The following is a 118,112-nucleotide window of genomic DNA, read 5'->3' on the forward strand; positions in this document are numbered from 1 at the left end:
AGGAAGCCAATCAATTGCTGTAGCTAGTAACTGGCTAGCAACACTAATAGTTTTTATGTTTATTGTGCTTTACAATTTCAAGGCATTTATAAATATATTGTATTACTTTAGAGTTTATTATAAACGTATATGCTTCTAAAATTTTTAATGAGTTGTTAAATTTGTTGAAAGCTTGAAATGTATTTGTGATGGAAATTAAATAAAATAATAGGTATTAAAAGGAAAAAAAGCTAGTTCAACCTCAATGAGCCAGAAAACTTTGATATTTAGTTACTATTCAGCTTTGCTCAAAACCTTTCCTAATAAGCAATTTTCATTGTGCACAAATACAGATACAAAAGCTTAAGATAATTTGCAAACTGCTTATATCAGCTTATTTTGTGGTCTCGTAGTCTGTCTCCTGAAATTATCATGTTGCCAACTTTCCAGTTAATGGAATATTCTGATTAGTTGAGGTTCTCCTAAAACTTCATTTTAATGACCATTAATAAAAATGGTTACTGTTTCCTTCTCTCCTTCCTTCCTTCCTTCCTTCCTTCCTTCCTTCCTTTTTTTGTTATCAGTTTGTTATGAATATGTTGCTCTCTAAGTTACTTGACTGGGAGGTGCAAGACAAATGTTTGACACTTAAAATCCTGGTATTGAATGCCTCAAGTAGCTGGGAGAAAGTGAAGCATCATCTAAAGGAAGTAGTTTTGGCAGTTCCAACAGTGAAGAAGATCCGTTGATATTTCTTCCTGAATCATTGCAATTCTCAACAAAGTCTTAGGAGAAAGAAGATAATGTTTGCAAATACCCTACTTCTATCAAAGCAGAAATCATAGACTGCTCCACAGTAATAAAGGGCTGCAACAACTAGGATTTTCCTTAGGAGGCATATCTGTCCCAACTTTGGTATTAATCTGAGGGCATATAATTATCACTTCTTCTTTTTCCCTCTTTTCCCCTCCCAATTCACTCACTTTTCTCTGTCCACTTCCCCACCAGCCAGTCCATAGGGTCTTGAGAGTTCATAACACACATACTCGTAGTTACATTTTGAGTTCAGTTCAGAGTTATTAAGTCTTATTCTGAACTGAGGACTTTCTGGTTTAACTTCTCAGGCTTCCTCATGAGGTACTATTTCAGATCATGAAAAACTTCAACATTGCCTGTGATGGGCCATCATGGATGTAACTTCCAGGCCCGTTGTACCTGGTTGTGTGATTTGGCACTTCTCCATACTTCAGTTTCCTCATTCGTTAAACAAGGATAGTAATAACTCCCACAGGTGGCTTTTGGGATAATTACATAATAAAATTTAGTCAAAGGGTAAGTGGCTAGCAAAATGGAGGTACAGACACTGTTTTGTTTCTCTTTTTCTAAAAAGTCTCAAAATACAATAAAATAGTAATTTATCTTCTAAATTATTGATATGAAATGTTATGGCTTGAAATGGATAAAGTCTCAAATTCTTCAACCAACAGCTTTATTTACTCTTATTCTTTCAGTGGATGGAGTCCAGGAGAATGTTATTTGTGTTACAATAAGGAACACTTTGTTTGTAAACAAAAGCCTTAGAAAGGGACTCCCCACCTCCCCCCACCACTTTGTTCAGGAATATTTGCAGTTTTATTGAAAAAGAGCTAGTCAATTCTTCTGTGATTAAAATGGAATTTTCACCCATGGAAGAGATGAAATGTCTTTATTTATGCCCATTATTTTGTATACTTTAAAGAAAAGATAATTTCTTAATTTTAGGAGGATTCAAGTCAAAACTGGTACTTATTAACTACTTACTTTCTGTAGTTACTATTTACTTCATTTCTGTGATTTTCACATACATACTTATTCACATGTGCATTTACATGGCTATTATCACATATCATTAATCAAGAAATAAAACTTACTTATGTGTGTGGTTATGGAATTAGTCTCTACTTTTTAATTATATTTATTTATATATAGAATGGTTATTATTATATTGAGTGCAGAATCTTTTAATTCTCATAGCAACCTCACAAGATAGATATTGCCACTTCCATTTTCCAGATGAGTAGTGGAGACTAAGAGACTGCACAACTTGACCAAGGTCACACAAATTACAGCTAGTCAGTTGCAGAACCAGAATGTTAATCAGAGTTAGCCATCTAACTCTAGCTGTGGTGCACTTCCCACTATCTTTTGCTGTCTACCGATGTGAGAATCAGCCTCTATTCTAGGCATTAGCCATATTTTTATATATATTTTTCTCTCATTCTTACTCATTTCAATGTTTTAATAACCACTAATGTGAACAGCTCTTAATTCAATGAACTCTGGGCTGCATAAATTCAATCTGCATCCTCTGAGAGTCTACATTTTCACTTTGTGAAAAGCATGCTTGGTAAGTCCAAAGGGCATGGTCATTAATGAGGACTCTAGATGCATCACCCTGAAGATGCAGAAGTGTCAAATCTTCCCCTGCCTGTGACTACAGAGACCACCTCCAGTCCCAGCTCTTTCAGGTTGCACATGAGAAATGGGGATGCAGAGCCTTAAAGCGCTTTCCAATGGTTACACACCTGGGATTAGAACCCAACTCTTCTGACTCGTAGAGCTGGGGCCTGTCTGCCAAATCAAACTGCCTCTCCTGGGTCAGAAGGCAGAATCTGGAGACCAGGGCAGGGTCACGGCTCATATGCAGGCAGATATATGTTGCTTCAGTCTCTCAGTTCTGTCTTCATGTTAACCTTTACCTGCCATCTCTTCTCATCAACTTTTTACCAGATCTTAGAAACAGAATCAGAGCAGGAAGTTAATGTCTTCTGTGACTTCTGTAGGCACTTTACCAGAATTTGCTCAAGAGTCTTTGCTCAAGGTTGAGAAGGCAGCTAGTTTGAAGTTTGGAAGGATTACATGTGCCTAAGGACCTATTACAGGTGGATTGAGAGTTGCCCATAAAATCAATATTGCCCTTGTCTTCATTTATCTTTCACCCAATGAATGAAGATGAATGTGAGTTTGCATTTCTTTTCCCTCTGTAACAACTCTACTTTTATTTAAGTGCTGCATCAAGGATTTGGATGCCTGCCATTGCCTGGATCACCACAGGGTGAAAGCCTTGTGTCAAAATACAAGGGAAGTCATGATAGGTGTTTGCCACAATTATTCTCTCCTGGTTTATTTAACCCTTTTTCTGTCATTGCACATGCAGGCAGAGGGCAAACACAGATCTTCCCAGTAAGTGCTCATAGAAGGAATAAGAACAATGACAAACATAGACACATAAGTAAAAATAATTTGAGTACTTGTGCTTGGTTAGATAGTACTGAGGACAAGGATGGTATTTGAAACCATCCCAAAATACTAAAACTTGGGAATATTCTTTCATCTAATATAATGCTGTAAGAAAAGATTTGTTTCTCCTTTGCAACATTTAGTTGAAGGTAGAATTATTTCATACATTAGGAAGGGATCTAGTTATTTGAAACACTTCTCTCATGTGGACAAGGAAAGAAACACCAGAGTTAGAAACAGGAATATGTCATTTAAAAAGTTTATATATTGGAAAGGAAAAGAGAAACGGAAAACTGGTGAAGCCCAGAAGTCCACATGAGCAGAGCAATTGGTGGGAAAGGGTGCCCAGAAATAGCCAGAATCCAGATTCATTGCAAATTCTTCAGAAAGCAGTGACCTAGAAGGGGTTGGGGAGAGTGGTGGACAAGAGCCATGCCTCCTTCCGTGACAGCAGGCAGGTAAGGGCGGGCCATCAGATTCTGCAGTGTCTCTCAGAGACGCCTCCTCGGGAGTGCGCTGCCTGTGTCCTCTGTGAAACACTGCTGGAGCCTTCAGCCAGGCTGACTTCAATCCCCAAAAGAGATCCATAGACTGAGAAAATATGGAGGAGAAAAGGCCAACAGTCGGAGCCACAGGAGGAACTGACAGTCAAGAAAATGTGCTCATTTCTAAGCAATGAAGGGAGCACAGTGAGATTATTTAGGGTATAACTAGAATTCCATTGAAGAAATTAAGAAATAAGCTGACTAAATAGCTCCCAATACCCTATAAGCAAATCTCCATCAACTCAGCTAACGGTGGATTCAAAAAGTAAAAAACGGAGACATGTAGCATGTTTTGAATTACACAGGACACAGCTTCTCTGATTTGGCAGAATTCTCTGAGAGTAAGAATAACAATTTTCCAATAAAACAAAGCGAATGGAACATTAAAAACTATCAACAAATATATTTATTGTGGTGGCTTTCCCCCCTACAGATACACCTTGCTTGAAAGTTGTATCCCTTTCAGTTCCAGGTGGATCATCAAGCAGGTAACAAAATGGTTTTTTCTCTCATCTAGAGAGAAAGAAAACTTACATGACTTTGCAAACATGTTATACTCTCCTTGCTCTACTTTTTGTTTTCTATGAAATCAGGATTTTCTTCTAATAAGTATGCTTTTGTTTTTGGAAGTAAGTTATAGGTACATGTTTACAGACTTACAGAAGCCAAGGAGTAGCAAGGCTGAACCACATAGTGCTGACATAGACTGGAGTCCTGTCCCAGGTAATCGCAGCCCTTCCCAGTTTAGGAAAGCACAAAAATAATCTCCTACTCTATGCTTTCTTCCACATTTTGCCTTTCTCCAATCCCATATGGTTTATTTAACTCTGGTATGCACGCTCATGTTTCTTGCAGAAGTACATACAGGATGAGGGCAATAGAACCCATCTTAAAACAGTTTTTTCTGTGATGATAAATCCTATGATTCCAAATGCCATGCCCTAAATTCTGAGCACTCTCTGGATCTTCTGGACAAAACAACACCGTCCTTTGAAAAACATTTCTCTCCCCTGATCTCCTATTTGTTTGGAAGGGATATCGCTTCTTTGCTTTGTAGGACTCTCTTTTGCTTCTTAAAACAACACTAGCTTGAAAAATACTTCTATAGGGAGAAGATGTTGCTTCTCCAGATGTCATCATAGGTTGTTACATCTTATAACCTATTGCTAATTATGTACAAAATTTCTTAAGTTGTCTTCTAAAACTTTACCAAAGCATAAAAAATAACCACTCAAAAGTATCCCTTCTTTGAACTTTTGGCTCTTTGTTGTTAACTATGCTTGTATGAAGAATGTAGCAACTACTTGGAATGTTGTTTAGACTGAGCAGTGATGGCGTTGTCCATCTGTGGTCCTAACAGCTAGGGCACCTGTCCTGGGCATCCGGTAGGAGATAGCAGCATCGTGAGTCTACAATAATCTCGGGGGACCCTCTAGTGCACAGTGCTGACTGAAACCGATTTCTGTTGTTTATCTGGGACTTTTCGCTTCTTCTGCTGCTGGTTGTCTTTGTTTTCTCGTTGTTCTGTGGCTTCACTGCTGGGCTCCAGACCTTTGTTGTCGGGTATTGCTTCCTTGCTTTCTTCTTTATTAACTTTTTTTCTTTTCCTCTCCCTTCCTTTTTTTCCTGAAATGAAAGAATACTCCTTTAAGAAATGCATTCAATCATGCTCTATTTGATTACTCTAAGTTTTAAAAATTGAGTTATGCTTCTCTTAGGTTGTATACCAACCCCATAGGCAGCAAATATATGCTATTCGAATCATTCATTCAACTACTCCTTATAAGTATGTGCTATATCCCAAGCAATATGAACATGAGACACATAAAAAAATATAATGGAACAGTTGATAAATGATAGCCCTGAATGCTAGAGAGTTCTATTCTTAAAAGTTTTACATGCTACTTATTTAGTTGAGTGTGTGTGTGTGTGTGTGTGTGTGTGTGTGTGTGTGTGTGAGTGTGTGTGTAGAAATGAATTTACATTGTTGAAATTCATCTGTATCCAGGAGTGGTGGTAACTATAACTTACTGATAACCTTAAAGTTTAAGCTTTGAGGGCAGAGACTTTGTGTCTGTATCAGTGAAAAGAACAGATCTTTACTAAATGTTTACTGGATTTCATGGAGACCCCTGACCTTGAACTGGGTTTAATTAAAGCCTAGATTTAATTCAGACTCACACTCTGAGGCATCTTTAAGAATTAAAGCAACACGACTTAAGATTGAGGGTGGGAAGCGTATTGCAAGATAGACTGGCCCAGGGTGATGAACTGAATTTCATTCTGTTGGCAGTGGAGGACCACTCAGAGTTTTAAAGGAAGAGAATAATTTGATCCAAGTGCATGTGTCTGGCACCAAATTGGATGGATTGTTTTATTTCTAAATAGTAAGTTAAGTAGATGTACTATTATGCTGTAAACATTTTACATATACAATCTACAGTGATGAATAATTTCTGAAGGTATGGTTTTAATAGCATCCATTAACATATATCTCCCTATGCTAAATTACTGAATTAGATCAGTATCCCAGTAAATTAAAATTATTCCTTGATATGGGGCAACTATTTCTTGATATGGGGCAAATTCTGATAATGTATATCCCCATCTACTGAGCCATATGGAATCTGAAATTAGTTTCTGTCTACACTAAAGTCACTTTGGACAAAGGTATTTAGGAAAAATTATTTCCATGGGAGAACCAAAATATTTTAATGTCCTGAAACAGACTGCAAGTATTGAATTCAGTGGTTTGGCATTCCTTTTCTTGAGCTCCGGTTGTGGAATCCTAGGGAGTGGAATTATGAATATTGCATTCATATACTAAGCCAATTCAGTCTGCTTGGGTTAATGATTTTATGCCACAACTAGCTTTGTCATGAGACTATACTTAGAAAATCTTCCAGTGACTTTATAACTACTTGCCTTGTTGGGCTCAATATGACATACCTCCAAGTTCTGAGCTCAAGAAAGACAATTAATAAAAATGGGAATCTAGACCAGGGTGGGGCAAATATCAGTCAAATTATTTTGGACATGCAGAGATATACAAAACAATATTAAGTTTACAATTATGCCTAAGGCTGAACTACTTGCACAGGGATTTGCCAAATCCATTATTCTCTTCATTTCAAAAAATATTGCTGAGTTGAGACAGACTTCTACAGAAGGTATCCAGAGCCCTTTTTCATCCTGGCTTTTATGACTACATTTGAAGTGATGATTTGAACTTTGTAACATTTTTAAACAGAGAAAAATAAAGAGTAAATTTTCCTTCCTGAATATGTAGCATACTTTTTATTTTATAAAGCTGCATACAGTGAAAAAGAGAAAGGCTAGTTTCCACAGTATGTGCTTAATTTTCTGAAGGTGATGGCTGTCAAGTTTGGCTTACATAATAGTTCCATTTTGAGGAAGATTTTGGAGGTGTTTGAGTTCAGCTCTAAAAAGTTGTCAGTGAAAATCATTCCAAAGTTCCATAAAAACTACTGACCCCAAACAAAATGTTATTTTTATGGAAATCATCCAGAAGTTTAGTGTTTGACATTGTTCTCTTGATGATGGTCCAACATCTTACAGCTGTGATCTCAACCATAACGCTTTGGACACATGAGAAATATATTGTTTCTTCCTTGGTCACAGATTGATTTATATGCTTTTTAGTGACTTTTGTGACAACATACTCAACTTGCAATGAATTTCTGCTTATTAGCAAACTGATATGATTATTTTTTAAGACAGGCAGAAACATTTTTGGAAGTAGCTTGAAACTTGGTATTATAGCTTTATTATCCAAGGGCGGTGAGTGAAAGAAGCTCTGCTAAAATAACAGGAAACTAGCATGTTGTACATGATTGCTGCCCAACAGAGGGTTATTGCACAATCAAAAAATGGGATTATTATTTTTTATGGGCCATGTGTTAGTGGTTGGAAACACTAAATACCCTTTTGCATAAATAATATATTTTCCTCTTGTCCAAGAAATAAAATAGAAATGCAGAAGAGTTGCTGCAGTCCATTAAAAATCACGTGTAATTTGGAGAATTTTGTAAGGTTTTCATTAAAGGGATTCCTTTTCTATTCTGGTGACTCTTCATTGATGTGGTCAAAAAAATTTTTTTTTTTGGTGACAATTTTCCAAGCTAAGCATCCAAGTTATCAAAATCTTCCGTATGTGTTTGTATTTTGTCATTCAGCCATTCACGTCTATACATGTGCCAAAACTGGATAGTGGAGTGTTCCATTGATTAAAAGAATGTTCATCTTCCCTCGATGTCCCAACTATGATGGTGGGGTTTGGCTAGAAACCATCAAAGAGAAATTGATATTAGCAGTCAAGTGCCATCTGAGCCTTTGCAGGGAAGCATTATGGTGTCATGTTTAGGAATGCTGTCTTTAGAGTCACAAAAACACCATGTTCAACTTCTGGGTCTGCCACCAATTAGTGTGTGACTATGACAAATTGTTGATATTTCTCAGGCCTAATTGTATGATATGCAAAATACATATAATAATTACTACTTGCTAAGCTTTGTGAGAATTAAACAAGATGCTTGTAGAACTCTTAGCACAGTGCCAGGCACAAGTTAAGCATGGGATGTAGTAAAGCTAAATTATTAATTCATTATAAAATGTGAATTAAGACTCCATTCCATGTCAAAAAGTATGCGGAAACCTGGGGATGCAAGTGAGATTTGGAGAATGACAAAATAAGTATTGTCACACACTAATGCTAAAATAGAGGTGTGCACAAGAAATTACTGGGAGCACAGTGGGGAATGGAAATGGAAAAGGGATCCCCAGAGTGAGGGATATCTGAAGCTGAGCTAGACTGATGAGGGAAGAAGGGCAGGAATGACAGTGAACATTATGTCAACGGCATGCAGGCAGGCAAGGACAGGGAAAATCTGTGGAACTGTAAGTAGACTTCCTTTGTCATATCAGAGTCTATATTTAGGATATTGCCTAGGGAAGCTGGAAAGACAAACAGGATTCTATTGCCATGTTGGGAGTTTATCCTGATTACCACTGGCACTGAAAACTGAAGGGCAAGTATCAGAATCTTAGAACAGTTTGGATGTTTCTGTGACTAGTTTACAAAAGACCAATAAGATATTCTGATATGTGACCTTATTTCCTGTTTCAGAAGCACTGCAAGTAATAGTATCCATGAGGGAGTGTAGTCAATGGCTGCTGTTTAGTTTTGAGCTTTAACTTTTAAAGGAGTAGCTAAAATTTCTATACAGATCATGTTGCCACACATTATTTAAGATTTTGTTGCAAGCTGGTAGGGCATAATTGAATAGGTAATTGACATTTTCAAGATTATGAAATTATTTCTTATTATAAACATATAAAGTCCTTTATATGAGCACCTTCTAGAGCCTTCTGAAGATCAAGTTCCCCAACACAGATGACTTTAAAAATACAGATCCCTCGGTCCCACCCCTGGAGATTATGATTAGATAGGTTTTATGAGGGGCTCAGGAATCTGCAGCTATACCAAATACACTTCAGGTTATTCTGTGTGGCCACATTTAAAAGCCATTGCTATAGATCAAGAGAAGACCCAATTTCCTTAAATATATTGCCTCAAAAATTACTTACCTCACATGATTACACACTTAATTTATTTTTCTCAATGAATATTAAATATGTTTTTGACTTACTGTAACTAATTTTTAAGGCATGTTTTCTGATTAGGTTAGTGTGGTATGGACACCCAGATGTGGAATGAAAATTAGTTGCAGACTGTATTTTGAAAATAATAAACATATAAAAGGAAGAAACAGGTAGAAAAGAAAATGATCATGAATTATTTTTCCTAAGTGATAAGACTAAATTCCAAGTGAAAAGAGAAACTATGAGCATGTTCAATTAACCTTTTAAATGTAATGGGGTTATAAAAGGGCTGTTCTCTTTGAACACAATATCATTCAGTAATTGAGAATTGCTCAAATAAGGATATCAGTTCACAGTTTTCTTGATGTTTAGGAGTATTTGTTCCTGTCTTTTAAAAGCTGCTTCTTTGTGAATTTCTTGCAAAGTACCTCTAAGGGGAGCCCTTGAGCTTTAAATAGCTCCACTTCCTAAAACAAACAGAAAAGTAGATTATGCTTTTCTCCCCAAAGCTAAAAATGTATCCAATACACTAGACCAAAGACTAAGTATCACTGAATCTGTGACTCAAACCTATTAAATAAATATTCCATTAAAAAGACAAAATTTATTGCTAGGTCTTTTCTCTTTATTGGGTGCAGAGTGAAATTCAGTTGGAAGTGTATACCTTCAAATAAGCACAGATGGTATGGAGACGGTTAATTTGACAATTCTTGACTCTAGAGTTTGACCTGGTTTTTATGTATAGAGGATGAAAATTCTAACTTTTGTTCTTTTTAATTAAGATATCACTGGGGAAAATTTGCAAAGGAAAATGGCTCTAGTGTAACTTCTTTACCAATTATGATCAATTGTGTAGATGCATATTTAAAGGCCTTTGAACTATGGGCTAAAAAAACACAGGACAACTTGACCCAGTGGTTAAGCACACAGCTGAAAGTTAGCAAATCCAGATTTCCTCCTCAGCCATATTATTATCAAGCAGAACTGACTTGAGAAAAGTATCCAAATCCTTTGCCTTTCTTTGTTTTAATGAAATTGGAATACTTATTCCCCCTTGCTATTTTAATTAACCGAGAAATTTATAACAAATACAATGAAAATTCAGAAGAATGGAAAGGTTTTTTTCTTTGTAAATGGGCAGACAACTTCTCCAGATTGAAATTTCAAGCTACCTGGATTATGAAGGCTGTATTTATATACACAAATGAATTCTATGACTTTTCTATTCAACTCCAAGATGCTTCTGATCAATTATTTCAGAAAAATAATTTGACTCATCATTACATACTCTACTAAATGCTGTTAATTTGTGGTATCACCTTGAACTCACAATGTTTATTGATTCTGTCCATTTGATACATATATCTCGAATGCAGTCTCTAGTATTTCTTGCTCTGACTCAGTCTTAGAGTTTAATTCTCTGCCCACATCACCCCTTCTGGGAAACCTGCCTGACTCTTCTACTGTTCTTTCTAGGCTAGGCTATTGTGTTTCACCTCTTGGTGCCTCTTCACTCCCAGATAGAAACTGTTGCAATAATCAAGACAGAGGTGACTTGGGCCGCCCGTTTTAAGAATAGTGAGAGAAACGATAATGAAAATTTATTGAGCACTCCGTGATGGGCATCGTGCCTATAAGCCCTACCATAACCCCCGTTTTATAGATGAGGAAAACGAGGGCTCTTCATCACTGAACTCTTTTGCTTTCTCTATATTTCTCAACAGAGAAAAATGAGGCGTAATATCCTTGTTTTATTTCACACTTAAGCTACCGAGTAGAAAATCAAGGCAATGAGAGTGTCCAAGTACAGACAAAGTTTTTCAAAGAGAGGAGTTATATAAAAATCAAGGTTTGAAATGTACTTAACCTCTGGAAATTTGAATTTTCTGGACAGCAATTTGCTAATCTGAAACTCGCAAACCTAAAAGCGTTTCGGAATAGATGTTTTTTGCCAGCACTATTCAATTAGCTTATTTTCTACTCTCTTCTTTTTCATTGCTATAATTCTATTTATTTTTTAGTATTTTTACTCCCTCCTCAGCATACAGGGGTAGGATATATTATATACATAATTTAGAAATTATGTGTATTATATAATTTATATATAAATTAGAAGTTTCCTTTTAACATGAAACTAGTCCCACTACATTTTTCAAAACAGTAATAAAATGATCAGAGATTTTGGTATCTTTTTATATTTAATATCAAAAAGGATAAGAAATGCACAGTGAATTTAAATTTTTAAAATTTCACTGATACTTGAAGTCAGTTCTATTATGCATATTTCATTTTATAACAAATATGATAAACATTAATAACTCAAATCTTTAGTATTTTTATTTGCATACTCTGATTTAAATATAATGCACTTTCTTTTTCCAAAGCAAATACTTTTCTTATGAACTGACTATTGTCAATAGGCTTAAGAGATTTTTTCCCTCTGTTTCTAAATAATTTCATTTTCCACTGGAAGGTCAGTATTTGAAATTGTGAATTTTGTTTAATGTCCTCTCAGAGTTTACATGGTCTTTTCACTGAAGGTTTCTCCGTTCTGCCTCATCCCTTCTGCTGCTCTGAACTCCAGCTTTGATTCCTTGCATTTAAAAGGGAAATTAGCAGAAGGACAAAAGAAACCATTAAAGATATTAGATACTGGATATTGGATACTGAGAATATCTTCTTGTTATAAATCACCAGAATCAAAAGAACAGCTAAAAGTGTAAAAGGGAGAAAGTACTAAAAGATTTTTAACTATTTGAGATATTTGCAGTTTATTCATAATACAGTAAAGGGCATCTTGTATTTTATTGTATAACATTTTAAAAACATAGCAGGGCATTAAAATCTATATCAGATAAATATTTTAAATTTATTATTCTTTTATGTGGGCTTGTTTCCCATGAATCAACTGCCTTTTGATTAAAAGTTCATTTGAAATGGCCAATTTCAATGTTTCTTTTTTAAGTGCAAAAGTTCTTAACTTGATTTTGAAATCCTACCCACTGTATTAGGTTAGATCAAGAAACTCTTGGAAATGAAATCAGGCACATTAATTCACGTGTTGAAAATTTCTTGATCTAATCATACTTGCATAATGCGTTTTGAACTAACGCTTTTTTTTTTTTCCCAGCATTAGACATGAGTTTAATAGGACTTATAGGAGATTGTAAGAGGTGAAACTTATAGGAGGTTGTTCCATGGCAGCTGCTGGCTGGGAAAGATGGAAGTTAGCACTCTGCAAAAACAGGGGGTGCCAGGGGTGGCTTATAAGGGTTAGGACAAGGAGGGTGTGAGAACAGAGTTTCTACACAAGGGTGTGGAGATTTGTTATCAACAGTAATCAGAGGAGGAGAGTTTCAAAGCTCTGTTAACAATACATTTTTCTCCCCTGGGGAGGTCTGATGACTTTTAACTTCTGCCCTGGTCAAGTAGGCGCCTGCATGAAATCACTACACAGGGGAGAGGCCCAGGCCCTGGCTCACCACAACACTTAACACTTACTATATTTAAATAACACACCAGTTAATAACTAGACTGAACACACCAACTAACAATCAAACAGGCATTAAACCCTTAACACACTGATTAACAATTAAACACTTACTATACCTAGGTAATAACATACCATCTAACTGTTAAACAGGCCTACTTAATTTCATTGAACACAAATTAATTGTTGGGTTATTTATTTTCCAGGAGTATACTCAACAGACAGTTCAGGTCAGGGTCTTAAACCCCATACAGAATGGTACCCAGAAATGTGTAGGGGGCAAAGTAAGGGGGATCATTCTGGAAGTGGGACCAGGCCTCAAAGCCAGGTCCAGGGGTACTTGAACTGCCCTGTTAACTCCAGATCCACCTTTATCCTGATGACTCACTCACCCAATCAGGTGTCCAGACTTGAAACTGGAAACGGGTTCTTTCTTTGAAGATTTTTAAGGTACCAAAAGGTCTGGAGTTCTGGCAGGACAGAGAAAAACCCAATTGCCAAGGCTCTAGACTGAATACAGTCCAGTGGCGGCAAAAGGCTGGGTTTCCGCACTTACCTGTCCTACCAGGGCTCCAGAGCCTTAGGCATCACCCCATCTGGAGGTCACCAAATTGTTACCGGGCCAAGGTGGTGGGTTCTTTGCCTGATGCACTCAAATGACCAATTCTTGAGACACGGAGGTTTCAAAGAGAAAAAGAGTTTTATTGTTAGGCATGAAGCAGGAGAGCAGATAGCCTCTCGGCCCAAAATCTGTCTCCTGGAACTAACTCTTGAGTCTGAAAAAATTATATTTATTGGATAAGCATATAAAATCATTTGATGCCAAACAGGGTATGTTGATAAATCTCATCTATTAAATTCACTTCATTACTTGTGCCATGAAATTACTGACTAGCTGTGAAATGAATATTATTGCTCCCTTAAGAAAAAAAACGACTCTGTGTACGATATTTTGATTGTTTTACGTACTGTTTATGAACTTATAATGTGGGACTTGTATATTGCTTATCTTCAGATATTTAGACAGTGATATGGGTGACCTCTAATATTTCAAAAATCATTAAAGCCAAATGTTGTTCCTTAAAGTTTCAATTTGAACCCAGTCTTCTCAAAGTGTTAATGACTATCTCAAAAATGAATCAATGTGTTCATCTTTCTTTGTCATACTCATACTCTATACCCCTCATCCCTCCCCTCTACCCCACCCTCTGGCTGCTGCTTTACCATCATCTTGTATCTCAAGCTAGAGAAAATGCATGAAACTATTTAATGTTTATATCAAATATTTCTTTCACATCACCCTTTAAAAAATCTATCTCAGAAATTTAAATATAAAAACAGAGAAACATCCTCTTTGAAAATTCTTGTCATACCCATAACGCCAGACTTAAAGTACATATGTAAGTTCTCCTACACAATTATTTTAAAACAATACAAATTATCACTCAGAACAGTCCATGAAGTAATTCCTTTAAGAAGACTGTAACATTTATTTCTTTAGCACTTGATTACAATTAATTTCTTTGTTAAATGTTTCACATTCTTTGTAATAAATTAGTCTGCCTAATTTAGTGTCAACATAAATTTTAAATGTAGCAACTTTATTTAATATATTGCTAATAAACAATTAAGTTGAAAGCAATGTCTAGAGTATAGATTGCTTTGAAAATCAGTATGAGAAGGATTTTTCCTTATGACTTTTTTCTCTTGCTCTAATTCTTTCTGAGTTGACGATCATGCTTCCTTTACTACAATAACTCATATTCAAGTAACACAAAAAAGAATGCTTAAATTCCTTGACTTATATAATTCATTTACCTTAGAAAACCAGAAATCTCACCGCATCAGTATTTGATTCTAAAAGCCAACAATTATTTTAAAATTTTTTCTATCCTTAAACGTTCCTCTCCATGAAGGAACAAAGTGATAGGGATCTTTTTTGTAGAGTTTAGAATAAAACTGGGATTGGCATTTCCCCCATTTTTCTTTAGTTAGGTATGTAGACTCACAGTCAGTCTTTGATGCTTGAAATGCATGGTCTGAAAATCTGTTTATGGTAAATATGCACCAAATGCCTTTTTTTTTTTAAAGAGAGAATCACTAAGCCAAGAGCACTGTCTTCATCTTTGATGAAATATAGCTTGCCAATTAACAGGAAAATCCTTCATTTCAAAAGGCTGAACAGAATGCTACTTGAAAATTCATTCCAGCTGGTTAAGTTGAAGAATTGAAAGAATTCCAAAGAAAGAATATTCTCTGGGCATTTATCATTTGGATAAATTTCCATTTGCTCCAAAAACTTGTCACACGATTTTCTTCTTCTGAGAGAGAAAAAGAAGTGTTGATAGACATGTTTGTGCTATTCTTCCTGCTTCACCCAAATTGTCTACGCAGTTATATTGACAGAAAGGGATGGCCTTGTGCTTGCTGACATGTTTGCAGTGATTGATTATAAAAGAAATGTTGATATTGTTCTACTTTCTCTCATTATTTTATGCACTAGTTGATTCTGCTGTCTAATTCTCATTCTATCAGAGCCCACTCTTCCTTTTCTTTGGGGAAAAGTGTAACTTTATTCTGGAATTACATCACAGGGTGGGGGTAAAAGAAGTCAACTACCAAGTCTCTTCTTTAGTGTGATCTCCTCCATGGTATTTTAGCTAGATATCAACCAGAATTTAATAATGTTTCCAGCTCTCTATTGTGTTTGTAAAGTTAATTTTTTCTTTATGCACCATCCACTAGCATTCTCAAATGTTTTCACATTGCTTCAGTGTTTTTTTTCTTTGCTGCAGACCCTGTTTCAAGCTAGTTTGGAATACATAGAAAACCTTATTTAGCCTCTACCATATTGGAATTTGTAATAAATCACTTTATTCCTAATGTAAATAAGATCATAAGGGGTATATTTCACCTATGGAGGAAAATGCAAACTGTTTTAAGTTCTTTTTCTCCTACTCTATTTGTTGGTGCAAATCACTGTTATTAATTACAAATACTTTCCTCACGTATTTCTACAACTAGCAAGATAGCACCTTGTAATTACTTCATCGTTAGTAATTATATATACTTGAGTGGAATACAACTGATTTCATTTCTTTAAAATTTTGGGGGAGTTGAGTATCACTAATCTAGAACTATCCACACTACTTAAGCAATACTGGTAAATTTTATACTTTTTCACTTTACGTCTTTTCACTGTGTTCCCTTTATCACTGTATTGAAGGATGTTTGGGCAGGAAGAGAGAATTGCGAGAGTAGACACATGTACAACAAATGTGTGTATGTGTGTATATATAAATATATATGCACATATTTATTTATAGATCCCTCCCCACCACAGATGGAAAAGTCCTATTTTTTTCTGGTGGATTTAAAAATATCAATTCAAAGACTGAGAGCCTGAAAGGAGATTTATCTTCTTAAAAAAGTTCTTCAGAAACTTGAAATTTTAATATAAGGGACTTCTTCAGGTTATATGACTTTCAACTTTTGTCTTATAAAACGTATTTTCTATACGTTGACTTATCATGTGCATCCTCTCTACTTATTTCTTTCACAACCTTTCAAAATGTTGTGGGGAAAACAGAATATGGTCCTTTAATGAGCAACTGATAAATGCAGAAGGCAGTAAAGAATTATTTTCATTCTTTAGATGTACATCCTTCTACATCCTAACATTCCCTCCCACACTCCATATTACCTTTAGTAGACCAATTTCCCTCATCTTTCTTTGCTTCTAACTAGTTCTTTTCCTTCTATTGTTTTGTTTGGGCCACTAAGTGCATCACGAATAAATTATCTACTGAATATTGATGTATATTTCTATGCTCTTTTATAATTTGCTGTGATTTTGAACTGTGCTCTTATTTTTCAGAATATTAAGAAGAATGATCAACTAAGTAACAACTAAATATTATGAATGCACTGTTTATAAAAACTCAACCTTCATTTTTATTCTCCTATAAAAATACTGAAAAAGGAAGAACAAGTCACAGGACAAGGATTTTTGGAGTGTGGCAGGGTAGGTGGGATTAGGTGGCTTCTAGCAATGGGCTCAGGATCTGTTTGCATAATTTTATACACAAGGAAGACCTCAGAGATATCGAGGTATCGATGTACATATCCAGAACATTGGTAAGCATTACTACCACTGCTCTAGAGAACATTAGAGCTATGTCTTCTAGGTGAAGAGCTTGCACACAGTAACTCTTCAATAAATATCTGTTGAATAAATTAAACAAAAAAGGTGAATAATGCTCACTTTTCTTAATTTCATCACTCAATTTGAGAGAGAGTTTGTGGAAGGACAGGCATAGAGGGAGATGTTTTGGTGTTACTCTCACACATGCAAGCAGTGTGATTGCCCAGTATTTCAAACAACTTGCCCTAATGAGCCCCATATATTATGATCCAGTACTCAGCCTGTTAGTTCTGTCCCAATTTTGGCTTCAAGTGGCAAGAGCCTACTCCAGGGAGCTACGTCATAGTCTCAGGGAAATTGTTTTGCTTTTCCTCAAGCACATCATCTTTGGGGCCAAGCCAATGATGAATAACTAGAGTATGCCTAAAGTTGTTTCAAAGAGACCTCAGAAATTCCAGGTTGCAACAGAGAAGTATAGAGGCTATCACTCTCTTTTCGTATTTTGAGAGGGAATTTAAGTTCTAGAGCAGTTTTAGGGATTTGAAAGCTCTAAAGTTTCCCTGAGATTGGGGGTGTGAGCCAGGGCCCATCTCCCAGACCAAAGCTGGCTTAACAAAATGTTTCTGAGACTGGAGGATAAAAAATGGTCAGGGAGAGGGACAGAAAGAAGAAATAGAGGAGAAGAAGAGGGGCATTTAGATGATTGTGAAAAGTCAGAAGATGCACCAACAACCTGTTTTCCTTAAATTATCTTCAGACCTGCATGAATGCTTTATTTGATGGAGTAGTGAATGTAACCTTCTTATAGAATCATAAAATACGACCCTAGCCCATCTTGCCCCAATCTTGGGACTCTTCTGTGCTGTTTTGAAGTGGTAACACGTGGTCTCAGAAGTCTGACTTCCCCTTGAGTTTTAAATGACTGTGGTTTTTGTTGTAATCCTTTGAATTTTGCTTTTAGCTGAATATCACCAAAATGAAGGACCACTGAGTAGTATGATGAAACTTTCAATTTAAGAGGGTGTAGCAAGGACTGCAGATGGCATGTGTAATGCAATTAATAGGGAGAGAAAGTCCTAGGAAAGACTTAAGCAAATGAGCTGAAAATTAAAGAAAATTTGACAATTCCTAAAAGAATGGGCTCTGTCTTACAAATACTCCAGGCAAGTGAGTATTTGTTTAATTGAAATATTTAAGAATCAAATAAAATGACTTTGGAAATAAGAAGGCCAACAGAATAGATAGAAAACAAAAGTTTTAAAGGGATAAATAGCTTTGTTAACCTTCATTTTTCATTTATATTTTCTGAGCAAAGTGAACAATCATCCGATGTACCTGAAGACCTTATTAAGGTAGAGAGGGGAACGTGGCCAATGATAATACATAAACACCTCTTTTACCTCCAGGAAATTTTTAGGAAACAGTAAAGTGGTCGAGAGGTCATTTAAAATATTGGGAAATAAAAATATTTAAGGAAGGCAGAACAGACTAGTGTAATAATTGTAAAATTTGTTCCTCTACTCTTCTGCGGGTTGGGGGAAAGGGAAGGTGTGGTAGGTTGAATTATGCACCCCAACAAATACATGTCCTTAATCTTAATTTGTATCCATGTGGGTGTGAAACCATTGTCATAGGAACTTTTTAAGACGTTATTTTTATTTAAGGTGTGGTCATCTGAATCGGGGTAGGTCTTAATCCATATTACTGGAGGCCTCATAAAGAGAGCCCAGAAGTCACAGAAGCAAGAAAGTAGAGGACATCACCATGGGACAGGAGGCAGAGATGCAAGCCAAGGAACCCCAAGGATTCCAGAATGTCACATCCCCCTGATAAGAGCAAGCCTTGTTGATATCTTGATGTTGGACTTCTAGCTCCCAAACCGTGAGCCAATAAGTTCCTGTTGTTTAAGCCAATGCTTTATGTGACATTAATGATTGAGATTCTGACAAACTAAGAGAGAAGGGGAATCCTTTCTCCTCTATTACTCCTCAGCTGTCCTAAATCAAATACATTTTTTGGGTCCTGCAATTCTGTTGGAACTTTTCAAACTGCTGAGGCTTTGAGGAAACCAGACAAAGTGTCTCCTGGGCAGCTTTCTCCAGGTGTGAACAGTCTAGAGGTGGGTGTGTGCATCTGCCCCAGCCAACAGAAAACATACCAGTGATTTGTAAAAATCAGCAAATATTTCAGAAATCAATAGAATGATCTAACAGACAATTTGAACTACTGTTTACAACACTTGGTAAGCAGTTGTGTACCTTACCTATGTATGTTAATATATTTAGCATTTTTTATTTATATATTAACACATTTAACTAGTTAAATATTTTGAAAATCACCCCTTGGCTACATACCTCCTTCAGGGTACATATCAAAGGTTACTTTCCTCATGAAGTCTTGACTAATCTCAAGCAAGTGAAGAGGGAGGCAGTAAAATATGGTCAACTGATCATGGATTTTGAAGTCAGAAAGGTCTGGACCTGATTCTCTACCAAACCATTTAGTCACTCTCTATCCTGAGGGATGTTACTTAAACTTGCAAGACCTCATTAAAAACTATTTGTGGCATTAAATTAAATTTTAGGAATTTGAAATGAGTACCAGAAGATGCACATTTTAGATGTGTCTATATTACTTATTAGCAATGTGACCTTAAGTGACGCACTTTCTATGCTTCAGTTGCCTCATTTATAATGTGGGGCCAGTGATTCTGTCATTCTTGTTATTTGGCGTAGGTGTAAGGAACAAATGATATGTAAGTACCCAGAAAATGGAAAGAATTATATAACTCTGATCCCTAAAATAATAATGACAGCAAAAATAATGATGATGATGATAAAATGATGTCTCTACAAAAGTATAGAACAGCTGAATGAATCAAGTCACCTTTGAAAATAGAACAGCTCTATTTTAGTTAGGGTTAAAGTCTCAAGGACATTTGATTCCTTTAAGACTTGGTGAAAGCCCTTAACCCATTGAAGTCCATCTGCCTTAGTAAAATTATGAAATCTTTTACCTCCATTTAGTTTAGAACTCCGTCATCTCTAGCTTTTATATTTTCAAAAGCCAGGCCTTTGCTTTTTTGCTTCCAGATATTTTCTACTTGCTGTCAAGTTAACTTCCTTCCAGAAGGCTGCTCTCTTGTCCCTGTCAGTCTCTTGTTTTAAAATATACCCATTGCCTGTACTCCCAAAGTTCTTAGCATGGCTTAGAAGACTCTGCAGAATTTGACTCCAACCTATTTTATAGAGCATTATCTCTTGCCCTAATTTGCCTTTTCTCAACCACACTGCATGTCCTACTATTATTTGATCACATCAGGCTTTTCCTTGCTTTTGTGCCTTTGTTGATGCTTCTTCTCTATGGAAAGCTCCTCCACACTTCTTTAGCTGGAAAACTTCTACTTGGTCTTTAAGAACCAATGACATTTTCCTTTGCTTCCAGAGCACCACACACATTCATCTATCAGGCCATTATTTGTTTACAACTAACTCTTCCATGAAATTTTGAACACCTAAATGAATCCCCTATGTATTTGAATATTTTCCTTGTTATTTTCACATCTGGCATCTATCATGCTTCCTGGCACGTAGTAGCTACTCAGGACACAAAAGTTGAATGAAAGGATAAACAGATCAGAACTGTGCAAGGCAAGCTGAGTGGCAAGATCAGAGTGCTTATACAACAAAGCAGCTTAATGACAATTCTGTTTTTAAAAACAAATATTCTAGTAATAAGTAAAATCATTTTATTTGGCTTATTTTACCTTTGTCACGAATATATATCTTTGTTAGTTTCTTTTTTGCTGTTCTCAGTAAAGGAATCTTTGCTTTTGGTGATGATGTGATGCAGCAAATAAAATTGTTCTATGTGAAGCATTACATCACCCTGCTGGGAGCAGTAAGGATGCAAGGCTTACTCATGGTAAATCACATTCAACTTCCAATTTCTAGGCTTTGGTTTGTCTTCCAATTAATATGCACAACACAAACATGCCTGACTGAGGGGTGATAGATTCAGTCACATTTTTCTACAGTATGTTCATTAGAAGAATTGACTTTCCTTTTTAAATCAGTGGAAAATAGTTAGAAAGGAAGAACAGAGAGAGTAATGAAAGAATTGAGCAGACTTAATCTGAATCTGTCAACAATTTCTCATGTGGAAATCATCGCCATATGAGGGTCCACGTCACAAAAATGAGCAACAGCAGTTAACGTTTTTCCTTGACTTGGTGACCATTCATCTAGAACCCATTAAGAAAGTATTATGTAATTTGGGGCACTTCAAATTTCCGAGAAGCATGACCCATTTTTCTGGAACAGCCCTGTGATAGAATAACAGCCCCTTCAAAGAAGTTAAAGTCCTAATCCTCAGAATCACTGTATCTGTTACTTTACAGAGCAAAAGGGAATTAAGGTTGCAGATGGAATTAAGGTTTTTAATCAGTTGACTTTCAAATAGGGAGATTATCTGAGACTATCTGAGTGGACCCAATCTAAATACACAAGTCCTTAACAGTGAAAGGTTAAAGGTTAAAGGAAGAGTCAGAGAGATGTTATGTGAAAAAGACTCAACCTGCCATTCCTGGCTTTAAAGATGGAGGAAGGATCCTTTAGCCAAGGAAAGTGGGCAGCTCCAGAAGCTGAAAAAAGAAAAGGAAATGGATTTTCCCTTAGAGGATCTAGAGGGGATTTTAGCCTGGTGAGACTTGTGTCAGGCTCTAACCTACAGGGTTCTAAGATAATATGTGTTTATTTACTAGGTTTTTGATAATTTGTTATGGCTGCAATAGAAAACTAATACAAGCCTAAAGTTTGTAATGGTTTTCTCATATTTCAGTTCCCAAACATATGCCAAAGACCATATCTCACCATCCAAATACTCTCAGGTAATCTGAATGAGACCATCTTGGGTATAAATAGCACCTAACCTGTCTATGCAGCAAATTAGAATTTAAGCTCCTTATCTACCTTTCTGGAAACTTTGTTACAGGAAATTTGGAGAACTTGGATTCATTGATGATCAGATGCAAAATGATAAATCAAGGACAGCAGAGTATCAGAAAGAAAACAAATCCTAATTTTTTGATAAAGTCCATGCCGCTACCAACAAACCAATTCCTATGAGAAACACAACAAAACAAAACAAAACAAAAGTGTTTTCTAAAAATGACCTGATTATTAACCTGATCGTGATAGAAGGTATTGTAGAATGCTTGGGTCCTCCCCATCTTATTTTTACAGATATGGTAGGTGCATTTTCAGTGTCAATTTGTGAACTAGATTTCCTATTAAGCAGAAATTCATCTGGACTGTATTATCTGCAAGATCAGCTTTAAGACAAGCAAAAGAATGTGAAAACAGGGAGATTCTTTAAGGATGAAATTATGCCTTCCTCCATGCACCCACACCAATGGAATTACAAAACTTTGGGGGAATTTATTCCAATATTTTCTCTGCTCTTGGAGTTCATTGTTTCATTTCCACCTATCAGAACCACCTGAGGTCAGAAAGTTTTGCCCTTTTTCAGAGACTTTGTTCAGCTGGCAAAGGCTTCTGAGCTAACCAGGAGTCAAAATGGGATGCTGCATTATGTCAGAACTGCATGTTTAGTCTGCCTTCTTAGAAATAATCAAGAAAAGTTGTATGTGAAAAGACACAGATGCTCCTTTCTCAGTGATATTTTCATACCCTTAAAGAGCAATATGAAATACTCTAGTTGAAATCTGGAATGACATGAATTTCATGTACCCTTGCATTTTAGTAATTTCATTTATAAAACCTCACAAAATATAAAGGTTCTTTGGAAAATGCATAAGATGTGTGTGTGTGTGTGCGCGCGCGCGCACGTGTGTGTGTGTGTGTATTACCATTTAATATAAGGCAATGAAGGTTATATCAGGTCAAAACTTCAGTGTAGCCCAGCATGTTTTTGTTTGAAAATTCACAGAACATTGATACTTTCTCTCTTTCTAACATATACCTGAGAATATTTATGGCATGGATAGTATTTTTATTAATCATATTCCCAGCCATTTAAAAAAAATCTTTGAAAGGTACATAAAACTAAGCTGTCCCAAATTTTACCTTTTTACTTATCTTTCATTTTTATAATTACATATCATTTTATAGGGCTCAGGTTAAAGCTGTTTTAAGACATACATTCTTATGAGTTTAGTAATGAAGAAACTTGTCAGAGACTTAGAGAATCACAAGGAGGCTTTTGTGATGTGATTAGTTGTTTTCTGACCAAAATTATGCAAAATGTTTCCCTTTGTCAATTATAGTATATAATCTACTCTTTAAAAATCTTTTGATTGTTGACAGTGAAACATAATCAGTTAATATCTCAATATTTGGATTCAAGATTATAAATTGCAAAGAATCTCTCAGGATACACAACCCCAGAAGAGCAGTTAAATCAGTACTTATTAATATTCAGCAAATACCAGGTTCATTTCACACTTCACTTTCATCTCAGAAATGTGTCAAAGAAGGACTGTGTCCTACAGATTATGAGACTAAGAGTAGGGTGAAAATAGTTCTCTCATCACTCTATTTTTGAAACAGCAGCAACAACAACAAAACAACAAAAACAAAGCTGTAAGAGCACTATTTGGCTCCCTCTGATCTCCTTTCCAGGACAACATTTACACTTGACTTTTGAGGAAAAAGAAACACATTTGAAAAAAAGTTTGGCTTCTTGTGAGTCCATTCCTCTTTGTCTTTCATCTCTTTAACTTGAGGTAAAAAAGAGAAAAGGTAGACACACGTCTTTTCAATTTACTTTTTTGTAAAACTTCTCTTCAGTTGTTTTATCCTTTCAGTTTATCACTCTGCTCTTATGATCCATTCCTGTAGTTTGTGACATACGATGCTCACATCTTATCACTAATTCTAATAGAATATGGAATTAGGTTCTTGCAGCCAGCACTTATTACTGGCAGGGAACATTGGATGCCAACTTTGAATCGATTCCAGATTACATTTGCATCTCTGTCCTCTCCCTGATCAGGCACTACCCCCTGCTGTCTCGGGGGCAAACAGGCAACCCCTTTCTGCTGCATAATCAGCTGGGTTCAAGAAGGAGGTCAAACCTCATAGCTGACAGCTGACCAGCTGAATGTGCCTTTTCTGTAGAGCTGAGATATGGATTTGGGATTGGTGAGCAATTATTACGATTTGATAGCTTGCAAGGCTGAAATCTCACATTTGTGATGTTTAAGCAGATTTTTTTAGTCTCATTGGCTTATTCTCAAGAATTGGGTAACATATTATAGTTTTTAATGATTTATTGGTTATTTGTTATTCTTTTAAATTCCCAAGGAATTAGCAAAGTATCCATGGGAACATTCATGTGAACAAAAGACTTAGCAATCACTTTTGGGGCTATCAGCCATGGACATCACATTAAATACCCCAAAAGCAGGCCAAAATTCTCCCTGTTAGACGAGGGCCTGGCCATTAAGAAAGAATGAAGTTCAAAGGCATTCTTGCTTTAATGTAAGGTGTGAGAATCTCAATTTGGAAAGGGCAGAAAAGGTAGTGTTCATGGGACATAGAAATTTGCTGCCATGGGTAATCATAGAATTATCAAAAGTATAATAATTCAGCTACAAGGAATGGTGGCCAAATGTTTCCTTTCATATTTTGCAACAAGGTGTCACCTGAACTAAATGTAGATGAGAAGTTCACTTGTATTTGAAAGTAAATAAATATATAAACTCTGGAGTAGAATATTTCTTCTTTAAAGTGTGCCTGGAGCTTTTTCATTATCTAAAGCTTGGATTATCACAAATTCATCCTAAATTACTTTCTGGTGACTCCTAAGATGAAGCACCTTTTTTTTCTTCCTCGACATGAAAACACACTGTGTTCTTTTAAAAGCCTATCCTTTACATCTGTTTGACCATATCAATGATAGTTGTGAAAAAAATAGCGGACCCAAACAAGTGGGATTTTAAGGGCCCAAAGTAGCTGACAATAAGAAGTGAGTATTTTAGGTCTATTCACAAAAAAGGGAAATCACAAGCTCTCTGATACTGGAACTCAACTCCTTTTGTTGCAAGCTTGTACTTCAGCTTCCCTTTTCTGCTTAGTCATTGCTTTAACTCCCACTCTGAGATTAATTGCATGTCCCTTGGAAACGAATGATCTTCCACTTAATCTTAGCCAATGCAATCTGGACAACCTCAGGTTTGGTAAGGTTCCTCTTGGGTGGTTTTCATTTGTTTTAAGAACATTAAAGTATCTCATAAATCTATATTTATTATATTGGTGAGTAATCTACTATAATTAAATATGAAATGCTGAAGACAATGTTAAGGTAACATTGGGGTCACAAACCTCTTTTTATGGTGGTTTCATGGCTACAAAAATACTCTGGAATTTGCTTTTGTCTTTATTTATGTCTGGATCTGTTTAACATTATAGAGCATCAGCAGCATATCACTTTCAGATGGGCATTTCATAAGTATTTTAAAATAATGGTGATGACTTTTGATGATAAATACATAATGCTTATAAGAAAACAATATCAGATGAATCTTAGAGACAACATGGCTAACAATATCCTCATTCAATACAATGCACCCTCCCTCATCAGTATTAGAAAATTTGGTGATCTGGTCTTAAGAATACAGTCTTTAAAACCATCCAGGTTTGGTACTGGATCTATTCTCACTGGTTTTCACACTGGCACCAATCTGGAGATGCAGAAATCAGGCTGGGCAATAAAAAAAAAATCTTAAGTCCATGAATTTGGAATTTATGATTTGAAAGGGACTGTGATAAATGTGCTAAAATAGACCTTTGCAATTTTGTCAGGGAGTAAAAAGATTTGTTATACAAATTAATATTGAGACAATCCAAATGTTTTCAGATATTTGTCAATTATCAAAAAATATAAAGTTTTCTGGCACTTTATACTCATTTACAAAAAAAATCAATGTTATCAGGTAGTATTATTTGGTAACTGAAGCAGTCACCTAACCAATTTTCCATTGGCAGCAATATATTAACATATGACATTAAAGAAGGTAACACAATTGCATGTCTTTCAAACATATTCTGATATTTAAAATTTTTGCCTGAAAAAGAGCAAAACTCTTACTTCTTTGGATTTTCTGGGTTTCCAGTATTCAGCAAGGTGCATGACTCCCTTCCCACCCAACCCCCCAACAAAACAAAAACTGAAAATGTGCTTTGATACTATCTTCAGCTGAGGACCTCTACTTTCTAAGTTTAACAAAAAAACAAAACAAAAACAAATGGGCATAACTGAAGATAAAAAGGCAGACAAAGAGGCAAATATTGGGGAAAAAAAACCAAATCAACAAATAACTCTTATTCTTGGAAAATGTGTATGTTGGGGTACAAATGAATTACAGAATGTAAAGACGGAGAGGTGATCCTTGGATGCTGGGTAAATTCATGGATCAGCTGGGAAAACCACTTCTCATTTAAATGCCTATAAAGTCTATTACTAAGAAGCTATGCATAAAGTTAAGGGAATAAATGGAAGAAGTCTAAGATCTCCTCACTCATTGATTCCATGGCCAGTTTGGAGATTTAAAATAAAGCTGCTAAGAGTAGAAATCTTCTCCATTAACCTAAACAGTATTTCTACCAGATATTCCTGAAAACTGGCCTGGGAAAATTTTGCAGTGTGCCTCAAATGGCAATTGGCTGTATGGCTGAGAATAAATATAGATACACCATAAAATAGACTTTGTAAAACAAAAAACATGCTGGTTACCATGTTTCCATTTTTCTGACTCTATACCTGTTATAAAATTACAAAGTAGCACAACCAAACTTAAGCTTCGAAGAAAATGGAGTAAGATTAGGACAACTGTAAGGGCTCAGGAGACTATGGTGACAGTGAAGTCAACCTGAAAATCACAGCCCTCATCTGCCCATAGGACAGTAACAAAATGAATCTCAGGATACAAGCAGTTTTGTAATGTTATCTGCCTATTACCCTGACTTATTAGTATTCCAAGTTTCTTTTCTCTCTTCCCATCTTTTGGCCTTCTGCTATTGGCAGCCCAGCCATTATTTCAACCCTATATACTAAACGAAGTGTTTGCTAAAATGATAAATGCTAAAATGGCAACCACAAATTTGTTCTTATTTCCATTAGGCCATCCTTGAATTTGCAAATGTCTCGTTATGTTTCAAGTACTTTAGAAGCCTTAGTAGACCATGAGTAGGTTTTACCACATCTTAATTCTGAAAATCTGTATATAATTTAAAGGAAACATATCCATGTGTTTCTGACTAACTTGCCATTAAGCTTATTTTGTAAGCTCAATTTCATGTCTAAAAAAGTACTTAAAAGCCTCTTTAAATTTTTAAGCCTTTGCCAAGAGCAAGGTATCACAAACACACACACGCCATTAGAAATGGACTGGAATTTGGCAGCCCAGATTAAAGCTGTGAGTAGACATCAAATACTACTACTAGAGAACATAAACGCAGCCATCTTTGCAAACAAGTGGCTTAATGCACTCTGCCTACACGGATGAGCATGCTGCACAATTATAACGTCAGAATGAAACGCTTGTTCTGTTAACGGCCATGCCCCCTTGTTCCCTAAGTTAAGCTTCACTATTCTAGGAGAAACTCGGCACCCTTGCCCTAGCCTCAGTCTCATGTGCCTTCAGCAGATGTCTACAGCAATTGAGAGCAGCATGTGATTTTTCCATATAGTTGTGCATTCACAAAGAACAAACCATAAGTCATGCTGCATCTGCTTTATTCACACATGCACATCATGTTCTCTCTTGGAACTCGACCCACTTACAGCTTGCTTCAGGCTTGGAAGCCTCCTGGGGTGGGAACTTTGCTCTACGGCTGGCATGTCCGCTGATTCACACAACACTGTAAACTGAGCTGAAAATCTGAACCTTTGCAATACATTTCTTAGGAAATTTTATTTTAAGCTCTCAATGTTATTTTATAGTAGCTGGATGGGGTATTCGCTTTCATAACCTTTAAAAAAGCCAAATGAGGATCTTTATTAGACTTTGTATTTAAACATAGCCCTGTGAAAATTGCACAAAGCACTTATAGCTCGAAGGTCACCGGCTGTATTGACTGACATTGTGTCTTTGTTTAGACAGTGTGATACCGCGAAGCATAACCGTTTACTGCATTGGAATATGATGCTGGCAATTTGTGAAAAACATTTGGCTTTAACTGATCAGTGTGATGTGAGGCAAAACGGGAGGTGCTGACCAATTTGTTTATTAAGTTCAAGTTTGTGCTTTGAACGACAGAAGGGTTGTAAAACAGAAAGAACAACTTAACAGATTTGCTGATAGAAAGTTCTCAATCTGACCAGCACCAACAACGACAGTAATAATACAGAAATAATGGCTAATGCCAACCCACTTATGTGGTGGGCATGGTTAGAAAAGGGAGACAAACAGAAATAAACTGTTATCTTGAAGACGTGAGAAAGTGTTGCAACAGACAGCCTGGGAAGAACATTGTATTAACAGTAAAATATCCGGATTCTAGGCCTGACTTGCTTACCTTCTAGCTAACACACTTGAGGTAGTTACATACTTCCTCTCAGCTTCAGTTACTTTAAACTGCACTGGACTTGGAGTCACATCTGGGTTTGAGCCCTGCATCTGCCATTTACTATGTGTGATTTAAAGCAGCCCATTCACATCCAAAGCCTCCATTTCCTCCTCTTTAAAACAGGGTTGATAAGAATAATACATTGGTGACAGGACTATTTAAAGGGCTAAATGAGATAATCATGTACAACTGCAAAGATGTAAACCAATAATGTTATTAAATCACACCCCCATTGGAAATAATTGAGGTCAATGGATATGTCTGTTGCATTTGAATAAGAAAATACAGCCAAAGCAAATTATTTTCCTGTCTTTTGGTTATTTGTAAGATGATTTTTGAGTCCATGTCTAATGCCTTTGGAAAAAAAACCTTTTTTACTTCCTCTGCGATAGTGGATGCCTCATCTCTATTTTAATCATCTTACCAGGTTCCCTGAATAATATAGCCAGGTAATTGATCTACTGTATCCTAACTCCTTGGTGTCCAGAGGTTAATAAATCACTGCCAGTGTTATATTATTCATCGGGGCTCCATGGAACTACAGGATTTTAAAACAGCAATATTTGGATGTTATTTTTTAAAATTTCTGAACACAATAGCAGTACATGATAAACAATTTGGTCTTAGCCCATGAGATAAAAAATCATATACACAAATGATTCATCAGCCTCTTTTACAGAAAAATGTAGGCTTGTAAAACAGACATTTCAGTTTAAAGGAATATAGTTTTATGGCAATCCAGTTTTTAATATGATGAATTAAAAATACTTCTGTTTATTATGGAACTTTGGGAGCTTGCAGTTGGAGGATTCCAGATCACATGTTGGTAGTTTTATTATTTTTATTATTCCAATACATATATGCAAGTCCTTTGGGTCTTAAATTAACTTTTTGAAAAAATTTAACACTGGGTATGCATTTTTAGTTTAGCAATAAACATCTGTCATCTGTCATTTATTAATATTGATTATAAATGGTCAGTGGCTTATAGGATCCAAGTCAAGCAGCTGAGATTTTTCTAAATTTGACCTTCCTAGAGTTTATATAAAAAGTGTTCAGAGTAGCTCTTGGAGCTGCTAGCCAATTTAAGGCCAGTTTGCAACCTAATGTTTTAGATTATGCATTTAGCAATTAAAAAGAGAGAAATAGGTGGCAGAAATCCTGGAAGGAAAAACAAAAAACAAAACAAAAACAACAACAACCTACATGTCAACAGGAAGAGGTGGTGTTCAGAATTGTATGGTGCCATTAGTTAAACATTACTACAAATTCAAGGTTATGCATACAGCATATGCATCAGGGATATTACAAAATTTCACCTGTTTTCCTGCTTCAGATGACAAGTGTGGAAGGCACATTTTTGTAAATGAGTTTAAGTAAATACAAACCAGAAAAAAAACAAGAAACAAGCAAAGGCAAAGCCCAGCGTGGTAGTATATCCTGAGAGAGCTACTGTTCACAGGTACTTATTTCTCGCCACCCTACAAGATGCTACAGCAATAACATACTGTGTATACTAGGACATCTGACGTAGCCTCTGCACAATGCCCTGAAGGGCACACTGACATAATTTTCCCTTCTGCGGCGCATGCAACTTTCCTAGGAAAAAATACTGTGCTTTTCTGCAGCAAAGGGCTCATAGCAATATAAAGTTCAGATTTTACCAGAATATATCTGGAAACCATCAAAGAGCCCTTGAAAACTGTCTTGTTCAATGGTTTTCATATCCAGCATTCCACTACAGGGCTATTGGCTGGTTAGCCCCTCAAAACAAGAATTTCTATTTTTATTTATTTTATAGACTGGGCTCTACATAAGATTTTAATTTGGCATAGGGTTCTGTTACTAAAACCAGTTTTAAAACCACTTTTCTAATCCAATCTTCTCATTTTATAAGTATCAGCAGATAACTAAAGCAATCTTTTGCCAGGAGCAAAGGAAGTTTCAGTAAAATGCCCATTGAAAGGCTGCCCCACCTTCGCCCCCCTGCCCCCCCCCCCCCCCCATAAAATAGCTCCTGCCTATTTATTCGTTACTTGGTGCTTTTTTGGTGTAACCTTTCCAGGGAGAACTCTCTTAGCTTAATTCTCAAATCTGCTTTCCAGAATACCTGCCCCAAGCCACCCCAGGCAATGAGAACAAAGGGCTAGAAGCCCCATGAATTGAATGGAGTCTGTCTGCTTTCCATTGTAGCAGCTGTGAGTAGTTCAAGTAGGTAAGTTAGTACAGTGATACATTAGTAAATATCCATACAGCTCCATAAACTGGATTAATAACATCAACACAGTTTTTAATGGAAAACAACAAAACAGTATTACAGAAAACATTGTGTTTGGCAAGCAGCATCATAGTGGAAACAGCAATGCACTAGGATTCTCATTACTCTTCTGTCATTAATCAGCCTTGTGATAACATCACTTGAGCAAAGTCACTTCATCCCTTTGGTCTTGATGCTATTTATTGAATAAAAAAAAAAAAAGACTGATGAACTATGCATTGCTAAGGTCCCTTTGGACCCTCTCATTCTGATGTTTCATCGGTTACCATTACTATACAAGAGGAGGAAACCTTTTGGAATAAGAGTTCCAGACACACATGTCCTTTTAACACATCAGCAGAAGCAGAAGTAAGTTTATGAGAGACATAGGACAAGATAGCTTCTATGGGTGGATCATCACTTGCACACAAAAACACATTCACACAAGCATTCCTAGCACTATGGCTAACACATAGTTGCCACTGGAATGTTAAATGAACACCCCATACAAAAAGATTACAGTATCTAAGTGTTTTTTTAAATCAGCAACCAGAAGGAAATGTTTTTGATTGCTTAGAAGATAGAGAAAATCCACTATAAACATAGTCAGATTACTAAATAAAGTGAGAAAAATATTCACTACACACATGAAAAAGGTTATTATCTTTATTATGCAAAGAACTTCTATAAATGACTCAGAGAAGAAATGAAATATTACTCAATAGAAAAATGGGCAAAAAAGTATAAATAGGAATCTTATGGAAACCCCGACAGCCAATAAACATGTGATCAGCCTTATTAATAGTCAGGAAGTGTCAATAATAAAATAATAGGATACTGTTTCTTAACCCATCAGACTGGTAAAATTTTAAAAGACTGATAACATCTATTGCTGGCAAGGATATAAGGGAACAGGCATTTCTGATATACTACAAGTGTGAACTGTAAAACTGTTTTAGAAAGTAATTTGGCAGAACACATTAGTATTTAAAATGTGCATGTCTTTTGATTTATCCATCCAACATTTGGGGCTCCTTATATATTAGATCTCACAATTACTGAGTGCTTATTATATGCCAGGCACAAATCTGAGAGCTTTATACATTCTACTAGACTCCTTACTACAACTCCAAGAGGTAGCTCCTGTTTATTATCCCCATTTTACAGATGAAGAAACTGTGGTATACAAAAGCTACATAATTCACTTACATCCTAGAGCTTGCAAAAAGCACAACTGAGATTTGAAAGCAGGGAATGTGGTTCCAGAGCCTATGTTCTCAATTCTAAGATGAATTACCACTTTTAGCTCTGATGGAAAGAGAGTGCATCAGTTCATGAATATTAAAAAAAATTTTAGTGTAATAGTGGGAGCAAAAAATGGGAAACAATTTTATTGTCCATCAATAATGAAATGGGAAAATAAAATTATGTTATATTCATAGAATGTAACATCTTATCTCCATTAAAAAGAAAAGACTTGGAAAGATGTCCATGATGCTTAAGCTAAAAAATGGCACACATATTTTTGGGTCACCAAGATGAACAATTCTCTCTGTCTTTCTCTATTGACAGAGAAAGAATGAATCAAATACTTTTTAAAAAGAAAATACAATGCTCATTCTATATGAGAATATAGGTTTGCGTATATGTATATTTTAACATGGCTTTTCTGAGGGCATAGGACTGAACTGAGGTAGAGTGAGATTATTATTTTTTTCTTTATATTTTGTCTATGTTTTTGAGTTTTTATAGGAGCATGCATGCTATTATTGCTATTAAAAAAGAAGGCTTCTGGGAAAACTAACAAAACAAATAAACCCCTAGTTGAATCAAGATGGTTCTGGTTTTCAAACTAACTTTTTAGTTTAGTAGGTAGACATTGGAAATGTTAAACGTTATATTTTGAAGATTTTGAACATTGAACAGGAAAGGTGATTTTATGAACAGATAATTCTTTCAAAATTGAGGAAACTTGAAGGAATGGGAAGGAAGAATGATAAGGCAGGATATGAAGCTGGAGGAAGGACAAAGAGGATATAGGATGTTCAGAAGCCAAAGGGCTGAGGGAGAGAAATTAAAAATAAAAACTCCCTTCTCCTACACATTTCAAAACAAAACTTGACAAACTGGACAAATGAGAATGCACTGCAATTTTGCCCATGAAATACATTAAAGTACTTTTTATCATGGCTATAGAAACAGACCAATTTTGAAGTAAAATAAAATCTCTTTGTGGTTTTACTATTGGTAGGAGGACTAGATACAGCATATCAGATGGTCACAATATTCATTTATTATTCTGAGTGAAATTTCATTAATCATATATCCATATTAAAAAATAATTTTGGAACATATAATAACATGGATGAACCTTGAGGACATTATGTTGAGTGAAGTTAGCCAGAAACAAAAGGACAAATACTGTATAGTCTCACTAATATGAACTAACATTAATGAGAAAACTTGGAGAGTTAAAAGTTGATAACACAGGCTACCAGGAGATAGAAAGAGGGTAGAGATTGGGCATTTGATGCTGAAGGACTGCAGAATGTTCAGCAGGCTTGATTGTATAGACCCAGAAATAGATAGCATAATACTGTGTGATGGTAACACAATATTGTAACTACACTGAACAAAGATGTCCACGAGTAAAGCGGAAAGAGGTGAGCTAGAAGCATACACGACACCTGAAGTAAAGCTAGACGATGAAGACTGGGACTGTTTAATTTAGCAAAAACTGGAGTGGTCAATGATTGTGACTAAATGTACAAACATAAAACTGTTCTTGCATGTGGGAGAACAAATGAATGTCAATCATGCAGAGTGTTGGAAAGGGGATGGTAGTGGGGAAAAAACACAATCAAAGCAAACTGGAGCCTATAGTAACAGTAACATTGTAATATGCTTCCATTAAATGTAACAAAGGCAATATACCAAAGCTAAATGAGTATGAGAGGGGGATATAAGGGAGGAACATGGGATTCTTGGTAGTGGCATTGTTGTCTGACCCTACTATTATTGTATTGTATGATATTTTATTTTTCTTTTTATTACCTTTTTTATTATACATTAAAAAAACAAAAAAAAATTTTTTTTTCTGTAGTAATCAATATGTTCAAGTGCTGATTGTGGTGATAAATGCACAACTGTATGATGATACCATGAATAACTGAATGTATACTGTGGATGATTATATGGTTTGTGAATATAGCTCTATAAAATTGTATGGAAAAATATAAACAGGGATAAAAGTGCCAGAGAAAACATGGAGAGAGGGATGTACCTACTTACTGTTGGTTAGGAGGCAGAATGGTATATAGCCTTTCTGATGGACAGTGGGGTGGTTCCACACGAAACTAAGTAAGTGGGTGCCATAAGGGTCTTCAACCTCATTAAGGGGGCATTTACTTGGAGGATCTGAGAGCAGGGACATGAATGGACATTTGCAAACTGATGTTTATGGAGAGAGTATGCATGATTTGCAATGGATGGAGGTGGCCTAAGGGTACATTGACTGAGGAACAGAATGGTGAACTGCTGTGTGTGCATACAAGGAAATATTGAGCTACTGTAAGAAGGAGTGAAGCTGTGAGACATGTAATGAGGTGGATGGAACCTGTAGACAGCATTTTGAGTGAACTACACCAGAAACAAAGGCAAACACTATAATTCCTCACCAATCTGGACTAACTACAATGTGTAAACTCAGAACTGAACCTTAGAACACAGCTTATCAGAGGAACGCTTATTATAACGGTCCCCAGATTGTAAGCTCTTACAGCAGTCACATCTATTCCTGAATTGTAATGGCTATCTCCAAACTCAGATGTTGATACCTTAGTGTATAACCTGATCGATCCCTGGAACTTTGGGTATCTGCGTGACACCTGAAAATCAGAGCTAGGACTTGGCAGATATGAATGTCAGTATTAGCACATATAGCAACTGTTAAAAAAGCTGAAAAAGAATCCAGACTTCAACTAAAGACATGAATGAAGCAGATGTGGTTAGGACTAGGGCAAACTGGGCCAAAGGGTAAAGGACAATACTGACTGTGTTTTACACTTGATCTTAGCCAAAAGGCCGAGAAGCAATACTGTGTTTTAAAACTTCAAATTCCATGTGAGACCAAGGGAAGAGATGTTTAGTTGGTGCAAAATCTATATTTCCTAAACAATTTAACTTTGTACAGTTCATTCAAATACCATAATTGCATGCAACTTTTAACAGGAAGTGAGACCTGGTAGGTTTGCATAGGTTAATGCGAAATAGCAACACATCCCAAAGTAATTTGGTCAGAGAATAAAAATATATATGCAGGGCCTCCCTGAGGAGCTGGAGGATTCCTCACCTGGATTGTTGCTGAAGTTCTCACAAACATTGAGGACTGGTGGTTTGATGTGCCAAGCCCTTTATCACAGGACTTGCCCTTATTAAGCTCATTACTGCAAAGGAAAGGCTAAACCTGCTTATAATTGTGCCTAAGAGTCTCCCCCTGAGTACCTCTTTGTTGCTCAGATGTGGCCCCCCCCCCTCCCTCTAGCAAAGCTAACTAGGTATGTGAACTCACTACCCTCTCCTCTACGTGAGATCTGACACCCAGGGGTGTAAATCTCCCTGGCAATGCAGGATATGACTCCCAGGGATGAATCTGGACCCGACATTGTGGGATTGAGAATATCTTCTTGACTGAAAGGAGGATGTGAAATGAAACAAAATAAAGCTTCAATGGCTGAGAGATTCCAAATGGAGTCGAGAGGTCACTCTGGTGGGCATACTCATGCACTATGTAGATAACCCTTTTTAGGTTTTAATACACTGGAATTGCTGGAAGTAAATACCTGAAACTATCAAACTGCAACCCAGTAGCCTTGATTCTTGAAGACGATTGTATAGCAATGTAGCTTACAAGAGGTGACAGTGTGATTGTGGAAGCTTTATGGATCACACTCCCTTTATCCAGTGTATGGATGGATGAGTAGAAAAATGGGAACAAAAAACTAAATGAAAAGTAAGGTGGGGGGTGTTTTGGGTGTTCTTCTTTACTTTTATTTTTTATTCTTATTTTTACTTTTTCTGGCACAAGGAAAACATTCAAAAAATAGACTGGGGTGATGAATACACAACTGTATGATGGTACTGTGAACAACTGATTGTACACTTTGGATGACTGTATGGTATGTGAATATACCTCAATAAAATTGAATAAAACAAAACAAACCAAAACAAAAAAAATAATTAGCTATCTAATTAGCATCTACTATTTACATTAAGGAAATCTAGGCTCTTATTTCTGTAAGTTAGGACAATCATTTTTGTTCACAGGTTACAATTACTTAGATATTAACTGACGATCCTAACTCCATGTCTGTTTTATATTTGGAATTAGCAATTATTCATATTTCCCAAGTGTGAGTTTAGCATGTTGTTTTTTCCTTGCCTAAAATGTAATACTATTCAAAACGACATCAATGAAAGCTAAATAGCCTTATACTTTCAGGTACTAGAGTTCATGTAATGTGAAAGTGAAAAGAATATCTCATTTAAAAATGTACATATTTCGTAATAAGATATAAATTGTAAATGAAGAGTTCAGAAATGCTTCCCTAAATCTGATCTTTGCAAAAATAGGGAAAGCAGGCTCTTCAAGCAGAAACAACAAATAAACAAAACAACCCTTTACGAGGCAGATTTCTCAATTACAGCAGCCTGGGCTCACAGAGGCTGGAGTTATGACCCAGTAGTGTATACAAGGATAAACACAAGGTTCAGTAATTAGGTTTGAGTTAATTTTGAAGTTTCAGTGGCCTGGTACATAATCAAGTGAAAGGTCAGTAACCACTCTGGTGCATTTCACACAGAACACTCTGCAGCTAGAAATGGACATGGACATGTCTTTACTTAAGCCTGCACAAATCAATCCCAGAAATCATTCATGTGAGTAGTGGTTCCTTTTTATATTCATTTTGAAGCCAGCTTACTCATACAAAAATGTTTCTAGCCAATCCAGAGAAAGCAGAAAAAAGTTAGTTAAATTAAAATATTATTAGCATTATTCTGGACATGCTTGTCCAGTCTAAACTAGATGGAGAAAACTTTGGTTGCTCATTCACTTAATTATTTTTTCACAGATAATATTAGAGAGAGATTATCTTGTATAAGAGCATATGCTTTCAGATTTGGCAAATTTTGAACTTCCTGTTTTTTTTTTGGGGGGGGGTTCATTTATATCTGTTACTTTTGTTAGTCTAACACCCTTATTTCTAACTTCCACTCAAAATTGCTTTAGCTTCAAGAGTGGTCATGTGACTCAGGCAGACCAATCACAGTACCGCAATTCCTCTGCAATGGTGATTGGTTCAAGGGGAAGACATGTGACCCAAGCATGGCCAGTTTGAAACCTTTCATGAGATTGAGTGATTGGACACTGAAAGAGAGACACCCTATCCTTTAGGATTGGGAGCACTTGATGATGTAGACTTGGGACTATCCAGAGCCATCTCTCCTGTGTGCGAGAGAGACTTTCTATAGCAGGGATAAACAAAGCCAGGCAATCAAAAGAAGGGGTGTTATGTTGAGTTGAAATGGAGAGAAACAGAAAGGAGAGAAGGAGAAGGACTCCATGGTATTGTCTGAGCTCTTGGAGAAAGTTGTGCCAATAGTATTCTTTTGCTTAAGGTAATTTGAGTTCTGTCATTTTCAACTAAAAATGTCATGATGGATACAGCGAGGGTTAACAGTGAGCTTGGTGAAAAGGGATTATCAAGAGGAGATAAATACTAATATATTGTTTTTCTATTAAAGAAGTAATTATAGAAAAGCCCTTCCAATTTAGGGTATGAGAAATGGGGTGTAAGGTAAAAGGGAACAATTTGAAAATTAAATGGAAAGAGAAGTACATATCAAAGAGAGCAGGAACACAGTGGATTAAGAAGCTGTGACGAATCCCCATTTACATCCATTTCGTACATGTTAATAATAATAGCCTACTGGTCCCAGACACTTGTCCTAGAAACTTTATGATTGGATTTGTTTATGCATATGAAACATACCTCATTCTATTTGGGATCTGGTTTGCAAGCAATAGGTAAGGATTACGCCATTTTAGTGGTACACATTCATGATGTCCAAAATGATATGGTTTAATGTAAACAAGCTTTAGAGCATTTCTGTTTCACTGATGTCACAGAACTTAATTGTATCCTGATTGTCTTTGACTTGGGCACATCTCTTGGGAGGCCTAAGGGACAAGGTACCTAGTCCTGTCAGACTACAACAATCTACAAAGTTAGTCTGTAACACTTCTGTGAAGAAGTTGCTGGAGAAGATAAAAAGACAACAAGATAATAATCTATGGAAAGAATAATCTTTTTGTGCATTCAAATGTGGGAAGTCTCCTGTGCCAAAGAGTGTTCAGCAACACCAGCAGTCTCAAGGAGGGCCTGTATTAGGGAGGTAGGAAGGAGGACAGGAGCATGAAAGGAGGAAGTGTCTTTCTGCTGGAGAAACGTTTACTTCATAATTAGCCAAGGACAAGGAGGCCCTTTTGGAAGCTATATTTGAGGGTCCAGAATTTAAATTTATGCTGATGTGCTCAGAGTTTCTCTCTAGGGAACCCTCTTAATTGGCAGGGATCTTAGTTGGCTAGAATAGGCTGCACATGAAGCCAATGTCATGGGGTCATTTCTCCAAAGGGCCTGTTAACTCAGCTCTGTTCCACAGCCACAAGCTGTACCTTTAACCCTACTTAGCCATCTTACAAACACAGATTTGCACATCAAAATGGTGGGCAAAGAAAAAATACCTGTATTTATCAGCCTGGCACCAACAAAAAGTAGGCAGAGATATTTTATTTTTGTTGGTGTAAATGACATAAATAACTACCTTTTGTAAATGTGTGATCAGACTCTAATGAAGACTGCAGTTAATGATGGAGCAAATCACAAAGGTGAAAACTATCGACACAGGTGTAAGTGGGCTGAACATTGCTGGTCAATTACTGTGCCGGTTTGAAGGTGTTATGTCCCCCAGAAAAAGCCATGTACTTTGATGTAATCTTGTGGAGCAGACATTTTAGTGCTGATTAGATTGAAATCCTTTGAGTATTTCCATGGAGATGTGACCCACCCAACTATAGGTATAACTCTGATGAGATAATTTCCATGGAGGCGTGGCCCCACCCATTCAGGGTGGGTCTTGATTACTGGAGCAGTATATAAGCTCAGACAGAAGGAGCAAGCTTGATACAGCCAAGAGGGACACTTTGAAGAAAGCACAGGAGCTGCAGTTGAGAGACATTTTGAAGATGGCCGTTGAAAGCAGACTCTTGCTCCAGAGAAGCTGAGAGAGGACAAATATCCCAAGTGCAACTAAGAGTGACATTTTTGAGGAACTGCATCCTAGAGAGGAACGTCCTGGGAGAAAGCCATTTTGAAACCAGAACTCCGGAGCAGACGCCAGCCACGTGCCTTCCCAGCTAACAGAGGTTTTCCGGACACCATTGGCTATCCTCTAGTGAAGGTACCCGATTGCTGATGTGTTACCTTGGACACTTTATGGCCTTAAGACTGTAACTGTGTAACCAAATAAACCCCCTTTTATAAAAGCCAATCCATCTCTGGTGTTTTGCATTCTGGCAGCATTAGCAAACTAGAACAATCACCTTGTAGACCCACAAACCATGATGCCAACTTCTAGAATATATGATCCATGGTGGCAGGGCCTTTTGATTCTTGTCCACTGCTGTATCTCCAGCACCTGAGAGTACCTAGCACATAATGAGTGCTTAATAAATATTTGTTGAGTGTATGAATGTATCTTGGCCTGGCTTTTATTTAGTCTTCCTATACTGTCTTTGACACATTAGAAAGTACAATAGAAATACTCTCCTACACAGTGTCTCCTATATTAACCTAATGATTTTCACAAAGGTAGAGACAGCATCTTAGACAGTATGAGAATGTTGAATGAATGAGCAATCACACTCTTCTAACAACAAACAAGAGAAAGACCTCTGTGATTGGTTACAAAAATGGTTATAATTTTCCACTCCTTCCAGTATGTGCATGCTCTCTTGCAAAGTGACTTTATGGCTTCTCCCACCAAGAGGTGAAATCTGTTTCTGCAATTCCTGAGTCAGGGCTGGGCTTGTGACTTGCATGGGCTAACAATGTAATGAAAGTGAAATCATTGCAGTTCTGAGCCTAGCCTTAAAAAGGTACTGCTCCTCCTCTCCTTCTTGGAGCCCTGTAGAACCCCTTGCTACCTTTATAATGATAGAAACCTGACACAGTGTCTTCAGTCCTCAGCCTGCCAACAATATGAGGGATCCCAGCCAAGATCACAGTTGTCCAGGGGATCTCAGTCCTCATTGCCCACTCAGAGACTGTTAAAATCAATGGTTGTTGTTTTAAACCTCTGTGATTTGGGTTATTTGTCATGCAGCAAAAGCTAACTGAAACACCTTCACTCTCATGCGTAGGATCTGAACAATGCAAGATCATTGTTTGCTTGTGGGCTGAAGAAATTTTGCATAATACAGCTATCAATCTATTCAATAATCTGACCACCATGTATTAGGTTACATACATATAGATAAAAAAGCATTAAGTATTGTGCTGGTTTTGCTCTGTTATATACCCATAAAAGGCCCTGTTCTTTAATCCAGTATTGTGGGGGCAGACTTATGGTGGGTGGGACCTTTTGATTAGATTGTTTCCAAGGAGATGTGACCCTGCCTATTCAAGGGGGTCCTAATCATCTTTACTGGCATCCCCTATGAGAGGATAAAAGGCAGAGACATTCTGAAGAGAGCTTAGAGAGAAAACAACTAGAGACATTTTGGAGGCAGCCATTAAAGCCAGAACCAGGAGAGAAGCTAAGAGATGAAATCTAGAGTTTGCCCCAGAGAAGCTAAGAAAGGACCCCCAGATGCTTATAGAGAAACACCCTGGGAGAAACAAGCAAGGATGCACAGGTCTAAGAGAGTGAAGCCAGACAGAAGCCCAGAGACATTTTGGAGAAAGCCACGGGAATGAGAGGCTAACCTTGGGAGAGGACCAGCAGACTCCGGCCATGTGCCTTCCATGTGACAGCAGAACCCCAGATGCTATTGGCTTTTCTTCAGAGAAGGTATTGTCCTATTGATGCCTTAATTGGGACACTTTCATGGCCTTAAAACTGTAAATTTGTGAACTAATAAACCCCTATTGTAAAAGCCAATCCATTTCTGGTATTGCATTCAGCAGCTTTAGCAAACTGGAAAAAGTATTGATAAACACAGAAAAGAAATCTCAGAAAATATAGGCATCAGCAAGGATCATTTATTATAAAGGTTGCTTTAGAATAGGAACACTGAGGTATACCCTAACAGCAGAAGAGCCTTTTCTTCTATCATAGAAAGGATGAGAATACACAGATAATAGTAACACTTAAGTATTTCCTTTAGTATTCCTTTACCCATAATGAATGATGTCCAGAGGATCTTGGGAACCTTCAAGAATGGAATGATAAGAATTTGGTCTTAATTTTAAAGAGAGAAACACTGTTGGTTGTGTTATAAAAAATCATACAGTATCCATGATTGCAGGCATGAAAGAAAAGGACTTCTTGTTTTCTATAGAGCTTTTTCTTTAACTTTGAGAAGTTTAAGAATATACAATAGTCTCTAGTGCATGTACAGTATGTTAGAGGCAAGAAAATTAATAGCTGCCATTTCATTTTTCTCTTCATCAATCCAGGTGCTGACTGTGGCTTTTCTGCCTTGTCATTACGTAAGGGAGTCAACCATACACACTAAGGAAATTGGTGTGGTCTTTAATCCACAAATCTGGGCAACAGAGACTCCTTGGAAAGACCATGCCATTTTAATGTCAATCATCAGAGGAAACAATAAGAGGTTGGGGCCTGTCTTAGGGGCTGTAACATTTCTTATTTGTATGGATAATAAATTCTGACACATGCTCATAGAGTTTGCAAGCTGATTTGATGCTACAAGAATTAAATTGGAGTTGGTGGAAAAGAAACAAATGGAGTTAAGAGTTGAGTAATACAGCTAAGGAGAAAAAACACAATCAAATAAAAGACGGAATAGGCCATGAGTGACCATGACTGGAAAGGATCTGAAGATGTACTATGTTTTTATGTGGTCTTTTGAGATTAGTGACCATATCCTTTAAAGTCATCCTTTTAATAACAATTGTACTGTTATTAAAAGCCTAATACTTAAAATAGTTCATGGCACATACAACCCATAGTCTTCAATCAGTAACAACCATACTCTTGATCTGTTCTAATATTTACAAGCTTAGAGAGATGAAATTTTGCAGTATATGAAATAAACGAAACTGCAAATATTTGACCATTTATGACCTACAAAAGTGGCTGTTTGATATAGCTCAACCTAATAGATAATTAGGAGATTATTATAAAAAGCAAGATATGGCTATAGCCATATCTCTTGGTGAAGAGAAAGCTAAATAATGATTGAACAGCTATGAGCTCTCTCCATTGAGGACATTAAATGAAAACTTCAGATTTAGCCTTTAAGAGAAAGTACATCAATTATGGTAAGGGATATCTCTGACTGAGAGAGAGAGAGAATAGAGTATGATTTACTGCAGTGAGCTACCTTTCTTGGAGGTTTTAAAATAAGGGAAGTTTTTTTTTTTTATGAAAGTGGAATATTTTAAATTAAAACAATATTATTTTTTAGTAAAATTAATTGTTACCTTTATGTTGGGGAGCAACATTTCCAGCTCTTTTGTACTTTTTATCAAGGCTTCCTACCACATCCAGGTTTTCATTGGTGGTAACTGAGCCTCCCAGAATCTTAACATGCCTTCCATTTGGATAGGGTCTGACTGGGTTCCAAGAAGGAATAACCATGAGAGATTATTGAGTTTATGCCAAGGTTTCTGGTTCTCGGCATTATTAACAGATTGTTTTTGCTGTGTGGGGCTGTCCTGTGCATTGTAGGATATTTAGAGCATCCTTGCCCCTACCCACAAGATGCTAGTACCACCCCCTTCCTCCAAGTTGTAAGGATAAAAAATTCCCCTTCAAGGCAAAATCACCCCAGGTTGAGAGCCTCAGTCTCTAGTGCCATTATGGTCTCAGCTCTGTATACTGAGTTTTCTCTGACCTGTGGCCAAGGGTTAATCCACTGGTCAGATGGGGAAAGAGCAGAAAGCTCCCCACTCTCTAGTGCTTACACAGGAAGAGAATCTGTGGGCCAGCTGGTCTTCCTCCATGAGCTGAAGGTGGGGAGAGGACATAAAGTAAAACTTCTAAGCCAGTTGGCATCCTACAATTTTGAGCTAATAAATTCATCTATTTGGATTTAGATGAGCTGTAATGGGAATCTTGGCTAAGTGCCTCATTCTGAAATTGAATGAATATTTAATATAAATCTTTCCTGTAAAAAACTCAACTATCCAGTGCTGGAGTGGTTGTTATAAGGATTTTAAGAAGTAAACTAAAGGAAAGAGGAGCAAAGCAGACTCATTGCCATTTTTTATTTGTTTGCTTTTTAAAAACTGATCTTACCGTAATATTAAATATGTTACTTATGATAAACATAATATATATTTATATTACTGGTATTTGAGGGCATGATTGATTTTCCTTTATGTAAAACCTAGTAGATTTTTACTGTATTTTAGTATGGGAAGCACTAAGTTTCAATAATGCAATAATTCCCACACTTTTTTCTCTGGAAATGTCCCTGGGCATTTTATCTATTTCTATTTTAATAGATTTCTTTTCTTTTTCTCTGCTAAAATGGATGCTAGTTTTTCTTTATGCCAAGAAATTAGACCCCCCACCCCTCAATTTCTTCCATGATTCTGCTGTTCTCCCTCTTTTCTATCCCAAGACCATGCCCTACCTGTAATTCAGATCTTCTTCATGCAATTAGCTGAAAAATGAAATTTCCTTCCTTATTTGTAAATTGCATCAAAACCCAACATCTCTAGGAATTCTCTTCCGTTAATTAGAAGAATTAACAAATGAATGAAAAACCTGTTTGCTGACTCTCCTTCCCCACAAACAAAATATTCTTTTGCACCAAATACAGGTGCGTGTATATGTCCCTGTGCCATTCCACATTCCTTATCTGAGATAGTTACATCTAGTGTATCAACTGTCAGTAAATATACATTGGCAGCCTTTGAAGTGCATTTTCTCCTTATTTACATCTATTTCAATACATTGTTTTCATTTGTTAAGTGCTACTGGTCTATATGTTAGCCTTTAAAATCTCTTAAAATATGTTATGTATCTTTGACATTTCAAATCTGTAATTCAATTGAGATAGGCTCAAGCTATGGAAAGCTAGTAACTGAAGAGGAAGTTAGGACTGATAAGAAGACAGCATGTCAGGTAAAGGGAAATAACCCTAAATGGTGCACACAACTAGTACACCAGATAAAAACTGACATTTGAGGCTGCAACAATCACATGATCGCCTGAGACTCATTTTCTATGAGTATTATAAGTGTGAGCAGAATGACAGTGAAGAAAAATGTGTGTGTTTGTACAAGATTTTGCAATCTATTTTTCCAACACAAACATATTAAAAAGCATCTCACGACTAGAATAACCCATTCTGTTACAGAAAACTACTTTTTTCTATTCAACTTTTTCTTACTGCAGATTTGGAAAGTCTTTTCTGGATCTTATCATTCTCCTTGGAGACCTTGCCTTTGGCAATTATAACACAGCAGAAAATATCCTGAACATGTGGTCTATACCTTTTCCAAAAATGAATTATCTACCTCTGTCTATTGTTAACCTCTTGTGCAAAGATCATAGATTTAAGTCTAAATTCAAGATTTTCAAGCCAAATTTCACAAAAACCTCACCTTTCTCTCATTCAGTCTAGAAATACTGAAGGCAGGAACCTAAAAGGAACTTCTTATTTTATGAATCAATAAGCATTTAGGAGCAACTCAGATAACAGCTAGTCTAGAGGTAGAAGAAATTATATCTGTGTCACTTTATTGAATTCATCTTTAAAACTGATTAAAGGTTTCCAAGGCCCACCATATTTAAAATAAAAAATACTAGCTCATACAGAAAAATATAAAGTGATATCAGTCTTCTAATTCATTTGGTCTGGACAATATGCTTCTTTCTGTGTATATTTGTAGTTCTTACTATTTAGATTATAAATTCTTTTAAGACAATGGCTAAATCTTTGAGATATTTAAAAAATTTATATCAAGACCCAAATGAGAGAAGTCTGGGTAGTGATATTATTTTAATGCGATGTTTGGTACAGTAAGGATATCAGAGGGCATAATTACTTTTCTATTTAGTTTATTTTATTCATGTTCGAATAGGATATTTGATAAGTTAATATTTAGAGAAGTTAATAATTCTGTTAGGTTAGTGAAGGGAGAAGTACTTTTCTTTATACCTTAAGTTTCTAGATCATTTGCAAAAAATTTGAGGCACACATAGAGAAAGATGAATGAAGATTAAATAAAAGTGGAATTACACTTAATTAGGAATGCAATCCACATTTATTACTTGGTATTCTATGAATTATCAAATTTGAAAAAGAATACAGACCTAAAGTTTTCTAGTTGTTTAAAGTTCACTTTGTAAATGGAAAGTACCATTGCATCCCATTCAGAGAGGAGATAAAAGACAAGAAAGAAACTGTTAAGCAAAGTTGTATGTCACAGGTTACTGTTTTAAACTTCTTGTGGCATTATCTATCTCATTAATTGCTCGTTTTAAGAACTGACATTTTCAGTTTTAATGTTTAAGTCAAGAGCTAGCAAAATATGTTAGAAGGCCAAATTCTCAAATGAGAGGAATAAAAACATAATCAGATTGATTATTTAATTTTTCTATTGGATAAGCTTCCCTTTACTTGCGTTTTAAAAGCAAAGTGTACTGAATATTGATTAGCAATGTAGAATATTTGTGGAAAGAATAAAATGAACAAAAGCCACCTGTAAGTGATTAAATTTCAAGAAAATTTAGTAAACATTGGTAGATGTATGACTATGGGAACATACCAACAAGTGATTAAATATTTGATTTCCAAATCCAACTTTTAAAATCTAAGATGTTTTATATTAATTGGTAACAAATGCCAGAAAGATCTTTCTCACTAGCCAGCTTTCATTCCTTAAAGCAAATTTTAATCAAAACCTCTTACAAATTTACAAAAACTTGAAGTTCCTGATAAAGTAACCGATGTATTTAAGAATTTTATCACATTAAATACTTGATTACTAATGGCAACAATAGGCTTTATATGATCTGATGTTGGCCAATTCTTTCGGCATAAGTAAAATCACTTTGCAAAGCATAGGTAGATCCAAATTCTTTCTTGTATGAACAGTGCTTGAGTTTACACAGCGCCTTCCACCGTGCTGCCAACGCACTTCACTCACCCATCTATAATCTTGATTACTCTATGATACTGTGATTATCTACTCAATCTTCACTGGGCTCTGAGTGAAGTCCTTCAGGACAGAAATAGTATCATATTCAGTTGTGAATCCCCAGTTTGGCCCTGAGTGTTGCATAAAGTAGGAGCTCAATAAAATTATGTTGAATGAATAAGTGAATGACATAAGCTCATGAAATTCAACTTCAAAAGCAGCCCAACTTCTTTCAAGCTGCAGTTAATTGAGATGATCATCTATAAGCTTACTGGATAACTACCAATAGTTACATAAAGCTTCACAACATATTTGTTGTCAGTGATGTTGACCATATTAATGAAAAAGATGTAAAGTTGATATTTTAAAGGTCAGCAACTGCGGTTCTTCTAAACAGAAGTTTCATCACCTTCAAGAATCAGATTAAATGGTATACGGCTTTCTGGCCATCATAAGACTGTAGAATGAAGCTCTGACACAGTTATTTAATATTGACCTGATAGATTGTGTAATCTGGTATGTAAAGTGAACAGAATACAAAAAAAATCTGGAACTAGAATGTCATCAATGGTTGTACTATATTTATAAAATATGACCTTGGTCATTTATTTCAAATATAAAGTCAGCATTAAGAATCTATATCCATTTAAGTATTTTTAAAATCCTCTATAACCTATAACATATGCCTAGTTACAAAATGTTTACAACCTAATTGACCTACTTTGGTTCGTAGGCAATGAGGAAAGGAATAAATTGATGGCTGGTATCTCTTCACAATGTCTTTTACCAAATGACGTTGGGCCTTGTGTTTATGAGGCTTCTCCAAAGTTCTCTAGGAACTAGGAAGAAGGATGACAGGAATGATAATGGGCCAAATGCCTACAATGCTGCCCCATTGGTCAGATTTCAGTTAGTCCTCTTCTATTGTAGTTTAATGTTCTGTGATCTGGCTCCATTTTTTAAAACAACCAGATATATTCTGTAATTTTTCAGCTGACATATTCTTTGGTGCATACTTCACAGTGTTAGACACAAGTGATAATGCTGAATGGTTCCTAAGAAATAAAGTGAATTTCCCCCTAAATTATGAGGATTCAATCAAGCACATTTTGTTAATATGGTTGTACCTCGTTCTCCCTTCTGGCACTTCTTTCTTTGCACTGTACACTTTCTTGTCTCGCTGGTGGGTGGACACAGGTTACCCTTTGCTGAAGGATGCTGTATTATTTCTCGGACCCGTGTCTCAGTCCCTCTTTTGAAGCCACAGGTTTTTCCTTTCTTTGTGCATGGACTCCAAGCACTCCATTCACTGGCCTCACAGTGCACTGAAACAGATGAGCAGAAACAGCCTGAGCTGGCTCACAACCACTTCCACTGCTGTTAAAGAAATAAAAGGTTTGCCTCCATCCCTACTTGCCCAAATTCTGAGCAGACCAAAGTTGTGCAAGATGACTTCAAGATAAAACAAAGAGAAAGGGGGAGGAAGAACTAGAATTTTTTCAGTTTTTTAGTACTCACACTATCAGGAAAACTCATTCTTGCATTGTGCTTTCTTGTTATTCTAGATTGGATTAACCCAGTCATTAATATAATTACTTGCACAGTTGACCAATATTTTAGAATTTCCAGAGCACTGATACAATTATTGATTGAGCCTGACAAGAACTTGGTTGGAAGACACAATAGTTATAACCATGTTCTAGAGAACTGATTCTCAAAACTTTAAGATACATCAGATTTACCTGGAGGGCTTGCTAAAACACAATGCTGCAGTTGATGCACAGGGTTTCTGATCAAATGGTCTGGGATGGGGCCTGAGAAAATGCATTTCTAACAACCCAGGTGATGCTGATTTGCAGGTAGGGGAACACATTTTGAGAACCTCTGTGCTAGAGAATAATTGAGCACAAAAAGAACTAGGTCTTTGGCCTATAGCTCTTGCCTTTTCTACTTCCTGTGCTGTTCGGTATTTTTATATTATAATTTATTACTGGGTGCAGTTCTGGCAAATCAGTATATATTTTAAATGAATTCTGGATTGATTTTGGCAGATACATTGTTTCTAGAGTTAACTTGACTGAGTGATTTCCAAGATGAAGTGATATACTTTCCCTGAATCTTCTTTTGGAGATTGTTTTGTTATGTTTTGTTTGGTCTCTTGTCAATAATGGCTTTTCAAGGTCTTACAGCAGGAGATTGTTGCCCTTCTAATGAAAAGAAATATCTGTAAGGTGGGCTGTTCTTGAATATACGTCCATAAAACTTCCTAACTTAAAACATATAAAACAGCTTACAAATGTAACTCATTCAGATGCTCTGACTCTCTTTCCACAAAACAAAGGATTTCAGTAAACTTTCTTGCTGACTTCTGATGTCATGAATCTTATTTCAGAACAGAATGCTTTCAATCATAACAATCTCAAGAAAGATAACCTGAACATTTTAGAAATTTAAATCCATTTTACCATGCATCTTCAACATAATTTTTCAGTCACTTTCAGGTTTCTGAATGCAACACAGAGTTAAATGGAAGTGATTAGATAAGTGAATTTAATTTTCTATGAACTTAAATGAGCTTTATTGAGCTACTTTCAAAATAGACTTCATGCTCAATTATGCCATTATACTTTTGATTAAAGAACAGAGCAGCCAAATCACCTAATAATATCATGAGCTCTTTGCAGTTAAGGATCTATTTTCCAGCCCCCCATCCTGATCTCTATTATTTAAAAGTACTGTATCTTTAGCACATACAAATGAAAACACCTTGAAGAAAGCAAATGGAAAAAGAAAAATCACAGTTTGTGACCTGTCACTTTGTTCAGTATTTATTTAATGCCAGCTTTAAAAGGAATAAATTATAAACAATTAGAAAAAAATATATGATGTGGAAGTGGCCAGATTTTTGGTTCTCTTTCACCATAGCAAGAGTAGCCTAGGCAGAGGTATAAGTAGACTTCAGAAGACTAGGTTAAAAAAAAATTACAGCATAGGTAGTTATGAACCTAGATTCAGAAGATGAAGTTCTAAAACTGAAATTCTAATGACAATCTTAAATAATTTTTTGAAGAAGAGAAAAATATTCAAAACTAATTAGTTCAGGTAATCAAAACTCTCTAAGAAGATGAGATAGAGTCATAAAAGGAGAATTTTTCCAAGAGAAATACTATAGAATGAACCTATAATGTTAGTGTTCAAAAAATATTTCTGGAAATAATCAGAAACTTGAGAAAAATGCTAAAGACAGCAGTAAGAGTGATTTAAATTCTATTCAGGTATTACATTAACAATGTAGAGAAGGGGCACTACTTGGTTGAGAAGTAATTAAGAACACACAGATCTGCCCAATTTGTATATTTCTTCTATCTTCTGTATTAAGAAAAAATTTATCACTGGAAATCTTTAGCTCTCCACTAAAGGAGTAAATGTTTCACAAAAATAATAAGCTCCCTGTCCCTGGAAGTGGTCATGAGGTGGCTGATCGTCAGGCTGGGACGCTGTCAAAACGATTGGTGATTTAGGAGGAGAGTTGAACTGGATGTCCCATTAATAATGGCCTATAACACCGTTACTCTTTTGCTCTAATTCTTGTTGAGTGACTGCATGTTTCCATACAGAACATTGCAAGAGCATACCCCTTGCCACTCAGTGCTTGGAGCTGACATCTTCCCTTTGTGATTACTTGAGCAAGGCCAACTCCCCAAGAGGAGCAGTAAGGATGACCGAATGACAGTGGAGAAAGGAAGTAAATATTTGGGACACAAAGTGGAAGGAATGTGTTCTTTTATGGCAGTCTAATTTAACCCACAAACCACACGGAGTTGGATATACTGTGAAATAAGCCTTTGATCCCCCAGCTCCACATCAGGGCTGTATTTTCTCCATTTATGATCTTTCCTCTCAATTTAAAGTCTGAGGAGGAAACAAGAGATATGGTATAAATTTTAGTGAAGGGAGAGATCTATTCTCCAGGCTATCTGGTAAACCAGAATTGACACTTGCAATAGCTCACAGTGTCCCTTGGGATCTTCATTTTAGTCCTCTGGATTCTAGTTTTCCAATGGGTTAAAGGAACAAGTTGGTCCTATGCTAAAGGCCCATATTATAATGAAGCAGGTCTCTGAAAATCTGGAGCCAGCCCACACACATGAACGGCGTAGAAACTGTAGGCCAGACAACAAATAATGGGACACAGCCTGCATGGAACAACCAAGAGATATCCCAGAACAAAAATTGCTAATGTGAGCTACTACTCTAGCCTAGGCCATTTGTACCTGTTACATGGCCTTTAGACTAACTCCTATTCTAAAATACATATATAAACTTCCTAATCATAAATATCTTGGAAAATAATCTTATCCTCCATATAGAATAAATTCCAGAAAGCTTTAAAAGGTTAATTTCTCAGCAGTACCAAGGCAAGCTAAAGGTACTCTTTGATAGGAAAAATGAATTCACTGAAGATAATGGCCTTTCAAAGACTGAATGCTGCACTTCAACAACTAAGAAAATCTGACATATATCCCTTTTTGGGGGCAGAGAATTACCACAAACTTTCTGCAACTCATCCTAACATTCTGTCCCTGAACATTCCACAGAAGTGCTTTCTGTATTTTCCACTGTTTGGAACATGTTACCTCTAATCTTTAGTCCTCAGGAATTACAAAGAGATGAACTCCAAGTCCTTTCTCATGTACCTTTCTCCCTATTTCTAAGTTGTTTTTCTGTATTTTTATTGACCAAAGGAAAATACTTAACCATCCTGAGACTTGTGCTGTTTCAGGATTGTTGTTTCCCAGATGCTTCTGAAACTATCTTTAAAATATCATCTATTTCATCCAGAATTCTGTTTAAAAATAAAAGTTCCATGGTGGACTGGAACAGCTAATTCACCACTTCAGGATTGTTACTCCAGTCCTTTAGATTCAAAAGGTTCTGTACAGTGGGCACTAGAGGGGAGCCCTGGAGACTATCTTGTACTGAATCAGGAGGGCACTTGTGTTCATGTGCCAACAGTGGCCAGCTTCAATGGTTCTTGTAGTTTTCGCCTAGGGGATTTTGAGATTCAGTATGCTGTTTTCCCATTTGGGTTAGCATCTGCTCCCCAAGTGTTCATCAAACTCAGTGGCTGTAGTAGCTGTACAGCATTTAAAAGGGGGAAAATACAGCCTGACAGTGATCCCTTATTTAGCAAACAACTTGTCTGAGTGATCTTTCCTCCAGGAAACTCAGCCTGCAATTAAGCGGATTCTCCGGCAAGTGCAGGAGAATGAAACTTTCTCATTCTGTTAGTTTCAGTAAGTCTCAAATGCTCTCTTTCTTGTTTCTGAATACCTGTGCAACCAGAACATTTCAGGAAAGCAGTGAGAGAGAGAAAAAAGTGAGATTTTTAACAATATCAGGTCTAATTCCCTAGGTCTTCCCTGGGTGCCACAGATTCTTGGGAAATAAGACTTTGAGAACCCCCTCCATGGAGACTGACAGTATCATCTGAGGTGCTTCTCCTCCATTGTAAATCTCAGTGTTTCTCCTCACCAATACTGATGCATTCCATGGTATGGTTGTTGGCTTCCAACCCTTCTGGGCAGTTGTCAAGGCACTTTCCAAGGTGTAAGTAGAATCCACTTTTACACTTTGTACAGAAATTTTTGTTGAAACAGGTATCACAGTCAGCTTTGCATTCTGAAAGAGAAGAAAGAAAAGGAAACGATGCTTTTATTATCTTCACTTAACTATCACTGGTCCAGTTCTGCAGCCTTCCAACATAGGCACATGTGACTTCTTCATCAAATATTTGGGGTTCATAATTACTTTGCCAAGCTGAATTAGTGATTATTTCACAGTCATTCATTGATGTACATCAGTGAATGATGCCTAAGCATTTGCCTGATTCCCTTATGGATTTTTTTTTTTTTTTTTTTTTTTTTGGCAGTAAGTCTACTGTCAAGAATGTTTATAAGACAAAGTATTTATTTATATTAAGTGATAGTGAAAATGTTTCATGAGAATATTAATAAAATGTATTGGGACATTGCCATCATGCTGTTCTTGAGGTTTATTCATTCATTCAACAAATATTTGATTGCCTGCTATGTGCCAGGTTCTAGGCATTGGGTTGACAGCAGTATGCAAGAGAATAAGGTACAGATTTCATAAAGTTTACGTTCTAGGAGGGGAGACACAATAAACAATAACAAGACCTTTGTATGGTGCTTACTATAAGCCAGGCCCTGATACAAGGGTTTTATGCATATTAAGTCATTTAAACCTTACAATAATGCAATGAAGGAGTGCCTTATTATGATTTCCATTTTACAGATAAGGAAACTGAGGCCCAGAAAGTTTATGTAACTAGCTCAAGTTTACAGAGCAGACTGGTTTTTGAAACCAGGCAGTCTGGTTCCAGAGCAATGAGCACTCTGGCCAGGATAGCGGGCAGGGAGGTGGGGAAGGAAAAGGATATGGAGAATGACTGATGTGGGAAAGAGCTTGGTGATTTTGGAAAAGATGGTCCAGGAATGCCTCTCTGTAGAAGTGACTATCAGAAAATCTTGAATGACACAAGACAGCCAGCCATGCAGAGGTGTGGGGAAATAATATGGAAGAGCAAGTATGGAGCAGTAATTGCAAAGACCTTGAGGTGGAAAGATCTGATAAGAAGGCCAATGGATGCAAAGTGATAGGAGTGGTAAGAGGTGAGTTTGGAAGAGTAGGCAGGGCCACAAGTGGTATTTGGACAGAAGAGTGAAGTGTTCTAAATTACAGTTTTGAAAGGCCACTCTACCTGTAGCATGGAGAATAGACTTTTAGGGGTGCAGATGAGAAGTGATTAAGAGAGCTTAGACTAGATTGGAAGCAGGGGAGTAGGTAAGACTGGTTGTCAAACAGTGGAGCTGAGATAGGGAAAACTACTGGGGATGGGGAGTGGGTAATCCCATCTAAAATAGTTACAGGTAACAGGAAGTCCTTGGCATTTACCTAACTCAAGAACATAATATATAGTTCTTAACCAACAAATCTTATTCAGGAAAATAATTTATAATTAAGTGCTATCAAAAAATAAAATAGTTCCTTTTTACTTTTTTGGCTGATAATTCTCTTTTTGCTAAAAAATCATATTTTCATTTTATCTTCTATGAAGACAAGCACCAAATCAAAACGAGATTTTTTTGGACACCGTATTAATAACATTTAATAAAGATACATTTTAGTTCTTGTTTCATGTGCTTATGTTAATTTCTGTCTCGGAGTTGTATTTTGAGCAAATGTGGCTTATATTATTTTACCCTTAAAATGCTAAAATGTAGTTTCCATAGTGCACCTTTCTAGATAAATGTGTAGAAAATAGAAAGAATAAAATTGCATGAATGCTATGTTTACCCATGTGCTTAATGTATTTTTCCAAAAGAAGACTTGGAAATACTCAGTAGAAAATGCTGTCATTCTACAAACCCTTACTTTATAAAATGTCTTAGACATAAAAGAAATGAAATTAGAAAATTGAAGTAACAATATTCTACTTTATTTTATTCAATTACTTTAAACATTAAAAAGTAATTAAGGATGATATTTATTTTCTATTTGTGACAATAATATTCATTTCATATTAATCTTCACTCTCATAGTTCAACATTTTTTCCTCCAAAGGTTTGAAATTGAGGCATGAAATTCCAAATTCTTTTATTCCTAAAAATGCTCCAAAATCCATTCACCTGAAAAATCATACAAAAAAATGGATTCTAAAATTTGGCTACCAGATTATACTCAAACTAAAAATATAATCTCAAATATATAAGTGTTCAGTTTATAGTAAAATTTTAAGTTTCAATAAAATCTAAGAGTTAATGGGGCAGCATTTTCTTTAAGATTGAAAATTTAGAAAGCGCAGAAACTGGAGATAATAATTCTCATTATGTCTCATTATATTTACCAGTTACATTTTTAATCAAGCAGCTAATGAAGCACCTTCTTACTCCTAATTCCTGTTGTAAGTGGTGGTATGTACCATGATGAGAGGAAATTATTACAAAGATGGCAGCCTGAAGATTGTAGCTTATCTATTCTAGTAGAGTAAGAGACACTAACTAGGAAATGTCATAGGTTCTCTATCCATGAGAGACCTCTGGTCTACATGTTATTGGCCTACAAAAAAAACTCTTCATTTATTGGAATTGGGAGCTGTCATTAAGTAGAAACAAATGGAATCATTTATTTGTTGGTAAACAAATGTTTCAGTGGCTATATTGAAATTCTTCTTGAACTCATGATTGATGAAATGTTTCTTCAAGTCCTTGACTGCTTGGATTGTCATGATGGTAATGGAAACTCAGATGGAATCAATTCTTGCAGTACTTTTGTGTAGGTTCACTGAGTAATAATAGTGTTCTCAGCTTTTGCTTTTACAATTAAAAATAAAAATGCATAAGTGGCGAAAATGTTCCTACACTCAGGGCTAAAATCCAAGGGTGGTTTAGCCTAATGAATGGCTAAACATTATTATTTACTTAACATGGAATATCACAAATATGTCAGAGGCCATTCCAATCTGGACAAGTTCCCAAGGATGAGCTAAAAACATAATTTCATGTAGGCACTTACTTGTACATTTATTTATATCTGGATATCGAGTTCCATAATATCCACTTGGACATGAAGAGAGACACACTCCAATCTGCTTCATGCCAATTCTTTCCAGAACAAAAAATAGTCTGGGCTTACATGACAAACATCCATTGTAATCTGAACATGTCGCACACCCTCCTTGGCAGCCTTGACTAACATTAGGATGCACTGGGGAGACAAATGTAGAAAAGACAAAGGTTAAACCATAGACATAGAAGTTAAACAACATTCTCTGGGCAGGATATATATATACACATATATATATATATGTATATACTTATATATATATACACACATATATATGTATATACTTATATGTATACTTACATATATCTATCTCTCTATATATATTTTAATCAGTTTTCAATTTGGTGGCAATGGGTGTATGAAGTGAGACTTTCTCCTGTCTTTCTTGGTGATCTTTTAATACATATACTATTTTAAATTTCAAATTTCTTAAAATTTAAGCTTTTGAAAAGGTAAATTGCCTCAAATTATTTGCATGTATAGAGAAAATATCCTCATCGAACTAGCACTCTGGGAGATTGAAGACTGGGTAATTTGTACTCATTTACACACTGAAAATAATAGACATTAGTCAAGCACTTCATTTATCTGATGGATTATTATCACATTCTCAAATTTCTTTGGCAAAGATGACAACACACACTGGGGTTTAACTCTACTGAGGACACTAAGTTCTAGGATAATTTTTTTTCAGTTATGTTCTACTAAAGAACACAATTTTACCCTGATCCAAAGGAAATTGATCCTGAAGTGATTTTGCTATTCTGCCCCCACCTAATGCTTTCCTGAAATATTCCTTCTCGCATGAGTTTAACATTTATCAATTAAAACCTGATATAATTGTGAAAATGTGATATTTATCTTACCAGTATTTCCATGTGGATCATGTGTGAGTATTTATAATAATTTATTTTCAATTTTTTATCTTTTTGGAGAGAAGTCTTATCATTCATCTACTTGGCTGAAAGGTGTATTTGGTGAGGACATAGCAAATCCACCCTAAGAACTACTATTACATCTATTCCTGACAATTCCAAGGTTTCCAAGAATCACAGATGTGTGAAGTGAGGCAGTTCATTAGCAAGTATGAACAAATATATGTAAACATTTGGGAGATTTATGTTTACTTGAAATCTCTGTAACCTTAAATGTGCTTACAACTATTATCTGGCCATCATCATCTATGCATGAGCTGGTAGAAAACTCCTCAAAAAGATGTCTCTCTCATTTGGTTGGTGTTGGGGTGATTTCCTTTCCTAATGCAATCTCTATTCAAATACAATATTATTGAATATTTTCTCAGGAATCCAGAAGGGAAAATCATGACCCTTTGAGAAGCAAAGGCTGGCTCATGGGAGACTAAAGATGTCCTAGAGCGTATCTGATATTTTTGTTACTAGTGGGAGAGATAAAATCTGGTGGATCTCGCCCCTATTAACTCTGTTGTCACAATGATGTGTGGCTATTACTAAGTTCTTTACCACAAAATCAAATCCCGCCAGGTTTAGGTGGAAGGGCAACCCATAGACCCAACAGCCTTTCCACAGGGGCACACGGGTTAGCTCCTGAGAGGTCACTTTGTTTATTTACAAAGACATTTTGTAAATAAATTGAGGAAATGTGTGTGTGTGGGTGGGAGTGGGGGGAGGAGAGATTGTTTTCCTGTACATGCTCCTCCATGGGTGGGGCAGTCATATAAACTGGCACAGGAGGTTCAGGCATTACAGGACCTGGGGGACTTGTAAGTGAAAACTGTTTTCCAAGTCACAGGGCCATTTTTCATGCCAATAACATGGAGACTTACAGAAAATGTGGACATATTTTAAAATGGGCGAGACCATATGAGGAAAGGGGTGAAGACAGCACTGCATGACCAGAATCTAATTAACCCATTTCAAGAAGCCGGAGGGGTAGGTAACAACCTGCAAAACCTTGTTATAAGAATTGTTTATGGAAAAGTGGACCCTGACTTGAAAGAAAATTGCTCCAAGCTCAGGGCACTAAGTGACTCTGGGTTTAATGAAGATGGATCTGACAGATCCATGTCCAATTTATCTGTCTCTGAAATGTGACTGCTAAAAAGAAAGAGACAAATGTAATTTTAAGTACCCTAGTAGTTTTGTTAATTATGATATAACATCAAATTGATCAGGTATGGGATAAATGTAAGTCACACGTTTAGAGCCTCAAAAATTGACATGCTTAAAAATAAATTTCATTAAAAATTTGGGTTTTAAAGGTATAGAAAACTCTCCAGAAGAGAGCTCTGTATGGGTCTCATGATTAGTAACAACTTTAACTGAAATTATCAGATGTACCAAAGAAAATTCCTCAATTTCTTTTATCTCTAAAATTTGTACTGATAAAATATAGCACAGCCAACTCACATATTATGTTATAATCATTCTTTTTGCTAGTATGTTTTTCTCATGTTGCCTTTTGAGACAAAGATTTTGGGGGAAGAATATTATTGCTCTAACTTTCGAGGAAAATTTCTGTTTAGTATATTTTTTTAATCCTGGATTTTGAATTCGGGCAAGTACAAATTATGACAAACTTTATTTGTTTAGGAAGGTTTAAACAATATGCTGTGACACGTGAGATAAACTGAGACTATGAAGCTCATATTCTATAATCCTAGGTATTTTTTATGGTTGGGTAAGGTAGTGATTATTTTCTTGAATGCTGTAGAAGGATCACTCAAATTATGCAGCTGGTATTACACAACTAGTTACAAATTTCCCACATTTCATCTTAAGGCCAGAGCTTTTACTTTTTATATGGAAACCACAGAAAACTTTGGTCTGGATTGACTGTCATAACCCTCTCAGCTCTAAAATCTTAAGATTCTAAGGCAGAAAATAGAATTTCATATTTTCATGCTTCTTTCTTTTTTTTTCCCGCATACTAATAATAACCTTATTTTGCATTTCTGGATCACTTTTTTCAAGTAACCCTTGTTTTTATTGTTTTATATGACCCATGGAGGTGATGGGGGAGGAGAGGGCTAGGTTGGGGAGGCTTCATGAAATAACCAACATTTGAACATAATCTTGGAAAATGAGCTGGAGTTCATTAAAAGATAAGTGGCCATTGTGGGCTAGAGGAGAAAACACCCCAAATATCTCAGTCTAGAAGGAGATTGGCATGAGTTCAAGGTGACTGAGGCATAAATAGTGGTTAATGGAGGAAGGAAGAATATCAAGAAGATTGGAAGTACAGGGTATGTCTAGATTAGGAAGTCCTTTGTGTGCTGTGCCAAATTACTCTGTAGACATGGAGGGTCTCAATCTGGGAAGTGTTATGATCAGGTTTGTATTAGAAAGGTAATTTCCCTGTCAGTAGGCATGGAAACTAACGCAGTGGTTGAGGAGGGAGGCTGATGATGGCTTAAAATACAGCAGAGGCAGCGTGATATGGTGAGGAAGGCATGCATGTCCCAAGGATACTTAGGAGTTGGAATTGATCAAATGTAGTGACCAACTGGATGTGCAGGGAGCCATAAAGAGGATTTGAAAAGATATGTTTCCAGTTCCAGCTGGAGAATATAGAAAGGAGGGGTTGGAGAGGGAGCAAAAGACTGCAGTTGGAGGGTTGGGGCAAGAAGCATAGAATAAACATGGCTTGGGATCATTTTTTAACGAGATTTTATGAAATAGCCAGAAACTGAAGCTTATTAGATGGAATTGAAGATTGGGGAGGGGACTGGACATGGGTTTGTGAATCTCTGGTGGTAGCTACTTAATTACAGGAGGCATCTTAAAAGAGGGAGAAACTAAAGGATTCTAGTAAAGGGAAACATAGTTCGAAATAAGGGACATTAGTAAGAGAAAAGGTGATTTTAACAACACTTTATATTTCTATATCACTTTTGCTTTTAATGCATGCATCTCATAGACTCTGTGGTAACTGTTCTGTGATGTGGGTAAAGATAGAAACTGTCATAATTACTTATTTTGAAGCCCCAAAGTAAGTCTGAAACAAATGCTATCAACCACCAGACAAGTAATGAGTTTGGATCAAAGGTTAGATAGAACCTATACCTTTGGTATCTGGTACAGATCTCTGTTTATATAAGTAAACTTTAGACGTGTAACAAGAAAATGGGTAAAATTCACAGTAATTTTAAATTGGAAATTTTGGATCACAAATGCATCACATACCAGTAGAAAGTGTGTTTTCCCCCTAAAATTGAGAAATAGGGGAGCAGTTTTTCTTAATTTATTCATGAAGTTTAAGTATATGAAAAGAGTAAATGTTAATGCATAACTTAAACCAATTTGCAGTGTCTGAACTGTCAACATGCCCTGAGTAAGTGAATTCAATTTCTCTGTTAAAGAAACCTTCCCACTATCACTCTATTTGATAACCTTCAACTTGTAATGCTTAACTGATGCAACAATTCCTAAGGGACTTGCTATTGTCATAAGAGTCAATTCAACTTCTTTGATAAAACAGCCAGAACATACTGTTTTAAATGGTAAGATAGCATTTGGTAAAAACACAACCTTCGGCTATTTATTTTCAGTGTTTACTACATACCAAACTGATTGCAGTATTGGAAACTAAGTTCTGCTTCTGTAACAATTTAAGTGACGCTTCAAGGAATTGCTTTAATTTAATCTCCTTCTAAAGCTCAATTGCAAACTACTATGTCTATTGTAAATTGCTATGTGGAAGAAATCCATTATTGCATGCTGTTGATTACCTCTGATGGCCATTTATTTGTGGCTAGAAAGTTTCCAGAAATACAAAATTTTATAGACTTTAGCTTTATAAAACAGGTTTGACTGAGTTCAAAGGAAGTGCCATGTATGTGAAAGTAACTTGTGGATTTTATAATTTAGATCATTAAAAATAACAGATTCACAAATTAGGTAATAGTTATTTTCAACCAATAAAACTTATACAGGTTCTCCATGAAGTATCCTTGTCTTCACAAAATTCATCTCCTGCTGTTCTCTATGCAGTGGCCTTAACAAACAAGTAGAAACCTGTAATCAAAGTCAATTTTACATCTTTCCTTTCCCCCACACCTTCTCCTTTTACAAGGATGTGCACATTGAATGTAAGCCTCTTGAGGGCAGGCATTTGGTTGGTATTGATAATTTCTTGATAATTTTCTTGATAATTCTCAGTCCCCACACAGGGCTGGTTGCTTATTGTATAGGTACTCAAAAAAGAAAGAGTTTTGCTTATTGAATGAATGGAAGCAATAAATACAAAGGATAAGCTATTTATTTGAGTTTTAAAACAATAATAAAGATGTTAAGGCAGTAAATATTTGACAGAAAATATTTATAATAATTGATTTTAAGGGGACTGTGGCTGTGAACATCTGGCAATGGAATGAACTTCAAAATCATATACATTTTGAGATATTATTTATCATGTAAATCATTAAAATGAAATAAGGGAAGCTTTTCTAGGTACCATTACTTCAATAATCCATTCACCAAGAGAAAATGCAGTCTCTTGGGTTTTTTTTTTTTTTTTTTTTTTTTTTTTGCTTAACTTAAGGCAGCACATTTTGATCATATCTTGGGCTTCATTGTTATGGAGTCATATTTTAGTTTAGAGTAATGTTATGGTCACTGAAAATTAAGAGATATTTCATGGTTCCTTTGGAATGCTTGGCAATGCTCACTTTAAGAAAAATCTTATGTTAAAAAATTTGAATGCTTGGCAGTCTACTTCAAATTCTGTTGGTTGACCCAAGAAAATATTGAGCTTCAATGTTTCTTAAACTAAAGCTTCCAAGTTATAAAAGCAGAGCTGACAATGGCTAAGCCCCTACAACCATTTGGGCAATTTGGAGGAGTTAGGTCTAGACAGTAAGACATGTACAGAAGCTTTTCTGAATGAATAGATAACTTATTGGGATACAACACTCCTTTACATTCTCAAATGATGATATCTGAATGAACCGAGGTCTATTCATGGTCCTTCAGTATTATTCTTGATTAATAATAATTTGTTGAAAGAGCTATATATATTTATGCATACAAACATATATAGATCTTACTATATTTGAAATGCTGGCTATTATCTGATGGCTTTAACATTTCAACATGCCAATGTTATCATGAAATGAATTGAAATTCACCAATGCTATTTGTATATATATATAATGTGTGTGTGTGTGTGTAGATGCACATGTATTCTATTTGGTCTTTGGTCAAAGTCAGTAGTATAGAAATTAACTGATCTGTAGCAGTTAGGATTAAAATAGAGTCTGCTGTATTTTTTATCCAGTGAATCAACCTCTAATAAGCTAATAGTTGGTGCTCACACAAATGTATTCACAAAATTCCTGACAGTCTCAGAGAGGAATGTATTTACCAGCTACTGAATACAGCCCAGTTGGTGCTCCACCATTATTATGTGGGGAAACATACTGTTTTTAGTGGAATCTATTTCTTTGAGAACTTGGAACATCTTTCTCTTACTGAATAATAATTTCCTGAAGGGAGTCTAATATTTATATTCTATAAATACTTTAAAATAAAACCACAGCAATAAAACAGACCTAGCATTAAGCAGCAATTAGCTGGACTTTCCACTAAAGTCAAGCCAGTTCAAAATATTAAGAAAAAGGCTGGAAGATGATGGTGGCTATAGAATTCCTGAAATCTAAGATATGATGACTATTTGGTAGCCAGATGCTAGCTTGATGACTGATGGCTATGGTTTTTCTACCCAATATTATAGAGTCAGGAAAACAGAAATGAAAGAATGGACCAAAGTGGGCTGCAGCATATCTGGATATAATGTGCAGTCTATGAATAATTATTTCAACAAAAATTTCTGAGATCCTATTATATGCCCAACACAGCACATGATGAAGAAAATGCAGGGGTGAACAAGACTGCCAGCTCCTGACTTCATGATGTTAATCAGTTAACAAACAAGTAAACAAATGATTAAATGATTCAAGATCATGATGAGTGTTGTAAAGGAAATAAACAGGTGAATAAAGTGAATAACTCTGCAAAGCTACTTTAAATCGAGAAGTCAAGGAATGCCCCTTTAAGAAGGTCACCCTTTAGCTGAAGGTGCGGAGGATGAGAATTCCAGGCAAACAGTTTGCAACTGCAAAGACTTTAAGGCTATGGGAAAGAAATGGGCCTGAGGAGCAGCACAAGGGGATCAGTGAGGCTGAAGCACCGTGAAAGATTTGAGATGAGGTTAGAGAACGAAGCTAGAGCCAGATCCTAAAGGCCTTGTGGACTAAGGTAAATAGTCTGGATTTTGTTTTTTAAGTGCATTTAGACTGTGCACTTAAATATCAGAAGGAAAGGAAAGAAAAAAATGCTTCCTGCTATATTGATTCACTTTGATTCTTGTTAATTTTATGGGTTTTGGAACAGAACCAGTATCTTGTACTCCATGAAAAAATGTTCTCTTATTAATTTTTATATTAGAGGAGAATGTTCTAAACAGTGTCATCTTGGGATCTGCATTCTGATTCCATTCTTTGAAGAGACTATGCATCCACCTACATGTTCTTTTCTCTGGGGAACATTTCCTTTCTCCTTTTTCCTCCCGGTGTCCCTCTAGCATAAATTTTCATTTGCTTTGTGGCTTTAAATTTTCATTCCCCCTTTTTATTGGTTTGTGTGTATGTGGTGCAGGGAGGGCAAGAGAGTTATGAAATATATAAGAGTTATAGGAACAAAGAAAGGAATTAAAAGTTAAAGCTTTTGCAATCTCGCATTTGATCTTTTCTTGTATTTTTTTTTCTGAATTCTTGCTATGGGCAAAGTGTACTGACACAGTCCAAATAATTTACAGCAACAACACAGTGGCTTTCTCTTTTAATGTAGCCTTCCCTTGGGAATCTCAACATTATGTTCTTTGCTCATCAAATGAATTAATAACCTATGGCTTAAATCTAAAGTTGAGTCTTCAAAAGCAGTGAAAGCCATATTAGTTACCCTGTGACCTGCCAGATAGCTATAGCTCTCTCTGCTGGTGAAACTGTAGCAAAAAGCATTTGTGGCACCAAAACTACAAAACGGGTTTCTTCCTTAACCACAAGTAGAAAATCTATCATAAAGTTAATGTACTCTGTTCACTGTGGGTATAAGATGCAAGGTGCTGAATCAGCATCTCCAGCAGTTGCTAAGGGAGGGAAAGCGTCCCCTTTTCCAAGTGTCTGTGCTTCCAAGTGGAGGTGAATAGAGGACAAGAGGGGACAGATAGGGGTAAAGGAGCCCCAGATTCTGCAGAGAGCCAGGACCTGTTGATGAATTAGTGGGTGGTAATAACAGCGTGTTTCATGAGACAGATCCAACAGTGTTCATCCAACAGTGGGAATCATTATGTGCTCTGGTCTGCCTGAAAGAGCCATTGCTTTCCTTTTTTTTTAAGGAGTGAATTAATTAGAAATCAACATCAACAGAAAATGTGATAGTTTAATGGTAATGAATTTACCTGGGTGTGATTCCACAGCTACTAACTTCACATTCTTGAAATAGACAAACTTCAGTTTGTGCTAAAAACAGACTCCACTCTGTTATATTATGAATAAACTTGAATCTTCTTGCTACACAGTGTGCTAAAGCAGCATATCTACTGGCTGAAGCCTTCACATAAGCAAACAGCAGGTGAGGGACTTGTGGTATTTTAACAGGCACAAGAAGATGTGCAAATACTGGGTATACCATTTTTAAAAACCCAAGTTTATGTGTTGCATCTAAAATCTTGAGCAGAGAAAATAAATGGACTTTTCCCCCTAGGTTCATAATATTGCTGACAGAGCAGTAGAGAAATATGCAGGCATGTTTGCAAGCGTGAAGCATTTTTGTGCTTACATGCATGGCTGGCTGCTTTGCCGCCTGGTCCAGAAATGGGCCCTGCACACTCCCCAGAGGAGCCTAAGGACTGGTGGGCAGGGGGAAGGGTGAGCACTAGCTCTGGGCTTGCACAGAGTCTGGTTTTGAATCCCAGTTTTGACATTTACTGGCTGAATAACCCACATTTATCTCTTCATCCAACTATTCATGAAAAACATTAAATTTTTCAACTTCCAGGCACCATGCGAGTTAGCGAGCATGCAAAGATGAATAAAACCAAGTATCTGTGCCTAGGAGTTCGGTGATGGATTATTTAGATGAAAGTTGCTTAACCTCTTTGAGCCTAGGCTTGGGGATATCTAATCGACAGGTACTGAGAGGATTCAGTGAGATGATGTGTAAAGCACCTACCACTCTTCAAGGCACTTGTTAAAAATCAGTAGGTGAAAGATATTTTGTTTTACTGAAGCAGCAGTAACTGTATTCTTGTGTTATCCCTGTCTTTAATTGAGGCAGCTGGAATAACTCTTTCCAAAATTTCAAAGCAAGGAGACTGGAGGGGGGGGCAGATGCTCTTGCTTCTTTCTGGTACAGGAGAAAGAACTTGGAGGAGGAGTGGCTCTCATTAAGTATTGCTTGTGGTCTCATGAAACATTGTGGGCAAGAAGGCCTCCGGGATCCTTGCAACTCACTGAGGACAAGTTTAAATAGGCTGAAAGAGGAAAGGCATGTCTTAGAAATGATACTGGTATGGTACAGAAAGCCTGAAGGCTCTAAGACTTTACTGTGTATAAAAATTACCTGGAGTGCTTGTTTAAAATGCAGGTGCTGGGTTCTTCTAAAGATTTTGATTCAGGAACTCACAGGGAGATTAATAGGAAGCTGTGTATATAACATGCACCCCAGGTGAATCTGATGCAGATGATAAAATACCACGTTTTCAATATCACATCATCATCATTTTCACAAATAGGTATTAATTCAGTGATTGCTAGGTGCACTGATCACACTGAGAGATAAAACATGGTCTCTGACTCAAGAAGTCTACAATACAGTCAGTAAAATAAGTATTTTCATATTCTAAAGGCCATAAGTATATAGACTAGGAAGTTAGTGCAACAGAAATTAAAAGGCAGGAGCTATTATGGATGGCTGAGCTATTTGAAGACCACAGAGAGCAGTTAGGGATAGTTACGGGGCCTAAAAGAAAAGAACCTAGACAGATGGAAAGGGGAAAGAGGGAGAATGGTGCCAACAAAAGTGGTTCCATAGAAATACATAAAACATATTGGGGAGTGATAAATATAATGCGGAATTTAAGAGGATAGTAGAGCACTTCCTCCTTAAATTTTACAGATTAGAAAATAGAGGGTCAGCCAGTTAATTAGTTCCCAGCTGAAAGAATCATAAAGTCTTTGTAAGTTTAGGGGGATCTAATTCAACCCAATTCCCAAGAATAGTTAACTTGATTGTGTCTAGTAAAACAAATCTCATGATATTTGGGAGCAGCCCATATAATTATTTGACAGCAATACTTATTAAAAACATGTCTTTATATTCAATCTGACCCTATCTCCAAGGAAGTTCTGCTTTCCATAGAGTACAACCAATATGTTTTTTTCCTTTTCCTTAAGAGAGTTTGTCCAACAATGCTTGGTGCTTGGGATGAAAAGATGGATAAGAGCTAGGAGTTCCCAGTATGATGACAGAGACAGACCACAACAAAGTAAAACCAATGTCTTTGTTTCCTAGGGTGTTATAAGAAAACCACACAAAGAGTTGGCTTCAACAACAAGGATTTAATGTATCACAGTTTTGAAGGCTAGAAGTTCAACATCAAGATGGCAGCAATGCCGTGCTTTCTCTTGGAGCCATAGCATTCTGGTGATGGCAGTCCTCTATCACATGGCCATCTCCCCCTATTCTCTGGCTTCTTCTGGCTTCTGACTTCTGCTATCTGGTTTCTAGGTTCTAATGACTTTGTTCAACTTTTCTCTCTTTTTAAAGCCTCCAGCCATATGTGTTAACGCCCACCTCATTCAGATAGGTTTCATCTTAATAGGCTCTATGAAGTTCATATCCACAAATGAGTCCAAACCACAACTGAAAATAAGATCTTCAAAGGTCCTATTTACAAATGAGTTCACACCCACAACACCACGGATTAAGATTTCGACATCGTGTTTCTTGTCGGGTACCTGATTCAGTCCCCAAACAGTGTGTTAAATATTATGTACAAGGCTCTGTCAGAAAGGAAGCAATGGCCCACCTGAAAGTCCCTTCTTGGAAGAAGTGACATTTGGATTGGATTCTGAAAAATAAGGAGATGTGGGTGGGTCGTTGAATTTAATATTCTCAGTCTTTTGGAGGAAATGTTTATAGGCAATCGAGTCCCATGATCTAATCTCGGTTTATGTAGATGCTCTCTGGTGGTGGAGAGGAGGATCATTTGAGAGGAAAGACAAAAACTTGAGAGAATCAATACGATGTGATAAGTAATTGGTGGCATTGCTGATAGCTGACTTAGGATAGTGTTAATGGGATGAAAAAGAGGTGGTGGGATTCTAAAATTATTTCTAAAAAATAATTGACAGTATTGACAAAACTTAACAATCAATTTAAAATGGGCTAAAGAAGGAGTAATAAATGTTGATTCTGTGGTTTCTAACTCCAGACACCAGGCAAGAAAATGATGTAATTAACTGAGATAAGGGAACTCAGATACTAAACAAGAAGTATAGATGATTGAGGGAGGGAGAAAAGAGGGTAGAAATGATTATTTTATTTTGAGGTCTGGGGGTGGGAGTGGGGGCTAGGGCTTGTCTTATTCCCTCTTTGTATCCGAAATATGTAGCACCATACCAGGTAAATTAACGGGTTCACAATACATGGCAAAGAATAAATAACTCCCCTTCATTTTATAAAAAAAAATGTGTGGCCTATGGATCATATGGCTAGTTAGTGGCACTCTCCTGGGGTTTTTTGGTTTGACTGAAATTTAAAATTCGTAGAAAGAAAAAGAGGGGAGACAAATGGTGTACAAGGAATATCAGGCTAAGGAGTTTATCATGAAGATAACAGGGAATCATTCAAGGTTTTGAAAGGTGGTAGAGGTTTAGGAAGAGTTGTGCATGTATTGTAGGAATTCAGAAAAAAGAGTTGGGGGAGATGCTTCCAACAGTTGTTCAACCATCATGCCTGAGCATGCATGGATTTAGGTATGGAATTCAAGAATTCTCCACAAAGAGAGCTTAAATGCTGGAGCTGTGCTTCATTTCTTACAGTATCAATAGCCCATAAGTAGTCCTTATGGTGAAAGAGCCTAAAAAATAGCCATGAAAATTATCCAGAGCAGAAGCAGAGACACCTCACAAAGTCATTCCTCTTCTTTTCAATCTTCCCCATCGGATAAAACAAATTTCCCTGTGGTCCATTATAAACGATCACACTATTTTGAAACCACATAACTAAGACCTTTTGTTACAAAAAGAAATCTAACAGAATCTATCCTAGCCTAATAGGTATGCTCCTTTGGCCACTCTGTATCAGCCTAGGGCTGGCTGATCAATTTTAATTAGGGAGCTAATTTCAGGACCCTAATTCATTACCTTATACATAACAAAAATAATGATCATAGACAGTGAAACAGAAAAGTGAGAATTTTTTTTTATTCTTAATCATGTTACAAAATACAGATATTTCACTACAAGTCTCTACTTTCACAATTTCTTTTTTCTTCTTGTGGACTTTTAGGAGCTGTGGACTTAGAATTCTATCCTTAGATTTGAATGCATTTTTGTTTAGTCTTCAAAATACCCTTCTTGGCACCCTCTTCCCTCTATATCTCATTTGAGCTCACACATGGTATTCAAGTGGGAAAAGACCTTGGGGATCCTCCAATTCATCTTGTCAGCCAGTAAGAATCTCATCCATAACAAATAATTCCCCTAATCTATATACCTTTTATTGTCACACCCAAAGACGTTACACTAATTGGAGGAGCCTCATAGGAGATGGGATGGTAGTAATGCAGAAAAGGCCCTGGACTGTAGTGAAACCAAACCCAAACAAATAAATCACTACAAGATTTTTAAGCCCTGTTTTGCCATTCACTAGTCTTGTGATGCCATATAAATCACTTAATATCTTTGACCCTTAATTGTAAAATGAGAATGTTGAAATCTGTTCTGTCCATTTCTCAAGGGTATTGAATAAATCCAGTAAGCCAAGGATCATGAAGTGTTTGTCTTGTGTCCAAAATTATATTGATCTAAATTGCTATGAATGATAGTGGTAATGACACTTTGCCAGGAAAGGGCCAGATTTGAACCTTCCCCATTCCCAGGAATAGAATAAGAATACACTTTATGAGAAAACTGACAACTGTATTTGATGAGAATGTAATTGTTTTTTTTTGTTTTTTTTTTTTTTTTAATTGAACTCTATCGTGGGCATCTTAGATTAGGGTAAAAGGTAATTGCAAGTGTTTTTTTTTTTTTTTTTTGAGAAGTTGTAGGTTGATAGAAAAAATCATGCAGAAAATATAGAGTTCCCATATACCCGCCTGACACATGCAGTTTTCCCTATCATCAACACTGCATTTATATGGTAACTTTATTACAACCAATGAGACAATATTATTATAATTGTACTACTAACTATAGTCTGTAGTTTACATTAGAGTTCACTGCTTGCATTGTACAGTCTTATGTTTTCTTTTTTTTTAAATTTTTATTCTTGTAACATGTTTACAACCTAAAATGTCCCATTTTAGCCACATTCTATTGTAACTTTTTAAGATTTGGTATCTCTTGGAGTAAGGAAACAAGAGATTGTGAAATAAATCCTCAGCCAGTGAACAGATAATCTCTTTGAAAAGACCCATAATTAAACAAAGAAGATATCTGATTGCTAAAAGATCCAGAGAGTGCTTCTCTGGACCACCAGTTCTTGGAACCATCTGCAGAATGCCTGCAGGGGTCTAGTTTCTAGTTTAGGCGCACCGCAAACCAGCTGTGTGACTTTGGACAAACCATTTACCTCTCTGGCCTCTCTGTTTCCTCTTCAGTAATATGAGGGGGTTATGCTGCATTCATGGTTTCCAAAAAATTCCCTAGCTGTTAAAACACACCCAACAGACACGTGCTTTCTCTAGTAGTTTCTATCTCGGTAAATGGCACCATTCAGTTGCTAAAGCTAGAAGTCTAGAAGCCCTCCTCATCCTGTCTCCAATCACCCTTTCCTAGTATTCCACCTTTTCAATGGAGCCCCTCACAACTTCCCATTTCCTACCACCACTACTGTTAGCATTCAGCAATCAGAGCTATCTTTCAAGAACAATGTTGTGATCTTATCAGGCCCCAGCTTCAACACAGTTTAAACACTTCTCTGCACTCCCAGAGTAACCATGTCTGTCAATTAGCTAGCTTTACTCTCTCACCCTCACTTCTTGTCTAATGGGATATTAATAGTTCCATCTCAGGTGCAGAATAAAAAGAACTCTCCCTCCTTTTGTGGTCCTCTGGCATTCTCCATTAACAGACTTAATGAGAAGCAGAATGTTATAGGGAAAGCTGTGCTTTCAGTCAGAAGATCTGATCATTTCTGTCTGTCATTTTGATATGCCCCTTAATCATTTTGGGACTCAGTTTCTTCATTTATAAATGGATCAACGATATCTATATCCTGAACTTGTTGTGAGGGTTTCATGAAATAACACGTAAAAATAACTGACAATTGCTTTTCCTCTCCTCTGTAGAACACTTCACAAGTTAATAGTAACACACAAAAAAGAATGGAGTCACATTGTTTTCGAGACTGAATTTTTGCAACTGACATCTTTAGAGGTGTTCTATTTGCTAATGCTGCTGGAATGCAAAACACCAGAGATGGATTGGCTTTTATAAAAGGGGGTTTATTTGGTTACACAGTTACAGTCTAAAGGCCATAAAGTGTCCAAGGTAACACATCAGCAATTGGGTACCTTCACTGGAGGATGGCCAATGGTGTCCAGAAGTCCTCTGTTAGCTGGGAGGGCACGTGGCTGGTGTTGGCTCCAAGTTCTGGTTTCAAAATAGCTTTCTCCCAGGACATTCTTTCTAGGCTTCAGCTCCTCAAAAATGTCACTCTTAGTTGCTCTTGGGGCGTTTGTCCTCTCTTAGCTTCTCCAGAACAAAAGTCTGCTTTCAAAGGCCATCTCCAAAATGTCTCTGTAATCTGAAGCTCCTTTCTCAGTTCCAGTGCATTCTTCAAAGTGTCCCTCTTGGCTGTAGCAAGCTTGCTCCTTCTGTCTGAGCTTATATAGTGCTCCAGTAATTTAACTCAGACCCACCCTGAAAGGGTGGGGCAACACTTCCATGGAAATTATCCAATCAGAGTCATCACCCACAGTTGGGTGGGGCACATCTCCATGGAAACACTGAAAGAATCACAATCTAATCAAAACTGATACATCTGCCCACACAAGATTACATCAAAGATAATGGCATTTGGAGGGACATAATGCATTCAAACTGGCACAAGAGGTATCAACTAATGTTGCGAAAGGGTCATCAGCAGACTTACATAAGAAATCCAAGTAACTTGTTGACAGGTTTGCCAAACTGGTGCTTTAAGCAGATTGGATTGTATGTTCCATGTAGTGGTCAAGGGTTACCATAAAAGGTTTGAAAAATGCCTTGGAGAGATGGACAAAAATGCACTATTTTTAAACATACAATATTTTAGTGTCTGTTTGGTAAGAGTAATTCCAGTTAATGAACTAGTGTGAAAGTTCAACTATAGAAATTAGTCAATGTGCCAAAAATGGAAATTAGCGCAGCCAAACTATGCCATTCCATTACAAGCTTTACCTAACAATGCCGTCTATGTTTATAGTGTGCATAGCAGACGTCCTCTGATTGTCACAAATGTCATACTAAGTATTAATGACTCCTATTCATCGTTCATAAATTTTAAGACAAGAAAATACCAGGAAGCCTAATAAATCCAGTGTTTTCAGCTGATCTTCCACTCACCTCCCTGCTTCATTCCCACATACTGTTTACTACCCCTGTTTTCTAAAGAAATATCTGGTTGTGTGTTAAGCTCATTTGTGAACTATTGAATTAATTTCCAATGCTCTTTAAACAAGTCTAAAAAGGAAACACCATACAGCTCAGAAAGGGCATCAAAGAGTTATAATTTTATTTTTAGCTGAATATTGTTTTTCAATTCCTGACTTCATACAGTCTTTCCTTAATCACTATGAAAGACTACAAGAACAGGTTCCATGTATGTTTTGCTCATTCTTGTAATCCCAGCACATAATAAATGCTCAATAAATAGCTGTTGGATGAATGAATTAATTTAAGCTGTTTTAGTTGGGGCTAGGTTTGTTCAATTTTCCCATATTTTCTCCCCAACAATATTTCTTTTTCATTTGTTACCTTTTTACAAATATGGTTTACAAAATTCCATGAAAATACAAAGAGAAATGTATTTTTAAATTCAAACTCTAACTCCATCTTCTTCAAGTTGTAACAGAAAACTAATGTTAGAGCCTGCTGCAAGATGGAAGAGGGAAAGTTCCTTGATCTTTTTGTTGGAGAGTCTTCCATATAATTTCTCTGCTTTTAGATAAGTGAAAGATTATGAGCCCTATTTATAGTTGATGCAACTGATTCTCAGACTGAATGTTTTGTATAAGATGATACAATAGATTATGAATTATGCATCAAATTACCTACCTCCTAATGTGGAATTTCTCACTATAGTTCAAATCCAAGAAGTTCTGGATTCTAAGAAGGCAATTAGAAAGATGTGATTCTACTGTAGCGAAGTTTCCATTCCATGCCTCATAAATCCCTTTTTATTATTTTCTTTGCTCAATCATGAACAAATTCAGGATTAAAGTGGGATTCCATTGTAGATTCAGCCAAGAATGATTGTCATTATGTGTTTGAAGCAAAACCAGGAGGCATAAAATCACATTACAGATGTTTCATTGACATTGTTTACATAGCATCTTTTTTCTCAACCTATTTTTTCACAGGAAAAAAAATCCTAAGATATTCCTATAAAGAAGATATATCTTCAAATACTAAGGAGAAACTTTAGATTGTGATTTTTCAATAAAGAAACTGAATTAAGATGCATGGTTTTTTATATTAGTGTAGGCTTTAATGCATGGAGGGAAGTTGGGACTAATTTACAAAAACTGCACACATTTCCAGTCAAGTATCACAGGAATCATTAATACTGTAGAATTAATTTGAAATCCAGTCAATGAAGTCTCTGATGCTTTAAATTATTTAGCTGTGCAATCCTCTAATATGCAATAAACACTTGAAAATTCTGTGTAAACAGGAAAGCGCAAAGTGGAACATTAGTCAGCTCCCCCATCCCTTGAGGCTTGCTTGATTGCCTAGGGGATACCACCCTAATAAAACAACTGATATTTATTTTAAGCATTAAAGCCCAGCTATATCCCTTTTATCATTTCTTGAATAACAATACAGAAACCAGAGCTTACAGCAGAGAGGATCTCAGATAAGTTACTTAATTTTAGTGGGAATATGGAAAAATAGCTAAGAACTGCATTTGAATTGGCTTGATAAGAAGATCTGTAATTACCCCTCTTTTTTTTAAACCATTAAAATCCCAATAGCAAAATTTCACTATTTTCAATTTAAATGAACTAATTTCTCCTACATTCTGTGCACATTAAAGAGTAATCTCTATAGGGATAAGTTGTTATAATATTTTGCAGTTTGGATTACAGTTCATTCTAATTCTTCTCTTGATTCTTTTTCCATTTTTTTTCCTCTGGTATATAGTATTATAATCTATGTATCAGATAGCATCAGTCCTGCTGCTGCAAACACTAATAAGATCTATCATTTAGAAACAGATACTTACACTTTGTTTAATCTCTAATGGAAAGGATTTCTGTAAATGTTCACACCAGAACCGTTGTCAGAATGAATCCTGCAAAATTACTGGCATACGCACAGGAGCAGAGGCCTGACGTAGGGGAGGGGAGATTCCTGGTCATATATTTGTAAGCAGGCCTAGAAGTTCAGGAGCTCTCTGCTAGAATATGAAGGTTTGCATTAACAAAAGGTACTTCAGTGTTCAATTCAAGTAAAGTATTTGATCAGCCACTTTAGTTTATTGCACTTGTAAAAATGACTCTCCATTTAAAAGTAAAGGGATTATTTAGGCTTCAGAGACCCAGTAAATAATTGCATTTGAGGAAAAAACTTGTGGAAGAAATGTGAAGAAATGCCAAATGTATTCTCTGCAATGGCCTTCAAGGCACTTAATATATAGAAATGACTTGTTTCTTCCCTGAGTTGCTGAGTGAGAGTCAGCCTGTAAGAGTTAGTGCGGGGAGAGCCGAAATCTGCCAAGATAAATGCCAAGATAAATGCAGCAGTGTTTTATAAATTAACTCAGCTGTCTGTGTGTTTGTTTTTTCTTTGGACGATTCCAAGATTAAGACTGTTCAACTCATCTTAGAAGTGGTTTAAAATTTGGGGAGTGGATGAGGAAGTGCTTTGGGGCTAGGAAGGGTGGAGGAAATATCCTGCACTAGAAAAACTTGACAGTTTTCAATTGACATGTATTCTTATCTGATGAACTAAAGCACTTCTGCCCTTCAGCCTGTGAGTTAAGAAGTTAGGCTAAAAACCATTACATAAAAGTTTCTGGGATTGTTAGCTTTCCACTTAGAACATGAACATTAGATTAAGTTCAGATGCAAACAGACCATAATAAACTCTTAGAATGTTAGTGGGATGTCCCACATGGGTGATAAAGACGGTAGCAGTGGCCTGAAATGGTCTGGAGTTTCTCTTACTTTGTTACATTAGTAATTAAACTTTGGGGTATGGAAACATGATTCTCACAGGTCTGAAAAATACATGAATCAGGGTCTGGGTCATTGAGGCTCAGTGCTGGGTGTGATGGCAAATCTTACTGGTTATGCTCTGGCCAAGTATGCATCTCCTCCACCAACCTGATTGGCTTCCAAAGGAATCCCACTGGTCTATGTTAAAAGCATGGAGCTACATCAAGTTCTGGACAAAGTGGAAAGTTGTCTGGATGTCTTTGAAATGTGCTGTAGGAGAGGACTGCCCCTTTTAAATTACATTCAGTCTTTGTGGAGGGGACCAAGAGTTACTATCTTGAAGATGGCATGAAATGAATGGATAAATTCTGATCAGAGGGGCTAAGGATAGCATCTTTGGGTCTTGTTTCTCATTATCAAACAAATAATATTAGGGTCCTTTTAGAGTCCAGATCAACAAATTGGTCATAAATTGAAAAACAAGCTTCATTCTGTAAGAAATAAATATTCAGCTATTTAACACGTGCTCATTTGGTTTGTGACTAAGCAACATTTGTCTATATCTTTTGCATTCAATGGTAGGAACTAGATGCCATCTGAAGGCAGTGACAAGTAAACACAGGTCATAATTTTGCTGCTAAATTTCTAAGAATTAGGATTAGTCTATTCTAGATCAACTCACTGTCGAATTTAAGACCAAAGAATAGCAGATACATTGTTCCATTAAGTTGGTCCTATTGACAGCAGATCATTATAGCTATTAGGTATGCACAGTGCATGAAGTTAGATTTTATTTGCCAAATGATACCTGGAGATGGCCAGTCACCAGAGAAGGCCTCTCTGTGAATTTAAAATAGAAGGTTATCGTCCCTCCAAATGGTTAAACAAAAGGAACTAGTAGCTTAAGCTCATTTTGGACCACAAAGGAATTTGAAACGTAAGGCTAGTGACCAACCTTTGTTCAATTAATCCATCACACAGCTGATGGAGAATCCTTACTGGGTGCTCCAGGCAATGCCAATAGTTTCAAAGGCAAACTTTCACTTAGAATACTAAGCACAGATACATTTATGCTATTTGAATATTTTCCAACTGAAAGACGTAACAATCTTCTAATTTCTATTACTTTGAAAATACAAAATTAGAGCACTACTTAGTTGTTGAGAATTTCTCCTTAGCTATTTATAGTACCACATCTCTAAATGGTATCACTTCTGATGCAAGAAACCATGACTTTGCTCTTGGCCTTTTCTTAGCTTTAGAGGCTTTAGAAGTCCTGTCCTGCTGTAACGTATCAAATATTACTTCAGAAATATACCTAATATTTACCTATACATGTTTACAAGGATCCCTTCCAAACTTCACTTCCTATCCTAGTCATACTCTCTTTTAGAAAGACTCAGATGAAATTCCTTGGGATCTTTTTATCTACTCAGGAAGGAAGGAGAAGAACTTGCAACAATGTTGGAGGAGGTCTGTGTATGTGCATGTGCACTCACGCAGTCAGATAAGGTGGTTTGTAAGATGACAGTGATGAGAACAGTGATGTCCTGATGGCGTCCTTCCATCTCTCGTGTGTGTAGAGTGAATAACTATTGAGGAAACGAAACTGGTAGAAAAGCCTTGTTTTCTGGTGGATTTCCTGCTCTCTGTAACTCATGATTGTTCCCAACCCTTAGGGACAAGGAACTAGGTCTGACCACGGGGCAATGGATCAAGCGTGCTGTGATGACCGTCCTTCCAAGGAGCCTGGCTTTCCTCAGTCTAATTACTTCTGGCAATTGTGGTTATTGGGATTTGGCCTAGTGACTCATTAGAACCCGAATTCTCCCAAGGAGCCCCCTTAACAAGCAGAATTAAGTCTGTCAGGAAGCCCAGACTTCCACTTCACTTTTACATGGAGCATTCCCTGGTTTATGGCAAGGTTCGAAAATCCTTCACGGACTAGAAAAGAATAATAAACAAAATTTAATGAAGATAGCCACCCAAGGAAGAGCACATTAGAAGTGAAGTAAAAACAGTAAGCTCACGAATAAACAATGAACCACAAAACTTTAACCCATTAAGATCAAGTTAAAACTATGCTATTTATAGTAGCTTTACTGATCAGCAGGAGTCAATCTAGAGTTAGTCAGAAATTGTAGAAACTATAAAAGGGACAATTATTTCTTGTTAGGCAGTTTCCTAACCATTTTGTTTTTCCTAGAAAACAAGGGGACTCTGTGGAATGTTACCAGCCATCTGGTAAGAGATGAAAAACAGTTGTTTATCTTTAAGTAGCTTGAAGTTTTTTAGGGGTATAGCTAATACCTCATTCTTCACCCATTGTCCTATTCACTCCCTCATTCACTCATAGTCTAATTCAGAGGCAAGCACACTCATCCATAATTTGCCCCTCTCCTGGAAGTGATGTTCTTATTTTGTAAAGCCAGTATCTGTTAAACTCTCTATCATGTCCTTCTGTGTGCACTTTGCTCTCTTTTCTTGGGCTCCTGGATTAAGACAAGTCTCTATCAGATAGTCTTGTCTATACTAGTCAGTGCCACATGTTTAACAGTACTCTGTTGATAAACAACTCTATGCTATCAAATTGCTTTATATTTTAGACTACTGTTTGTTCAAATGGCATTTTTCTCATCTCTTATCACACTCCTGACAAGCCTATTCTGTCTGTCTAACCCTTGTGAAACCATCATTGTTTTCAACAGTTGTTCAGCTGCAATAGTTGTTCTTGAGCTAAAGGTCTTACAAGAGTTCTCAATCTTGACCACTCACTGGAATCATCAGGACTCGTTTTAAAAATACAGAGGTCCAGGCCCCTTCCCAGATATTCTATTTCATTTAGCTCAGGGTGAGTTCTGGGCATCTGTATTTTTTAAAAGATCCCCAAGTGATTGTAAGATGAACTCAGGGCTGTGAACGACTGTACCAAGGCCCAAAAGCAAGAATTCAGAGTGAAAGTTATTGTTAATACTCACGGTAAAAGTAATATAAATAAAAATTTTATGAAATGCCATAAAGATAACTTTTCTGGATGACAGAAATCAGCTAGTGAAATATCTGTTGTGGTTATAAATTACATAAAAAGATTCTGATATTTAATTATGAAATTATAGACTTCATTCACATTCTCAGCCCTAAGTTAATCCTCTCTTGGATATGCACACCATACATGGAAGAATAATCTTAGAGTATTCTGTATAAGCTATGCAATGCCATAGCTTCCTATAAAAAAACCTAACAACTTTTTATGTTAAAAAAACACCAATCAGTTTAAGGAAAGAGAGGAAAAGGGTAGAGAAAAGACAGAGATGTGTGGGAGAGTACTAGAGAGCCAGACCAACTTTGGTAGTGAATGTCTGAGAAATATACATGACTTGGTAAATGAAGACAAAGAAAGAATCAGCCAAGAAGAGAGAGAATGAGAGAAAAAACTAGGTGGGGTCTGAGAAAATGTCCCCACAATGGCTCCAACTACCAATCCCAATAGTTGAGGTAGTGTGGACAAATCAAGGAAAGAAACCAATTTTGGAGTCAGACCTGGAGTGGAATCCCATTCCATCATCTGTTCATTGAGAGATCTTAGCAACTAAAGTGGGGCTGTTGGCACCTTCCAGACAGGGAGGTCATGAGGATTAAAGGAGGTACTATTTGCAAAAACATCAAATACAGGGTCAGGCATTCACAGGGGATTAAAACATGAAAACTATTTAAATAATAGCCATTATTATAACATACACTTTAACAAATGCATACAAATGTATATTAAGATAAAATGAGTATGGAGATAGCAGGGGCTCTGAGGACTATGAGGGTGCTGCTTGACATGAGGCATTTCCACACACGTTGGCATATCATTTTACCTCTTTCTTATTAGCAAAATGTGACTGCCAGCTCTTCTGCCTATATGATAGCCTCTGTTGAGATGGCCATTCATAACTGTGAGTTCCCTTTGTATGAAAGAACCTAATAATAAGAAACTAGCAACTCTTTTACTTACTAATGTATCAAGCCTATGTTAAGAAAACAGTGTTCTAAAATAAGCAGCTCACAAATTCTGTTATTTTATATTGTGTGGTGGTGGTTTGTATTATGTGGTTATAAAATGGGGGCTGCTCTACCACTTGCTCTCAGGAATGTGCTTTGTATTGGGGTATAATTATAAATATGCTTACCAGCTAGTTTTCTTAGGACAGTTTTTGGAAGTGAGTATGGTACATTGCATTATTGTGTATTCATTTTAGAAAGAAGTTTTAAGGTAACTAAAACTAATCCTAAAGTGAGATTCCATGTGCATGCCAAGATCCCAGAAGATACTCAGAGGATAGTAGATGGAACTGGAAAATATAACCTCTGATACAGAAGCCCTATATTCAGGAGGAGAAAAAGAGAGCTTGGGGCATGGCTGTCACAGGCTGGACAATTACTGGGTTGGGTGTTCCCGAGATAACCCATGCACTGTGTAGACTGACTGGACTGGAGCCCTTCAAACTCCATCTCACCCTGAGATCCCGTCATTTTAAGTGGGCTCAACTTATACAGAAATCTGCTTGAAAGGAGAATGCCACCGCTATGAGTAGATGCTAGTCCAAAAGGAATGATACCAAAAATAATTTTTACAGTTTAGGAAAACTTTGTCTTTCATTGCCATAAGGTCTTTCAAGTTTCCTATGATCTGTGGCAAAGTAACATAGTTCTGCAGTTGATGAGACTTTCCAATGTGATCTTTAGCTGGAAGATTTGGCAACTTATTACCGCAGCTCACAATACTAGTAAATGCTATTTTTGTGATACAGAGAGTGCTATAAAAATAAAAAACCACAGTTGAGGATGATATCTTAAATTATTTAAAGTAGACTGAATACCTTAATATAATTAATCTTATTTTGATACCAGCAACAATGATTCTCAATACCAGCACTGCAAACACTTTGATAATAATAAACAAGGCACAGCTAGATTTTTATCTTGTGTTCAACTATCTCATTTGTATGGGTGACTCTTAAGTACTTATCTTCACCCCCTGATACTCTAAAACATTGGTTCAAAGTTCCTAAATATCCTACTGGCCCCTCAAAGCTCAAAGGAAAAATAAGGTTCCTATCAAGTCTGCTTCTCCTACTTTTCTTTTGGTTTGTCTCTGTCATCCTTCCATTCACCCAGATCTTATACCTCGAAGTTTAGTGCCGAATATGGCCTTATTTCTCTTTTCCTTTCATAGCTAATTACTTGCCGAGACTCACTGATTTGTCAATATAAATTATTTGTCTTGCTCAATCACTCGCTGTTACGGCACAGGGCCTTACTACCTTAAACCCGGGCTATTGTAATCGCTTCTTCTTTACCTCTGAAAGCCTGACATGGCAGGGGAGCTCCAAAGCATCTCTCTAGCTGGTGTTCCAAACCAAGCCCCCATGATGCTAAGCCCAAGGACAAGATGGCACTGCTGTACAATGGATTTGCTGATTAATACAGTAGCTGTGTTCTTGGGCTCATGAAATCGGAAGGATCGGGCACTGATGTGGATTGAATCGTATACCTCAGTTTGGACACAGTCTTGCTTTGATTCACATTCTGGTAAGCGTGGACCCATTGTAAATAAGATCGCTTCAAGATGTTACTTTGGTTAAGATGTGGTCCAACTAAATCGGGTTGGGCTTTAATCTGTATTACTGCAGTTCTTTATAAAGAAAATGAAAGTCAGATGAAGAGAGAAATCGTCGGGAACAGCCAGAAGCGGGAAATCAACGGAATCCAGAAGAGAAAGAAGACACTGCCATATGCATTGCCGTGTGATAGAAAAGTCAAGGACCAAGGATCATGGGCAGCCAGCCTCAGAAAGCCACAGTCTTCAGGGAGAAAAGAAGGCCTTGCTGATGCCTCAGTTTTGGACTTCTCCTAGCTTCAAAACTGTGAGCCAATAAATTCTAGTTGTCAAAGCCAACCGTTGTATGATACTTGTTTTAGTAGCTAGGAAACTAAACAGGCATACTTTAATTTATGCATTACCTACTTTGGTAAATGCTTATTAGTTAATCTTTGTATGATGAATTTACTTATAATAAGTGAATGTATACATTTATTTGCATTCCATTCTTAATCTTCATCCGATAAATTTATTTGAATAAGACAACTAAATTTAGGATAACTCTTTAACTCCCTAATGATGACTTATGTTCTCACACCCAAAAGTTAAAAGTTGAATAGATGATAGGGATTACTAAATTTCAGAAAAATCTCATTTAAAAGATGAGGAACTGCAGACTAATGTGGTAAATGAACCTGCTTTGGTTATCCAGATATTGGTAACAAGACAGGATCTGGAACTCAGGTCTTCTACTTTTCAATCTACTTTTCCCAACCTACTTCGGTAATTCTCTCCCGATGCCTTTTCAGGTCTCACTGTCGACCATAAACTTATGCTTCTTCTTCTTCATCAAATTCTTAAACATTAGATAGTACACTAATAAGACAGTGTTTCAAACACTAGGTTAGATTCTTGCATAAAATATAAAGACAATTAAAACCTACCAAATACATATTTAATTGGAAATCATATTCTTTGGCACTATTAAATTTTGTCAGAACAATTTTCAGAAGAATTGTAGTAACAGCAGATGGTAACTAGGTCCATTGCCAAGATTACAAATAAGACAGAAATGCTCTTATCAGATAAGTGGTACCTGCAACTTTTTAAAAAATGAATTTTTGAAACTATTAAAAATGTTCATGTGAAGAGATTTAAGATATTTTGTTTAAAAGTTTCATGTTGTTGAAACTTTTGAAGCAGAAAATGGGATATCTTAGCATTCAATAGCACTTAATGTCTATGAAGCACTCTCAACATCCCCACAATCTTTGACAATGGAGCATTCCATTCCTTTTAATATTGTGGGATGATTACCTTAATCAGAATGCTAGTAATATCCCTGAGTGGAAAGATCTGATGGTCTGAATTAAATAAATGGAAAAAAATGGACAGCATCTTTTTCAGATGTACATTCTATACTTTCTATATTTGTTAAGGTATAATTGCAAACTATGTCAAACTTACTAGTTTGCCCAAGAGATGGATCATTTAAGATAATCCAATCATTTTAAACTTTGAGAAATAAGTTTGAATCAAAGAAGTGTTCCACATTTTTTCTTCAAAATCAAAAGCAAGGCAAACAAAATCTACACAATTTATGATTCAACACTTCTTCAAATTATCATTCTTGAAATAATGTCTGTGTACAATGCACTGCCAGGAGAGAAACAGTGCTAACCAAGGGAAACATATAGTTGCAACACACTGTCTCGCATGATCCTTACCATGCTCTTAAAACTGAATGATGTTTTCCTAATGGTAACCAGAGTTGATTCTTACATTTCATGAAACACAATATCCACTCTGATGACATTTCAAGAATTCACTAGTTGGAAAAGGATTTTTTTGAGGAGGGGTGGGGGAGTAATAGTGAGGGAGCGGGAAGCGAGAGGTCAGGACAACATCCAAAATGAAACCTTTGGATAGAGATAAAGAGGAAAAGATGATTTAGTAAATCACTATGTCTAGAAAAGTTTTATATTCTGATATTCATTCTCTTAATTGTGGAGGGATCTTTTAGTCTTATCTCTATGCAGGGTTCTGACAATTCTACATAGCATTCTATCAACATTATATAAGATTTAAAAGAACTCTTGCCTTACAAAAGACTAACCATTTAACTGAATTTCCTAGAAAATATTTTTGACATTTCATAGCAATCTGGAGATCTCTGTCCAGTTTCAAGTTGTCAAAAGTGATCAGATGACCAATAAATTCATTTTATAGTAGTGTATCAAGGGTTTACCTACAATAACTTGAAAATCAAGTTTTTCTACACATTGTAATTCCCATTAGTTGTTTCATGGAGACCTAATTTGCAGAATATTAAATGCCAGGGAAATATTTAATAGAGAAATGATTTAGCAAACTTATCCTTTTAGATGTGAAAATACTGGTCAGATGTCATGCTTAAAGGATTGTTGAAATCTTGATATTAAATCAGTTTCATATATATTTATATATTCTCAACTTTTATGTAGAGTAACTTGGGACTAAACAGGCAGTATATATCTATTAGTCATATATTTTATCAATGAAATCTTTCATAGATATATTTACTAATAAAATCATTCTATTGAAGAGTAAAAGACAGAATAAAATAATAGAATGAAGTGCTATTTTAAGAAACGATGATTAGAGTTCACAAAAATAAATATATTTTACTTGTACTTAGATGTTGCCACTACTGACTATAAGTTTGAATTGTGGTTTTTATTAATTAAGATATCACATTATGTGGAAGCATATACTTTATCTGGCAAATTTTGTACATGCCTACATTTGTAAAACAATGTTTCTCTCAAAGACAAGGTAGACTGGTGAAAAAAGTAGACAGGTGCGAAAAATGCTTTGTAACCAATATGCAAACCACATCATGATTTAAAAAAAAGAAAATCACAGAATGCATAATAGAATTAAAGATTATGTTATTTTATCATTTTATCAGTTAACTTGTTATTTTCCAGGATTAGCAATATAATCACCAAGAGTGTGTTAGAATCTCAAGAATGGCTCAACATCGGAAAAACCTTCATGATCAATGATCAGCATATTCTAACAAATCTTTGTTTTACTTTTATTACCATTAAAATGATTTCCTTTGTATTCTAGCTCCTTTTTCCAGATATTTTTATGAAAGACTTAAAAATTTCATAGATTGTGTAATGGAAGTGCTTTATAACTATGAAGCATAGAAAGGCTTTTTAAAAACATGGGTTCATTGGGAATCCAAACAGTTAAAACTCAAAGAATAGATGGCATCAAGTAAAAATGATTCTACAATGGCATCTGATATTACTAATGATAGTTTTTTGATACAGTATGATCCTATAATGTCTTCTGAATAATTAAATAATATTAATCAATAATATATTCCATTTAACATGTTTCAGTATTAGAATTAGGTATTTAATTTTTTGACTTTGGTTGTCAATGTACAATACATATAAAACTCAGTTGAAAAATTTCCAGTCAACCAAAACAGCTCAACATTGGATAACAATATTGTATAAATGATGGTCTGAAGACTGTCAAATTTATTACTCAATAAGCCTGACATCTTCTCTATAACATTGATCAGCATACAGTATAAATAACTATGAGGCTCGTGGCAGGAGGCAAGTTTCTCTTATTAACTCTATGGCTTTGTATAGGTTACCTAGCTTTTATTTCTCTTTACTATAAAATGGGAATATTAATACACACCTCTATATTTCAAGGGTTGATTTAGGGGCCCAGGTGAAATAATATAACTGAAAATGCAGTGAAATTGTAAGGTATTTTGGTTATTATTACTAACATTATTAATACTATGGCAAATATGACCTTCCCATTTATTAGCCAGTAACTTGGAATTCAGAGGCTGGCTGACCAAGCTACAAAGCGAAGCCTGAAATGAGTCCAAAGCTGAGTTCAGGATCCTTGATCTAGCATTCTATACTTAAAGCTAGGGCTTACCTCTGAAAACGTTACTGGTTGGGGCTTTTTTAAAAAAATAAGAATTTAATTTAATTTTTATCTTGAATAAAATAAATTCAATTTTGTTATTTCTAGGAGCTGTATATAAATCCAAATAGAAAAAAATTACCGTGTATTTACTCATCCAGGACTCTATAGATATTTTTTAAAGTACAGGACTTCTGTCTAAAACGTTGCTTCTTTTATATGGTGAAACAAGATCACTAGTTTGAAACAGTAGCAACAAATGGAATTTGAGTTGTTTAGAGAAACAGGAGAATAGCATAGGGCTTTACCTGCTTTATCTGAGGATAAGCCATGATTCTTTTCACCTGACATGTTTAACAATGCAAATGAATCTCTCTCTCTCTCACTTTTTTTTTTTTGCAAGAAATTTCACTAAGACATTAAAAAACAGCTTTGAAAATTTATTGACACCTTAATTTTCTACCTTGCATAATACTTTGCTTAGCGATGGCTTTAAAGGTTTAGGGAAGTGAAGTTATTTATCTACAGGTCAAAGGGATACTTTTAAATATTCACCCACCTTAGTTACTTCTTGAAGGAAAAAAGTAGGAAAGATGGACTCTTTCCCTTCGACCATGATCTCATTTTTGTTTAAAAATTTTCCAAGTCCCTAGTTCCTTTATTTCAGAGGTTTCCAAAGATTGTGTTTATTGTTAAATGATCCATATGGGTTTGTGCATCTGCCGTTTGAGTTTGAGTTTCTGGACAATTAACGAGATCTCTCCTCACCCTCCTTCCATTCCCCATTCTCCAAAACGCCGGGCTGCACCTGCCAAGTGCGTCTGGGCTGTCTTCTCGGAGGACGCAAGGGGTCGCCCCTCACCTAGGATTGCACCAGCAAACCAAGCCGCAAACGCAGACTCAAACGCGAGAGAGCAAAGAGCATCCATCCCTGGCAGCAGCTCTCTCGCAGCCCCACTTCCACAGAATAATTATTTCAACCCAATTCCACCCATCCCCTCCCTCATCTCCACATCACAACAAGAGGGCGCCTTTGACTTGGTCTTGAGACGGCTAAGACAGGTCGAAAAGCTATTTGCTTTTGACTGCGATCCCTACCAAGCCCAAGCCTAGAGGTGCATCCGGCTGCTTCCTCCAGCAGCCCTGGGACAGCGTCGCGCGCCCACTGCCCGCACCGCGGTTCCCGCTGGGGCAGCAGGGAAGCACCGGACATTAAACGTTCTTTCGGGCACCTTCCTTTAGAAGCAGGGCCCCAGAATTGCAAATCGAGTCTTTCGTGCCGCTCTGACCACAAGCCGCTAGCTTCCGGCTCGGGGCCTGGAATCCCAAGCAGGGTGACGGGTGGGGGAAGCAGTAGGCGGCGTGTGGCCACGGGCTGGAAGAGCCGAGTGAAGCAGGAGGTTGCGCTTCTGCCTGGCCTCCCTTTCCCTGCCGACTCAGTTCCCCAGGCCCTGCTCGCGAGCAGGAGAGGTGGGCACCGGTAGGCGCGAGGACACTGCTGGAACCCCTGGCCGCAGGGCCCCAGCGAAAGAGTGGGTGGAGAGTGATGGAGAATACAAACCATGCAGAGGCCAAGAATAATAAATCGGACGCCTTGACGTGTTTAGCTTAGGCCGTCCTACCCCCCGCTACGCGAGCCTGGAGACCGTGAGGCCCGGCCGGAGCCCCTGGCGCTCGGGCCCTGCCTCGTTTTTAAAAGGCAATTTTCAGGTGAATCAAACCTTGTCTGTCCGGGGCGAGAGGTACAAAGGGAGCTTTCAGGGGACCCTCACGCCCAGGGCAGGGCAGAGACGAACAGCGGCCGAGAAGCGATTACTAAATCTCCATCTCACACAAGCTGGTGGTGTGCCCCCTGCGCTGCGCCCGTGCCTGCCGCGAGGCTTCGCGGTCCCGGCGCAGGGAAAGGGTTCTGCCGGCCGGGGGAGTGGGAGAAGCTCCCGGGGGGCTTTCTCCCCCGCCCCCCATCAGAACCCTCATAGCTGGAGCGAGCGCTGTCCCCGGCAAGACGACCTGCCAAGGGGCTGCCTGAGCAGGGACAGACGCCAGTGCGGCGAGAGCACCGGGTTCCCTGAAGTAGGGAGAGGCGCCACCCTCGCATGTGTCCCCTCATCCCTGGAAGGCGCCACTTTTCAGGCAGACCAACCCCGGGTGCCCGGTTAAGCCCAGCTAGAGCACTGGCTTAAGAAGCCTTCACCAGCAAACCTTCTGAGAACCAGGAGTCATTGGGGGCAGCGAGGAGACGAGCATGATCCTGTAGGCTGAAGCCTACCCTCAGGATGTGCTTGCCCCAGGGGACCCACCTGAAAGGGCCTGAGGTGGTAAAGGTGCTCACGTGTGAGAGGCCAGAGAGTTTACTGGAAACCCGGCACATCCGACGATGGGCGCTGGGGAAACGCGCGGACACGCGCCCGGTCGGCCCCGGAGCGCCCCGCCGCCCCCTGGCGCGGGTCGGGGGCTGTCGGCCGCGCAGGCGCTGGTTCGCTCGCGCCCGGGCCGTCCCCGCCGAGGGGCTGCGGGCCACGCGAGGGGAGCGGGCGCCGCCGCCGCGCCTGCCTGGCGTCTACTCAGCGGTCAGCAGCATCCCCCGGGCCGGGCTCCCTGGGGCTGAAGAACCCTGCCGAAAGGAGGAAGGCACGCATCCCTACAGAGAGTTCACCAAAGAGCCAACTTGCCCTCGAACCTGAAGGTCCCAGGGCGCGGGAGTCACCTCGGCGTCCTGTCTGCCCTTTTCGGGCACCCGCGAGGATGCAGACAGAATGGGGCGGGAGAGGCGCCTCCCGTCCCCCCGAAAACCCACACTGTTACCTCCTCCGGGAGGCGTGGGGTGCAGGGCGGGGGGACGGCTGCCGCGCGGATTAGACTCCGAGCAGACAGGCGAAGCGACCCGACAGGTGAGCGCGGCGGGAGGGAGCAAACGCGAACCCCCTGCACTTACTTCTTCGCTGGCGCCTTCCCCGGGAGGCGTTTTGGCTGCCGATGTATTCCATAAAGTTCAAAATGATAAAAAACCAAGAAATCAGTCGCAAGTGCATAGTAACCCAGTAATGTTTCCCTTCCTTTTCTCCTTTTTCTTTTGATTGCTAATTATATTTAATGTTTTAAAAATATATGTAGGTGTTAGGCGTATAGAGAGAGAAACTCAAGCAGCGGGGCAACTTCTCCACTCAGATCCGACAGGCGTGATGTGGTGGCAATCGAAGCGGGGCGGGTGCACGGGGAAGGAAACCAAACTATTGTACTTTCAAGTTGTCCAAGCACTCTACTGCGGCAGCTCCGAGAGGGTGGCTGACATAGCCGCGGGCCAGGGGTCCGGGAGCAGCTAGCGGCCACTCCAGGGCGGCCGCAGGTAGCATGGTGAGCAGCGGCGGCGCCGCGGGCGGGATCCGGGCGGGCGACCGGCGGCGGCCCCTCCGGCTCAGAGGCTGCGGCGGCTGGGGCGGCAGCAGCTGGGGGCCCAGGAGCGCAGGGGTGCGGGCGCTGACGGCTCCGCGGCCATGGCCAAGGGGCTGAGGAGAGACCCCGAGCTGCTTCTGCCGTGTGCGAGCAGGAGCCGCTCCAGTGTCGGATAGGGCTGCCTGGAGCACCCCAAAGGGGAGGAGGGAGGGAGGGAGGGAGGGAGGGGGCGGGGGAGAGGAGGGGGATGGCTGCGGGGGGCGGGGGAGCTCGGGGGCGGGGAAGGAAACTGCCGGAGCAGCAACCCTGAGCGACCTTAATAACTTTCAATTTCAAGAGGGAGAAGAGGGAGCTGGAAAAGTACAGGCGTTGCTATTTGGCAGAGGGACTGCAAGAGGCGCCTTAGGGGTCCCGGGTCTGCGGCGGAGCATCTCCCGACGCTGCAGAGACGGCGGGAGGACTCGAGTAGGGGAGAGCGGGGGGAGGCACAGCCTACTGAGGAGAGCCCCTCCGAAGAGCGGCTGGTGTGGAGGGGTGGGCGCGCTGGGGCAGGGAGTATTGAGGCCAAAGAACTAGCTGGAGGGAACCCCCCCTCCCCCGCCAACCCCCAACCCGATTCGGCTACTTTGGAGCTGGGCGCGCCCGGCTCCCAGTGGCGTGGCGCCCCTGTGCTCGCATTCACACCCAGCGCCCGCAAGCAGCGGCCGGCTTCAGTGCAGCTGGCCCCTGTCTCTAGGGCGGATCGGTGGAAGGGTTCTGGCTGCAGACGCCTTTCCAGTTTTCCCGAGCCTCTCCTCTGTTGCGTTTCTCATTTTCTTTCAATAAAAGAAGCTGCATTTGGGAGCCGGGAGGGTGGTCCCGGAGACCCCTCAGCGGTAGCTGCTGGTCGGCTCCGCCCGGAGTTACCTTGGGGGACCCAGAAGGGTGTGCCCTCAGGATGGTACTTTGGAAAACGCAATTTTACTGCAGCTTTCTTCCAAATAGAACCTTTGCTACGGCTGGAAGATTCCTTCTCCTCTCAGGCAATTCCCTCCGTAGTCAGTTCGTCCTCGCACGCGCTCCTTCTCTCCCAAGGTTCTTGAGAAGATCTGTTGTGCATTTTGGTTTCTTCTCTGGGGAGCTGGGAATGACAATTTAGAAAGATCTTCCCAGTCTTGGGTTGGGGGTTGGGGATCCACTGCTCCCTTCTCTTCCCGGCGAAATTGGGGGGCCTAGAGTAGCGAAGAATTAGGTTTCCTGGCCCACCCCGGGGGTGTGAGAACCGAGGACCGGCACTTCCCAGCAGTGTACTCCCTGCCTGTTGTTAGTCAGCGATGACTTTCCCACCTCTTTTCTCCAGTAGCACAAGACCTTGAGCTCTCAGTAGTTAATGAAGAAGTATTTACTTGAGGGTCACAAGCCCCCCACATGATTTTAATATTATCTTGTGCTATGTATTGTATTTAACAGACCATCTGAAGGAATACACTCGGCAGCCACACATTTTTACACAGCTCCAAACTTCAGCGAGGTCACTTGGCAAAAGTTCCTATTCATAGACACCTTGCTAGTTCTCATGCCCAAATGATTTAGGGTTCGAAAATAGCTAAAGCCTTTCAGGAAACCAAGTAATGTTTTTATTTCTCTCTCTTTCCTCCGTTTGTAATCTCAGTTACTATGTAGATTTTGGGGCTTTTCTTCAATGTATGGGTTGCTAAATTAAAGGAGAGAAAAAAAGGGATATCTCTTCTATCCATCCCATTTTGCATGCTTGCAATATTAGGAAGTGTTGGGTCTCTGGAATCTAATGGTGTAGTGTTTAAATAACCCCAAAGTGAGGACTAAGGAAATGAAATGGCCTGGATGCAAACGGAAGTGAACAAGAAATATGCTTTTTTATTTCAGGGTGCTAAAAATTGGAATCTGAGAGACTGGCTTTTTATGCTGATTTCTTCAATTAATTATCATTCATTAATCTGCATACCTGAGTGTGTTAGGGTTTTGAAGTTTGCTTTTGATTTGATATTATGAGGAAAACAATAATCTCACCAGGATTAAGATGTTTAGCTTGCTTTAAGAATTCCTATTTGCAACATTTCCTATGTAGTGGAACCATTTTTCCCTACAGCCCCTCCCCACCCTGCCCCACACATGCAAGCCCCACCTCCATTCAGGTTTCCCTTTGCATAATTGCCAGTTGCAAATGGCTGTGTTTATTACTTTTAACCAGAAATGTTACAGATAACAGGACAATTCCAAAAAAGAAGCTACTCTATTTTTCTGTGCCTTTTCCCCTTTGCTTTCCTTCTTATTTAATTGCTCAGATCCTGAATATCTGCACCATAAAACCTAGGGGGATTTAAAGACTGTGGGAGGCTCCCTTTGAAAAGGACTCCAGAAAAGGCCTTTCTAATCCAGGATACTTGAGCCGGATGGGATGAGATTGCAAAGGGGATGTAAAAAAGCAATTTGGCGAACAACTTCAGGGAAATAAACACAAAGAGAGACATTTACTTTTCACCGTGTGTTGTGCAGACATATGTTGGCTTGGATGAGAACAGGAATGGCAGTGTAAATAAATAAACAAACCCAGTGAGAAGCTGCAGTTATTGAGCCATCCCAGGGAAGGAGTGCTAGACGCAGTGGGCAGGAAAAACTTGTCAAAGAATAAACGCTGTTCGGAAGAAACATAAGGAAAACATTAAATAAACTGTGAGTGTATTCTTTCTCTCTTGAAACTGTGCTTTAGAATAACTTTTTCCCGATCCATGTTACTGGACTATAAAAAGCGTGTTTACTTGCCTGGCTGAGTCTTACATTCCCTCAACTGTCCTAGCAGCTTATGGGAAGCATGCCGTGGCCTATTTTGTGCAACACAGTACGATTTATTTATCAAGGAAACAACACAAAAGCACTGTTGCTGGCAGTGGATTCCAGGGCCTGAACCTAAAGCAAGTTAAAAACCATAGGCTCAGCATAGAGGTCAATATTTGTTTGTTATTTTTCTCAGGAAAACATGAAATTCCCATAGAGTTTGGATAACCAGCAAGAGTTTCAGAGACTTGGGTCAGGAGAATAGAATAGTTTGTGGCAGAGATAGGGGGTTAAACACATCCAGACTAGTTACTGGAACTTCTCATCTCTCCTTTACCTCCTCCCCCAACCATGCAGTGACAACAGTAACAAGTTATTTTTATCCATTGCAGCAGTGGATAAAGAAAAGAAAATGATTGTCATATTGTTGAACCCATATTGCAAATATGTGGAAGGGGTTGTGCTCCAGAAAGAGAGAGCAAACCCAATAGTGTGGAATGGGATGCAACTAGTAGTGATGAGAGATGTTTGGCAAAGTTTGAGCTGACATCAGTCATTATACCACACAGCTAACTAACATGCAGATCCTGAAAATGCTCCACTTTCTGGTTGCTCAGATCTGGAGGCATCTGGGTAAATAAGTCAAGCAGGTACGGCTCTCGGGGCCTGTGTAACTGACACAGCTAAAAGTCACCCTCCCTGAAAAACAGAGCAGACAGCAATGTTTAAAAGCCATTGAAATCAGCAGAAGAAGGGCAACTACTACTTTTAGACAGTGAAAGGAAGGAGACAGAATGATTATAGTGATTTAAAAAGTGATTAAATGGTTATACGGCATTAGGACAATGAGGAAATCAAGATCCATGATGGATTACTTTCTGTCAACAAGAAAGAATGTTCTTCCTCCCAGATGAAGCTATGGGACACTTTCAAAATTGTGCTGAGCACAGTATGGTGTGCCTATGTTTTTAAACCTCTTCCTTTCACATTTCAGTTAATTGCTGGCATCACTTTAAAAATGAATATCCAAGAGTAGTTAATATAATGAATTTAACACTTAAGAAAATGTGTTTGATTTTATAGCTTTAGTATAAAGAGGCTATGTGTTGCCATTGGCAGGTTTTTGGACTAGGAATCTGAGAATCAAGGTGAATCCTCTCTCTGTGTTTCTGTTGTTGTGTTCCAGTTTTCTTCATTTGGAAAATGAGGGAATTCAACTAAATGATCTCCAAGGTCCCTTTCAGTCTGAAAATAATTGCAGTATCACTCAGAAAGAAAGACAGACTTGTAATCGCAAATGTCAAAGCTATTTCTAGTTGTATGACATCACAGCTTTCACTTACAGAATTATGTTTAATTGAATAGGTCCCAATTTAGGAATCTGCTTGCAAAATCGTTGAATTTCTGGAAATTCCTCACTTATTACAAGAATCTTAGATGACTATGGCCCAGCAAAGGGAGATCCATGACTAGTTTAATCTTTCTAGATGTCTCTTGACTTTGGAACAACAAGGCAAACCAAATTTTAAACCTCAGATTCTACAGAGAGTAGGGAAAAGAAGTTCTGGCCCTCAGGGAGAAACTTTTCATTCTTGGTTGGGTTTTAGGACTTGTAGGTGAGCAAGGAACATGGATTTCACTCCATGAGGATGTTCCTTTTGATTTAGTGTTTTCTCTTTCCTTTTCGTTTTTATATCTGTGGATGAAGAGTCATACTCATGCCTGATCCTGAGAAATGTTTCAGAAAGTCAACAGAGAAGCTTGGGTGGCTGTGGCCACAGCTCTTGGTTGAGAGATTACTACCAAAGACATCAAAGTATTAGAAGATGTAGAGTACAAGGACAGAGGAGGGATAACATTGACAAGCATTTTTTTTGCAGGCCCTTTTGTGTATATTATCTCAAAAACAAAAAACAAAAAACAAAAAACAAAAAAACCTCACAGCACTTAATTCATAGATAAGACAACCGAAGCCAGAAAGGTAAAGTCACTTGCCCAAAGCAAGTGTCTTGGTTATTCTCTATTATCTGGAGATCTATGTTCTCTGCCTTCCTTGTTCCACAGGATGTTCACTTCTGTAAGCTGCATTACCCAAGCTCCCTTGGCCTCTGGTTTCTGTTTGAGTATGGCCAATGGAGGCACCAGCAGGGGATCAGAGCCTGGGAGAAAAGAGTGGTCCTGTGGACTCTGCTTTGCTATCGGTCTGGCCATGCCCCTTTCTATGGCTCCAGCTTTCAACCAGGCATTAATAATACCATTTACTCCCTGCCCTGGCTCTTCAAGCCTAGGAATAGAAATGACTTCTCACTGCCCTTCGTCCCTAGGTGCCTCAACAGCTCCTGCTGGTTTCTTTAACCCTGTCCATACTTCATGGTCCCGAAATTCTTGCTGGGTCCAACTTAAAGCCAGGGCTTTTTCTATCGTGTCATTCTGCCTCATCCAACCCAAGGTGCTGAGCTGTGTGAAGAGGTGGGGTTTAGGGCAGTGGGAGGCATTACAAACCTCCAAAGGAAGGCACACAGCAGAGAGCAGAGCGAGGTTGTGGGATAAACCAGAGTGAATACCTAGAATCAGAATGTCAAAGAGCAAAGCAGAGTTCATGTTCAAAGTTGTAGCCAGGCAATAGGAACAAAGCGATAAACAGGAAAAGAGAGGGCAAGACAGCCAGGAAACACCAGTAGCAAAAGATGACATTGACTTTAAGGCATGTTTTGACCAAGTCACTTTTTAGTAAAATTTATTTTTTCCTTCTAGGTATAAAGCCAATCTTGCATAATCCATAGATGAGAAAGGGTGCTTTATCGGGAAGCATAGTGTAGGGTGGCACCTAAGGCAAATCAGTCCTTTATTCATCCTACAAATATTTGTTAATGGAGCCTGCTGTGGGTGGCTCCAGGCTAGACACAGAAGCAGAGCTTTATGGATTGCCTTTAACACAAGAATATTAAAGGGATACCTTTATGGGTTGTATCTGGGCTCTGATTAAAGCAACTTACAGTTATTGGCAGAAATAAAATGGCACAGAGTGGCATATAAGGGCACACTCAACAACAAGCTTTAGAAAACATCTTTTCAAAGTAGTTATCTTAAAAAAAGAGAGACAGAAAGAAAGAAAAAGGTAAAACCTCTCTTCACCTATATACTTATCTAGCATTTGTGGTTTACCCTTGGGTTGTGACTTTTGATCAGCTTGTTACCCTATATCAGCATTCACTGAATGTGCAGCAGGCACTGTGCTAGGCCCTAGAGATACAGAGCCGTGAATTAGAGCACCCTGGGCAGAGGAGACAGGCACATCCACAATTGAAGCTCCCAAGTGATAAGTGCTATGCGATAAGGGCTGTGCCATGTTGTGGGGAGAGAAGAGAGAAAAATGCTGGGGCAGGGAGGCAAAGAAAGAGATCAAACTCTAAATCTTCATGTGGATAGCGCAGGATGCCTTTCTTTGCTTTAGACAGGCCCTGATTTGGAGGTGGAGGGGTGAGCTTTTCTGGCTTGTTCTGTGGAGGTCAGTGGTCAAGGATGGCTGCCTGCTTGCTAGGGAGGCAGCCACACTCTGAGGGAGGTATCTGGCCTCCTCCTCCTCCCAGGACTCCCTGAGGCTCAGTGCTGGCCCTGTGGGAGTATTGTTAATAGCTGATACCTGTGTATGGGGGGTGGGGGGCGGGTGGGTGTGGGGGGTGGGGTCATTGTCGGTTAATGATTTGATCAGTTTGCTTTTGCTACACTGTGGGCACATTTCTCTCATGTGGGAAAAGTGATGTTTCCTTTCTCAAATTTCCTAGAAGGCTTTGCGTACATTTAGTGCAACAGAAAAGTGGGGGGACAGCCTTCCTAGGTGTCTGGCTGTTCCCATTTTCCTGCCCACCACACCCTCTGGCATTCCTCTGGAACGCACTCTCCCCAGCTAGCATATTGTGCATCCAACCTTACTGAAAGTTCCCTTCCGAGTCTTATTCTTTCAGCTTTTCCAGTCCTCCCCAAATCAGAAGTTCCCTTCCCTGAAACCCAACTCTTCTCATCTATTAGTGGGAAAGGGAGGCTTAGCTTTGCCCTTGTCTCCATTTTCTTTCCCCCCATATAATCCTTTCTTTCTAGAAATGGATTTGTTTCCACATTGTCTATGAGGTATGAGCCTATGGAGTATTCAACAGATATGGGAATTTCAGGCTATTATGAGCAATGGGAGACTCTGGGTGGCTGGTAGCCTTGACGTTTGGATGCTAGCCTGCATGCCACTTTTTCCAATTGGCAAATTATGTTCTATATTTATATGTAGATTGCCTCAGTGAGCAGTATTTCACAAGAAGATGGAGGGAAACAAAGAACATCCTTCCCTAGGAGGGTGTAACAGCTATGTATTGGTATAACAAACTACCTATAAACTAACTGGCTTAAAATATCAACTGTTCATGGCTTCTCCTGATACTCTGGGTTGCCTGCTTCTCCTGCTGGTCTCCCTTGGGCTCACTTGTGTGCTAAATTCAGCTGTCAGGTCAGCGAGGGCCTGAGATGGCAGAGGCTGTAGGGCTCTCTTCCCGAGTGTTTTGTCCTTGGAGCATGGTGGTCCCATGTTCTAAAAGCATGAGAATGGAAGCTGCTAGGTTTTTTTAGGCCAAGGCTTGGCAGTCCTATAGTGTCAGTTCCACTGCATTCTGTGAGTCGAAAAAAGTTACAGGGCCAGGCATAATTCCAAGCTTTTCCCAATAGATCATCTCTTGATAAAAGGAGCTGCAAAGAATTATTGGTCATCTTTAATCTACCGCTGAGTTAATGAGCAGTACTTTGACTTCTATATAAAGCCAAGTTTTGAATTCTTTGTCTAGTCAGAAAAACTGACATGGAATTGGAACAAAAAGCAAAACTGAGATATATCATATGCCCTATCTGACCACCTTCAGAGAGTTTTCTGGTTCTAGATTACTTCCTTCTCTGGACTAAGTTTCCCTTCTAGCCTACAGGCCTCAGAATATAAAGGCAGTGCAAAGTTCCAGGCCCATTCTGGGGCAAGTTTTTGGCCTTCAGTCATAAATAAAAATCTATTAGAGTTTGGAACTCATAGAGAAAAATCTTTCGGGCACTCTGATCTTGGGGGAAGTCCCAAGGGCTTCCCACTTACAGAGGTAACTTAACAACCTCTTACTTTCCTTACTTTCTCTCCGATTCCCAAGAGCTAAGAAAGCTTTACTTACAGTTGCGTTCCTGAATATGATACAGAAGACTTCTCATTTAAAGGAACCACCGTGTAAATGCCTTCTTACGGGGAGGCCTTCTTTTTGACTACTAAAATTAACAAAAGCATTTATCATTTTAGTGCACTAGAACATGAAGCCACCATATCATTAAATTTCATAATTCTAGGATTTAATGAAATAGATACAATCATCTTGGCCTACAAAACTGATTTACATGAAGTGCCTAGGTAATGAGGTAAACTAATGGATTTACTTCCTCTGTGTTCTTGTTTCTCTGATATTCTTAAGAATGACATATTCATTTTGTGTGACACTTAGATGAATTTTCATTATGTGTAGTCAGAAGTAGTCATGTGTTTGGTAACATTTTAAATTATATAAAATATGGGATCATTCATATTTTTATTAAAGAATGAGATATATTAGTTAGAAACACCTAGAAGCTTTTACAGGTTTGTAAAACATCTGATTCTTATAGAAAGTTCTAGTTTTATTTAACCTGCAAACTTCATAGGATTCCAGAACTGGGAGGACTCTTACAGATCATCTAGTATCTATTATTTTATTTTTTGTATGAGGAAACCAAGACCTAGAAGGCCAAATGACTTGCCCAAGCTCCTATGGACAAAGCTTAGACTAAAACACACTCCCCCTCATTACTGGAAGCTTTTGACCACACCCGAATTTTGAATGCTGTTCTAGTGTTTCATCACCCATTCTACTTCAGAAATCCATTTCCTTTTGTTTCGTATGAGTCTGAGAACAGCTTATTCATTTATTCATTCATTCCTATTTATTCAGCATTCCTTTAGTGACTTCTTTGAGCATTGCCCCTGATCCTCACAACCATTTTCAAGCTAAGAACCCTTCGCAAAGTTTAGAATAATTATGAGTTTATCCATTTACTTCAGTCAAATTCTTTAACTCTGGTTCTTTTACTAATTCTTTTTTGACTTTCATATATTTCTTATTTGTGAAGTCCAAAGTCGGGTGCATTCTGAATATAAGAGAAGGAAAATCTAATATTTCTACATTTAGTTTTGTGAAGCCTATAACTAAAGAACCACATTATGAATTTGCTATACAAGCTGACCTAATTTTTCCTCTCGTTAAGGAAAAAATAATAAACTAATCAAATAAAAAAGCAATGTATTCACTTTGTATATTACCCCATATTTTTACTGCTGAAATTTATTCATTTTCATATTACTGCAATGTGTAAAAATCACTTAGATTCTTTTACTTTGTGCCTACTTTGTTGGCAAGTAAGCATAACTTTATTAAATGTTGTAAGAGTCATACCAAAGAAATGAAGCACACAGGTTTTATGTACAATACAGTCATGAAGAAGATGTGAAGAAATATATAGACAATGAAAATATTATGCTGTATATACTGTTCTTATCAATAGCAAAAGAGAGAGGGAGAGAAGGGGAGAGGAAGAGAGAGACAGAGAGACAGAAAGAAACCCTAGCTCTGGCTGTGTTTCTAGAGATACTCAATTTAACAGGCCTTGCTACTTAGATGTGAGCCACTGAATGGCAGCACCCACATCACTTGGGAGCTTATTGGAAATGCAGAATCTCAAGCCCTCCCCAAACCTGCTGAATTCCACTCTACTGATTTTTAAGCAATTTTTAAAATTTCCCCAAGTGATTTGAATGCACATTAAAATTTGAATATAATCATCTCAGGAGGATTTTAAACATACTGATGAATGGGCTCTCTTACAACCCTACCAGAATCTCTGGGGATTGGGGCCTCTGTATGATTTAAAATTCTCCTCAGGGGATGCTAGCATGGTACCAGGGTTGAGACACACTGCTCTACTCTTTCCCAAACATACCTGAGGATAAGAATTACCTGGAGCCCTTGTTAACAAAGTAAATTCCAGGATCCAGGTTCAGGACTTACAGCCTCAGGAATCAGAATGTCCAGGAAAGAGATGTCATCATCTGTTTAGTTAACAAGGAAGTCTGGGAAACACTGGTAATCTTAAGTTGTGTCATTCATTTTGTCTGGTGACCTTGTGGGAGCTCATTTTTGTCTCAGTGCCCCTAGATCCTTCTACTAGGTGACAAGAGGCAGTAGACTCACAAAGCCTGGAGTCAACCATGGAAAGGGGAGAATGAAGGGTGAAATACAGTTTCCCAAAATTGGAAAGGATGGGGACAGAGGCAGAGATTGGACTCAATCAGCCTTCATCCCGTTATCTTTATCAAGAGCCAACACTGCTCCTGCAACAATGAATGATTCTCAACAACCCTAAATCTTTGTTTGGGAAAGGACTGGTTCTGGAAGGATACACTTCAAAGAAGGTAAACACTTTTTGTAGGGGTGGAGAGAGAGCAAATCAGAATGGTTAGTTAGCTCGCTTGAGAGTCTTATAGTTCAATATGAAGGGAATGAGGAAATATTCTTCAGGACTGTGGGAAACTATCCTTTGGATTCCTTTTACTCTTATCTGATCACCAGATTGATTTTAAGAATGTGTAGCCTCTATATTGGTGAATGTGTCACAAAAGGAAACAGTTCATTTGTAATACCAGTATGAATCACACTTATTGCTTCTCTTCAATATGTCTGCTATCTTGGCTAGGTTTGTTTGTCAGATTAACTTCTCATAAAATTATGTTGGTTGCCATTCAAGACCCTGTTCTTTCAAGGCCTTGCATCAATTTATAGAATTATTTATGTGTTTAATTGTCACAATTTGTAGTAGGAGTCCTGTGTATTTCAAGCACTTAAATACAGAAATGTGTGGAGCATTGCTAGGTGTTACAGATGAAGAATAGAAGAGGATTCAGCCCCTAAGTCTGAAGGGCTTAAAATTTATTTGGAGGGAACAGGACTTGCATGCATAAAAAATAAATGCATCAGAACATATATTGAGAACTAAATGAGAGATCCAGACATAAGTATTAAAGAAGTTGAGAGTACTCTTCCTGCTTATGGAAATTGGGCTGTCCCTCAAAAAGGCACATTTGTGAACTAGGAGTTTAATAATTTTCTCTCTCATCACCAGCTTTCACTGTGTAACTTCAACATTCTATCTTCTCTGAATATTAGTTAGCTGAAGGTGAATGCAATAGTAAAAAACAAAAAACAAAAAACAAAACAAAACAAAAACTCTTCCCTCTTGCTAAACCCAAAGGTATTCCAGAGACTTATCTTATCTCATTTGAATATTTAGAGAAATTACAAGACCTTAAGATAACTAGCCTTTGTAATAAGCACCCAAACTGAACATTTGGCAGATAACTATTTTCTTGCATTCTCCTTCTAGCAAGGGGTTGTGATTTCCCAAGAAAGGCAGGGGAGTTGCAAAACAGCAGGATTTTGCTTTGGTTAGTAATTAATGAAGTGCTAAAAGTGCCAGAGCAGAGGCTCCCAGACTCAGCGTGTGACTCAAAGGGATAAGAAGCACCCAGCATTTCAAACAAGAGTGTCACTTAAATAAACAGAAAGTCAAGTGAGTCCAGGCTGTGGAATGGGAAACGGTCTATTGACATCAGGAGCCGTCAAAACTGTGTAACACAATGTTATAAGAATTAGTCAGTACGTTTTGCAACTTGTAAAATACTGGAGTTTTTAATTTTTTCTCAGCCCTCAGAAGATGAACAGTTATCTACTTTGCATTATTCAAGGAAGCCAAAGTGAACTCTTAAGGCACCACAGTGTTCAAATAAATAACCGATCTCTTACAAGTGCCTACCAGCATGACTTTCCTCTGTCCCTTCGTGTATCTTAATCAATCAAGTTAATTATTAGTGTTAGTGGGCAAGCCGAAGTGTTTTACTAATCAACTAATAGCTGGGAACCTAAGGCCTAAAGAGAGTCTTCTTTTCTGGGAGGAGCATTATTGAGAGGGAATGACATAAGGAGTCATTTTGGATGATTAGATCTACCTAAAATAGATGTGTTTTCCTGCAGGACAGAATTCCTGAATAAATTCAGATGAATACTAAGGTTTTCAAATTAAGATTTTATGGTTTCTTCTTCTCCCATATGATTTCCAAGTTTCTAATATTCTCTAATTATATTTGGGGGTGTAGCTCTTAAAATACCACTGTAATAGGGTCTATCAGTATTGAACAGTAGAAGCTCATCAGACATATGTGTGTATTGTGTGTGTGTATTCAGATAGACTTCATGTAGGTCCCTGATAAAATGTGAATGAATGAAAGAGATCTCATGTATCTTGGTTATCCTAGCATAGGTTTTATTCCTATCAATATTTCTATTGCAGTTGATGTATAGCATATAATACTTCTGTGACCTTGAGATTAAAAATGCAAGACCTGTGAAAGAAATCTTTAAAATGTTTTCAAGTGTTAAGATTTTAGAAAAATTAAGCAAACCACTGATTTTACTTCTTTTCCTTTTTGCCATATGGAACTAATACATGTATATCTTGCCATAAAGGATATTGTGACATTTGTACATTTATCTGTGAATATGTGTTCATTATAGAGGCGAAAAGCTGAATCTCATTGAATTCAGTTATTGAAATTTAAATTATAGAAATAATGACTTCATGGTAGGTTTACTGGATTTGATAGCATTTATTAAATATTATCTCATTAAAAATACTACCTGCTCCATACCAAAGCAATTACAGTGAATTTGGAATTTTAATACCTTAAATCACAGAATCAGTATTTAATGACTTTACTCCAGAGATCTCTGGCCCTGGCACCAATAGGTGAATAAGTTAGAGATACAAATCAGTAGTTTGTTCTAATTTTCTCAATGGAAATTTTAGCTCTGTCCATTAAGACAGACTTGTTTTTAAAGAAAACTTGGAGATTGGGGTTGGTCGTTTTTTAGCATGAACTTTACATGTTTTAAAATGTGAATTGAAACACAGTGAAAAGAATTTACTGGATCAAGTCTTTCCTCCAACATACTCTAGGGGGAGTCAAATCTAAGAAAGTTATGTTTAATGCATTTCAACTTCTGTTGGTTCTTTCAATAAATTCCTTTTCTTGATGGAGATTTGTTCTGACCCTCTCAGTTAAAAAGGACTCAGACCAAGTGTTGGTTGGAACCTGGGGCTAATGAGGCCAAAGTGGAAACTGGCTCCCTACGTAAACCAATTAGCATCTTACAAAGAAAATACCCTCTCCCTAGATCACAGATTGCTTGGGCCAGCCAGTGAACCAATGCATACTTTGGCATGAATGGGGACAGAGTGAGAGGTAGGGTGTGGAGTAAAAGAGTATTTATGGACCAGGGAAAATCCTTCCTCCAGACTGGAGTAATAAACTCCAATACAGGTCCCAATGCTGCCATTAATTAGCAGTATGAGCTTGAAAATGCCACTTAACCTCATTGAAATTCAATTTTTCACTTCTCTTAAAATAGAGATGTGGGCTAGAAGGTCCCAGGTCTAAGTTTTATTATATTATTCCTACAGAAAATAGTTTATGGTTTGTAAAACAGCATGGTTTGAAAATCTGAGTATGACCCAGTGGCTCCTAGGAAAATCCTGGAAGTCTAGCATTTTATTCTTAATACACTTGTAAAACCACTGAACATACACAAATAGACTACATGTCCTTCTTCCAAACACCTCCTGCACTTTTAAACTTTAGTTTCTTTTATTGCATTATTTCTTTCACAGGGAATTCCTTCAGCTTCCATCTCCAATTGTATGCATCCTATACGCTCTTCAAGGCCCAACTCAGCTGGTTTGTGCTCCATGAAAAACTCCTTGTTCTGTCCTTAACACGGTGGAGATGATTTCTGCTTCCTCTGAACTTCCTGGCATTTTGCTTTTATCTTTCATTTGGCACTGTCATTTTCTGCCTTGCATTATAGTTATTCCTTTGAGATGTCTTTTCCTATCAGTTTTCAAGCTCCTTGAGTGTAGGACTAAGTCATCTGAACTTCACATATTCCACTGTAAGCACCATGGCTTGTTCATAATATTTGCTCAACAAACATTTGCTAATAGAATGAACAAAAGAATGTTTCTAAAAAAAGAACAGTAGTTTTTGAAAAATATTTAAATGGAGGCTGTCTTAGCAAGATTACTAATTGCAACTTTTCAGGATTCATACTATGTTTGTCAGCAGATTTTTTTCTTTTTAGGAATTGAGGGATGAAAAAGGATTTCGTATATTTTTTTTGTACTTTATATGCTTGTTTCTGAGAAATTTTACAGGTTCAGTTTTGTTCTTTGGTAACTGTAAGTTGGTATTTACTCAAAGCAAATTTTGAATGAATGTTCTTTAAGATTCACTTAACATTTTTTACCCAAGTTAATTTTCTATAGAAGCAGCCCCCTGGAGATTAGGAGTAGCCAGTATTTTTCTCATCAGGTACCAATTTATTCCATATCACAACATAACTAAGTTTCTAAATAGAAGCCTGGCATGGAATAGAAAGTCCTACATTAAGTATATGGTGTGTGTTAGGTTTTTACTCAGCAGTTTCTTAGTTATTGCTGTAGCTTTTGTTTGTATTATTATGCCTCCTTCCTATCTTCCTAATTTCATTTATGCCTTTTGTTTCTTCCTTATAACCTACAGCTACAAGGGATTTTTATTGTAGGTGCCCAATGCATATTTGATTTGGATTGTTTCTCATTGCTCTTTTTCCTTTTTAATCAAGGTGTAGAATTCTATCCAGGTAAAAGATGACATACATAGAGTTTTTCACTGTTTCCATCCAGTTACTTGCTCCGTAGCCTTTTTCATCCCAAATGTTTTATTCTCTGTTTTGGCTTTTTTGTATTCCTGGCTGCCATTTCATATCCTCTTGGGTATCATAAGCTGTGGGATGCCCTCACCTGGTAATTGTAAAAGTGAAAATGTCAAGTGGTGGGGGTGAAATTTGTGGGCAGAGGGCCTCGTGCATCATCATGGCTTTCATATCTTGCCGTGAGCACATGTGGCTTTACTAGTGAGTGTGGGCACAGTGTCCTTCCTCTTCTCCATGCTGAGTCTCTTCTATTTAAGTATGTCCTCATTTCTCAACTCAGCTGAGGACTGAAGACATAGCTTTGCCCATATTGTCTGCTTTTTCTTGTTCTTTCCACTCTGTGTCCTTTATAGAGTGCTCTGACAGCTGGGTCTAGGAGACTTTATCTCCATCTAAGATGTATCTGAAAATTAGACTTAATGATAATATAGGATACTAGGGTCGTTAACTCATCATAGAATCAGAAGTATCAAAAAAGTGAAGCTAAAGGACAGACAAACATAAAGGGTTAGAGAGAGATGAATGTCACTAGCAGGGATGAGCTATGGTTGGGGTTCGTGGGAGACTGTTTTTTTTTTTTTTTGACTTTTTATTTTAACACACTTACAAACGTGCAGGAGAGTTATAAATATAGTACAAATTCCCTACAGAGAACTCCAACATACCTCTAACCCACAGATACCCAGATCCATCAATTTTAACAATTTGCCATATTTCCATATCATTCTCTCTCTCTCTCTGTCATCTAGGCATCCATCCATCCATCCATCCACCCATCCATCCATCCATCCATCCTTCTGTCTATCCATCTATCTATCTATCTATCTGTCTGTCTGTCTGTCTGTCTATCTATCTATCTATCTATCTATCTATCTATCTATCTATCTATCTATCTATCATCTGTCTAATCTATCCATCCATCCATCCATCCATCCATCCATCTATGCCTGTATCTATCTCTCTATCATGCCTGTCTGTCTCTTCATCTATCAATCCATTTTTGAACACTTCAGTGTAGATTGTATTCATCATGCTCCTTGAACATTTAATACTGCTGTTCACTTATGAAACTATCTTAAGTCAATATTCCATTTTTTCCTATGTCCCCAAAATGCCCTTTTGAGCCTTCTCTCCTCCCGTGTTAGACCCCATTGAGAATCATGTCTGTTTAGTTGCCTTTTTTTTTTAAATTGAAGGAACATATACACCTGAACTTTCCCATCTCATTCATTCCCAAGCATACCATTCAATGGGGTTAATCACTTTCACGATATTGCAGAACCCTCACCACTTTCCATTCCTAAAATTTTCCCATCTACCCAAACAGAAACCCTATACCCATTATGCTTTCCCATTCTCCTTGCCCCCTGCCCCTGACAACCTGTGCTGTAATTTCTGCTTCTGTGAGTTTGCATATTCTCCAATAGTTTCTGTGTAGTTACCAGGGAGCTAAAATTTAACATTCTAAATCTATAACAGTCTTGTTTGCCTTGATATCAACTTACCTTCAATAGTATACAAAAGCTATGTTTCTATAAACCTCACCCCCACCTTTATATAGTTCTTGTCACAAATTACGTGTTTACACATTAAGAGTCCAAAACCATGGATTTATAATTATATGTTATGCATTTGCTTTGAGATCCTGTAGGAAGTAAAAAAGTGGAGCTACAAACCAAAAATGCAATAGTGCTGGCATTTATGCTTATCCATGTCATTACCTTCACTGGATGGTTATTTCTTCATGTGGCCTCGATCTATTGTCTATTGTCCTTTCCTTTCATTTCACAAAACTCTCTTTAGTATCCCTTGTAGGGCAAGTCTAGTGGTGATAAACTCCTTCAGCTTTTGTTTCTCTGGGACTGTCTTAATCTGTCCCTCATTTTTGAAATACAGGTTTGATGGATACAGATTTCTTGGTTTGCACATTTTTGTTTTCAGCACTTTGCATATGTCATCCCATCACCTTCCTGTCTCCATGGTTTCCAATAAGAAATAAGCACTTAAACTTACTGAGGCTCCCTTGTTTGTACATATTGCTTCTCTATTGAAGCTTTCAGAATTCAGTCTTTATTGCTGACATACAATAGTTTGATTATAATATGCTACAGTGTGGCTCAGTTTGGGTTTACACTGTTTGGAGTTCATTGAGTAGCTTGGATGTGGATATTCATGTCTTTCATTAAGTCTGGAAAGTTTTCAGCCATCATTTCTTTGAATAGTCTTTCTGATCTTTTCTCTCTTTCTTCTCCTTCTAGGACTCCACCATGCCTATATTAGTAGGCTGGATGGTGTACCACAGGTTATTCAGGCTTTGTTCATTTTTCTTCATTCTTTCTTCTTTCTACTCCTCAGACTGTATAATTTCAATTGTTTTGTCTGATTCTTTTTTCTGCCAGCTCCAATTTGCTGTTGAACTCCTCTACGGAAGTTTCAATCTCTGTTACTGTGGTCTTCATCTGGGTTCCTTTTCCTTACTGTCATCTCTCTATTGATATTTTGCTTGTGTTTACTTTAGTTCTTTGTCCATGTTCCCCTTTAGCTCTTTGAGTGTATTTAGAACCGTATTTTAAAATCTTTGCCTGATATTTCCCAGGTTTGACCCTCTTCATTGATGGCTTCTAAGGCTTTAATCTTCTCCTTTGCCTGGACTATCACTTCCTGTTTCTTTGTATGTTTAGTTACCTTTTGTTGAAACCTGAACATCTTGACATTTTAATTTGTTAGAGGTGGAATTTAAACTCTGAGGCATCTGTTCCTTAAGTTTGTCTCTAGCTAGTGTTATGACAGAGCTTTCCTTGATTGCCAGAAGCTAACAAACAAAAAACAAAAAGAAAAATGGAAAATACCTTTCCCAGTGTTTGCAGAATGAGTTGTGCCAAAGGCTTATCCATACAATGAGTTTAGAGAACAGCTCCAGGCCAAAGCTTACAAAGCTACAGGCTCCCAGTGTGTGCACAAGGAATATTCTGCTCCCTATGGATCTGGGACCAGGGATCTGCACTGGGAGCATGGTCTGGCTCAGTGCCAAGCTGATGAGGGTTGGGGAATAGGCCATCCAGAAGGCTGTGAGATGCTCCTGCTTTAAAATAGCCTTTTCTTTTTATTCAGTGCTTGCCCTGATACTGCAGTCCTTTAACTGTTTTCTGGAGTTTTGAGAGTTCTGAGGTGTTTCACTCTGCCATTGTCATTGGGTTGAGGTAGAAGCCTGGTGTCATGGCCTAAGAGGGCTTTTATAGCCAAAGGACTAAAGAAAGCACTGGACACGTGCTGAGACATGACCTTTTATTATGGGACTTACCTATAAGGTGGGAAGTCGAATCACATTGCCCTGAATTCAGGAGAATTTCTGAATGGATTCAGGAGCTGCTCTGAATGTTGGCAGGTTCAGAGCTCAACGTGAAGATACTCCGCCCTTCGGGGGAGCTGCATAAGCTGCTTATAAGGGCTTGACATTCCAATGGGTATGAGAACATAAGGCAGGAGTGAGGGTCTTGCAATAGTAGAGAGGGATTGATTGCAATCAACAGGGACGAGGGGAGGATTATAGATTATCTTGTAGATAACAGTATCTCAGGGAGTCTCAGTGGGGAGGTAGTTTAGGGTATAGATTACATTTAGCACCTGATTTTACAAGGAGAATGGGTCAAACCTTAACTGACTAGGTCATGCAAGCTTCTGTGTGCAGTCTTCAAGGCCCTTGGGGAATGCCCTGTGCCCAGGGTTCCCACACATGGGTTGTAATTGGTCTTTTCAGTTGTTTGTGTCAACTTCCTTTTTAAGGAGTTCCATTAAACCAAGCATTGTGGAGTGTACAGTATTTAACAGAATCATAGACTATAGAGACATTGTAATAACCTATCTACCAGGTTAGTTTCTATTTATTCATTTGTAGAATGAAGATATTTTCATATAAAATCAAATATTTGTGTGACAAAAAAATACAAAATATTTTAACCTTTTACAATGAAACTCTGATCAGAATCATAAAAGATAGTAATAATTAGTATCATATATGAGTTTAGAATAGTTTCTGGATTTTCTTTGACAACTCATTCCACTCTTTGTGGTGTCAATTTAAATTACAGAAATGTATTTTGAATATTAAAGCCATTGTTACTCGATTGAGGAGCTGTTAGTTGACTGCTGTCATAACGTGGCTGGTGTAAGTAAATTTTTTCTTGGCTTCAGAACCTACTTTGACTTCAGGCTGGCTCCTTTTGCTATTGACAATTATATAAGTACTGGTAAAATATAACAAATATAAGGTCAATATTAATAAAGTGGACATAAATTTTAGATGTTATCATAAAATTGATCTATGCTCAGAATTTAAGGGTATTAGATTTTCATCTTCCTTCTTTTTTTTTCTTTTAATTGCTGGAAAGTGAATTTTTGATTAATTGAGTATATTTATTCTGTGTGTGCATACAAACACATAAAGAAATTCAGTATATTCATCACTGAAGTCCATTAGTTGCTGCATTAAAATCATTTAATATGTATCTATACCAACTGGTTTGAATAGTCATGCAAATAGGGTTATACTTAGCAGACAACTCAAAGCTTTGTAAGAGCTTCTAAAATGAGTGTTAGTGATTGCATATCTTATAATAAAGAGGCATTAATTCCAGAAAACTTTCAGAATTTAGAGCTGAATACATCATAGCTATTGTGTTCATCTATGAAGATTTATAAAGGGAGTACCAATATTATTCCTTTGGAAAAAATTAGTGCCAGAAAAGAAGTCTCCATAATAATATGGGGACAACTTATAGTCATGACAAAGTTTCTGATAGTCTTTGCTACCTTTATCTTGGGTGTGTGGGTTTTATTCCTCATCATTTAGATATTTTTGGGTGCAGTCCAGATCAATGATAAAAATGAAGAAATAAATAAAAAGGTAAATAACTATCTTTTTTTCTTAAGTATATATGGTATGACGTATGAAGGCATATGTACATTTTTATAGTGCAAAAATTATCTCCAACCTTTAGATATTGACTTTGGAAAATCCACTAAAGATCCTTGAACTAAAGAGGATAAAGTATTAGATTTTATTTATAATAATTCAAACAACTATAAAAAAGTTTGGAGGGGAAAAATACTATGTTGGGAGAGCAGTACAAAAATAAGGAACTTATATTAGTCACAGAAAACTATCTCAAGACTCTTGTCTGAATTACCACTGGTGGATTTTTCTCATTGTCCTTATACTTCTGTTCATTCTTGTGAAAAGATTTATAAAATGCAAACAACATAGAGAAGGAAAGCTCTCAAGTGATCTTTTACATAAGCATAAGGACTCATACTCTTCCCCCACTTTTCCTCCCTGACCTGCACTAAAAAATGTCAACTTTGGTCAGCATGATTTTAAAATGATACCCTTTTTACCATTCTAAAACACAAGGAAGCAGAGTCATATTCTACTGCTGTGTCTCATACGGATATCACTAAACATAATTTAATGAAGCACTTATGTTTCAACTTTCAAATTACTCAACTCTGGCTGTCAGATTTTATGCACAGACTCTAAGCATATTGATCTACATTTTTGGACTCTCTCCTGATTGACAGCTTGAGATGCTTCACATTAGATGAAGGTAATATGCACTGAGAGGTCTTAATATTGATGTGGAGTGTTTTGCCATTATATTCATTGAGTTGGTTGGAGAGTAGGCTCCTAATAATAGAGGGCTGAAAAATCAGAGGAGGGATTGACTTTTCTATGGACTTCAGATCATCTTTTTTTAAAATTCAATTTTATTGAGATTGTTCACATACCATACAATCATCCAAAAATTCAAAGGACACAATCAATTGTCCATGGTACCATCATGTAGCTGTGCGTCCATCAACACAATTAATTTTTTTTCAATTTTTAGGATATTTTCATTGCTCCAGAAGGGAAATAAAGACAAAAAAGCAAGCTCAAATCCTCCTTACCCCTAACCACCCCACCTCCATTATTGACTCATAGTATTGGTATAGTACATTTGTTAAAATACTACTAACTGTAGTACATAGTTTGCAGTAGGTATGTTTTTTTCCCTATGTACCCCTCTATTATTGACTTCTAGTTATAGTGTCATACATTTGTTCTAATTCATGAAAGAGATTTCTAATATTTGTACAGCTAATCATGGACACTGTTCACCACAAGATTCACTGTTTTATACATTCCCATACTTTAACCTCCAACTTTCCTTCTGGTGACATACATGACTCCCCTTTCCACCACATTCACACACCATTCAGCACTGTTAGTTATTCTCACAATAATGTGCTACCATCACCTCTGTCCATTTCCAAACACTGAAGTTCAACCCAGTTAAACATTCTGCTCATAATAAGCAACCACTCCCCATTCTTTAGCCTCATTCTATTTTCTGGTAACTTATATTTCATGTCTATGAGTTTACATATTATAATTAGTTCACATCAGTGAGACCATAGAATATTTGTCATTTTGTGTGTGGCTTATTTCACTCAATATAGTGCCCTCAAAGTTTCTTCATCAACCCTTTTTTTTTTTGTTTTTAAGATGGTTTTGTTCACCCATCATACATTCTGTCCTAAGGGAACAATCAGTGGTTCCCTGTATAATCATGTATTTATGCATTCACCACCATAACCACTATCTATATAAGGAAATCTCCATTTCTTCCACAAAGAAGGAGGAAGAGTCAAAGAAGATAGAGAAACAAAGGAAAAAGAAAAAGAAAGAAAAAATCGCAGCTAAAAAGCAACAAAAGGAAAGATAGAATTAAAGCAAAGTACAATAAAAGAGTCAGACAGCATCACCATGCCAAATGTCCCATACCCTTCCCGTATATCACCTTCTTATAGGCATTTAGCTTTGGTGTATTGCCTTTGTTACATTAAAGGAAGCATAATACAATGTTTCTCTTAACTATAGTTTCTAGTTTGCATTGATTGTATTTTCCCCCAGTACCACCCCGTTTTTAACACCTTGCAAGATTAACATTAATTTATTCCCCCTCATGTGAAAACATTTGTACATTATATCACAATTTTTGAGCACTCTAGGCTTCACTGAATTATGCAGTCCCAGTCTTTATCTTCTCTCTTTCCTTCTGGTGTCCCAGAAGGAACTAACCTTCCTAATCTTCCTCTTTCAACCATACTCACAGTCATCTTTTTTCAGTGTACTTACATTTTTGTGCTACCATCACCCAAAATTGTGTTCCAAACCCCTCACTCCTGTCTTTTCCTATCTGTCTGTAGTGCTCCTTTTAGTATGTCCTGTAGAGCAAGTATCTTGTTCACAAACTCTCTTTTTGTCTGTTTGTCAGAGAATAGTTTGAGCTCTCCCTCATATTTGAAGAACAGATTTGCTGGATATAGGATTCTTGGTTAGCAGTCTTTGTCTTTCAGTATCTTAAATATATCACACCACTTCCTTCTTGCATCCATGGTTTCTACTGAGAAATCTGCACATAGTCTTATCAAACTTCCCTTGTATGTGATGGATCACTTTTCTCTTGCTGCTTTCAGAATTCTCTCTTTGTCTTTGACATTTGATAATCTGATTATTAAGTGTCTTGGCATAGATCTATACAGATCTATTCTGTTTGGGGTACACTGCACTTCTTGGATCTGTAATTTTATGTCTTTCATAAGAGATGGGAAATTTTCATTGATTATTTTCTCTATTATTGCTTCTGCCCCCTTTCCCTTCTCTTCTCCTTCTGGGACACCCATGACACATACATTCATGTGCTTCATGTTGTCATTCAGTTCCCTGAGACTTTGCTTATATCTTTCCATATCTGTTCTTTTGTGTGTAGGATTCCAGGTGTCTTGTTCTCCAGTTCCTGAGGGTTTTCTTCTGCCTCTTGAGATCTGTTTATGTCTCCAGTGTGTTTTTATCTTTTGTGTTGTGCCTTTCATTTCCATAGATTCTGCCAGTTGTTTTTTTCAAACTTTGAATTTCTACCTTATGTTCACCCAGTGTTTTCTTTATATCCTTTATCTCTTTTGTCATATCTTCCCTGAACTCATTGACTTGGTTTTTGAATTGATTTAGCATATTTATTTGAAAATCTTTAATTGATTGTTTCATTAAAGTGAAACAGTATCTCCATTGTATCTCAATTGAGGTGTAAGTTTGTTCCTTTGGGCCATATCTTCATTTTTCCTAATGTAATTTTAGTTTTCTGTTGTTTAGGCATCTGGTTTCCTTGGTTACCACAATTAGATTTTCCCAGACCAGAATGGGTTCAGGTCTCAGAATGTGGCTATATTCAGTGTCAAGTTTCCATGAGGGTGTGTCTTAGAGGCTAACAGACTTTACTGTGAAGGCTCCAGCTGCTGTGCTTTTCCTAACCTGCCCAGCAGGTGACACCTGTCAGGCCATCTCTCCACATTGGTTTAAAGAAGTGTGGCCCCTTTAATTCTGAGCTTATGTTGTTTCTGGTTTGATTGTTTTCCCCCAGGCCCTAGGGTCTTATTTCTGAAGTGGGGGCAGACTCTAGAGCTGGGGCCCCACCTCCTTCCTCTTAGGGAAGTACACCCTATAGGAAGTTATCTTCTGCATTTGAATTACTCCATTGTCTCTCTGACTCTGTTAACTCTACCCCTCTCTGGGTCAGAGTGCTGCAAACTGAAAATGGCTGGGGCTTTCTCCACTGAGGTACTCAGGTTGAGAGAGAAAAAGGGAAAGAAAGCCCCTTTACAGAGCCAGTCCATGGCCTCCCAGTTTTGCCTGTCAGTCAGAGAGAGCACCGGTCTTCTGGGTTCCCTTTCCTGGGGCACAGGCGTTTTTTGGCTTTCTAAGGTCATTTGTCTCTAACAGCCTCTGTGTTTCTTTAAATTATTTTTCCATCAGCTCAACCTCCTCTGCACTGGGAGTGACCTCAGGGTACTTTCCTGCTTGTTAGGGGTTTGTCTATGTTTGTAGCTTGTATTCAGCAGTCCACATTTGTTAATTAAAACCCCAGTTGTAGCTAGGTTGTGCTAGATTCACTTGCCCCACAAATGTTGCTTTCTGCCACAGCGAGGTCTTGCAGCTCAGCCTGCCATCGGGGAAGAGGGATCCCAGCACAGTTCCACAGTTTTTACTTACAGCTTTTATGCTGTGTTCTAAGCCATTCCACCCAATCCAGGTTGGTGTATGATGTGTGGACAGTCATGGTTGTCCCCCAGCAGTTGTTCCAGATTATTTACTAGTTGTTCCTTGTTGTTTATTAGTTGCTTCTGAAGACTAACTAAATTCCACACCTCTCTATGCACCATCTTGCACCTCCTCCTTGAAATCTCCCTATTTCTCTTACTGTTGCTGTCCTGGGATTGCACCTAACCCTGACTCCCACCCCAATAAAATATTAGGATTCAGGTTTTAGCTCGGTCTTTATTTTCTAGGAAAAACTTGGATTTAAACAAATATATACTATTTTAAAAATAAATTCCAAATATGTTTACATCATACAAGTTTAAAAATCTAGTAATTAAAAAAACCCTTCTCTCCCTTTTGGATTTTTAAATAGAAATTTTCATATACATCTTTTCTGCTTTGTGTTGTTTTTCTATAAATAGTGTAATCCTGTATGTATTTTCTGGCAATTTGATTTCTTCATAGAACAGTGACATAGAGATTATTCTCTGCCAATCCAGAATTCTATCTCGTTATTTTTAGCACAGTATTCCATAGTATGGATACACCATATAGATTTAACCTGTATCTTTTTTAACTCACATTTATGTGTTTCCATTTTTTGCTATTGCAATTAATGCTGTAGTGAATTTTCTTTAAATGCTTCTATGTGTATATGTGGAAATATTTCTCTGGGATATAGAAATATGGTGAGTGAGATTGCTAGGATGAATGTTATGCACATTTTAAATTTTGTTAGATATTGTTAAGTCTTGTACTTCACATCATCTCCACAAACTTACACACTGATCAGTTTCACCTACAGTCACAGCAGCACTGGATATTATACATCCTTACTTTATGCCAAGCTCATATATGAAAAATAACATTTCATTGTTGTTTTAATTTGTATTTCTTTAATTAGGGAGGACAAATAGCTTTTCATTAAAATTTCCTTTACTAGAAGTACCTGTATTTTTATATTTTTCTTCATGGTATCTTTTGGACCCACTTATAAGGTTAAATATGTGAGAATATTTTATTTCCTTTAACCCTTTCTGCTATGCAGGTGCAGTACTTTTTTAATATTGGGTTTTATACTAGTTACTCTTAGTAATCTACTATTTTTTCTTATATATTCTCATTCAGTTTTTTATACATTTTATTGTAAAATATAACATGTATACAAAAGTGTTAACTTTCAAAGTATGATTTAACCGGTAGTTAGAGAGCAACTTTCAAAGAACATTATGGATTACAGTTCCACCATTTCAGTTATTTCCTTATTGTGAAATATAACATGTATACAGAAAGGTGATAAAATTCAAAGTACAATTTAACAAGTAGCTATAGAGCAAATTTCAAAGAATGTTATGTGTTACAGTTCAACTATTTCAGTTATTTCCTTCAGCTATTCTAGTACTCTAGCATCTACAAAAAATATTTATATAAAGATTCAGTATTTGTGTCTTTTGTTTAATGTTATCTTGTCTGTTGCGACCCCTTCCTCTCATTCAGTCACTTTCTTGATCTTCAGGGATGTCTAGATGGTGATCGCAATAACCTGTTCATATTGAAAAAGGGTGTTGACATTATGGGGAAGTGGGGTGCATCTGGTTGATGATCTTGAAGAGGCTATTGCCTCTGGGTTTTGGGACTTACATGGCATAGGAACACTCTGGAGGATTTAAGTTTCTGAAAAAATAAACTTATTGAGTGAAACTTTTATAGAGTCTCAGATACGGAACTAGGTATTTTGGGACTACTGTTGATTAGGGCTTGGCATGCTGTGGCCATTTGGAATATCTAGCTGGAGCTCACATAAGAGTAACCTCCAGGATAGCCTCTCAACTATTTGAAATCTCTTAGCCACTGAAACCTTATTTTGTTACCTTTCTTTTCTCCCTTATGGTCAAGAAGGCACTATCAATCCCTCAATGGCAGGGCCAGGATCATTCCTAGGAGTCATGTCCCACATCACCAGGAAGAAACTCCTGTGGGAGTCATGTCCCATGTAGGGATGAGGTTAATGGATTTCTTTGCAGAGTTGGGCTTAAAGAAAGAAAGTCCACATCTGAGAAACAAAAGAAGTTCTCTGGAGGTGACTGTTAGGCATAATTATAGGTAGGCCTAGCCTCCCTTTTACAGCCATAAATTTCACAAGCACAAGACTCAAGATTGAGGTCTTGACTTATTAAGTAGGGGGTTCCTAATTTCACATAGCATATATTCTGTCCGAGGTAAACAATCAATGTCTCACATTATCTTCCTTTAGTTGTACGATCATCATCACTCTCAATTTTAAACAATTATTATAATACAAAACACCCCAAAGCTCTTATCAGTCCCTAATTATTTATTCCTAGTATTAGTGTGGTACTGGTAAGGTATCACTATTATACATAGTCTATAAGATGCAATAGTTAGTTTCGCCCATATGCCACTGTGTTTTTAACTCTTTATGTCAGTGTCATGCATTAGAAGCATATCATGGAAGGATTTATTTATATCTGCAGTGCTAATCTGTGGTATACATAGTTTTAAACAACCCCTTTAAATCATGTTCACCTTCAATGTGGCAGTGATACTTATACTCCCATTAATAAACTATCATCAACCCTATCCATACCCATGCCTTTAAGTTCACACTCATTAATATGTCTGTACATGTTAGGTAATTATTCCCCCTTCACTAGCTTCTGTTTATCTCTAGGTCCCCTATATTCTACATTGTAAGACAATAATTTTATGTTGTTCAGGGAGTTCATATTAATGATAGCATACAATATCTCTCCTTTTGTGTCTGACTTATTTCACTCAACAATATATCTTCAAGGTTCATCCACGTTGTGTCATGTTTCAGGGCCTCATTCCTTCTTACTGCTGCATAGTATTCCATACTCTGTATATACCACATTTTGTTAATCCACTCATCTGTTGATGGACACTTGATTGTTTCCATCTCTTGGCAATTGTGAACAATGCTGCTATGAATATCAGTGTGCTAACATCTGTCCATGTCTCTGTTGTCAGATCTTCCGGGAAGTGGAATTGCCAGATTGTAGGGAAACTTGATATCTAGTTTTCTGAGGAACCACCAAACTGAGTTCCACAATGGCTGTACCATTATACACTTCCACCAGCAATAAACAAGAGTTTCAATTTCTCCACATCCTCTCCAGCATTTGTAGTTTCCTGTTTGTTTAATGGAAGCCATTCTTATTGGTGTGAGATATCTCATTGTGATTTTGATTTGCATTTCCCTGATAGCTAGTGAAGATGAACATTTTTCATGTATTTTTTTAGCCATTTTTATTTCCTCTTTGGCAAAATGTCTTTTCATATCTTTTGTCCATTTTATAATTGGGCTGTGTGTACAATTGTCTTTTGAGTTGTAGGATTTCTTTATATATGATGAATATCAGTCTCTTATCAGATTCTTGGTTTTCAAATATTTTCTCCCATTGAGTTGGCTGCCCCTTCACCTTTTTGACAAATTCCTTTCAGACACAGAAGCTTTTGATTTTGAGGAGCTCCCATTTATCTTTTTTCTTTCATTGTTTGTGCTTTCAGTGTAAGGTCTAAGAAAAGACCTCCTAATACTAGGTCTTGAAGATGTTTCCCTATATTATCTTCAAGGAGTTTTATGGTACTGTCTCTTATATGGAGGTCTTTGATCCATTTTAGGTTAATTTTTGTATAGGGTGAGAGGCAGTGGTCCTCTTTCATTCTTTGGATATGGATATCCAGTTCTCCCAGCCCCATTTGTTGAAGAGACTGTTCTGTCCCTGTTCAGTGAATTTGGAGTCCTTATCAAAAATCATTGACCATAGATCTGGAGGCCTATTTCTGAACTCTCAATTTGATTCTGTTGATCAATTTGTCTGTATTTGTGCCAGTACCATGCTGTTTTGACCACTGTGGCTTTATAGTAGGTTTTAAAGTCAGGAGGTGTAAGCCCTCCCACTTTGTTATTCTTTTTTAGAATATTTTCAGCAATTTGAGACCCCTGTCCTTTCCAAATAAATTTGATATCTAGCTTGTTCTAGTCTACAAAGTAGGTTGTGGGAATTTTGATTGGAATTGCATTGAATCTGTAGATCATTTTGGGTAGAATTGACATCTTGATGACATTTTGCATTCCTATCCAGGAACACAGAATATCTTTCCACTAATTAGGTCTTCTTCAAATTCTTTTAGTAAAATTTTCTGTGTAAAGTTTTCTGTGTAATTTTCTGTGTAGAAGTCTTTTACATTCTTTGTTTATTCCTAGGTACTTGATTGTTTTAGTTGCTATTGTGAATGGAATTTTTTTTTATTTGCCTCTTCAGTTACTGCTCTTTATTAATAGTGTATAGGAACATTACTGACTTTTGCACATTAATCTTGTATCCTGCCACTCTGCTGAATTTGTCTATTAGCTCAAGTAGCTTTGTTATTGGGTTCTCAGGATTTTCCAAATGTAAGATCATATCATCTGCAAATAAAGACAGTTTTACTTCTTTCTTTTCAATTTGCTCCCCTTCATTTCTTTTCTTTGCCAAATTACTCTGGCTAGAACTAATAGCAAAATGTTGAATAATAGTGGTGACAGTGGGCATTTTTGTCTCATTCCCAAAGGGGAAGGCCTTCAATACTAACCATTGAATACTATGCTGGCTGTGGGTTTTTCATATATGCCCTTTATCATATTGAGGAGGTTTCCTTCAATTCCTACATTTGAAATGTTTTTACCATAAAGGGATGCTGAATTTTGTCTAATGCTTTTTCAGCATCTATCAAGTTGATCATTTGATTTTTCCCTTTCGATTTGTTAATGTATTGTATTACATTGATTGATTTTCTTGTGTTGAACCACCTTGCATGCCTGGAATGAACCACACTTGGTTGTAGTATATAATTCCTGTAATGTGCCTATGGATTCAATTGGCAAATATTTTTTTTGAGAATTTTTGCATCTATATTCATTAGGGAGATTGGCCTGTAGTTTTCTTTTCTTGTAGTATCTTTATCTCATTTTGGTATTAGGGTGATGTTAGCTTCACAAAATGAGTTAAGTAGTGTTCTTTTTTCTACAATTATTTGAAAGATTTTGAGTAGGAATGGTGTAAGTTCTTTTAGGAAAGTTTGGTGTAATTCCCCATTAAAGCCATCTGCTCCTGTGCTTTTACTTGTAGGAAGATTTTTCATGGCTGATTGGATCTATCTCTTTACTTGTGAGTGGCTTGTTGAGGTCTTCTATTTCTTCTTGGGTCAGTCTAGGTTGTTCATTTGTTTCTATGAAATTGTCCATTTTCTCTAAGTCATCTAGTTTGTTGGCATACAGTTGTTCATAGTATCCTCTTATGATTTTTAAAAAATTTCTTTGGGATCCATAGAAATGATTCTGCTCTCATTTCTGATTTTGTTTATTTGGTTGTTCTCTATTTTTGACTTTGTCAGTCTAGCTAAGGGTTTGTCAAACTTGTTGGTCTTCTCAAAGAACCAACTTTGGTACTATTTATTCTCTCTATTGTTTTTTGTTCTCCAGATCATTTATTTCTGCTTTAATCCTTCTTATTTCTTTTCTTCTACTTGCTTTAGGGTTAGTTTGCTGATCATTCTCTAGTCTTTGAGTTGTTCAGTTAGGTCTTTGGTTTTAGCTCTTTCTTCCTTTTTAATGTATGCATTTAAAGCTATAAATTTTCCTCAAACATTGCCTTCACTGCATCCCATAGGTTTTGATACATTGTGTTCTCACACAATGTGTGGACAGTCCTGGTTGTCCCCCAGTAGTTGTTTCAGATTATTTACTAGTTGTTCCTGGTTGTTTATTAGTTGTTCCAGGGGACTAACTAAATTCCACACTTCTTTATGCTGCCATCTTGGCTCCACCATATGCTATCTTTTGTCTGGGATACTTCGTGAAGTGAAGGTATTGGGGTGGTGTCCAATGTGGCCTACTGCTGAATCAATCACTGTGAGCAGGAGGAGGATATGTGCTGATTGGCTCAGCCAAGGTCGCATGATCAGCTGCTGGCGCTTGGTGTGGAGTCGGCTTCTTTGACCCAGGTGGATCTCCACAGGCAAATGGAGTTCTGAGACATCAACAAGGTGATACTTTCTTCCTGAAGACACTCTGCCAGTGATCCTTGGCTCCTCTGCCACATGTTAAGTCACCTGGCTGTGTCTGCTTGTCTCTCCCATCTCTTTCCAGTTGCATTGATTTTAGCTTCTGGTTTCTGTGCTTTCTCCATCCCAATCTATTTTTGAACATTCTCCTTATACCAGAAAGAATAAAAATAGGAATAAAAAATAAAAGTAAAAAAGAACACCCAAATCATCCCCCCATCCCACCCTATTTTTCATTTAGTTTTTGTCCTCATTTTTCTACTCATCCATCCATACACTGGATATATAGTATATTTTTAATTTGATCTACAGTAGCTTTTATTTCCATATGATCTGTTATTTTTTATTTACTCTTTCAAATTCTTCATTATGCTCTTCTAGACTCTTCTTGATGTCCTTTATGTCATTAGCCAAACCACTGAAGTTGTTTTGGAGATTTGTATTCAATTCTTAGATTAATTGCTCCAGACTCTATGTCTACATCAGCTTTTTAATTTGGTTGCTTGGCTTGTTCATATCTATTTGGGTCTTCATGTGCTTTGTGCTTTTCTGTTGGCTTCATAGTGTTTGCTTATCTTGATAAGGTTATTTTGGGAGATGCAGGATTACCTGGACATTTATTTAAAATACAGCTTGCTGGAGTGCACTTTTCCTGTCTTACTAGCAGATGGCACTCTTGAACCACCTCTTACCCTCAAACCAGCTTTTCCCCATCTGGGGCTGCTTGCTGAGTGGGGTCTCCAATCAGTGTACCAGCTCTCCATGTACACTGGGGACTGCCTGCCTGGGAGTGTGGTGTGGGCCCTATGCACTTCAGCAGGGTGTCCACTTAAGGGCACAGTGAGTCTGGTGATTTCTGAGCCTCTAAGTGGTTCATTCTTGGGCTGTGGGGCTGTGTGTTTCACCCTGCCACTCAAATGTGCCCTGCTCCCTGACTGCCATGCTCCCATGAGGATTTGGGGTATGAGAGGGGCTCCTGGTGCCTCCATTTGGTACCTTTGCCTCTCCCTGTCTCTTGCCCTTGCATACTGCAGACTTCTGTGGAGACAGAGTAAATACAGTCAACACAGGTACGCTGAATCACGAGTTCCCTCATGGGATCTTTCGGCTGTGGGGCTTCGGAAGGTTATCTCTCCAGCTAATCACTGAGGTGGATGAGGAGGGAGTGGAAAACCACTCCCTTCCCCTCTCAGTGGCTGGGTCCAGCCACCAGCTCCCAACAGCGGTCCTGGTTGAATAAACTCACTGTGTCCTTTCAGAGGAAATTTCTCTGCTTTCCATCCAAGTCCCTACTATGTATTGTAAAGGTCTCTCTCTGGCTGCTTGCAACCTGGAACTGCTGTCCTGGGCGTTTCCTGTCCTTTCTCTAGTTTTCTTCCTGAGGGAGAAGTTTGCGCTCCCTCTCCTCTTCTGCCGTCTCCCTGGAAGTCCAATCTATTCTCCACATATTTCTTATCTGAGGAAAAGGCCAATGGTTTTAGGAGCACCTCTGTCAGTTGGGAAGGCACGTGGCTGGCATCTGCTGGTCCTTTGCTCCCAGATTGCATTGCTTTCAGCTTCTGATTCCAGTAGCTTTCTCCATAAGTGTCTGTGGGTTCTCATTTGGCTTCTCTAGGGCAAACTCTGGGCTTCATCTCTTAGCTTAGCATCTCCAAATATCCTTATTTGTGTCAGC

The 118,112-nt window shown here is 37.6% G+C and overlaps 1 protein-coding gene across 1 annotated transcript; it reads right to left on the minus strand.

Moving 5' to 3' along the window:
• Positions 1-4,057: 4,057 nt before the first annotated feature.
• RSPO3 (R-spondin 3) lies at positions 4,058-86,180 on the minus strand. Its single transcript, XM_037843675.1, has 5 exons — positions 86,058-86,180; positions 54,907-55,098; positions 51,844-51,990; positions 47,436-47,633; positions 4,058-5,429 (listed from the first exon to the last, which is right to left on the minus strand). Exons 1-5 carry the CDS (start codon positions 86,152-86,154, stop codon positions 5,236-5,238), a joined length of 828 nt encoding a protein of 275 aa, XP_037699603.1. The 5' UTR covers positions 86,155-86,180; the 3' UTR covers positions 4,058-5,235.
• Positions 86,181-118,112: the final 31,932 nt, after the last annotated feature.

This window comes from Choloepus didactylus, chromosome 7, assembly GCF_015220235.1.
Source record: "Choloepus didactylus isolate mChoDid1 chromosome 7, mChoDid1.pri, whole genome shotgun sequence".
NCBI classification, from domain to species: Eukaryota; Metazoa; Chordata; class Mammalia; order Pilosa; family Megalonychidae; genus Choloepus; species Choloepus didactylus.

Bases quoted from the DNA above. Each gene is read 5' to 3' on its own strand.
- RSPO3 (XM_037843675.1), bottom strand. From the start codon at position 86,154: ATGCACTTGCGACTGATTTCTTGGTTTTTTATCATTTTGAACTTTATG. The intron at 51,991-54,906 runs GTAAGTGCCTAC...CTTCTCTTTCAG, and splicing joins AGATATAAATAAATGTACAA to AATGCAAAGCTGACTGTGAT. The intron at 5,430-47,435 runs GTACAACCATAT...CTTTCATTTCAG, and splicing joins GTGCCAGAAGGGAGAACGAG to GAAAAAAAGGAAGGGAGAGG.